Source organism: Lonchura striata, chromosome 8, assembly GCF_046129695.1.
Source record: "Lonchura striata isolate bLonStr1 chromosome 8, bLonStr1.mat, whole genome shotgun sequence".
Lineage (NCBI taxonomy): Eukaryota > Metazoa > Chordata > Aves > Passeriformes > Estrildidae > Lonchura > Lonchura striata.
Genome location: NC_134610.1, coordinates 25,836,205 through 25,964,564, shown reverse-complemented (window position 1 = coordinate 25,964,564; position 128,360 = coordinate 25,836,205). Strand labels below are relative to the sequence as shown.

Sequence of the window (128,360 nt, the reverse complement as noted above, 5' to 3'; positions counted from 1 at the left end):
CCCCGGCCGCGCGGCCCCGCGCACGCGCGCCGGGCCGGGCCGGGCCGGGCGGGCGGCGGCCGCTGTCCGATGTGCTGCCCGCGGGACCCGCCCCGCCCGCCGCGGCGCCGCCCGCGGGGCACCGAGAGCGCGGCGCCGCCTGCCGGCGGGGTGAGCGCCGCCAGCTGCGCCCAGCGCTGCTCCGGGCCGGCGTCCCGCGGCCGAACGGACTGAGGCGGCCGCTGGGAGCGGGCGCGGCACTGCCCGCGGCGTAGCGCCGCTCCCCTGACTTGGGCAAACAGCTGGGTTTAGGAACTGTTTGAAAGAACTTTCAGGCAGGGTGAAATTGCTCTGAAATCCATCAGCCCTGAGCAAAGTTCGGAAGTCCCCGGAGGCACTGAACAGCAGCAGGGGCAGCTTGTTCTCCTGAGCGCCGGGGCAGGCCGGTGTTGGTGCCCCGGGCAGCTCTGCGAGCTGAGCCATTCCAGAGCCGGCTGTCCCCAGTACTGCAGAGGGATGCACATGCAGCCCCTGCTCCGAGTGCTCTGCGGAGCTTCAGGCTTCCCCCGCTCCTCCCTCCCACCGCCTCCAGCTCACAGCTCTGTTCTTGCACCCCCCCGGCGCTCTCTTCAGTCCCTGGGCCCCGCTCATCCTCACTGACTGCAGCTAACCCCTGCAATGAAGGGGGTGGAGGGGAGAACCAAAGCTACCAAAAAAAGGTGCACCGATATTACAAAGGAAATGGATGTGTGCATAATAAACCAAGGGGAGGACTGCAGGGAGGTTGATGGTCGGATTCTGACCTGGTGTAAATCCACTCTGTGGTGCTGTGTTCAGCATTTCTGTGCAGTGAAGAGTATCTCTCATAGTCCCTGTCCAGCAAGCCTGGGGTGAACTACCAACATGAAGAATAGTTGCAGAGATAAAAATAGCTTCAAAGAGATATGAGAAGATGAATCTGCTGTTTTGTATTCATACTGTGACTTCAGGAGTCAGACAACCTGAGTTCAGAGACAAGTTTAGATATGGATTTCTTAGCAAACATTTTACCCAGCAGACTTCTAATACCCAAGAACAGATATCAGATATGCTTTATTTTGGTTATTTTGGTGCAAGTCTTGCTGCTGAGGAAATAAAGATGTTTCGGGTTTTTTTCCTTTTTTTTTTTTTTTTGTCTGGATATTGCATTTTATTTGTCAGTTTATGCCTTCTAAGCTGAGTCTGCATACCACAAGGATTTCCAGCAAGATATGTAGTGCTCTGTTTCACATAATTTTCTCTACATTCCAGCCTGACTTCATTATCATTGTTAATTTAGAAAGTATAAGCAGTTTTAGAGATCATTACCATGCAGGCTACTTTATAACAGTAGTATTATTAGTTTTTAAAACAAGTATATCTGAATTCTCATGCTAGTTAAATAGATGCTGCTTGTGGAAACTCAAAATCTAGGTGTGTAGCAGCAAACACTTTGGAAATACAGATCCATGGTATTGCCAGGGGTAAAAAAATATATATATATATGTGTATATATATATATATATATATATAAAATGTGCCTGAGGATTTCACTGTTGTCTAGGTCTAATAAGAAAGCTATATGAATCTCCTACATAAAATGATCTTCCTTAAATCTCACATTTCCAGGCATTTTACATGCAGCCTACCCAGCCCAGCTGCTCCTCATCATTAGTTATCACTAGAATATTTCAAACAACAGCAGCCCATGTTTCTCCCCATAAACATATAAACAGAACAAAGGATCAGTTATGTCAGTGCATTCAAATAAAAAATAAATACAATTTTTAAAAATATTTTTACTAGCAAAGAGAAAAAGAGTAGAATAACCATGCAAATAAAAAAAAATCCAGAAACTTTCACCACACACAAGAAAACAGTCTAACAACACTGAAAACACCTTCTCTCTGAAACTGTTAGGTAGGTCCTGAATTTGCTGGCCAGATTTTGAGGGTAGAAAATTATTTCTATTTTATTATGTTTTTGTACAAAAGTGGTCTAGGGCAAATATTTTCTGAAGTTCTTTTAACTCATGTAAAAGCCTCCAGCAGAAATAATCACCTGAAGAACCATCTAAAACATGCATGCTTACTCTCCAGAGCCCCGATGGACATCTAATTCAGGCTGTGCCTCATAAACTTGCTTGAAATCTTCAGATGGTCATATGCAGTTCACAGAGCATAATCAGCTCAAGATGAAGTGTCCTACTACAAATGACAGCTGCTTTTTGTTTGTTTTTTTTTTTTTTTTTAACTTGCTTTCAACTTTGAAAGACACTATTAAATAATCCCAGATATATTGCACTGCAGATGTCTGAAAACAAAATACCAGAAGCATAAATTATTGTAGTATCTGTAGCCACTGGAAAAAATTGAAACATCTAAGAAGCACATAGAAAACAGTTGACAGCTGTTGTTTCAAGACTGGCTGGGAAGCAAATGTGTACCATGCAAGGTATACACCTATATATATATACAGGTATATTCCATCAGGGTGTTAAATAGACTTTACATCACAGCTTCCCGTGATTGCCCAGAGCTCTCCAATTCCTTCCTCCTTTTCCAGGGTGGGGGGCAGTGAGCACATGGGATGAAATTTTGTAGTGTCGCAATTCAAATAAAAAAGGCTTCAGATGCAAAACTGCTGATTATAATCTTGGCTGTCCATGTTGATACTCAGGTGGACCGTGTTGGTCCTGACTCTGTTAACACAGCCATAAAGAAAACATACTTCCAACACAATCAAATGCATTTTCTGATGTCACCTGAAAGAAGCCACCATATCACTTGTCCTGGGAAAATCTCTATGTAAAATGTGGGTTTAAATAACTTGTTCCTTACAAAGCATAAATAATATTGATCTTTCTGAGTGAGCACAATAAGACAGTATCTTACTAGAAAATAAAGATAATTTCTAGATTTCAATAGTAGTTGATACAGTAAGAAAGATAAGAAACAATAGTTTATTATCTAATATTTATTCCAAGAATCCAAGTAACAAGTCCTGTAACAAATCAGCAAGTGGGATATTCCTGGATATTCCCCACAGAGAAAAACTGGTTTTAATTTTAACAGAAAGAAGAATATTTCTGTTGCAGATGGAATATGAGACAAGTTCAGGAGATGAAAACATGAGTGACTGATTTATCAAAAAGTCTTTGCAAGGATGCCATAAGAACAAATCAAATTTACAACAGTGATGATCATTACAGAGGAGTAAAGCACTAGCATGGTCTGTGACTTCAGCAATAACAGGTGATTCCAGCTGGGCAGGTCCAGACTGACCCTGGCCAATGAAAGGTATAAATGCCATGGAGTGCAGCAGCACAAGCAGCTATTTCTGAACTCTGCCCCCAGAGAAGGGCAGTAGTCAAGTCTGATTTTGATTTACATTCTCACATTACTGCAGCACTAGCAGGCTCAGCGAGTGTCCTGCTGTGCTCTGTGCTGTACACACAGGACAAAATGACACACCCTTGTTAAGAGAAATTTCCTTTTTGTTTGCAATAGCAAATAGCCCAGCCAATGCTGTAAATAACAGAAGAAATCTAACAGCTCTAGGAGGGTTACCCAACATGCTGTAATTACACAGGGGACTTTGAACAATAGATCCTCATTAGCTGGCAGGTAAGTAATGCACACAACCTGTAATCTTCCTGCAAAAGAGGGTGGTAGCCATTCTCTATTTCTCAACAGGGGGTTAACAGTGAAGACAAAGCTGTACTGAAACTTCATGCCACCCGTATTTCCTTACTTTGTATCATATGCAGTGTAAGCATGGATAATTTATACTGAGAAGAAACCTGGTAATTGCAATGAACAATGCATTGCATTAGCTTAACTGGTTTTAGTCATTCGTATTTGAATACTCACCAATTTTCCATGTTCAGCTATTCCTGAAGAGCTGAGCTCTTTCACTCAGTAAGTAGAGTAAAAGAGAATATTGCAGTTAGAATTTTTTGTAATTATATGACCATCTCTTACTACGCATCCCACCACCTAACAATGCAGCAGTAACACAGCATTCAGTCAGAAAAATTGGTACTTTTCATTTATTCTGTTTATTTTAGGTTCTTTAAATATTTTTCAGTAACTGAGGGCACAGGGAAGCATTATGTGATACAGTAATGTGAGAAACATATAAGATAGATTCAGGAAACAGAGCATTTACTCTAAATTGTTCAGAAGCAGACATCACTTTCCAAACCATAGATCTAACAGAAATGGGTTTCCATTACCCTTCACTTTTCCATCTTTCTTTCCACCTCATACACTTTAGAGGAAGAGCTTTCTCCTGCTACTTCATGATTCAACAGAGCCCTGTCTATGTACAGTGGTGGAACCATGTACAATATTGGGCACAACACTATTTTAAACACAGTAATACTATAGAATAAAATACAATAAAACCCATAACTTTTCCCTCAGAACCGTCACTCATTTATTGAGATCTCTGTGCACATCTTCATTAATAACTCCACTCACAAGTGGTACTGCACAAATGAACTCTTTAGTGAGTACTCTATGTTCCAGCACTCCAGGGTAAAATATACACAGTAATTAGGATATACTTGACAGCCCTCTCCCCTTAACACTCTGAAATGTTAATGTTAAGGTCAAGTGAAGAAAGTAAAACCATAAAAGAATATATCTTGCCACTGTGCAGTAGGGCAGGAGAGGGAACACAGCAGTGCTGCTAATAGAAAATGGGCCAGAGGGTTTAGTAATTGCAGTTCAAATTGCATCCAGGTGAAACTTGAAATCAATCCTTTAATTCTGGATGCAGGAAAAATTATTTTGAATAAATGTGCCAGACTAATTTCAGAATTAATTCACTGTGTCCTCCTGTGTAATTAACTAAGCCTTCATAGCCAAAGAATTTTACAAGCTGTTTAGTAGGATTCCTCAGCAGTATTTAAGCAATTGCACATAAGATATTGTACACAAGACACCGCAGTGAGAGTTTATGCCATCAATGGAAATATTCTTATACCAAAAGCTCCAATTATTCACCATATTGTCCAAATTATTAATGAGAGAGACAGCAGCAGCAGCAGAAACATGCTGGCCAATGAGACTACCTAGAACACATTTGTCAACTGTTCTGATACAGATATACTTAGCAAGCAAAACATATGCCACCAGCAGGGAAAAAAAAGTCTGCTCTTCTAATAGGCAAGCACTTCTAACTCTGGCTGTGACAGCAGCCTGCTCCTTGCTAGCTTGTTTCACTCTTGTGAGGTAAAATGTAAAAATAGTGTGAAGAAAGTAAGATGGTGTGGTAGAGGAAATATTACTTAGATATGTACTTTGATTTATATATCCTTAAAAAAAAAAAAAAAACCACCAAAAATACATGGAGTCTACATCCCAAGCACTTGCCACAGCTGATCAAACATTTCCAAGTGGTAGGTTCTAAAAAAGCTAGATTGCAGCTATTCCAGTGCAGCTCTGGAAAGGGGAGAGATGATGTCATCACTCATTCCCTGACACACTTGCACAGGGAAGAAGGGGACTGCAAGGGATTTCTGAAATCATCAAGTGCAGCCCCCAGCTATTCCATTGCACAGTTCATTCCATACATTGCCTTCAAGAGTAACTGGGGAGTTTGTCCTTCTACTACTGCTGGAAGACTGTTCCAGAAGCTCATGGTTAGAAACACTAACAAAATCCTCTTCCTTCACAGACTAAATTCATTCATGCCCAACAGAAACCCATTTTTTCTTGTGCCCCCCTTTTGTTCTTGAGACAACAGTAGCACTAATAGCTCATTCCCTCTACTGGCAGAAAGAACCAGGCTCTCAGTGCTTACAGCATGTAAGCCCAAGTGATAGGTGAAAATTTCATGAGACTGTAGTCGAAAATATCTTTTAGCACAGAGAGACCCCAAAGAGTAAAGGCTGCATTAGCCTAAGAAGCAGAAGGAATATGGCCAAGCCCGTACAACACATGCTTGAGCTGTTAAACCTCACTAGGAAAAAGAATTTACTATCTATAGCTGCTACTGCTTGGAAGATGGTTCACTGGGTGTGGACACACAGAATTTAAAGGTGTTACAGCTGCTTTTCTAATGCTCACCTCAAAATAGAAATATTCTTCCTTCAATAATTGGCAGGTGCTGAGGTACTGCTCAGGTACACAGTCATGCATTCAAGAGAGACACCTGTGCTGCTGCTGCTGCTGTCATCACTGCTGTCATACTGTGCTGTAAAGAGTAGGTTAAAATGCTGAGAAGTGGCGATGTTCATCACATGAGGAAAATCTTGATGTTTCCAAAAAATGCAGCTCTGCGAAACAGGCAGAAAAAGCCCCGGAAACTGTTATATGCAATTAGGCATCCTGACTTTTCTTCACAGACAAATTTGGACCAGTTTCCCTGCTCTTTCCCTAATTAGGCATAGGGATGAATCAGACACGAAACATGCTACCCTAAAAGATTCCTATGTGATGCTGTATCTAGGCTTTGGCACTGATTCCCCTAAAGAGCCTAAAACATTTAACCATCATTTCTCTGGAGAGATGGTCTGAATTTTTAAGAAAAATCAGTACAAAATATTATGAAATAGTCACACTTTAAGCCTTAGGGTATCCCCAACACAAATGTGTTACTAAAATATATTTGTTATCCCAAAAATAACTTGCAATATTGGACATAGATCACAGATTGGTGTGTTATGATCCCCACACCAAAGATCTTCTAAGCTAGATATCTTATAATTTTTAAATACAACCAAAGAGAGCCCTCTTTCAGCTTCTCCCTTCCAGTCACTCTATCTATGGATTCCCAAATCTTAGAGATTAGTCAGAGATTTGGTCATTCTAATGATCCATCTCTCAAAGAGAAAGCATCAACATAGTTGTTTTGTAACATTGCATTGAAATTATGCACAGATCCCAGTGAATGTTTTGCATAATTTCTGCTATTAATTTCCTGCTTCCTAAGGAAGCGCGAGTAAATTTTCAATCTCTCAAAAAACAGAAAGGATCACAACCTAATAATATTTTACTACTTTACCAGACTCGAGCTGCTGGTGCCATAATGTAGCAGATAATTGAGGGGCTTATTTCTTCTGCTTTGTCATCTCTGTACAAATCCAGATAAGATCCAAAAAGTCTTTCCCTGAGGAGTATGCACCCCTCAGGCTTCCTGTTAATTTTCCGGACAAAAATCTCAGCCACAAATCTTTAGAGCACAAAACCCTTGAAGTCCTCACAACTATGAAAGAGGGTACTCCTCTTTCACACCCACAGGAGCCACATACAGCCCTCCCATGTGGATTGTCATGTCAAGAACCCACACCTGGGGGATGTGAAATTATGTCCTTTACCCCGCTGCTTTCATTTTTCCTTTCACCCACATGAACTCACACTTAGTCACCCTTCAAAGATCTTATTATTTCTCTATAAGCATATGTTCCCCATGGTTTTCTGGAATTGCTTATTCCACTAGTTAACCACAAGTTTAAACACACATTATTATTTGTTGTTACTATGGAAATGTAGCATGTTTTTTAAGATATCCTTGGAAATTAAAGCAGCACTATTTTATCCTGCATGGAGTATCTTAGTAGCATACATGACTGAAAAAGAGCTACTTTTCCTATACCCCCCACCCACTACCAAGAACAGGTTTATTATTCAAAACCTATAACTCAAAACCAACTGTTTCTATTATTACTTATAAAACTGTTTCTTATGAAGAATGAATTAATTTGCTTTTCTCTCTTAAATTCCATCCATACCTTATGACTAAGAAATGCTCCAACATCAACCACCTTTCAGTTTCTCATCTCTTCATCCCATTTTATACATGTGGACACCAGAAGCCCCACAATAAAGAATGTTGCTTCTTTTCTCAAGGTTGTTGCTTTGCGAAACCAAAGGCTTCAAAGTACAATGATGCCAGAAGAATTTCTTGGTGCATATGAGCACCAGGGGCATGGCACAGCTGTCTGTGCACTCAGGTGCCAGCTACTGCTCGAAGACAGGCATCACCAAAAGTGATCCATACCCATAATTCAGGTTTATCTGCAGCATCACAGTTAAAGAATTTCACAAAAATATTAAGAAAACCATAAGAATGCATTAATTTGCAACAGAAAATGTTTGCTTACTGCAAGCAACCCCAGAAAATTAGTTGTTCCTACTTGTAGCTGAAAAGGACCAGTGTGCTGATAATAAAAGCATTGCAAGCATCTAAACAAGAACTATTTTTTTTTTAAATCCCACTGCTGACAAAATTAGATTTCAGACCAAATAGTATTCCCATATCAAATGCATAGACAAAACTTGGAACATAGGGTTGCAAAATAAGGTATTTACTCAGAGACACTTGAATTATCCTTAATTTTTATTACAGTTCTCATGTGCTGATACTGCATGTGGAGCTTGGATTGCAAAAGAATTTCTTAAATAAATAAACTAATATGCTTCAGCTGGCAGAGCTTGGTGGATTGGAGCATTAAACAGCAGGGAAACATGCCCAAAGGTACAAAGCAGAATAACTACACAGTCTAAAGGACAGTCTGACCTCTGCCGGCCAAAGGCATTTCAAGGCCCTTCTCACTGGACAGTGTTTTCCTGCCTATTTCTGCATTTTTCTAAAACATTTTAGCTCTATCCCAAAATTTATGGTGCTCTCCAATACAGTAGCATAATCCATGAAACCTCCATTTACCAAAGAGCACAAAATACCTCTTTTTGCTCCTTCTGCTTACGGATAAATTGACTTTTCTTGTAGAAAAGAAAACTGCTTTGAAACAGCCTTTACCATCCATTGACTCAGGCTCTGTTTAAGCAATACAACAGTATATCACAACATTATACCACCTACAAACTCCAAGAGGGAAATAACAGTAGATGAATGGAGCATCACTGTAATAAAATAAAACAATTCCTAGATCAAAACAAATGTGATCAGAATGAAAATATTTCTTTTGTCTTATTTTGCTAAGTAACAATCACAAGAAACCCATGCAATTCTGGTTCTGCTTAAACAAGTCTGGCCTCTCAATAGTTCAATTCAAAATATCAGCCTGTTTTGTGCTAGCTAAAGAATGCCCTTGTTTTCTTGAACCTAATTGTTTTAAACCTGACTTTACCAATCTACACTGCAGCCCAGCACCCAGACCAGTGTAAAAGAGCACAGGTTACCTCCTAGAAGTACTACACCTGAAACCTCCCTCTCTCTGGTTTTCAAGTGAATTTAGTTATTTCTATTTTGAGAACAGTCCTTACAGATATGGGCATATGGTAACAGCCCTCAGTCTGGGTTTAGATAAGATACAAATAGTCTTCCAGTAACATTTAAATGCAGGTTTCTGGAACCCTTTTTGGTCACAGACAAATGTGTTAAGGCAACCAGTAGCAGAGCCAAAACTAGAATCTGTTCTGGAAGCACTAATGTGCTTATCCAGTCAGGGTAGAAAATGTTATTTGGCTGATATGAGCTGTCATGCAGCTGAACTGAGAGCTCAAATTTAAAATATTCATAATCATAATCCTAGCAATCTTATCATTCCCTCCCTTCTCCAAGAGAGCAATGAAGAGCCTTACATTTCCAGAGGTAACTGTTTAACAGAGGGAACATCTTTTGTTGCCAAGCCTGAGTCATCCCTACAGACTCATTTCTCGAAGAAGCGTGCACATAGAACTGACAGCTGATCACAAGCCATCTCCCAACTTCCATAAAATCTTATCATGTTTTAAAGCAACCTAGTAAAATTAAGTCACAGTAACCTTTTCTTTATAGTGGCAAACATTAATAAAACTCTCTGTTACTGTGGTTATGAAGAGGAAAGACTTTTTTATTCATAAAACTAGGTCACTGAGGAAATAATGTGCTCACATAGCAGGGGTGTGCAGATAGCATATTTGCCAGCTTGTTACCACAGCTTGCACTGCCCCATTTGCCTCTCAGCTGCTCCCAGTGCAGGTCTGGCACTGAACCTTGCAGGGCTCCCAGCAGCAGTGACACAGGCCAGGAGCAATGACCCCGAGCCCAAGAGCTAACCCAGGCATTGCTGCGAGCAGAAATGAGGTCTTGAGGGGCAAGTGAAAACAGTCAGCACAGAAGCTTTAGCAGCAGGTATGTTAGAGTATTAAGATGGTAAATAGCAGGTGGTAACAATTTCAACTTCTAAAAGACAGAGATATTAGATAAATAATAATCTTCTTTTGGGGTTTCTTTTGGCTGATGCCACCATACCAGCCAGACCATACTGACATGGGTCAGTATTGCCCATGTAAACTGTGAGCAGGGTGATTCTCCCAGCTGGCCTATTGTCACAGAGGAGCTCCAGATGCTGGGATGACAAGTACCATCAACCTTTGGGGACAGGCTTGAGCAGGGGGGGGCTTTTTTGATGAGAATCAGTTTAGCAGAGTAAGTTCCTGGGTAAAAGACTCTGGGGATGCACAGGGAAAAGCTAAACACCACACCCAAGACCTGCAATGGTTCGGGTCCGAAGGAAATGCAAAAAGACAAAGGAGGCCCTTGGGTGATTGGTTCCCTCCACCAGCCCTGAGGGCTCCCCACCACACACTCACAGGTAGGTACATGGGTCAGGCACTCAGCTCCTTCTCTGGCCCACGGCCATCTTCAGGCTCTTCTCTGGAGGAAATCTCACCACCAGTGAAGATGTCACTCAGCACCTCTCTGAATTTCCCTGCTCCTGGCCAGATCAGGCAGGAGCAGCCCCACAGCAGAATCGCTGTTGCAGCCAGGTCATCTTTCATACTCACTGCCATGCTGAGTGCTAGGGCAGGAGCAGATAAGGGCTCAGTAGAAGCAGGAATTGGGCAAGGACAGCCAGGTCTCAGCAGGTGCTAGGGGAAGTGCTGTCTCCTTTAGTCTTTCTCATCACTTGGCTTCCTGTCATGTTGCTGCTGGAAATGAGGCAGCTGCAAACAAGGACCTTGGATCAGCACTAGGGGTGCCTTCCCTATTTGTACAGCTCTAGAAGGACCTGAGCTCTCTGAGTTACTTTCATGGTGGAATGTCTCAGGTTTCATTGAGTGATTTTCTCATGTCAGGCAAGCAGTTTTTTCTGACCTCTTTCTGGCTCCTTTGCTGCAATGCTTCACTGTCAATTCAATGAAACTGCAAATAATGAGACAAGAAGTACCAAACACTCATCTGGTAACCCTCCTACCACATCTTTCACAGGTCTCAGATGGCTATGTCAGGAGAAGACAGAGATAACCTTTGGTGCCTCTCCTGAAAACTGATTCTGTTTTGATAAAAGCAGTTGTAATCTCTTTCCATTTATCCTGCCAAGCCCAAGCTCCACCCAGCATGAATTCTCGGTATGATCAGCATTAGGCTGCCAGCAAGGCCCGTTTATTTTCCAGCTGACATTTTGAGATAGTAGAGATTTCTTAGTTTTTTTCCATTTAAAAAAAATTTTCACAGTAAAGATGTCCTCAAGGAATTTACATGGAGCTCTTTCCATTACATTCTCCAGTAGATATTCCAGCCCCAATAGGAAAGGCAGCTGAATATCTAGAAGGCTCTTTGCTCAAGGCACATAGTAATTAGCATTCCTTGTGCCAGGAGGGAGAGGATTAGACTCTCCCCAGCCATCTGCCAAATATGCCTTGCCAATGTCAGAAGAGCATTTTGCTATATAAACAGTACAAAGCATATATCCATATACAAATTTGAAATTTAGTAATTTTCTATGGAAAATATAATCTGTTTTTGCACAGGGAAAAGAGGAAAAGTGGAAATACAACACAGCATAATGAGACACTGAAAGTGATGCTATTGAATCTTAAATTTTAATTTTGGGCACACTGACACTAGTTAAAAATGGCCATGTAATGCAGGTTCTCAGAGATTTTACAAACCACCTTCATAACATCCATACTTTTTCAGCATACTTTCATAATTAACTTGCTGAATAGGAAAATTGGAACAGGCATGTGAAATGTAAAACAGGGTCTTCTAAATTTATTTGGAAAAAGTAATGTGGTAGGGCCTTGGAGGAAGAGACACCCACCTTCTCTCAACTCTAAATTGTTACACCGTCCTTCACCAAAATATTTTCAGTTACAACAGACAAGTTGCACTCTGCAGAAAGGTAATTCCATTTTTGGTGGATTTTGATATATTTTTGCATTATGTTTCATTACAGTTTGGAGCAAAACAGACGTGTTTTGTTTTCAGTTGCCTACTAAAGAGGATGGAGCTACATCTCTGGAAGAGACTATGTCCTTCCTCTCCAGAAGCTGAGCTGCTCAGGATCTGTCAGACATCGTTACTGAGACTTCCTCATGCCTGACCACAGTCCATTAGCCCAGGATTTGGAATTTATGGATAACAGGTACATTGGTATCCTCCAGGTAAATCATGGAGAACCTAGGAGTAAGGACTTTCAAATATTTAGCTAACAGTAATCCACTTAGCTATGCCCCTACAGCTGGACTTCTCTCCTGTCAGGCCTTCAAGAAAAACAAGATGCTTCTCTCCCTGCAGCCCCTATTTCAAGGGATAGAAAAAGCAGAAGAGAAAGAAGATTAAATACAGCCTTCTGCCAATCCGTGTCTTGTGTCAGGACAGAAAATACTTATCAATAAATTAAGATTTAAATACCAGTTTCCCCCTTACTTCAATATTCACAGCCTACCAGCTGTATCCTAAAGTATAATAAAAACGTATCAAGAGGTGCTAAACAGCCTCAATATCCACTGGTTTCAGAAGCAGTATATCAAATACACTGCAAACACCAAACCTGGATGGAGTTCTATACCTAAAAAGAATGTTTTCTATCTCTAATTTTTGTAATTCCTTTAAAATCTGTACAACAGCTCTGTTAGGCTTCATGAGCCTTGTCACAAGTACAAGCCTTCACATTGGCACATTTTAAAAATAACCAGTGAGTAAGACCTGCTCTCATTTCTATAAAAACTCCTCTACCAATGATATAAACTGGTTAATAATTTAACAAAGTAATCCAAGTGTTCTAAAAGTGGCACGGAGTTGCTTATATTTAAAAGAAAATGCTTAGTTATAGGAGATTAATCTGTGAGAGAAGTCTATTATTTAATGCAGAAAACCCTCCCAGAACCATTTGCATAGACACCTAACATCACCTACCCATATGGGTAACTACAGTCTACTGGCTCCTCATGCTGTCCTACTCTGACATTCAGAGAATGGCTCTGCACAGAAAGAGGCTGGCTGCTTACAGACTGAAATATTATCCACAGGCCTTAGTGCAGTTCAGCCTGTGTAATCCAGATCTAAATCCCACAGCTTTACCCAGGCCCCTACAAAGTAGCAAGAAAAGCTGAGTTCTTCCAATACCGATATATTGATCTACAAATCAGAAAGAATCAGAGAGTTTGTGTTTCTTTTGTGGATTTGGGAAGGTTGTTTAACCCCACATGATCAAGGATCTCGTTTATGTTGAATGTCATTTTTAATTATATTAATTTCAGGTTACCTAGGGCCTGATCCTCATAAAAATTAAGCAAATACTCACATCCAGATCATTACAAACTTCTAGCATTAATCAGCATGCATTTTGTTTTGAAACTGAAGGAGAGTTTAAAGCTAATGAGCATGTTTAAAATGTTTCTCTCAAGCATTTTGACTTACATCATTTTTTCTAGACTTTAAAACAAGGATAATACCAGTTTCTTAGTAAGAAATACTTTCAAGATAAACAACAAATTGGAAATTATAGAAAATGGAAAATATAAATAATTTTATTAGTGTCTCCGCACAGTCTTCATGATTCATCTTATAAGTAAAGTATAAAAATACTTTTAAATTATTTTTTTGACTGATATCTATATTCCAAAATTTTATAATTTTATAACTGGGCTTTTTGTTTTGGCTTTTTCAATATATTATTTTTTCTTTTTCTGACAGGTTCAAATTTTATAGCCAAATCCATATATATGGAATACTGAGCTTCTGGATAGCTGGAAGTGAAGCCGGAAAGAAAATTACAGTTCCAAGGCATTTTCTAATTTGGTTTATAAATAGATGGCTTTGACATGCCACTCACAAAAACTACGCTATAGTTAGCTTGCCTGGAGCAGCTGCACAGCTGGGAGGAGAACATAGGCTGGCAGCCCGGCTGTGCAGTCGCCTGTGTTGTGATACATACTGTCAAAGCACCAGTTAAGAACACAGGAAGAATTAGCATTTTGGCTTGAGGCAGAGAGATAGGAAGTGGTCTTTGATTCTACACCATCCAACATGTAAGCCACTGAAGAGAGGCAAGCCAAATAGAGTCTTAATTGGAAGCAGCAGGTAAGAAACTGTAACACAACTCAACTTCTTGGGCTAGGCAGGTGAAATTACAGTGAAATTACTGTGTGCTATAATTGTAAAGCTTTTCTTCTACTGATAATTATGTATCAAAATAATTCATATATTTAAGTAACTTGAACAAATATTCTTGGAGTAGGAATAGTGGACTGGATACCTCAGGGAATGGCACATCCTGCTTGGGACCCGACCCAGGCTCCTGGCTGGCACTGAAGATCCTGAATATTCTGCTATACCTGCAGTGCTCTGGCTCTGAATCAGCACAAAATGTTACAGATTTCAGATACAGCTCAGAAGTAGGTCCCCTTGAACTGACAGAAGCTTGCTGAACACAGAAGTTAGCTCTTAGATGATCTGGGCTGTCACTTACTTGATTAAAGTCCTATTGCCCTCCCTCAACTGGAACACATACAGCAACATGAAAGTTTCTTTCGTATTTATTAAATTCACACATTCAAACTGCAAAATTAAGATCCACATCCAAACTTTCCAAAATATCAGTTACTTCAAAATAATTTGTTTCAAATCTATCCTTCAGTTAGATTCTTCCTAACTGACAAATAAGTCCAGTAGATGCACAAATACGAATGGCTAAAACCTTGACATCACATAGTGAATGCCATTGTAAAGGCCTTTCATATTATATGTAACAATTTTTTTAAATCAAGAAGAGTGTTTCCAGCTTCTCTGTGCTTCTTCTAACATCAATTTTCAGTGTTGTAGATGTGTATTTTGCAATTGCAAAATAAATTCTATGTGTCTTAAGTGACATAATACCAAGGGGCTGAAAAAGAGCAAGTATCCTCCTATGGGCTTCCTACAAAAATGATATCTGGAGATGAGATGCTCTGTAACCTTTGCTTACATCAAGTTCATTAAGTTTAAAGATTTACTTTAAATAAAAATAAAAACTACCACAACCTTTCCTCAACCAAGTAGCCACGCTTAACACCAAATACCTTCATAATTCATCATTTAGAAAGAAAATTTTTCTTCCTTGAAAGTACAAAGCAGAGACTGTGATAGAAATGGTAGACCTCTTCACTTTAAGTGTTAAAAACATGAAAATGAAAGTTAAAATCCAGTCAACTTGTGCTTGAATTTTACTACTCAGTCCTTTCAAATCCACTTGCAGGCTAAGAATTTTGACTGTCAAAGCATTGCTAAAAGCACAAAGTAGCTCTTTAAAACAGTGATGAAGAAAGAGAAAAGAGAAAAAGAACTCAAACCCACCAGAACTTAAGTAATTTGCATAAAGTTTCAGACTCATGCTTTCCCCACCTCTTCAGATGTAATTAAAGAATTTCCTAAGTTTCACACAAACTGATGATGGGGAGTTCAAATTTACAAGTCACTTTTGGACAAATGTTAATTATTTCCTCCTAAAAACTTAAGAGAAATAAATATTTTAACAAAGAAAAGATACAGCACTCTCATTCTAAGACAGAGTAAGAGAAAGAACTCAGACTGATGACAGAGACATACAACAGTACTCAAATAAAAAGAAAATTAAAACAAAATGCCCTCTTAAAGAGAAATCTAGGCATAAAAGGAGAGAAGAGACAAACATTGCAAGCTCTCACACTGGGAATGTTTGCCACATCATCTCTCTGCTGACACAAATTTATCAAGGTTTTGTTCACAGCAAATTTAGGAAAGTGCAGTGCCAAAATGTGCTAATCTAATGTTACTATTCTAGCTGTTCTACAAGATTTTAAATCTACATACCTATATTTTTACAGAGTTGAACATCCCTTATCCTTAATAAAGAGATAAAGTGACAAAGTGACAAAAACCTGGGTCTGCACTAGCCTGTTTTGGAGATGTCAATGGCAGCACAAGTCAGCAAAAGAGGGCTCTTTTAACTCCTGCTTCTCCAGCCCTCCTCATTAAAAGCTATTTAATCATCAGCAGTGGGAAACCAAACAGAAGCTCTTTATGAACACAGGCAAGAAAGTCCATGAAAAAAGAAAGAAGCAAAACAAACAATAAGAAACTTATAGTGTAAAAAAGCTGCAACAAAATAAACCACAAGTTACCCTGAATGCCATGTTTGTAAAATATTTATGAAACCAAATTAATAATAAGCCAGTTAGAGCAAAATCTTGGACTCAAGTGTAAACCAATACAGAAGTCTCAATCAAGAGCAAATTGAGCTAAAAGCAAAGAGGAAAAAAAAGGCATTGAGAGAGCACACATAAGAAGTGTAGAGACTTGTAACAAAATTATAATTGTAGCACCTAAGCATGAAGCTTTAGATTTTCAGTCAGCAAATCAAATACTTCAAATATTCAAGAGAATAAAGGAAAAATCTAGTGGGTAAAAAGAAAAAAAACCAAAAATGCAAACACCCCAACACCTGTAGGATAAAAAGAAGTATCAAGCCTTAGAAAGTTGGCTTACAGGACTCAATTTGCCACAAAAGCTAGGTAAACCCAGGAAAACCAAACCTCACATAGGTCCTTACTGGCACCATCACCTTTATGAGCTGGGCTCCTCACTTGAATAAAATCTCCCCTGGAACAGCTGGGCAAAGGTGTCAGTGCCAGCTGTTCCCCACAGCCCCTGTGGACAATGCCAGCATCCCAAGGGACACTCAGCACGAGCAGTGGTCCAGCTGCCACCCAGGGAACAAACATGAAGAGCTTGGGGAAAAGGACAAAATGTAGTGAGCACAAACTGAAACACATCTGTTTAAATACAGATAAAAACCCTTTTAACTATGAGGGTGTGGGTGGCCAGGTGCTGGAACTGGTTGCCCAGAAAGGCTGTGGAATGTCTGTGCTTGGAGATGCTCAGCATCCGTGGGATGTGGCTGGCCCTGAGCAGCCTGCTCCAGCTGAGCCTGCTGTGAGCAGGGGATTGGAGCAGATGGTCACCAGAGGTGCCTGCCAACCTCAGCCCTTCCTGGGCTTCTGTGAGCTTAGGGGAGATGGTGGGAACACAAGGCTTGCCAAAATGTAAGTCAGAATTTTGCTGTTTCCTCACACATGCACTAGAATTTGAGTCTCTTGCAGGAAAAACTGGTTGAAAATAGTTTCAAATAATTTTTTCCTGGGAATTAAAAATGGTTGTTTGAATTAAAAATGGTTGTTTTCCAACATACTGTAGAAATCAATGAAATTAAGGAAAAGAAGGGAGCTGACCCACTGGCTGCATAGGGAGCTCGAGAAGGATGGGGTGGGCAATAAAACAAAATTAAAGGATGAGGGCCAGACAGAGATCCTGGCTCCCCTTTACAGCTTCCATGAAAAGGCAGAGGTAATTATTGAAGGCATATGCAATAACTATATTAATTACAAAAAACCATCTTCGTGATACAGCCGAATGACACTCATCACACCCTACTCTGAGAAAATAAAGATGGAGAACTCTGCATTGCAGATGAATTCTTATTTTAAAATGGTGGAGTGTGAGGGAGGAAAACCAGAAATTTGCTAAGCACATAAAATGTTAATAGTCTCTGTATAATTGGAAATAAAAATACATAAAATACTGTTTTGTTAGTGCTCTCCTTTGAGCTCTAAAAATAAAAAATATTGTGCGCATCAATGACAAATACACATTTATATTCACAAAAATATAAATGTATCCATGAATTTTTTAAAAATAATTTTAACACTAATGTCTAAAATAAGAATAACACAGAAGAAAATTCTTGATAATATTAAACACTTAAGAGTTCTTTACATCCACAGAAAGTGCTGTGTGAACAGTAACTAATTGTGGTAGGTAAAAATATGCTGACTTTGACTCCATTATTACCCTGACTCCAGATTCAATCAGAACTAGAGTGTGTTGGCAATCACTCAGGAAACAACAATTTGCTAGAACAGATCGAAAAATTAAAGCACTAGACACATTTAGAAATCTATAAAATAACTGTCACCAAAAAGTCAGTATGTTTATTTTTAATTATATGCAGATTGCAACTAATGCTAATAAAATGGAAAGTCTTTTTATCACCATTTGGGCAATTGATTTATTACTCATCATTAGACCTGAATTTTAACAAAGCTCCTTTTGGCATCTGCTGGTAGCCATGTGCTGCCTTACAATTTTTCTCTTTAGCTTTCAAAAGCATGTACGTGTACAATCTTTGTTACAAACATTCCTCCCCTCTTACCAGTGGCCAAAAGTACGAAACAAGCAGCAGTAAAGAGAAGTATTATCCATGTATTAAGCAAATAAATACCAAAAGAGTGATATATTCTGAGCTGCACCACTATAGAAGTAGACAGATTCTGACAACTGTTTGCCAAAATTCAGATAAAATAAACATTATAAAACCAAATCAAACCAAACCCCCCAGAGCTGAATATTCATTGATCTGGTTCCAATCTAAAATACATATTTAAGTCTTATAAATCACTTCCACCTCCCTCATCTTATAATTTCAGTGTAATGAAAAGCAAGACATACACATGCCTTGCATCCACAGCTTCAGCTTCTCTGTTCATTCTTACTGTACAATCTCCAGGCCAGCACAGTATTTAAGCTCTCTGCACAAGCTAGCAAGGGTGTATTTTGATTCCTCAACTTTTTTGTACAATATTAATCATAACTCAGTAAGCTATAACCAAAATTTTCAGATGCACCAGTGCCAACATTAATGCATTAATAATTATGATACAGCAAATACGAGAAGCTGACTTTAAAACATTAAAGTACAATTATATTTGAGGATGTGTGATACTGAAAAACCTGTTTATGAATCCCATTATTTGGGAAAAGCTGTTCTTCAGTATTTCTTAAGGTAGAACACTGACAAAAAAGAACTTAAGTTTAGAAATGCTGAAACTGTTAAATAACAAACTGCAATAATAATGTGTTCGTACATTTCATGAAAAATGCTTCTGCACTCCAAGAAAATAATTATGACTTCCAGAACCATCAAAACACAATAATTATAATACTAATGACTCCAGTGAATCCCAAGCCAACTAAAACTATGCTATTAATTCCATCATAACTCTCAAACACACCAATTTGGACTGGATCTCCCTTATACATTCTAAAGTATATAAGCATATTGTTAATTGCTTATATTTCCCATGAAAGAGCAATCACCTGACTTAAACTTTGGTTATAGGATCATATTTGCAACTCCATGTTTAGATGGTTGAACAATTATTTCTTTAGTTAATCACTATTTGATAGCACAGTATTAACTTTATTCAGCCAACAACATAATACATGGATATTTTCAAGTATGTACTGAAAACTGCAAAGTGTGTCCTGAAATTTTATGACTTACTAAAGCCTCAGGAAACCTCATGCCTCTGCTTCTCTGCCACTTACTGATCTGACACGTCTGTGTGTGTTGCTCCTGTAAAAAAATCACACTGGTTTAAACAGGCACTGCTACAAACAGCAAATGACTACCAAGTTCATAGAACAAGGTATTATACTGTTCAAAGCATTCCAGTAATCTGTTTACCATACTCTTAAAAGTACTGTTACACACAGTTTTGAAGAGAGTTATGCCTGCATTAATTTGGTCTATGTTACAGATGCCAAACTATTTTGCATAAAGTAGAAAGCTGCTTAAGACTATAATACTTCCAGCCCCTGCCCTCATATAGTAAGTGCACATTTCTCAAAAAACCTTTCCTGAGTAAGCACTGCAGGTGTCTGGCTTACTATGTGGTTGGGGCTTCTTGGTTTTTTGCTGCCAAAATGAAGTTAAGACATTTTAAATGTATCTATCATCTTTTCAATGCCATCCTAAGGGTGTCATTGCTTCAGCTGGCACAGAATAGGATGAATCTTGGCTTCACTGAGGCAAGATATCACACCACTCTGAACAGTTGTTTAAATTATGACTGTCTGCCTTCATAGTAGTAGCTTATTCCATAGCATGCTGTTGTGTTCTTTCCAAAACAAATTATAGCAAATAGCTTCAAGGTAAATTCCACTTCAAGAATAAAGAAACACCAAAAGCACATATTCAGTCTTTATTTTATTAAAACAAGACTTGTTCTGCTGAAGAAATGAATGAATTTATAACTGCAAAACAAACAAGGAACAAAACCTTTCCTTCTGGACATGCTCAGAACTATGCTATTACAAATTTTTCTGAAAAATATTATCAAGAATTCTTTAATTCAGCAGGTAAAACATAAAAGGCAAAAATTCAGTGATTTTAGTTATATTAGTGAAAGATACATTTTACTTTTTCTATCTGTCCCCAAAACACCAAAAGCTGAAAACCTCTTATTTCCAGAATGAGTTCAGATTACTTTGTTCTCAGGCAGAGTGACCCTAAGGAAAGAAGAAAGGAAGACCAGCAAAGGAATCAAAAATCATCATCCCACTCCTGTTTCACAGTGGGGTAAAGCAGACTCCTAAGCACAGGAGCACCTGTGCCAACCTGCCCTCTGCACTTCAGACTGGGACAACACTCTCTTCTGTCACCTATCACTGATTTACTTCCAAACAGAATACACTGCCCTGAAATTTAGCTCTCTACAAATAAAAGAAGAAATCCAAATACATAGACTGATAAAAACAATGGAACCAACAAATCTGAACTAAAATGAGCAGAAGATACAGAGAAAGAACATCCAGCAACAGCACTGGATGAGTCTGTAGTATTGCTGTATCCTTACAAAACCACATTGTGTCAAATGACCACAGACAGAAGAGACAGAGAAGCCGATAAAAAATTACAACATCAAGCAAAATTATTGCAAAATATATTATCAATAACAACAACATGAAAACCACAAAACAAATTCTCATTTGGGCACAAATTCAGCATGAAACTTAAACAGAATTTCAGATGAAGCCATAGGCTCATTATAACAGAAATACTTCATTTATCTGAGTCTCAGAGAGGGGTACTTTCATAACACAATTACCAGAACATTGGATACAAACCTGTCAGAGAGAACAAGGGAGCAAAAAGTCCTATCATAAAATTAACTGAAGAACTGCGAGATGCAAGCCTCAGCTAGTTTTGGGGGATTGCTACTTTATGTTTGGTTAGGACCTGGCACAATATGACAGGGTCACACTCATGGTTCACAATACTAATGAATAATAAAAATTTATCTGCTTAGAATAAGACTGTTTTGAAAGGCTGAATGAGTACTTTATGTACTTTATGTGGGGAGAGACTTTTTAAAAATTATGAAATGTATCACAAAAACTACATACCGACAAAACATCTCTGTCCACTACCATTAAAAGAACCCAGTCCCCGCCCCGCCCCCCCCCAAAAAAAAAAATAAAACCCACAAAAGGAAAAAAAGAAACACAAACACAGAAACAAGAAATATCACCCAAAACCAACAAACCCACCCACCAATTTCAGAGAAAAAATATTTCAGTTCTCACGTTTGCCATTGCTGTAGACTTCACAACCATGTTTTGAAGTATCAGCCATGCTGCTAATGACACAATGTTCCATTCCACAAGGATAGAAATTGTATTACTTGTCTAACAGGAAAGTGCTTACCTATTTCTCAAGACCTCAGAATTTTGTCCTTCTTGCATGTGATATTGAGTATTTTTGCAATATTTTGTTTTGCAAATACGTTCATAATTCCCTTTCCAAAGCAGTTTCTGCTTTTACTTCTCATATCACAGTCTTTCCTCTTTTTCCTAGTGGTCATTGAGCATGCACAGAAGAGGTTTCTGAATATTCAGAAGCGAGGCACAGATCAACATCCAAGCCCACAGTAAACCTTATTTTGACAATGTCAACCACATAAATGTTTCCAGACTTGTACCTCAAGTCTTATTCTTCTTATAAATTCTTACATACGTTTTTTTAATTTTTCTTTTTTTTAAGGAAAATATATAGCTACCTACACTTTTATGTAAATATAACATTTTTCTTCTAAAAATCCCACCCTGATAAGAGAGTCTATTACCAAAAACAAAAGACATTACAGTCTAAAAATATTAGTAATTTTATAGTCCTCAACATATCTTTATTACTCAAGATTTCAAGGGGAAGTTGTGCACTGGAATAAGACAAGTGTACAATGAATTAGTATGGAGAACAGTATTTTGACTCTAAACAAATACACACTAGTGTTCTTAAAGTACAATGTGCATTAAAACTTGTTCACACAAAAATAATTCATGCTCTTCACATGTAAAATACTGTGAAAAATAAGATGGAAGAAGTTAGATAGGAAAACATTCTTGTATCATAAAAATATGTTAGAATGGGACTTATCTATAGTTAAAGCTTTGCTTTAAACAAACTTTATTTAAAAATCTTCTTTTGCTTTATCTAAAAATTAGCCTTTCTATAAAAACCATTCCTTTAAAACTTTGCTTTAAAAACATCAGTTTTATATTAGACAAAATATTAAATTATACAGGCACAATTAGTTGAGGGCTATAAAAATTTATATTATAGCCCCTCATTTTCCAGTGACTTGCAGTACAGTCATAAGATTCTGTGTCTACTGACAACCATAGGAAAACTTATCCAAAGAAATCAACTTTTACATAAAAAATAAAATAAATTAAAACAAAACAAACAATAAATCTGTCAGACCATATCTGACTTGTAAAGGAACGTCCTTTCCAGCTGACACATGCACATCTTTTATTTATCTTGGGAAATACGCATATACATTAAAACCATCCTCAAAATATACTCTGAACATGTGGTTTATGATGACAGCTTTTATATTTCCTTCAGATACTGTATATTAAAATAAACCATTACCAAGCCACTTTTATCTCAGCCCAAATCTGTGACCCTTGACATTTCAGAAAGAAGTGAATGAAGAATCAAGAACAGCTTTGTTTTCTGAGGGGAAAATGCACAGATATGGTCAATGTTAGAGACAGCAGGGTCTGGTCTTTTCCATGTTTTTCTTGTGTTCTGAAAAATGTATTGTACCACTAGAGAATTTATGAAGACCTTCAAGGTAAAATAGATAATGTAATATATCAAACTGAAGATTTGAAAACCAAAGCCTGGATTATGATGATATTTAACTGTGTGCTTAATTTACTGTAAATGAACCATTAATCTTAGGTTTTAAAGCACAGAAACATCCATAAGACTGGTTTTATGTCTCCTAACCGCATCAAACAAACTGTCATCATCATAATTGTTAAAAAATGAAAGAAAACTGAGCTAAAATACCATGGGTTTGGGGTTTTTTTTGTCATAAAACCATAGCAGATGGAACATCAGTGGCCAAACTTGAATTTCTGTGGAATATAATTTTAATTCAACCAGGGTTTTAACCAAATATTTTAACTCTAATACATTTAGATGGATGCTGTGTTATGTTTATTTAAATATTCTACTGCAAATTTAGAAAGTTTGAACTCTAGTCCATAAAAATTTAACCAACACTACACCAAATAAAACCAGAAAAGCACAGAACCCCAAATTCAAGGCTGACATTCTAAAAAACTTACTGCTATTTGTTTGCATTATAACTTTTCCATCCCCCTCACTAAGGAATGTGAAATTCATATACAAATTTAATCAACAAGATATTAAAAACAAACAAAAAAGCCCCCAAACATAACCCTATATTTCTTTTAGAATTCAAGACTTCAATTCAGCTACCACCATTTGAACAGTCCCCTAAGGAGACATATTCTCTTACCAGCATGGTCCATTATTGCTTGATGAGAGCCCACAGTGACTTTCAGTCCAAAAAAAAAAAAAAAACAATTTTGGACATGGTTTCAGGAACAAAGAAGTCCATACAAAAATGGGTAAAAATATATTTCATTTCAGGAAAGCATTGAATTGATCTGAATTGTATCATACTGTATTAATTTTAATGCCATTCCACAGGCAAGTATATATTATGTGTTGAAGAAGGTGCACATATACACAAATACTAAATACATACACAGAATTCAGCCCTGATTGATGTATCTTCATTAAATTTCTAGCACAGCAACTAAGTAATCTTCTGCACTTTCGAATTACGTAAAAAAATTTAAATAGGCACAATTCATTAGCAGAGCTTCTAAATTACCTTATTATAGTGCACTGTTATGCACTGATAATACCATAATAACAATATGATACCATTCAAGGTCATTTTACTGATCTACAGGTGAAGACTAGTAAATATTATTATAAGTGCTTTTAAATCAAATCCACAACTTCTGCAGCTTTACACAGTAGAACAGTGCAATACATTGTGTCCCCATATTCCAGGAGCAAGAGCCGAGTTTATACTTGTATTTATTTCACATTAGACTGGCTTTGTGCTTTCTGGAGCTCTAGCACTTCAACTGCATTGTCTATGGCCTCCTTTTTTTCTCCTTCTTTCTTCCAGGTGCTGGCTATAAAAAACAGAAAAAAAAAGTTCTTTTGGTAGCTAGCTCTCACCTGGTAGAACAAGACAGTTTCGAAGTAATGGTACAACAGAAGTTCTCCTAGAGGGGCGGTTCACAGTGCCAGGATGACCCCGATCTCCACTTACTCCCCAGTTCCTGACTTTGGAGGAAGCTTGCTCTGGCTTCTTGGGAAAAGATTCTGATGTGACTTTCTGCCTTTTTTCAGGAATCCCTGTTACAACTGTTGAGTTCAGAAAGGCCCTTTTTGGTTTCCTCCTCACCTTTAATTTTTTAGCATCATGCTTTTCTTTCTTAGGGTGCTTTCCCACTGTAGTTTTCCTTGTCTGGCACCTATGGATGGAGAAAGCAGATTTCTGGGCACAAGGCTGAAGTTGTCTTCTCATCCCCTCTTTCTGCTGTTTTTTAGTTCTGGATGTTTGTTTGCCTGTGGTTACTCTGTTTCCTCTCCTTGCAAGAGTACATCTGACAGACTTAGATCCTGCAGTCTTTCTGGAAAAAACTGGTTCTTTGTTAGTGCCTTCTTTTCTTTTCCATATTGCTTTTGGAGTCTCCCTCTCTGACCACTCACTCCTGATGGAGGTCAGAGGAGTTTTGGTAATTCTATTAAATGGAATTAATCTATAATCTCCTTCTATCACAGAGTTCAAAGGTGAAATGATTAGGTGCTTAAAAGAGTTCTCAGATACAAGACAATCTGTTCTTTCTGTGGCAACAGATGGTCCATCTGCCTTTTGACTTGAGGCTGCATCATTCCCTTTATCTTGATCTGGCAGGAAAGATGCTGAAGAACTACAGAAGTCTGACCAATTGAGTGACTTTGATGGCATGCTTTCTCTCTGTGTATCAGCTAGTTTCTTCATGTTTGCATCAAAGCTGAGACTTCTGAAAAGCTGTCGAACATGAGAGGGCTTTTTGGCCTTTTCTCCAACTGTACTCTTTGGAGGTGTTTTCAGAATTCGATTTGTCAGTGGGTCATAATATTTGAGTGAACACTGTTTGTATTTATATCTTACAGAGTCCTTGCTATCTGTGGAGTTATGATTTTTCCTCATTTTGGGAATATCTGTAGGTTTACCTTTGCACTGTTTTACCTCTGGGCATGAGAGTACATACACCACTGTCTTGGGCTGTACAGGACTCATGATCTTGCTATAGGATTCTGGAAGTTTAAGAGCACATAGTCTGGTTTTCATGTTTGGAGTTTTTTCATTCTCTAGACACGCTATGCTTGCTTTCTGATCCGCTGGATCAGATTCCCTTCTAGACATTTTCCTTTTTGCTACAGGGTAGTTCAGCAGACTTGTTTGGGTACCATGGCTGACTTTAACCACCTGACACCTTGAAGCCAGGCGCCATGTCCTTTTCCTAGGCATTTTTACAATTTGTGGGTTGCATAGTGTATCTGAGGCTAAAGACGGGTTATCAAAATCAGAGCCACCACTTAAAGCATCATTAAATTCTGGCAATGCTTTAACTGGTGCACTTTCTGTTCTATTACCCTCATTAATATTGATCCTTTTTTCATCCTTCTGCTTTTTCTTCTTCATTCTCTTCCCTGTACAATTGGCTGAGGATTCGCTGTTAAAGTAGCAGCGAAAACGACCTTCCCTGAAATCACGCACAAGTTCTTCAATTTTTATATCATCTTCATACATTATTTGAGACCAAGTTTTTCCCACAAAAGAAGGAGGCACGTGAGGCAGGGCTGGAAGAACTGGTTCTTCGGTATGAACTATGACATCCTTTTTCACTGCTTCTGTTTTCTCTAATGACTCAGTTTTTAAAACAGAAGAGAGCTGTGTTCCATAGTCTTTATCTTGCAAACATACCTGGACCTCTTTCAGGAATTCTATATCTTTGATAGCTGCCTTAGGTAAATCTGTTCCCACCTGTATTGGTGCATCACAGTCAAAACTCATTTCAGAGCCCTCTAAACTAGTATGGTCCAGAAATGATGAAAAAGGTACACTGGGATTATTCTCTTCTTTGAAATAAATTTCTTCTGATGTAGTTTCATGGCAGTATTTTACAATTACGTCTTCAATAGTTTCATCCACTGAACTTTCATCACCTCTGTTTGTCTTTATGTTTTTGCATCTTGCTAGTTGTGGGGATGTCCCAAGATCAAGGGAGCTGCTGATACCCACAGTATCCCTGAGATGGAGATCAGACACCAAAGTTTCATCCTGAGTTCGTAAACTATCTCGCTTTGAGAGAGATTGACCTGAGGTAATAAAGGAAGAATTTTTGTGGCTGTGTGTAGGATTCTGATGAGAAACTGAAGGGCATTTTGGGTGAGCCAGTGCTGGAGCAGGATTCAAGCGTGTGTTCAATAACACATCCTTACTGCACACCTCCATTGCTCTTTCATCACATCCACTGCGCAGAAACAGATTTGATGCTGTCAAATCCCTAACATTTTTTCCTGTTTTAGGATTAACAGAGGAACTGTGGCTTGTAGGACTGAGAGAAAACTGCTGAGGTACAGGGCTCAAAGCTGTGGACTGACCTTCATAGTTACGATCTGCAATTCGAGCACGTTTCAGATTTACCCATTTCTTATCACTACAAATGCCAAAAGACTGCTGAGACATTCCTGGAACACGTTCCTGGCCTCTTTGAAGTTTTTGAAAACATGCTTGTGTGACAAAAGTTTTCTTTGTGCCCTCACGAGACAGGCATGGAACGGAAGAGCCTATTTCACAAGTGAACTCCTGGTCTTTGCCGGAAATCTCCTGTTTCTCAGTATTCCTCTTTTTCTGCATCTCTTCTGAGGACAGGCAAGAAATCCTAGGAGCCTCCAGAGTGACAGGGAATGGCATGTCATCATAGGTTGGTCTAAAGGGGAGGAGAGAAAAAAACAGCTTAGATAAATACTGTAAATATGCTTGAATTGTTCAAACAGCAGCGTGGGGTTTTTTTAAGAGTCATTACCTAGACTGCATCACTTCTAATGAATAAACTGAAATTACTATTTCTGATGCTCTATCTCAGAGATATTAAATTTTTTTTTAATTATGGAGGGGGAAATGCTCCACAAAGCTAAAAATAATAATTTGGGCATTAGTCTAGCACCCTCTTTATGCAATCATCAATTAAGAATGGCCAAACATAGATTACAATAATTTTATAAATACAGCACGTCAGAAAAAGTAAAGATCTTTCCTTTGTTTGAAGCGGTAAGCCTACAAAGAGGTCATTTCAATGGTCATACTATTATTACTGAAAATCAAGCTTTTGCAGAGAAATGGAACATAATAATAGGACACAGTATAAAACCATTGTTGAGTATAAATGCCCTTTTCCCTACAAAACATGGCTGCCTGATAGGAACTCTGCACACGTAACCAAGGAATTCCATGTTTACTGTTTCTCACACACATACCACAGCTTCTGACTCACTCCTGCAAGAAGCCAAGTTAGGATTGTTCAGCCTTGCTGTGACAACAGATTTTTATATATTCTGTAATTGGCAGTTCTGTCTTTAAGACTGCCTCAAACACAAGGGTTTGTGTCTTCCAGAATTAACACAGCTGACAGATATGGGCTATCTTTCCTATGCAACCCAGGAACCCACAAGGCTTCAATGTGTAGCAGCCAGGCAAATCCAATGGAAACAATTTTTAAAATATGTAAATATAACTGAAGAAGAGACTAATGTGTTTCACTCAAAAATTATAACCATCTTGTGAGACCCAAACAGATGCTTACTTTAATACATGGCAGACATCAACTAACAGAAGTATTGTGAACAATTTTATAGTACAGTAATTTCCTTGGTTATATAACTAAGACTACATACAACTAAGGGATATAGGACTGAGTGAGCAACAGAAATCTCATATAATGAAGCATTAAAAAAGAACTATTACTACATGAATGCAAAGTAACCAAATACATCAGATTATCAAACAATGCTTATCATCCGAAATGCTGCTTTGCCCTTGCATGAATTCTCAGTCACCTCTGAAATAGGACCTAAAGGGAATGCCAGATGCAACAGAAATAATCTTTTAACTACCTAACTTCAGAGTTCTTCCATCTTTGTGTGAAACATTTTTGCATCCTGGCAGGTGGATCTTGCTGAAAGACTGAATATAAAACTAAATAGATTTTCATATGGAGAAACTACAGCCAACTCCTAGGTCTCTACCTCAGTTAAGAGCCTACAAGCACTTCTCAAAAATTACTTTTAAGCAAATGTCCCTGTGGGAAAGAGAACAGAACAACAGTTTTATATAATTAGGAACCTTTGACAGTTTTGCTACAAATTACCCGCTTAAGTAGAATGAAGATTTACTTTATATGCTCAATACTATTTCCTTAGGTAAAAACTTACATACCAAGTGTTTGGAGGAAGGAATGATTTGGTGGTTTGTGGGTGTTTGGTTTTGTTTTGTTTTTTACTGGGGGAGAACAATATCCTTTGAAATTCAGTATAAGACAAAGCTCTGGTGAAATTTTCCTTTTTCCACATAACTACTAGGCATACTGGTTCTGTAAAACAAATCAAGTCTTACAAATATTTCCATAATCTTTTAAAATTACACATAAGGATCCCTTGTATGAATTCAGCTAAATAGCAAAACAGTTATTTAAAGAACTGTGTGAAACTGTACATAAATCCGAATGTTTTAACATGAGAAAGAAGAGAATAAAAATCTTACCTTGAGTGTCAGTTAAGACCATGACTTTCTTTTCAGAGCAGGACCACAGCATAAATCTATCAATGCTTTCTTTTCCATCTTTGCTTTTCTTCCTACAAACTCTGTCTAGATTTGGGAGTACTGTCTCCCGCTTCTTCCTCCAACTTAATCTAGATTTTGTATATTATTTTTCTCATTCTATTCCTTCTTCCAACAACTTAAAGGAACATGGATAGCATGGTCTTCCTTGTTAGTACGTGTAATTCACCAAAGCAACAACCCTTTATTAGTGACACGTCCAGAGAAGCCTGTCTTAAAGTGAATCCTATATTTTCTCCAGAGCAAAAAATGCTGAAGTGTTCTTGATAGTGCAATAAAATCTATTTATTTAAGATGGGACGACAATTTATTTACTTGTAGTGATGTGAACATCATGTCCTGGGCTAGTCTGGTATAGACATGCATATTAGCTACTTCTAGCACATCCCTGATAATGAGGGCCAATGAGTGCTTTCAGACAGAACACCCTTCTGCTTGTTTGTCAGACATGGAGTTGTATATTTAGAAACTATACTGGATTAAACTGGGATTTTTGTCTGCCTTTCAAAACATAACAAATAAGGTTTAATCTATTTTTCCCTTATCTACAGAGAAAAATGTAACACACTGATCCTCTTATCACTCTTGAAACACACACATGATAAAAAAAAGAACACTTTTCAAAATTTGAGCATTAATGAATTGGCCAATTAATGTAATTCAAATATTAATTGAACAGGTGACCTGCAAGGCTGATGAAAAAATAAGCATGTAAATACCTACCTGACATAATCAACAAACCAAAATTATGAACCCTTTCCAAACATACATAAAATATGCTGCTAAATATATATATGTAAGGCCCAGAATCATAATATTTAGAATAAAACATACAAAGCTCAAAATTTAAGAATTTGTAAAAGCATTTGAGATTATACAGTCTGCCATTTTAAGTGCAGACCTATATATTCCTTCTTTTTTCAGGTCTTCACATTTATATGCTATCAGTGGTGTTGTTTCAAATCCCTAAGTAGTGAAGTTGTCTTCATATAAACAGCAATTGTCTCCATTGAGCAAGTTTCACCTCAAATGAGCCAAATTTACTGCTCAGCAGTAGAACAAATACAGGAATTCATAACAATGCATACCACTAACACATATTAAAACAAGTAAGCTGTCTGTATTATACCTGCTGTCATGGTATCTGTGGGGATGATGCTGCAAAACATCCTGAAGGAAACGCTCCATCAAGCTACTGGTACCCGTACGATTCCTGCAGTATGTTGTAAAATGTCTGTGCTGGGAGCTGAAAATATGCTGGTGAAAGATGCAATAGATGATTAGTCTAATACTACTGCTAACACACAGGCCTATTCCTAAAAATTCCTTCTAGGTTAAACATTACTGCTATGAAAATATTTAAAGAAAAATTTTATTTTACTATTTTAAAATAATCTTGAGATTTTTAAGTATGTTTAGACAATCTCAAATAATACTAAAATGTATTGAAGTATCTTTCTGAGCTGGAATTTAAATTAGTGGTTAATTAAAATTTAAATTAGTGGTTAATCTCTTCTCTAACTAGCACAAATGCTCTCACCAATCTCAGATCTGCTCACAAGTTTCTTAACCACAACAAATACTATAAATGTATCTATAATTTACTTATAATATTCTTGAATTTCATATGAGCAAACATCCTATGAGTCACTCAAATTAACAAGAATTTTCTTAAGTGCAAAAGATTAAATAGGCTTCTACTTTCTCATTGAAAAAGTCTGTAAGACAAGAGACTGGCAAAATAACTGAAAATGGTTGATCAAATGTCTCCAGCCTTGATATCTAACATATTACTATAACCAATACTTTAAAATATATAGAGATCTCAAGATTAAAGACACAGAGAAAACCATAATGGGTGCAATGCAGAGCTGTGTGGCACTTCAGAAAAAGCAGACTGCAGCAGCTGTGCCACCCCATCAGCATCTTTTACAACAGGCAGCAAAATAAGCAAGGTATCTTCCCGAGGGCACATAGTGTGCAATTCACAAACCGCTTATCTTTCACTCAGTATTGGCTGTTTGGTGTAGAAACTCATATTTATAAATTGATAAATCCTTGCTATCTGCTGCCAGATTATGCAGAAGCTGTCTTACCTGTTCCAGATTACTGTAGTGTACATGGCAACAGTTGCAGTATCCTTGTCTGTTCTGCACAGTGGATACTCCAGGCTGAGGATGTTCTTGTCCTCTTCTGTGTAAACTGAAAGAAGCATGTAATATTGTCAAGACATGTTGGATTGTTTAATCCATGTCCTTAGGATGGAAATTCTAAATATCTATCTTACTACAGAGATGGGAAAAACTTCCAAGATAAATGTTTCTATTTTAGAATTGTAATGGTAAGTGAGACTATGTATTTTAAAGTATTCTGAAGCAAATTTCACTAAAGAACTTTCTCCTTAAACGCAAAATGAAGAATAACAGCTTGAAGGTACAGTTAGCTGAAATCTGATAATAACTGCCTCCAAAGAAAAAGGCAGAGTCATCTTTTCATTCTTCTGTTTGCTAGTATTTTGAAATAAAAGAAAAAAAGACCAAAAATCTTGACATCCACACAGTAGTTTGGGGTACTACAATGTCCCTTCCCCACAGTTTTTAACAGTACCTGGGTGTAAGATACAAAGTACTTCCAATCATACACTCAAATCCATTTTGTGTCACTGTCATCCATTACACAAGGTAACAGATAAGGCTGAAAAGCAGATTCTTCCCATTTTACTATGGTATGCAGTAAGCTGGATGCAACTTAGATCATCACCTAACTTACCTGCTACTGCTGTCCTGTCGTGGAGAACCCTCAACATCGTGTCTTTGGATTCCTACAGAAAAACAAAACCAACAACCAAGAAATAAACCAACCAAACACACATGTAGAAAACACAAAAACCAACAGAGTATCACGGAGATGGAGAGTTTTATATGCACTAGCTCCTTCTTTAGATCTCTACTTCTCTTGCATTTGTCAAATCTACTATTTTAAAGGAAGATAAAAGAATTAGTAAGTTCAAAACAGCATGAAGAGATTCTGTTGTCAGCAAAGGTCATCCAACAATTTCATAAAATAAGCTTTACTCTTTCATAGCTGAGGTGAGTTTTTCTACTGATTTGTCTGGGTTCAAGAGTAGGCAATCTACATTGGTACTGCAACATCCATAATTACTGAGATAAAATGTAAAGTGTCTCAGTTTTCAACAGGACAAGAAAATTACACCTACATGGAAACTTTGTGGATGATTCAGGAGTCACTCCTTCCATCTAAGTTCATCATGAAATTTAAGAAATCAAAGCATGCAATCGAACTACAAGATTAACTAATACTTGAATTGATAGTTATTACATTTTTAAATGTAACCTCAACAAAAACAATTTTGAACTTTTTCAACTTCTTACCTTGTGCTGAAGAAGCAGAAGCTTCATCAAGTCGTTTGATTCTCTCAAACATCTGTAGGTAAAAAAATTTTAAAGTCAGTCCATCATCATACTGTATCCTGAAGCTCCAAGCTACAAGCTCTTTAAAAGTCTGAACTGCTTCAGCTACAGACCAATACCTGATTTAAATGAAGCTGCATTCTAAAAAGAAACTTCTGCTTTAGTAGGTTACCCTAATATTACATTTAACAATACATTTTAGCTGTGATAGAAGGGGCTAACTTTTAACTAATTAATTAAATCAAATAATGAGCACAGCCCACCCTCTGTTAGGTTATTAAGCAATAACCTTGTCCAATTAATTAAATTACTTAATTTCTTAAGTTGCCTTAAAAATTAAGACAAGACATATATGTAAGAAAACACATTTGAGACCTATACCACACAAAGTAATTATCTAGGCTGGAAAAGCAATCCTTATTACGCAAAAGATCTGCAAATCAATTTTGACTCTCACAATTTTTAATAAAAACACGACTGCAGCAACAAGCAGTTTTGTGCTTTAGGGTGTCTGAACACAAAGGACTTCCAGGTGTCACACAGGCCTTTTATGCTATGGATTGTAAGCATTAAATCACCTTTTCAGTACCTACCTTAGAGTCACCAATCTTCCTCATCCACCAAAGCTGACTCCAGACTAGCAAGCAATAAATGTCAAACAGGAGGCCATTTGTAGTGCAGGACACTTCTCTCACCCCATCTGGCAACATGGAAGTTTAAGAGACTTTTAAAATAACATTAATAATGCATGTTTTCCATGCCCTAAGGCATGAAAATTTTTCTGTACCATTTTGCAGACAGTTAACAAATGGATAAAACTTTTTGAAGTCTGCAGCACATTTTTCTTAATATGGAAGTAATTTTGAGAGTCTTTCCTATATAAATGTTAACCATTCCTTTTGGAATGGGCTCTGTGTACTAAACATTGTTATCACTTCCCAGACTATGTACTGCTTATGATAAAATACCTGAGTTGTTATAGCAGTTATGGTCAGAAGGAATATATTAACGGTTCAACTTTAAACAGCCCCTCACCCCCAAAACAAAACAATCCACCAAAACACCAAATTCCTTCTACTTCCTATTGTGTTGGAATTTATGTAATAATATTAAAAAACAAAATAAACAAGAAATCCCAGCTTTTCCAATAAACCTTTTCTTCTTGCAGCTGAAAAAAGCTTTTTTGATAGATCAGCTGATCTCAGTTGTCCTGTTCTATTTCCTATACACTGCCAGGATCCAAAAGAAAGTGAAGGAAAAACACAGAAAACTACCCCTCATGAGCAACGTTTTATGTAAAATCACTTGTTCTACCTGCTTGAAGTTGATTTCCTGCTGTTTTAAGTCTTACATACAATCCTACGATAAAGCTAAAAGTGTGGCAAGAGTGTAGCAACCACAGAGGAGGCTACCCCATGGATGAGGCAGTCAGGCAGCTCCACAGCCAGAAGGGGACACCACAACCATTCATCCCCATCCACTGCCCCAAAAAGAGATTAAAGCACCTGGAACACCAACGTTTCATCTCGAAGATGCTAAGCAGTGTGTTGGAGGATGTAGGAAGAACTGTTGTCTTACAGGAAAACCTATTTTCTTTATATCAGTGTTTGGAAGAACCATAGCGTACTGGACAAAGAAATAAGTCTGAACTCAAACTATATACAGCTTGCTTAGCATCTGAAGTCAAGCTTAACCCACAAGCTAATAATATTAAGGAAATCTGCTACGTAACTGCCTTATTTATGTTGCCAAAATCTGGAGGGCCTGAGATCCTTGCTTTTTTAAAACAGGGACTACAGCTATAAATCAAAAAAGGATTTTTCATATATCCAAGGAAAGAATGCAAAATTCTGCCTTAGTTAAGATCTTGACAGTGGAAACTATCTTAAACTGTTGGATTAAGAATAAATAAATAATATCTATTCAAGATTAAGCTTAAATATTTTACAACTAAAAAATCCTTTCCATCGTAACAAATGTATAAACAACCAGTTACATACAGAAATTTTGATTTGTAAACTTCTAATCAAGCTATTTTAGCAGCTGTCTTTAAAACCAAAGCTTCATTTTGGCTTCATTGAGTTACACTGTGTACAGCATGTAGAGAACGAAAAACTTGAATCATATTTAGCAACACAACCAAAAGGTATGAAACGTATGTATTAAAAATTTTTTAAATAATTTTTAAAAATCAGTGGTGCATTCTGATAGTAACTGAGTGTCAAAGGCATCAGATAAACTCTTGTCACTCTTGCACCGCAGCAAGCAGAGCAGAAAGGGTGAAAAAGCAATAAAAACTGATCCTGGAAATACACCTCACAAGCACCGCTGTCACCCCTTCACCCGAGAGCGACTGTGCTGGGCAGGCAGGGGGAGACCAGGTACCTCCCCCAGGCTGCGGGACCTGCCGTCCCGCAGCACTGCCGCACCGGGGAGGCGGGCGGCAGCTCCCCTCAGCAGCGGCCGCTGCTCCGCGGGCTCGGCGCAAGCCGCGGGTCCCGTCCCGGCTGCACCGACCCCGCGGAGCCCGCCTCGTCCCGTCCCGTCCCCCGCCGGGCCGCGCCGCCCGGGGCGGAGCCGCAGGGCCGGCCGGCAGCCGAGGGACCGGGGCCGGCCGCGCCCGCGGAGCTCCGGCCGTGCCCGCGGAGCTCCGCCCGCCCCGCCGGGAGCCGGCGCCCGCCGCCGGGCGCTGAGGGGCCGCCGCGCGCTCGCCCGCCCGCTCCCCATTCCCAGCTGCCGGCTCACCTCCATCATTCCCCGTTCGCTCTTCAGTGCCGCCCGGGGGTCAAGGGACGCCATCCTCTGCTTCCTGCTCCGGGTCGGCGGGCCGCGCCCCGCGAAGGGAATGGCGGGAGCTGCGGTTCCCGGGCCGCTGCTCCCGGCGCGGCGCGGGCGCCTCCTGCCCGAGCGCCGCGGCCCGCCCGCCATGCGGGCCGGCTGTGGGGGGCTGGCGGCAAGGCTCGCACGGAGCCCCGCAGCCTCGCTTCCTGCAGCACAGCGCTGGAAACTGCTCCAGAGCACCTCGGGGTGGCGTCTTTTGTCAGCCCCGGCCGGTGGTATTGATTACGGAAAAGTTACCTCTTAGCTAAGTTTCATTTCAGCAGCTGTCATTTTCTCCTTCAAAGCACACTATTTCATGTACTTGAGAGCAGGCTAAAGCGTTACCTTATTTTATTTTGTTTTATTTTCGGCTATTAAAAGCTTGCTTTGCATGGTGTGCTTTGTTCAAGTAGGTTTTTATCAGAACGTTAAAGTCTGACTTGGTTATCAGAGTTAATGCTAGAGCTGCTTCGCTTATAAGTGGGCTTAAGAATGTGACCTTACCTTAGGTTCTTTTATTTTCATTTTTAGGGTTTTGAACGTTTATCTCATCTCCTTTGGGAAACCAGCCATTGCATATTTCTGTCATTATTGCTGAAGCAGCAGCATATTTAAGTAATCCAGGCAGTCGCAAAGTCAACACAACACCCTTATGTGTGAAGACAGGTGCAGGTACAGGCTCGGATTGTGCAGTGGAGGGAAAACGATCCTGAATGCACTGTAATAAGGAAAATTTAAAGGGGTTCCTATAAAACAACGCTGCTGTGTGGCTATGTGATTATGAAACCATGGCTTTGAAATGTCCACCCCCGCTGAGCAAGTAATTCAATACAAATTTCACATGACAGAAGAGTAGGAGAAGGCCCCTCTTTAGGAAGGCTGAATTTAGTTGCTGTTGTGTTCTTTTGATACATGCATGCCTGTGAATATATCTTTCTTACTGAAAAATAAATATTAATTACAAAACAAAAGTTGCCTGATTATAGTTTCTTGCCTAGTGTGATACACAACTTAGGAAAACTGGAACTTTCAGCTAAAAGCATTTGCATGTGTGGAAGGCTAAGGCACATGCCCAAATTATTGCACGTCAGCAGAGTTCATTGTTTAAACATGTGGCAAACACATACATAGACATGTTATCTTAGGCTAAAATAGTTTACATTTATGGTGGTTTATGGCAGGATTAGTGAGCTACTGTGGCTCTGCTAACTCCATACCTTACTGAAACAAAGGAAGCTTGGTTACATAGCTGAGGCACTGAAGTTTTTTTCCAGAATAGCTCATGTGAAGCAGAAACCCTTTTTAGCTGTGAGAAATCTATGCAGTCTGTCTTATAATGCCATACAACATGTCTTCAGAATATTCCTGAATATTTTTGCAAGATAGAATGCAACATTCTATGTCTTGGACTGTCACTCAAGGATAGCAGAATTTAGGCTTGTTTTGCCAAGTGTTTCTTAGCTTTCAACTCTTTCTGTATTTATGAGCTAGAGGTTGCACTTTGATTCATATTCAGGTAAGGCACTGAGATTACTTTCCTTCAGTCTCCTCTTCCCATAGGGAGCTACTCCTCACATATGTGCACGAACATTGAGTAGGGCTGACAAACTCTCCTTCCCCTTAAAAAGCTATACTTTCTCCTGATCTAAGCATCAGACATTTTTTCCTTGCTGGTATCTTTACTCATGTGTTCAGAATTTAAAAATTGCCCCATACCTTTTACTGCATCGCTTTCTACTTTTACTTTGATGTGTTGTAGTTTTCAATTCTGTTATCCAAATGTAACTCAAAGTTGTGTCTATAAAATCATTAAGACAAATTAACAAAGACAGACTTTTTCTTAAAGAGTGTCAAATAGCTTCCAACAGCTGGGTTCAGATTGGAAAATAGAGAATGTGATGAAAGAAAATCAAGCTTGGTAAAACTAGCTGGCAGGAAATTCTTGGCTAGGTTTTTCGTTTGTTGCATATGTACTTTATGCATTCTGATAAGGCTAATTTATCCTTAAATCATTGCTTTGGTAAAGTTCTCCAAAGGATCTGAGGTAAGTGTTGACTGACTGTTGAAGGTCTGGGGCTTGAGCCATGCAGAGGTCATTTTTGCCAAATGTTCCCAAAGATGGGTTGCTGGTTTTAGCCTGGATTATAATAAGGCAGTGTGACTACATTGTAGATTTTAGAGAACTTCACATTCTGAGTAACCTTGGGGAAGAATATCTTTCCAACTTTACAGATGAGTGGCTGTTCCATAGTGCCTGGCACTATATTAAAACCTTTAATTCCTAAGAAGTAATTGTAGTCTTTCTCTGAAAAATCTGATGTTGGCCACTGGCCAATATCAGGTATCAGACTTATGGAACAATTATCTGGTCCTCTATGGTATTCTAATTTCCCACTTTATTAATGAATTCTGTGATATTTAATAAGTCTTTCCAAACTAAAAAAAAAAAAAAAAAATCCTCATGAGTGCAAAAAGCAAGGAAAATCTCTTCATAAAACAGAGCTTCTTGTTTTCTTTGCTCTGTTTTACTCAAACATTTTGCTGGGGTTGACAGATTACTATTACACATTGTTTCTTCTCTATTATAAGTATTCTAATTTTTTAATGAAAAACATATATTTTTAAGAATAATGGTCTTTTATTTAATTTGATAGGGCACTGAAATTAAATTAAAACCAAGACCAAATTTTTCTCTTTTTTTGAAAGAGGCAGAATTATTATGGGCATTCTGCTTGCTTTCTCATTATCTAAAACTGAACTTTGCTTTTTGTTTTGTATTCAAATTTTTTTTTTAATTTTAGCATAAGTCCTTTACCTGAGCTAATAATAAAAACATCCTTAATATGCAGGATATTAGCTTAACCCCAAGAATTAAAAGATACTATAAAGGTTATTGTTTTTGCTTCTCATTTTCTTGCCGGAACAGCCTTCTTAAGATTTAAAGTTTAAAACTTAAATTTTCTTTTTAGTTGCTTAATTGTGTAATTGACTACATTGGAAGTTGTGTTATAATTGAAACATGATTGGGTAGTGACCAAGAAAAAAGTTTGAGATATCATTTAGAAGCTTTAAAAGGCAACTTTAAAAATAATTTTTTAAATGCTGGGCTGAATATTGTCTCCTAAAAATATTATTTTACTTTTTTAAAAGATTACTTGAAATACAAAACAGTTTGACTCTTTTTCCAGTATCTTATTAGAGGAAAATCCTCAGCTAGTCTATTTTTGTTGTTATTTGGAGGCCATGCTGCTGCTTTCACAGGCTTGCCTTGTCAGTTTGTGGGTTCTACACATTTTTTCCACTAAAATTGCTCTCTGTATTTTATTTCTGTGTACATGTACAGGATATAGAGATTTTTATTATAATAGTGCTGAGAAAAATTCTGGGATGCACTGATCCCATAGGGTTTTATTACTGCTGTTGCTGTTCATTTGCTGGCAGGTTGTCCTGAAGGAACAGCTGAGGAGACAACTCTGAAAGGATTGCTTTAAAGAGTATGGATACAAAATGTATCCAAATCCAGTGCTTTCAGAAATTTTCTGTATAGTGGGCTTCCAATAATCTTACATTAGATTTCAAATCCGTACCTTAGCTTTGCTGAAGTTGTTTTGAATCTTTCTATCAGCTTAAATTAACTTGTTTTTAGGGTGTTCTGTTCTAAAAGAAAATGCAAAAAAAAAAAAAAAAATCAGCAGTTGAGAAATTTGTATGCTAAAAAACATTCTCCTTTCAGAGAACATGTTTTAATCTTAAAATGCTGAATAGTTTACTGTTACAGTAATTTCTGTTTTCAGTTAATGGTCAGTTAACTTCTCCAAAATAACTCTGCCTGATTTTTTAGAGTAGTGACATAGAGGAAGGGTCTACGTCAGTAATTAGGCTTGGAGTCGTCTGTACATGCCTGCTCATGAATTGCAGGATATTCTTTGGCCTTCATGTTGTGCTTGGTGGTTTTTTTTATCACTTCAAAAACAACTGTTCCTTAGAATTTCTCTATTCTGTTTTTCTATTGTTTCATATTTACTTCCAAATATAACACCAATTTTTAAATTGTCTGATTGATAAAGTCAGATTGACCATTGAGAATTGCAAGATATTCAAGTGTTACTGTTGATTACCAAATTACTTGGACATGTATGATAATTTCTGACATGTATGTGCTGAAAGATACAAGGGAAAGTCATGAAATTACTCCATTTCCTCCATGCTCAAGGGGTCTCTGCATCCTGAGAGCCTTCAGTTATGAAGGCAACAGAAACACCAGAGGTTCTTGTGCTAACCACAGTCAGATAACATGATGGAAATACACTTTTACTCAGAACTGAATGAATCTTGTCTATATATCACAATATTTGCTTTAGCCTGCATTTAACCATCCGTTTTGTTAACAGATAAGGTAACAAATGAATGTAGCTTTTTTAATCAGATGCCAATGTCTCTTGAAATATTTTTAATAAGTATAGTAGATTACTAATACTCCCTTATAGCCTACCTCACATTTTGTCATAGTAGGAACTCAAGGCATTTTTGCGTAAGTAAATATTAATTCCCATTACCACAGCAGGCAATAATTTCTTTCTGATACAAAGAGATAATTTTCTCAAAGCTGCTTGGAAGTTTATTAATTCTGTTTATCAATGATTTTCAAGCTCCCAGAAATTTCAAACCAGCTTTTACCCCTTGTAATATTCTGAATTAAATATTTATATACATCCATTTTAATGGAACTTTACTGATTTTAAATAGATGCATATGAATTTAAGAGAATCCGGAATGTAAAATGCTTCCACAGCTTCCTTGTCTATAGTGCAATTTTTAGGAGTTGAGAAGTTCCAAATATATACTATTATGTTGAGTCACTGGATGTTCTGCAGTTTAAGGTGGGGTCAAAATGTATTCCCAAGGAAGTTAAGTAAGTGTTATTTTTCTCTGCTCTGGCTGCTCTAAATAATATAAAACATTTTTAATGTTCCCGCAATAAACCACATAGATATTCTCTTACATCTGAGAAAAAACAGACTCTGCTTTGCCATGGGAATAATTTTAAAAAAGCTTTCTTTATCCTATTCAGGAAGCAAGCAGAAAGTTAAACAAGAGAAATCCTGGAGTTAAACAAGAAAAATCCTGGGTTTTTTTCCCAAGGACAAGACTTAATTTTAGGCTAGAAATGCTGGTATGTAAAAACATCAGCCTTTGAAAAAAGTCTCTTTCTCTTATAGTTTGAAAACACAGATTTTCATAGGAAGATTTTAAAAGGGAGAAAAATAACTTAGACAAAAAACCTTTCATTTGATTTGTGTTTCTTCAGCATTTCACATACTATTACTTTTGATCAGAGTTTAGCCTCTTGCTTTTTCTGATCTGTGTTGTTAGATTGTCTGTGTTTCTAATACTGAAATAATTTGAGTTCAATTTCTGGATTGCACCCAAGTTACATATAATTAGGGTAATTTCTCTTTGCCTAGTCTTTCAACCTGAAATGGAGAAGTGATTGTTCCCTTCTCCACAAGCTTCCCTTCTCTTCTCTTAAAAGAAGGGAGCCTATTTGTCTTGAAAAGACAAGTAGCAACTTAAATATCCTTTACATAAAATGCTACATCCAATCTCATGGATTTAGCATTTTATGTAAAGGATATGGACTACCAATTAATGTAAATTCTATATTGAAGTTCATGCTAAGTTCTGAATTTGGGTCATATAGTCTTCAAAAATAGATTGCAAAGTAAGGAGGATTTAAAATTAACCTTTATGTGTCTTGATAGAGCTTAAGTATCAGAACTAGAATGGTCAAATAAATATTGGGGGATTTAGCTGTCTCTTTGCTTAGACTGATGTCGTATGCCTCATCCCCTGAGCCTACTGCTGACTTATTAGACATGGTGTTAATTTTGCTTTTATTGAAGACCAAGAAACAATGAAGGTTGACTTATACACTGAGCCCTTAACTAGCAAAGTGTTTTTAAGAGCATGTAATAATTTGTTTTGCCTCTATCACAAGTAGCAAGTTTATAGGGATTTATCAGCTCCCAACCCATTAGAGGCTAAGAACTGGGTAGGATTTAGCAGCAAAACTGTCATCAGAGAGGACAAATGCAGAGCAGTAGACAGAAACTCGTATTGGTTCTCCCCGTCTCACATTCATTTCTATGGATAAATAACTTAAGTCTTTGTGGAGTCAAGGTCATGTGTTCCACAAAACATGTTTGCATCAACTAAACAAAAATGTAGCTGACTATAAAAAGCAACTTTGATAATACAAATGAATATGTATTGAAACCACCAAACCAGGAGCTCTCACAACATCTATAGGTGATTGAGTTTGATTTAAATTTGATTTGCATCAGCTTTGCACTTGGTGGTCAGGAATCATTCCTCATTGCAAGGAACTACTGTCCAATTTAAAACCTTAAATGTTTATAATTCTTAAGGAATGTCAGTGGCTGATTGAGTATTGTAAAGAGTAACCAGCAGACTCTAAAATTCCACATGTGCACAGGTGTTTCTCTTTATTTAGATTTTGAGCGTCAATGGTGCAAAGCAACAACCTTGCTTGATCACATGTGAATCCTGAATAGGCACCCTGACTATTAGCATATATTCAGGGAACTGCCCAAATTTTTTATCAACACTCAGTTTTGCTCTGTGTCTTTTTCAGGGAAATTGAATTCCTTTTCAGTTTCCCCTCTTCATTTTGTTTGTGTCTAAGACCAGCTGTGTCTCAGTGATCACAGTAGCCAAGAGCAATAGTCTAGCTGTAGAATAGTGAGGGACAGGAACTGGTGATTGTTTCCTTCATGCAAATCTGCTTGCTTTATGCATTGTTATTCATCATAATAGTCTTCAGCAACTTGGCTGTGAATTGTTGATAGCTGACTGCAGAATGTGAAACAGAAGCAAGAGTTTTGCCCATTGTAACATCATAATGTAATCCTGTTTGAACTGTGGATTTGTGGATTTAATACAAAGACATATTATATAAAAGGGGGAAACTCAGTCATTGCACTTTAAATGGAAAATGAGATCTCTGTTTATTGTAAGCATAGGTGTAAGCAGTTATGCTGGGACTTGCATCCTGAGTAGGTGGAGCAACCTCAGTCCTGAAGAGGTGTGGTTAAAGTTCATCCCTGTGCTTTGGGTTTCTTTGAACCCAGACTGGCGAGGCTTTGGGCAGATTTTGAGACATCTGACTCAATCCAAGGTGCAGTAAATTCTGGCTTCACTCCTCAGACCTGTTTACAGAGGTTACTCTATAGTTCTAGGAAATTTATGTGAGGTGAGAAAGAGCAAGTTGGTTAATCCATACACCAGTACTGAAGATATGAAAATATTTTGTGAAATACGTAGTGAAACAACTAAAGTTTGCATAGCCTTATTTTTGTGTCTCTAATCTCTGTAATCACTCTGAAATAATTTTTCCAAACACTGGCATTCCTTTCCATGGGAGGAGACAGCGCTTTGGCTAAAATGGAAAAATACTGTTGTTGAGTTGGCTAGTTAGCTATTCAATTAATATAATCTTTAGCACTCAATGACATATATCAGAAGTTTGGTTGTCAAGGCACACTCTGAAAATTCCATGGATTTCAAGTGTTATCTAAGTGGCAAGTATTATGTCTTCTATTATTGTCACATGAATATAAAACTTGAATACCTGTGGTCTGAAAGTTATATAGAAAATAATTCCTACTTACTTGTGGAAAATGGGAAGAAATGCACATATAGAAGTAAAGTCTATGGAGGAAAAAGGGTATTTCTAATGGTATTTTTTTCCAGGTATCATATAAAAATACATTATATAATAACATATAATACATACATCACATAAATATATACTATAATAAATTATTCTATAATATTCATTATTTCATAGAATCAACACCCTGCTGACTGTGTTTGCAGGAGTTACATGAAGTGCTGCAGCTTGACCTGGTATGTACATGCATTCATATATAGATGTATAGCCAAGACACATATGCTTGTGTGTTTTGACGTGACTAAAGTAAAGAGGAAAGATTTTGCCTTCTGCAGAATTATTGAATTTCTTCAATGTGTTATACATGAAAATCTTTCAGATCGTTAATGTCAGCATAGAAAGAGGTGTGGACCTGCCTAAATGAGCCAAACCTTCCTTCATCGGGTGGTTTATTCAAATGTGTTGCTGGAAAATTTTGTCAGTGTTGCTGACTCTGGTATATAGTGGGTACTTAAGCCACAAGTAAACATTACATTATCCTTTACCTAAAGGATAGGCATGAATAGCCATTAGTTTCACAGGAAGGGAGGAAATTACCCTTTTCCTGATTGTCACGTAGTTAAACGTGGTCTTTCCAGAGTGGATTTTAGTCGAGGAAGTATTCAAACAGTGAGGACAAAGGAACAATGAAGAATTACTTTTCTAAAAAAAAAGACCTAACTGTAAACAGCAGTAAGTAGTCGCTTTCTTGTGTTGTTCAGCTTAAATTAACCCTGAGAAAAACTAAATATCTTTTGTTTGATCTAATTTGCAAATTCTTGGTTTGTACAGTTTAACTGAATTAAGGAACATTGATGGGATGTTGATTAGTGCTAAGATTATCAGCACATACTAATAGGCAGCTAGATAAGATCCGGTGGTCCCAGCAGTGGGTATAATTGTCAGAGCTATCAGTCAGTTGTTGGCAATCCATTTAAATTAAAAGTTACATTTTTTAAAAAATTGTTTTGTAATTTGTGCTTTACTGGTTACTACCTGTAAAGCATTTCTGGAAGTTTTTCCCCTGTATATTTTTTCCATACATCCTGTGTTTTTGTTTTGTTTTATAGAGTTAAAAAGCCCACAAAGAGCCAGAAGTGATTTTAAAATTAACTTGCTTTTCAATAGACCCAGTTTATTTGCTGCTGGACAACCCAATGTCTATTATCTGTATATAAATCCTCTACTTTGTTATTTTTCCATCAGGTATAAAGTAGTATTTCCCTGATTTTCAAGATCCAGGTGCACTGTATGCTGATGAATGCACGTCCCTTTTCAGAGCTCTCTGGCAAATTGGCTTTGATAACTTACCCAGTTGAAAAAGCACAAATAACACAGCAAAATACAAATATAACTTCCAAATAGAGAAAGAAGACAAGAAAGTAAACAAGGTATTTTTTTTTATTCACTAATTTTCTTTCCAGCTTATAACTTCCACAAAATTATCTGCAAAGATCACACTCAAATGATGTCAGTGGTTAATGGGTTGCAAAAAAGTGTATATTAAAAAGCCATTTAATTTGTGACTCACCATTCCAGTTTCACTGTGTCTGAGCATAGAAAGAACTAAAACAATGAAAGATTTCGTGCCTAAGCTTATATTCTTTAGGGGTTTAAGATTTCTACTGTGGATAATCAAAACTATATATTACTAAAATGCTGTAGTTTGATCTAAACAAAAAGCAAGCAGAATGAAGCCCTTGCTGATTGAATGCAATTTTGCTGGTAAAAATCTGTTTTCTTTTTTTTTTTCCTTTTCTCCCATATGTTACTATGCTGGCAATACTGTGCAAGTTGGGTAATTGCTTATCAATCAAAAGTCCTTTTCAATGGAAAATGAGAAAATGTAGGTAGGACAGAGAGGTAAAAAATTATTCTAAATGCAGAATCTGCTATTCTTGAAAAAAAAATCTGCTTTCCTATGAAATTAGGAATTCATTCATTCATTAATTCTAACTTCCTCTGCAAAGTGACTTTTGGGCCCTTAGCATTTGGTATTTCATATTTGGTTCAGTGGTAAGGAAGGGTGAGGAAAACTGCTCCATGGAGTTTAATCCTCCCTTGATTCTGAAGGATGGAAAAGCTGAGGTATCAGCACCAGTATATGTTACAATAGTCACAAACCTGTTTTTAATTTTGTTGAAGGGAACAATGCCTTAGGGACAATTTCTCACTACCCTGAACTGCAAGAATCTTTTGCACTCTCCAGAATGCTCTCTTCACCAGGAAGAGCATTTGGCAAATTGACTGTTTGATGGGGGTTTTGTCTTTTTTTGCTGACCATGTCTGGGGGTTATCTACCTCTTAATTTCCTCTTTTGTCTTGCTGAAATAATACTGAGCAAATCTTTGAATTAACTGCCTTACAATAATCAGATTTGGCAAAATATCTAGAGAGACACAGACTCATGTGCCAATACAGGCAAAAAAACCCTCAGCAGATCTGCTGTTAAACAGTGCCTGTATTTACCTATCCAAATATTTACAAAAGAAGATAATTACTGTGACAAGAGCTTTTATTAGTGAAGATTCACCAATCAGTTACCTAGAGAAAACAGGAAAACTTTAAAATACAAGAAATAAACAGGTGAGATGCTTTCCTCAGGCAACCCCTTCTGTTTGTCCCCATATATTCCTGGGAATCCTGCTCCCCTGTGCTTTCCTTATGATCCAGGGGCTCTGTGCATAATCCCCATTCTCCTTTCAGGAAATTAGAGGCTGTCCCACTCATGTACAATGTACATTTAAAACTTCATTATACATGTGTAACTTTCAGTGTTTAAAGTTATATTGGCAGAACAAGAAGAACTGTCATGGAGGAAAGACAAAGAAGACTAATTTTGCTAGAAGGATTTTTTGGTTCCTGTTAAGAGAATCTGTGGTCTATGAACATAAAGAGAGTTGCTTAAGCGCTGATAGCCTTCTTAACCAGATGCTGAAATCCCAGTTTAGCTGATCTCACTAAGCACTTCAGTCTTCTGAGGTTTTTGTTTTGTTTTGTTTGTTTGGTTGGTTTTGTTGGTTTTTTATTTTTTTTATGCTTTCTTGGTTTCTTGGAGGTTTTTCTTTCTATTTTTTTAATTTTTCACTGAAATCAGTGGATTTGCTATCTGGAAAATTTGACCTTGACTAGAGTCAATCGATGTTGAACATGTTACATGTTTTACATTAGTGACAGTGGAGTACGACTATTAAATTATTGTTTCCACTGGCAGGGTAGACTGGCAGAAGCTTAGCTGATTTTAAATGGTATTATTAGTGTGGTACCATCAGAGTCAGATAAGCTGTGGTAGGTAGATACTAGGGGAATAATATTTCCATTTTACTGACTGAGAAATTGAACGACGTGGAGTTCATGAGGCCCGGCCACAAAATCTCATCAGGCTCTTTAGAGAACTGGGAGTCAGGCCCAGTCACCTAAAATCCAGTTCAAATTCCTGGCTGGTGTTACACTCTGACAGAGTGTCACTAATTAGTGTTTTGAAGATCTTACTTCTCTCTTACACACAAAAGGAGATTAATCTACTAATCCTAAATACCAAATGAATGTATCACACTGTACAGTTACAAAATGATGCTTTCAGTGTGACTTTTTAAACATCTTTCAGCTCATTCAACATTATTTTCTATAAACCAGAATGCTTACAAAGAAGTACTGTTCAACCTCTTCTCTGCAGAACAAAAAGCAGCCCACAACTGTAAGGTCTCTTTCCATTCATCAGCCACCACATCTGTTGCTTGCTTGGACACTGACCAAAATGATTCATTCAAATGTCTAACATTTATTTTTGGTGAAATACTGGGATTATACAGCGTGGCAATATTTCAAAAATGGGTCTAGAAAACCAAGGGAAGCTGGAAACAACTTCCTCAGCTGAAAACAAACACGGCGTTATATCATTCTGCAGCTTTATTAGAAGGAAGGCAGTGGCCAAGTGAAGCAGCTGGAATCACACTGAAGTGACTCTGAACTCTGCAGATCATTTCATTCTTCCTTCTGCTGCAGAGCTCAGATCCCTGATTTACAGTGTCTTTTGTTTCAAAGAACTAAGTAAGGTAGGTCAAACTCTCTTATATTTAAGATCTTTCTCTCTCTTCCCCTCTAAATAGTGAGACTCTACAATTGCAACAGCACTTGCAGGCAGATGTTGTAAGGTGGTATAGCACATACTGGCTAAAAGAGCTTCTTGGAAGAAAGAATGTGATACTCATTTACTTCAAAGATTACTTTGAACCACCCTAGCATCAAGAAAAGGTATGAAAATGTGCATGAATTTTTAATTGTTTTAATAACTTTGAGAAGTTTTACCCTGTCAGCGAATGTAAGTGACCCTGACTTAAATCTCTCTCTCCCCTCTGTGTCCTCTAGTGTGTTGGATTTAATTTTTTTATTTGCTCAGGGATAGTGTGTCTTCTATAGCTATAGCAATTTCCTATATAATTAGTTAAAAATACATCAGTTCTGATCTGAACAGTTTCTAGAACAGAAACTGGAAATCATTTCAACTTGAATAGCAGATTAACAGAATACTTCTGAAGAATTGCAGTTTCTCAGAATTAAGTAAGGCTTCTGTGATCTCAGCTGGAAAGTGTGTGTGTTTTCCCTAACCATTGTGGAATAAGGTAGGATATGGATCTAGCTTTCAGTATTGGAAGTGACAATAAGATTTGAAGCCTTGTATGCTACCACACAATGAGACAGGAATAGGTTCCATCTGCTATTCACACTTAGTGATAACAGTGTCATTGTCACCTGTTGCCTTTCTAGATGTGATCTTGCAAGCCAAACAATATCCCAGACCTGTTTTTTGTGGACTTAGAAAACATGAATACATTGAACATTGTGAATTAAAACACATTTGATTTCTAGGTGAATAAAATCGTATCACTGAATTATATAAAATGCTTATTAAGTCATAGCTAAGGAGAAGAGAGGGACTAAGAGTATGTCAAGGTAAAGTAGATTGTTAGAGCAGATTTGTAGAAACTGATTTCAGGATTAATTTATGATAGGATAGCTTACTTTCACTATCATAATGTTATTGTTCTGCCTCAGAATTGGAAAATGCAAATATTTTGATAACCCAATATAAATTTGTTTGATGTCACTGCAACTCCTGGCCAAATTTAAAGCATTATCAGCAACTTATGCCAGGCAGACAGGATGGAGGTCCTATCAACTTTACTTCAATCCTAGGGATTTTTTATGTGCCATAAGTGAGTACACTTCTGTTCAATTGAGAATCTCTTTGATTGTGGCACAGTGCAAGTTATTTGACTCTGAAGGATGAATGTATGGTTTGGATTTTCTAATTGCCTTTGTGGAAAAGTCAGGGAAGCTCTGTCTAATGATTCCTAGGCAGGATCTGATTACAGATTTTTACTGCATGGGTGAGGGCAGAGGAAAAGTGTTGTACAAGACATAGAAATTGCATTATTTTGATCATTGTATGTTCTTTCTTTTCATTTTAAGACTTTCTTTTTCTGCTGACAACCAAATGAGCAACTTCCGAAATACCTTAATTTTTGTTTATTTCTGATAGATTGATTCAAGAGGAAAACTTATATCTGTTTCCAAATAAAGACAGTTGCCTTATAGAATTTTCTTCTCCTTGTGTTTTTCAACAGAGAGTTGAAGTTTTTGATCTGTTATTCAATATTAATTTTGCATTAATAATTCTGCTATTCCAAGCACTAAGCAGCAGCTAGGTTTCCAGGAGATTGTAATCTATTGAATGGTCTTATTATTTGCTTATTTATTTATTTAGTCTTATGGAATGTGCCAGCAGTTCAGCTGTCTCTCTTACTGTGGTGGCTGGTTGTCTGGCTAATTTGCACTCATTATTTCTGATAATGGTTTAATTTGTGTTCATTCAGTCTGAAGCTAGCAGTTTCACCACAGTGCTGGGCTCTGTTGTGGCTGGCTTTGCACAAGAGAGCTGACTGTGAGGAGCAGGTCCTTGTGGTCTCTTAGCAGAGGAAAGGGATTGCTATGACTGGGGTAGGCAGTGTCCCAGAGACATTGCTTCTAGAGGGGAGATGCCATTATGTGGAGATGAACTCTCACAATTGCTTTTACTTTTACAGTGTGCTTGGGGCTCCTGAGACAAAAAGAAAAAGTTATGTGTCCTCAAAGATAGCATACAGTATTTCCAGGGAGCTCAGCTACTTCTGTACTCTTTGTATCTTCAGTATGTTCCAGGGGCTGAGGGCCTTCAAGCAGGAGCAAAAATCCACATATTAGTCTATGGTTGCTTTCTGCTGGCTTGTTGCTCCTACTTCTCTTCCCCTACCCAGGCTTTCTTGTCCCTTTTTGATACTTCCTGAAGGATGTATTTCAAGAATCAAAAGTCACAAGGATGAAGAACTTTTCGCTCTATCCACTGAAGATATTTGCCTCTTTATTCATTTGGCAAGTAATTCTGCTCCTAACTGTTCCTTCAAATTTACTGTTTGGCTTTGGGCAAGATATACCTCTTCCTTTCCCTACTCTTGTATTTGTTTATTCTGTTTAATTATAAACAAAGCAGGAATTGTCTTTCATTATGGGATGTAGTGCCTAGATCCTGTGAGGCTTTGATCTCATGGACTAGGGCCTTTGGGTACTTTCCCAACATAAAATACTTGCTTCTTTTAGCAAGTATGAGCCTGGCACACAAGTTTTATTCCCTTCTGAGGTCTTCTAGAGGAGAGAGAGAAAGTGATGTGTAGTAATTCGTGTATAGTCAATGTATTGCCACTCTCTACACTCCCATCTCTTTTTTCTAGTGAAAGAAATTTCCTTTTAATGAGCTTCATCCCCATATCATTATAATGAGGTATTTTGGAGATGTTAAGAACCGTTGCCCATTTAAGAAGCCTGAATAATGTTGTACCATATCTGGCAGAGTCAAGTGAGAAGTGATTTGTAAGGGTAATATGGGAAGCCTGTAAAACCAGTATTTCCAAGCTCCTAATTTAACACCTTAATCACAGGTGCCATATATTCTTATCAGTGCTGGGGAGTGTTCCCAATACCGTGCTAGGCAAATAGATAAATATCCAGTCCTCCTGAAACTGTGTTTAACAACATAAATTTTTCAGTTTTGCAGGAATAAAGCCAGTACTTATTATAGACTTGATCTTATAGTAAAAAAAATAGTTGGCTTCGTATGAGTAGGAAAATTAGAATAACACTGATACAGGAGTAGACACCCTTAATCTACTGTACACAGTGATCCTAGTATATTAACTCTGAGGACATAATAAAGTATGTTATCCAAAACATTCCAGCTGATAAGATGTGTACTAGCAGTATTTTGGAATTGGATGTTCTGATACACCCATGCAAGGGTATGTGTCAAGAGTAATATAAGCATAGCAATATTATGTTTATGCTAGAATAAACTGATAAGTTATATAAATGAGGGGCAGAATAAACCTAGGAAAACAGAGATCAATTTAGAGGGCAGTACACAACCAAGCATACTGTAATAAGGGACTAGGAAACTAATCTGTGAAATTGGATAGGATATAATAAGGCATATTAGAGGAATGAGTTGTGGATCTCTGGGGTTATTTCTTAACTCTTCTTTTTAAAAGGACTGTAAATATAGCAGATTGTAACCTATTTTTTATCTGTTATTCAATATGATATTTGGTATCTTGCTGGAGAGAGTGTTACTTTGAATTTTTTCTGCACTGACATGTTGTTACCCTGCAATGCCTTTTGAATGGCTGTGTCTAACATATGTTTAATTGGTCTTAATTAGTCTGTGGAGTCAACTGCAGAAAAAAATCTCTGCATTTACTCTGCATCCTCTACTCTCACTTGACTATTTTTTGGTTGGAGGGAGTTGTGGTTAAAGCATGTGTTTTTTGAAACAGTACAACCATTTGAAAAACATGCTCAGAGCTGCATGATCATGTAATGATCTCATGAATGCTAGTCAAAATATTCTTTCATCACAAATACATAAAACAGTTGCAAAGTAAAAATTCCAAGTAATTTTTGCATGAAAATTTTAAAAAGCCATAATTAATTAGAAACGCAAGCATTCATTATCCCATCTGTCCAGTCACTGCAAAGCTGAAGCACTTAAATTTTTTTAATCTCTGTTGCTCTAGGTATGTAGTTATTATGGTGGCTTATAGCCAAAGAAAATCCTGCTGGCATTTGAGGAGGAATAGAAAACACGTGAAGCTTCCATGGAACAACACCTGATCAGTTGTTGCCTCCCAGCCAGCAGGATTCACGGTGTGCCTGCTGGGCTCTGCCGCCTGCGAGCTGTGCCTGGCAGCCTGGGGTGTGTCCTGGGACTGCTGAGACTCAGCAGTGGGGATGGCAAGCAAGGGGTGCAAATCCAGGCTGCCTTTCTGTGCAGGGAAAACACACCAGGAGCAGTAAGGGCTGCCCAGGTAAGTGCTGCCTTCCTCCACCACAATGAGCATGATGGCACAGAAGGGAGCCTCCCTTCAGGAAGGGAAAGGGCTCCCAGAGGTGAAGCTGTGGTTTCGTTACTTCACCATGAGAGAAGGGACAGTGCTAAGTTTGAGAAAGGAGGATAGGACTGTGGTTGAGCCACTAGGGACTCTTGATTTAGCACTTGGTTTGATCAGAGACTTCCTGTGGGTCATTGTCAGCATTCTACAGTAAACCAGACTGATGATACTCCTCACTTGAACCTCACTTCAATAAGGGTTATGAATACTGAAGCATTATGACTGGTTGTGTAAATACTTTGGCAGTGCTGACACATACAATACATCAGGCAATTTTTAAATCTCAAGTGTCACTGTTTAGTTAAATGTCTGTATTTTTTGGTAAGAATATTAGATTTTTTTTTTCTCTAAAAATGGTGCTACTTTTAAGTGTTTCACAGATATGACCAGTCATTTTCCTGACTGATGTACGAATTTTGTGGTTACATGATTTGCAGTGGCTACACCAACTCCTTACATTCCAAAGAAATATTAAAATCTATATTCTTACTTTTAGCTGTATTAACAGAAGGGAATAAGAACAGAAACAAGTGCTAACTATGGAGTTTTCAGGTGCTCTCCCCTTTGCCAGTGCATATCCTGGGGACATCTGGGTTTCTTTGTAATTTTTGGGAATGGAAGACTTGGTGCTTGGGATCAGCTTGAAAATAAATCAGTTTTGATGATATGCAGTTGCTGGTTGCAGACATTTATCAGGTCTCTGATTGAGAAAATGGTACACTGCTCAATTGCAGCCATTGTCTGGAAGATATTTTATATTCAGGCCAGAACTACTGTGATACTCTTCCTACTACAGCAGCCTTATTTAGATATAAAGTTGGATTTTCCATTTTTTGTTTAACATTTCTGTGTTGGCAAAACTGCTGGTCTGAAATTGTAGATTTACCAGTATTACCTGAGTCTGTGCTATATGAGTTTGTTAATCCTGTAGCACTCATTTTGTGTGAAGTGTTTTCAAGCTATTATCTGGTCAAAGTACTTCAATACCACAGATGAGGTGGTGTGTTATGACTAACAGGGTCATGCTTGGCCTTGCTTGAAGAAAGTTAGTTTTGGCCTAAGTTCTAGGACATGTCTAGTAAGTACATTGCAAATACATTTCTAACACTGCATTGCTGAGAGACATAATGGTGAATGATTGTTATTTGCATTCCTTTCTAATCTGCTAGAACAAAGACATCTACATTGTGGTTCAAAAACATTTCCAGTCACATATCACATCTGTTGTGACCTGTTTGTAGTTATTGAATTCAGGATGACATATGAAGTAATTAGGTTACCATATATCTAACCACTGTTAAAAGGATAGTCAAAAGACAATTGTTGGTGTATGTGTGTGTGAAAGAGAAAACAGACACAAGCCTTGGTTCTGCTTTTGTGTATACCATCTTAAAATGCTCCTTACCTAGTAGCTTTGCCTGCAGGGCCAACTTTAGGCTGAATCTGTAGCATAGCTATGATTTATTTTTGTAGTATGAGTGTATCAGGCACCTGCTGCTATAGGAATATTTCTGCATAAGGGCAAGTGCTTGTCCTGGCTTTGTCCTTTTGAGGGAGAAATGTCTATGACAGTCTGTAAATCCACCAGTATTCCTTGTATTCTGTTGTACAAACTTTGTGGTTCTGTGATTTGCAGTGGCTACAGCAACTCCTTACATTCCAAAGAAATATTAAAAACTATGTTCTTACTTTTTCTTTTCAATTTCTTTTCAAATATGTCCTATGTCTTTGTAAATTGCTTGCCAGAAATACATCTGTACCTTTAATGAATTTGCTCAGCCTTCTGAGTTTTGTGCTTTTCAGATAAACTACCAGGTGTATTTCATGTTTATGTTTTTGAAGACTGATAAATTAAAAATTTGTCACCTCAAAAGTTCCAAGAAAAAATTATGAGGGTTTTCAACTGAATTCAATACCTGGATAAACTTGCTGCCACAATATGACAAGCAGGCTCTAAGTGACCTTTTGTAAAACTAGTTGTTTTCCAGCTTTTGACTCTTGCAAATGACAGAAGTTGAAGTGGTGCAATCAAATAAGCTTTCCTTTAGCCACTGATAATACACATGGAATGTGATGTGCTCACAGTTGTTCAAAAAGACATTGATAGGAGGGTTTGTGTAATATCTTCCCTCTATGAACTTCAACTGTTGAGACAGCCAACCCTCCAAACCATAATTTTCCTAGTAAGTCAGGACCCATTACTGTGACCTCTGAAACCAATTTAGCTGGCCAAAGGCTCTAACACTGTTTGTCACACTGAAAAAATAGATCTGGGGACTACCACTAAAATATTTGTGTTAACTTTTAACTAACATAGACAATGAATAAATTCTTCCCTTTGACCTTTCTGTAAAATTCAAAAGTAATGAGGCCCAAATGTGAGAGAGAGGTTGTGTAGGCTGAGCCCCAATTTGTGGTCAAGACTGCCAGTGTAATTCAGTTAGGTCCTAACTTATGTGGTGCCCAGGGAACTTTGAACCCCCAAGAGGACTTTACTTCAAGTGAAGTGGATGAAAATTGCAACTTTTTTGTTTATTTTCTTCTATTTTAGACTGAAAGCCCAATGTAATTTAATTCCAAAGCCGTTGCACTGACCTCAGGGCTGAGGTGTGGAGAGGTCAAACGACTTTCCCTGGCCAAACAGGACGCATGTGGCATAGCCATGAATAGGTTCCAAAGTGCTGTCCCATGTCAGAACTCTAAGGCCATTCTTAGTATGACAAGAGCTGTTCTATTTTAGGCAGATCCTATCATTTGTCCAAGTTGTGATTATGGCTTAGCTGTAATAGTGGCAGAGGACACGAACTCTAGGTACTTTTAGTAGAAGGCTGTGAATATGTCAACTGAGATCCAAGTCTGTAATTCCCTGCTGAAGTACAGAGAAAGACTGTTCATGCAACACGTGGTGAACTCTTCCCAGCAGTTCTGTGGCTTTGTATTTTAGAAATATTTCCTGATTGTCTGTATTTCTTGGTAATTCTGCTTTCTGTCCCAAGATCCGAAAGTGCCGAGAGCCATCCTGTTATATTCCTATAACGTCATTTAGAAATTAGCTCTGTTTTACAGAAAAGGACAGGAAATGAAACCTCCTGGTCAACTATTTTCATAATTAAGCAACTGAATCAAGGAGGCTCAGTTTTCAGAGCTGCTTGTAGTTCAGCAAACAGGAATGGACTCGTCAAACAACTGCTGAGCATACACTTTACACAGGGTGTTTACTATTTAAAATAAAAATTTAAAAAAAAGGACAGGATGAAATCTAAACTTGGTTATATTAATCCATATGCAACAGAACGCTGTTCTGTAACCTGTGGCTGCTCCCAAGGCTTATTGGCAGGCCTCTAACCACACTTTCCTGTTTATTGAAAAATGTTTTCCATGCACTGGTTCCCCAGACCGGCAGACACTGAGCCAGTGAACTGCACAAACCTCCCTTACCCTTTCTACCAGTTGCCTTAAAGCCAAGCAGAAACTGCTCTCTGAAAGTATTGTTTTCTCTACTGAGCCTCAGTATGCAAACACATTCATGAGAATTTTTCCAGCTTGGAAAGCAAGCCATTTGTCAAAGATCATACAGGAAATTAGTGACAGAATAAAGAATACAATTAGATTTCTTCACAAGACCTAGACTTGAAATGCAAGACAGTTTTGACTTTGGAAATTTATTAATTTAAGAGTCATGTATTAAGAGATAATGTGTTTCAGGACCACCGAAAAACATCCCAGCTGAATTATGGCTAATGAAAAAAATCTGTGTCCTCATTGATGTAATCCAGTATAACTCCACTGACAATCACCTACTGCTTATCTTTTTCAGGACAGGGCTTAACACCATGAGTCCTGCTCTAGAAGTGCTTCATATATGTCAATGTCAGAAGTAAAAGTTTCTGGGCTTTGCAAATGTAATTGGCAGTCCTTGCTGAGCCTAGCCATAGAGTCTAATTTCAGCATCTGTGCACTGGGAGCAGTGGTAAACAGTGTTCCTTCTGCTTTTTTACTCCCACTGCTATAGAGGACAACCTGCATTGAAGACTAGAGTTAGAGAGGAAGAAAAATATAAGCCTGGAAAAATAATTGCATTCTAAAGGTGTGCTCTTTCACTGGAGTTTTAAATTACAGGAGGCTTGGGAAATATTTGGCATTTATTTGGATATGTGTTTTTTTTTCTGTGATACATAATCTTTAAAATGCTAAATATAAAATTAACGTTGGGCAGTAGGCAAATGTTTATCATTGTCATTATAGTTGGAATTTTTTTTGTTTAGTTGCATAAATTTGATTTGAAGATACAGTTTTTTGTATAGGCAAACCCACTTAAAAATCCAGTTGTTAACCTGACTGTCCTCTGAAACTGTCCAAATATAATATTCCAGATGTTAATGGTACTGCTCCATGTTTATACTCTTCTCTCAGCAGCTGTTAAGCTGTTTGAAAAAATTACTCAGATGGGTGGTGGTGGTATTTAATGCAGAATCCACCCCCAAGGGGCATGTAATTACATAAATGCAGCCCAATAAGTATCATTTATCAGGACAGCAAACCAAATAACATTCTTTCAGCCTGATGTAAATCACAAATGCTATCACAGCCTCTTGACAGAACAGGCTGTGCTGACTTTTACTACATATTTTTTTAATCAAGAGATATAAAATTACACAACCTTTTTTTCCCTTCCCTGTCTATCCATCTACAAATGAGAAGTCTAATCCTGCTAATGCGTGTGCACATGCGTAGCTTTGCTGATGTGAGTAATCCTTTCAAACTGGGTGAACTACTTTTTGGAGGAAAGGTAAATACAGGAATATGAGTTTGCAATGTGGTTGTGCAAGCAGCATGCTCTGGAGACCCCTCTCCTTCTGTCCTTAGCATGCTGTAATTAATGGCATTACAGGAATGCAGGACTGAGTTCCAAAAGTGTGGGCTGAATTTTGGTTTAGGAATGGAGACAGCGTTCAGAAATGTAGTGGTAAGATAAATGATAGTGCAGCTAGTAGACTGCTCTCAGGCACAGGTCTTCAGTGCAGCTGAGTCCAGCCAAAGTGTTCACCTTCAAATGATGACAGAGTTTCGCAGAATAATTGTTTTGATCATTGCAGAGACTTTTGTCTGACTGCGGCCACCTGTGATGTGCTGCAGCTTTGTCTATACTGCAAACTAAACACTGAAATAATACTGTGAAATAATTTCAGACTGCTTCTCTTTCTGTTGTTCAAACTCTATTTCCTGTCTGTTTTCCCATTAATTTCTTTTTTTCCTCTCAGTTTTGGTTTATATTCCACTTTCCCCTCCCCCTCACCTTTTCTCCCACCCACAGAAAGAATTTCCATGTGAAAAAATCATGTTGTACTTGCAAGTTCCAGAAGCTTTTGCAAGAGAAGAAAACTGATAAAATTCTGTCTTAAAAAAAAAGAACGACACACAAATATTTTAATTTATAGATTTTATTATGTGCTTCTTGTTTATTGGAAGCTTTACTTTCTTTCATCTATGACCTGTTTCTCAGCTCTCTAGTAGAAGAACACCACAGTGTGTATTATCCCTGGAATATGTTCTATATTTCCTTCTCTACATTCTTGCTGTATTAAGGAAGTCCAAGATGTTAAATGGGCCTGAAAAACATCTTTCTTGATACGAAGACGTGCATGAAAGAGATTAATAAACCCATGAACTTTTAGTTGCTGGAGAAATCACTGTCTGTCATTTTGTTAACTATAATTTGAGGCATCGTGGTGGATGAAATTTTATAAAAGATGTCTTCCTGGCATTTTAAGTGATTTTTTTTTTCCTACATAGATGTTTAATGCTCCTCTGATTTTAGACAGATATAATCCATAAAATTTGCTTCACATAGGAACAGAGCAGCAAAGTATGAAATCTGACCAGAAAATATTAGCACAGTCATACTTGAATAAAACTTTGCATCTGGTCTCCTAGAAATTTATCGGTGATACTGTGCTCAGTGATGTCTGTTAAGAAATTAACGTAAAGAAAAACAGTTATTGAAGATTTCAAGTTCTGTTTTGATTTGAACATTTCTTGAAATGCCTGTGACCAAATTTCTTCAGGAGTTTTGACAGATAAAAGGTGATAGATTTGCCAAACTAAGGCAATGTTTTTGGTTTATGATCAAAAACTTGAAAGATTGCAGTTTACTATTTACAGTGCATTAAAACATTTCTCCTTTGACAATTTAATTTCTTTTCTTCCCCAGGAAGCCACTCTGCAAGATGACATATGAAGATTATGAGAGCTACTCTTATTTCTACAATGCATCTGAGGAAGATGAGTCACCCCAGTCCTCCCTCAGCATTGCCCATATTATTTCCCTTTTCTTTTACAGTGTGGCATTTCTGCTGGGAGTGCCAGGTAATGCCATTGTCATCTGGTTTATGGGCTTTAAGTGGGATAAATCTGTTTCCACACTCTGGTTCCTGAATCTGGCCATTGCAGATTTCATTTTTGTTCTCTTCCTGCCCCTCTATATTACATATGTGGCAATGGGTTTCCACTGGCCTTTTGGGAAGTGGCTCTGCAAAATGAACTCATTCATTGCACTACTTAATATGTTTGCTAGTGTTTTCTTCCTGACATTCATCAGCCTTGACCGCTACATCCGCCTTGTCCACCCAGTCTTTTCCTACAAATACAGGACTGTAAAGAACATCCTCCTTCTGAGTGGGGTCATTTGGATGTCAGCTGCAATTATTGGTGGCCCTGCCTTATACTTTAGAGACACAGCTACAGGCCTCAACAATGTCACCGTTTGCTTCAACAACTTCCATGTACACGACAGAGAACTTATTTTGCTGACACATCACATTCTCATTTGGGTGAGGCTTGCATTTGGTTACCTCTTTCCTTTAGTGACCATGGTTATTTGCTACTCACTGCTGATTGTCAAAGTGAAGAGGAGAACTGTATTGACTTCTAGCAGGCTTTTCTGGACCATTACTGCTGTAGTTGTAGCTTTTTTCATCTGCTGGACACCATATCATATATTCAGCATTGTGGAGCTGAATGCTCACCATGATGAAAATTTGCACGACTTACTACAGGATGGCATTCCCCTCTCCACTGGCCTTGGCTTCATCAACAGTTGCCTCAACCCAATCCTCTACGTTCTGATTAGCAAAAAGTTCCAAGCCCAGGTGAAGAGCACGGTGTCTGAGGTGCTGAAGCTGGCGCTGTGGGAGGTGAGCCGCTCGGGGACGGTCAGCGAGCAGCTGTGGAGCTCGGACAGCGCTCCTGCGCACTACTCTGAAACCGCCCAGTGACTCTCGCGGCACCTGCTCTCCCCAAAGGAGCTGACAGGAGATTTGCAGGTCTTCTTGACTTCACATCTGCCAGTCAGATGTGCATGTTTGCATATACAGTTTTCTGTAAACAGCTGGCTTAATTGTGCTTGCTGCTTTAATTTTGAAAGGTTTTTAAGGGACACGTGATTTGGATGTGTGCCCTTGCAATGCACATACAGCCTGAACTGAAAGTTATCAGCATAGGTGGAATGACTCTAACTGGGCTTTTGATAAGGAATGTTGTTGTCATCCTGTTGATTTGCTGTGGTTCCATACCTCATTGATATCAAAAGGACACATAATAAAAATATTCCTCCTTGCCATTGCTGATACCACTCTTAATTGAGGCATTCTCATTCAAGAGGCTGTGGCCATACATCACTGCGTCATGAGTCTCCTGATTGCCTACTACTGCCCCAAGGAGGAACACCCTGGCTACATCCCACCTAAATGAAACTATTAGTGCCACCATTCTGCAGTTGGAGAAGAATCTCAAGATGGAGAACACTCAATTGCTGCCTTCTATTGTCAAAAAAGAAAAATATGGAAATATAACCTGTCTTCTCTGCCTGCTCTTTATCTTACACTCAAAACTAAGACAGGAGACCTTGTGTTTTGGGGTCACTTACTGTATTTTTAGCACCAGCTGGGTGCAAAATTCTGAGCAGATGTTTCATATAAGTATTATGCTCATTCAAAATGTGCAAAGAATTAGTGAAAATATTTCTTACAACTTCTGTGTCACACTTCTTTTTCTGTTTAAAATGTTAGTCCTACAGAGATTTACAACTAATGATTGCTCTTTATTACTCTTTCAAGCAAAGATAAAGAAATAATATAGCATTTTGTTTGCCTTAATGTCAAGCTTAAAAAAATGGGTGGAGTGAATTCATCAGTATTCTGTTACAAGTCTGTAGCCAAATTTGGATTTCTTTTCTAAGTAAGAGGCAAGACAGTTCATCCAGGAAATGGAGTCCACTCCCATAAGAAAGATGAAGTAGTCCTAATTATGCTGTATGCTGTTCCAACTTGTTGCTTCTGCAGAATCACACATACATCAATGCAAATATATATATGCTATGTGGAGTGAACCAATTTCTGATGCAGTACTACTTAATTAAAAAGTTGAATGTGGGACAAAACTCTACTGAAAGTAAAAGTATGGAGCCTTGGGAAAATTTGAACTGTTATTTCCTAGTTATTGGCCTAGTTATTGTCTTTCAGATAATTTACCTAGTTAGTATGGCCTGCCAAAACATTAGTAGCATTAATGCTATAATTAAGTCCTTATGTGTAAATAGATTTGCTTTCCTATAAAATATGTATGAGCACATTGGTAGCTGCACAAATAGAAACAGCCTGACTGTGGTCTGTAACTATTTCTTTGGGCTCTGATTTCAGAGTCTAAGAGTCAGGCAGGATCAGTGGAATTTTGGAGTATTTCCCTTTGGGTTGAAAAGCTGGTAAGCAGCACTCTTCCTTTGAGTCATTTGCTGCCTGGTACATAGTTGCTCATCGTAATGTTTTGGCACCATGCTGCTGTATGTGCCTAAATCAAACATTTTGCAGTTTTTCTTCACATGTTCCCTGACATCTTTCTAAGAATGATGTACTCTCTTGGCTGTAGCCCAAGTGAAGTAATAAAATATTCTTGTTTCCAAAAAGCATGTTCATTTGCTTTTCTTAGCAGCAATGCGTGGTGACTGGATTTTCTTGTAACAGCTCCTTCCCAAAGATTTTGGAAGGTGAAGTCAAGCCCTGGCCTTTCTACCATGGGATTTAAGGTTTATGTCAGCTTTCTTCAGCTGTGTGCACGCACATGTTCCTACATACAGCACAGAGACTGATTTTCAAATGGGGGAGCATATATGTCCCATCTTGGATAAAGGATCAGAAAGTGAAGCAGACAGGAGGAAGACAGGATAGAACTGAATAAGGCCAAAATCAGCCTTGATCTATGGCATTAAGTGGATTTACAATTGTGCAATGTAACAGCTACCATTCACACCAAGATCAGTTACAGAATTATCTAAATCATGTCTTCAAGAGTAAAGCAAGATAGCTAAACAAAACAGATAATGCTCTAAGTTTCTGTTTCCAAAGAGTCTCCAAAACAATACCAACAATTCTATGCTGCTTGGATGAGGAACACTCATTCGACTCACCACCATGGAAAAAAAAGGGCCAGAAAAAGGAAAGGAATCTGTGTCATCATACAAAGAGATACTATAAGAAATAGCTATTCACACATTTCATAGTGGACAGGATCTAGTTACTTTTATCTTCTTCCAGGACAGTTTGTGTTTCTGAAGGGTTTTATGTAGATTAGTTTTTGTTAAAACTGTTTTCCTAGCATTCCTGTATAGAGCTTACTGAAGTTATGGAATTTTCTACTGATCCCTCTGTTACGGGGGGCATATGGGGCACTTGCCCCTTTTATTCCAGGGTGCTGATTTTTCACAGGCACAATTTCACAGTAATATACCAGCGCATACCCAACACCACCTAAAACCACCTAACACAAATATATGTGGATTGAGCAGAATACTCTTGCCCACATACCCTATTTTTTCACTGGGAACACTGTGATCTCTAGGATTTTTTTTGTTTCTTTTGTTTCTGTGCAACTTTCTTTTTAATATCAGGGTAAAAAAAAAAGCCCTGCCAAAACCCAACAAGACATGACGCACAAGAAAGCTCAAGAACCAAAGAGTTTGTGTGTGCATGCTTAGTATAAATGTAACACACACAAATCCAGTCTGGCAGGTCACATGGATGACTCAGTGCTGCATTTTAACAAAGTTACCATCTATAAATCAATCCATTTTATCCACTTAGGGCTTTAATTTGAAGCCAAGAAAAGAGTATCAAGGTAAGCAGCACGTTGAATGGGAGGTCAGAGAAAGTGATGGTCAAGAAAACTAAATCTGTATTTTTAAGGCAGAATTTTTAATAATTTGTTTGTCTGATACGGTGCTTGCCAATTTCTTACTTTTAACAGTACCATGACAGAATTGGTAAAACTAAGCTACATTATTTAGCAGCAGCAACAGCTAGGGAATTGCCACAGAAAGGGTATTGTTTAGGAATTAGGTTTATGGAAGGTGGCAAGTGAGCCTGTAACAATACTCACTTTCAGATCTTTAACCATGCTTTAAGCCTCTAGCAGGCAGATTTTTTTTCTGAGACAAATTATAAACAAAGCTCTTACATAATCTGAAGTTGGCAGACATTTAAACAAGGAGAAAGAGGACCTGCTGTGCCAGATAAGCACACAGATGCTCTATGAAAAAAACAACAAAAAGAGTTACTTAAGATGCAGCTGTCAGACTCTGACACTGGGCATCTTCATCTCAGAGTGACCGACGTGGCACATAAAAGGATTCCATTTCATGGTCACAATAAATCCTGTCAGCCCAATGCAAGGCATAGAATTATGAATTTGTTTAGAAGATTCACAACTTGGACAGCTTCTACATTTGTATCAACCTATAGACAGTTTTTGGGACTTATTCCTGCTGGTTCTTCAATCACTAAAAGAAATGTCAAAATCAATCTAGAAACGTCAAAATCAATCTAGAAACCAATCTGGAGCTGAGTAAACAGCTCAAACTGCTGTTACTTTCACTACTTGTATATCCTGTATTGTGTTTGCATTTTCCTGTGGGTCAGACAGAGCCCGCGGCTCCGGCCGTGCTCCCGGGGCAGGCGCCGCCCGCGGCACCGCTGGGCTCGCAGCGCCCCGCGCCGGCAGCGCCGCCGCAGCAACATTATTACCTGCTTAATTAAAACACAAAACTCGGCGTAATTTCATTGCAAATGTTTCCAAGCCTCAAGAGAAAAAAAATGTTCCAAGTCATAGAACAGGTGAGACAGTATCAGGGTAGTCTCAGGCCTTATCTCTACAGCACTGGAAGTCACTTTGAATTTAAGTTTCGTCTCCATCAACGAAGGCCATGCTGTATTTGGTTAGTCACCATCCTTACTAAACAAAAGGAATTCATACTGTTTACCCACTAAAACATGCACTCTGACTGAGCCCTGCTCCCTTCCCTTAGAACCATGCCTCCCTCAAGAGGAATCCCAGACATTTCCAAAGAAGCAATTTCCTCCACAGATGGAGGAAAGTATTTCAATATTTTAAAGCCACGGTAATGTTAACTCTGAAGTGATGCTCTGCTCATACTCCTGGGTACTAAATTCAGTTTCAGCTTCTGCTTTACCCATGAAGAAAACCTTACATTTGTGAGCTAAGATTCTGAAACAAGCACAGACACTGCACATTTTTTGCAACAACATTTATTCTAGGTATATCAAGACTTAAATTTTATTGAAAGCAGCTACATCCATTGATTGTACATAGTCTTCAAAAGCTGTTATTCTCTCTTCCAGCATATCTGTTCCAACTTTATCATCTTCAACAACACACTGGATCTGAAGCTTTTTGATACCATAGCCAACAGGTACTAGCTTGGCTGCAAAAAAAAAAAGCATTTAGTACTCCTTTTTTGATGGAATCCCTTAAAAAAACAGACCTAAAAGTGAGCTGACCAAAGCAATTTTCAGGATATATAAAACAGCCTTTGGTCCACATTACAGACCATCTAATTAAGAACCCAGCATTCATGAAAACTCATTGAAAAAGTTTCCTTCTGTGGACCTCCACCCCTTCCCCAAACCAGTGATGTGGGTGCATAAAGGTGTTTGCTGCATCAGGAATTGTACAGGGAGATGCAGGAGAGCAGAGCTTAAGTCCTGTAGCTTTTAAAACCTGTATTTGAATCTTAACTAGGCCACTGAACCAATACACCTTTTCAGACCATGCAAAGACACTGAAATACTGCAGTATTGCAGTTCCCCTGTTACAGCTACCTACATTTCATACATCAGCAGTGACCACAAGTCCCACTACTCAGTACTAGCCCACAAACCTGCACTCTCCCCCACACCCTGCTCTGAAATTTCCCCATACTTACAAGATCCCCAGACCAAGCCATCTGCTTGAATGCTTCGAACACACTCCTCTAGTTTGGCCATGTCTGTCTCATCATCCCAAGGTTTCACATCAAGCAAGATTGATGACTTTGCAACAACAGCTGGTTCTAGGGGAAGAAAATCACCATGAAAAGATAGGTATCTTCCAAAAACTCATGAATACACTTGCAAAATGGTTTTACAAGAGCAACTTATCCCATTTCACGAGCAAGAACCTGATGACATTGCTGTGACAGGCCTCTGGTACCAAGGCACATTTCTGAAGTACTGCAGCTGTGTACATCCCAACTTTCAATATGCAGATACATTATGTATACACAGATTTGAGCAGATGACAGTGTTTGTTACATAGGAAGTCCTTCTCAGAACATCTGAGAAGGAGCCTAATGCTGTGTAACAGTTTATTTTCCACAGATGGAATACTGCAACTGCTACAGTTCTGAACAGTTCCAGACCAGTAGCTGTGGAATAACTTGTGTACTGCAGCACTTTCACTAAAATTTTGAAGAAAATCCTTGTAGAAAGCCCAGTCTCTGGAAAGAACAAGCAGGAGTGTATGAACCAGAACAAAAAGCATGTTAACATTCCTATTTGCATTGGGAAGGCTGAGCTCACTGGCAATTCAAGTGAAGCTAATCACTCCTGTCTCATTCCAGTCAAGCTGATCTATTATTACAGTTAATTAGTCTTTCTAGCCATCCTGTTCAAATGCATAAAAATTAACTCCAGTGTAGAAGATTGGAAAGTTCTCGGCACACATACTTTTGGACTTCTTAGATTCATACTGGGCCAGACGCTCTTCCCTCAGTTTCTTTGCTTCTTCACTTTCCTGAAAGACAAATTTGCAGTTACAGAAAAAAGCACCAAACCTCCACATCTCCAAAGCACTACACCAAACTGACTGGCATTTACTCAGATAAAAACAAATCATCACACTTGTCAGCCGAAAGATGGTGATTTTTTGTTTTACTCATCATGTAACCAGCCAAAATTAGACAGCTCATCCCATTCCAGCACCTTATTTTCTAACTTTTGAGTTTTTACCTTCCAAGCTTCCCTATTCTGCAAAGATAGCTACACTTGGGTATTGCAAGTAGGATTATCAAGGTTGGAAACATAAGTAACTCCAACTAGGTCAAGGTGAAAAAATCTGCACACCTTATTTAATTTCTAAAGCGTAACAGGAATAATACAAAAAGGTCACAAGTACCTCCTCATCATCAGATCCAAAAAGGTCAATGTCATCATCATCTTTGCTATCTGTGGCCGCACCTGTTGTATCCTCAACATCAGCAGGACCATATTTTCCCAAAGCCTTCTTTACTCCTGGCAAGCTGAAAGAAAAATGCAGGTATCAGGAACCTCCTCAAACATCAATACAATCACTGCCAGCTTATCAATGCCCGTACAAAGCTATTTATAATGAAAAACTTGTGCTAAAAAGAGTAAAAATCCAGCTTTGCTACTTGAAATCAGAACCTCGTGAAAGCCAGCCCCAACACTCCTGACATGCCAGCTGAGTAATCTGTGAATATGGGATTTGCTGTAGCTCAGAGCTGGTATGATCCTGCCCAACTAAGTACATGGATAAGAAAAGCTTTCTTATTGGAATCCTCTATCTGCACTACATTCTGTCTAGGAGGAATTACCAACTTCATGTACGTGCTTCCCTGGAACTACTTTCACTTGTTTAAAACCTAGTAAGTCACTGAAAACACATTACTGCATGGTAACTGCTATTTTCCCATTTCAGTGCCCTAAACCCTTCCTCTCAACAGGACAAAAAAGTCTAACTTCCTGAATTTACCTTCACTTGCTGCTCATATGGTCCTGTCATCTTAGAATAAGGTCACAGTTGTATTGCTCATGTGAACAGCTGTTACTGAAGCCATAAAATTCGCTTTTGATTTCAGGAACCCTAAGCAGTTTCCAGATACTTTGTGAAACCACTTCAGAATTTCAGTCCCTCTTAGCATTACCAAAGCTTCAGAAACTGATTAGAGACTGAGCTACCCATTTTTGGTAGTTTCCTCCGAAGAGGACTGAGGCTCAGAAGCAGCGTTGCAATACTGACCCTACCTATGCTGTACCTTTTCAGAGGCCTGCAGTCTCCACGGATCTCAATACAGCACCTTTCATGAACACATAAAACCACTAAAGAGAGAAAAGATATACTATTTCCTTTCATATCTACTTTTCTTTCCATGTCCTTCGGTACTGCAATCATTAATTTTGTCCTCCGTACTGACAGAAGATGTCTGCCCTGTTTCTGACACAAAATGCCATGCGGTGCCACTGGAAACCAGTTTTGCTCAAACTGGAAGAAACAAACGCAACAATTTGTAGGCGAGTTCGGGGAGGTATTACAGCTTCGAAGTTTTACTATACCTTGCCTTTTGCTTTTCATACGACTTAATATGATTGTACCACCGGAGAGCATGGCACAGGTCTGCAGGCGGCGGGGCGGCGATCGCTTCGAAGACTGCTATGTCAGCCTGCGAAGGGACGTACCTGCGGAGAGCAAACCGAGTTATCTGCCTTGCTCGAGACTCGCAGGAACACGCGGAGCAGCGGCGGCCGCCGGGCTGACTCAGGGCCCTTGTCCCGCTTGTCTCCGCCAGGCCCGACTCACGCTCTCCGCGCCCAGCACCCTCCCCCGCCGCCTCTCACCCCTCGATGTAGCTCTTGTCGGCCAGGAAGTCATTGAGGACGCGGAGGCCCGCGGCGGACTTCAGGTCGCCGAAGCCCATGGCGGCGGCGCGCGGCCCACACGCTGCGCTGCCCCGACCGCCACTGCCGCGGGAAAGGGCCCGGCCGCGCCTGCGCCGGCCTTATATAGCGCCGGATCCCTCCGCGCACTGCACGCGTGTATCCCTCCGCGAGAGCGAGCCGCGAGGTAGCGCCTCAGGGGTTGACTGCTGCAGCGCAGGGCGGGCAGCGGGCGGGACAGCGGAGGTGCGGGAAAGCGTCGAAGTAATAGAAGTGAGGCTGACTATAAGCGCTAGGAAGGTTTGCGGCATTACACGGCTTTGTAGCACTGTACTGTCGCCACACCCCGCCCTGCTGGCAGAGCGGAAGTTGCCGGAGTTGAGCGAAGAAAGAGGCGGAAAGGGACGGAAACTGCCGAGGGAAGGGCGGCGCGCGTGACGGCGGCCGAAGAGGCTGTGGGCTGGCGGCGGAACTTACGCATGTCATCGTGCCCCTAGCGCTTGCCGGAAACACCCGAAGTGGTTCGCTCCGGAGGTTGCCGAGCGCGGACTGCCCCGTACGGAGATTGCCGAAGGAGGCTCCGGAGGCAGCCGAGGCAGGCGGAGGTCGCGGCGGAAAGGCCCGAGGCCGCCGCCGCGGAGGCCGAGGCGGAGCGCAGCCGTGCCGCGGCGCCGCCGCCGTCCCGCGCCAGGTAACGGCGCTGCCGCCGCTCCGGGCGCCGCCGCTCCCGCTGTCCTTGGCGGGCCGGGGGCTGCCCGGCGGCGGCGCCGCCTCCAAGGTGACCCCCGCCGGGTAGCGCTGCCGCCCGCCGTGCCCTCGGCCCGGGGACGGCGGCACCGGGCCCGCCGCAGCCGAACCGCGCTGCCAGCGGGGCAGCGGCGCCGGGGCTCCGCTGCGGGCGGAGGGGCCGCTCAGAGACGTTCCTGTGTGTGATGTATAGATTGGTAGGATCGTATGTTGCGTTTGAGGGAGGTAACTCGGTGCCCCATAACTGTGCATATAGGTCCGTGCTCTTCTGCGGCTGGTGTAGTTCTTACGCTACCTGTTTTAAACTTGCCAGCAAACATTCGAACTGGTAACAACAGTGCTCTTTTCTCTCGTTCCAAAGCACCATGCTTCGACTGCTTGCTGTCTCCAGGACCTTAGCTGGGGTCACCCAGTCCTCCAGAGTATGTGGTAAGTGTCTGTGGTTTATATCTGGGTCTCTGGAGATAAATGTATGTGCAGTTCATTTACCGGAGGGCACATATGCATACTCGCTTTGCAGGCTAAGGGATACTGTGTTGTGCTCTTGGTAGAATTGGGATTCCGTCAGCCCTCTATAAGGAAAATCAGGAGTAAGGAGTTTTTGTTTTCTTTTTCCATGTCCTTCAGGGCGTACAACTGCAACAGCAGCCAGCAACCAAATAGAGGTGTTTGTGGATGGCCATCCTGTATTGGTGAACCCTGGAACCACAGTCCTGCAGGTGTGGGAAATGACATTCTCAATTTTCTGGGACTTCCCATCTCACTTCTTGGCAGCATGTTCTGTTCCATTCAGCAAAAAGCCACCTGCCTTTACATCTTGCAGTTCTTTAGGGGTGTTTTAACTGACTGTGATGCAATTTCATGTGACAGAAATCCCTGGGGGAATCCAGTGTTTGAAAGAGAAAAATATGCCATGGTTGCTTAAAAGAAGATGCATGCAGCATCAATCCCAGCTGCAAAACTTTATTCAATGCAGTAACAGACTTCAATAAATTCTCATTGAACTTGACCTTGTAGTCTTTCAGAATCTGTACATTTTGTATCTTATTACAGTGTATCTTGGGTAAATGACAGATTGTCTCCTTTCAGTTATTGGTTGTTAGGATTCAGAGTGCTCATGCTTAGCTGCTTTTATTATTCTTGGTGTGGAAAGAAAGGGAACCTGGATCTCCCAACCTGTACAGAGCATTGTTACTTTTCAGGATTAAGTTTCAAGTAAAGATTTTTTTTAAGAAGTCATTAAATGAAGATGTGATATAATGAGTTAGAACATTAAAATATGCAATTTTTTTCTAGATATAGCCCTTGTTCTTTGGATACAAGTTACTAATTTATTTAGGCATTAGAATGTCCCCAGCAGGAACCTAGTGCAAATTTTTCTTAAATGTTGTTTTTTTAAATTAGCTTTTCAGTTTAGATAACATGGTTCTTTTTGGTAGAAAATGTCAGACAAACTAGACCTTGTTAAAGTTTTTTTATTAAATTTGGTGGTATTTCTTCTGGCAGGCATAGCTATAATGCTGTAGCATAGATCCCATTAGTTGTGGGGGGTTTATGCAGGAAAGGCTGTCTTCAGCTGGTCTCTGGAAATCTGTTGGCTCTGTCCTCCTGTCTCTATTTCTGTCGTGTTGTCTTTGAGTTTGGGCTCTGCTGAAGTTTAAGATTGACTCTGCTGGAGTACCTTCATACAGAGGATCTGTGTTGTTGGATTATCAAAAATCATTCTGCTCATGGTGCTCTTTTTAAGTTTTTCAGTTTTTATTGTGATGCACTTTTCTGTAAAGAGTCTGTTTTTTAAAAAGTTATTTGTATTATTAGTGCCCTGTTGCAGAGAATTCTCTGTATTATTGGAGGAAAGAATGAAAGACAGGTCAGTTTTCATTTCCTCAATCACTTATAAAGGTTAGAAAAACTATATTTGTAATTGATATCCTGACTTTTTTTTTTGCTTTGTCACAATTTTTTATTTATGGTCACTTCTTAAGATGAAAGGTCAAGTGCCTTCTATTCTTGAGCATTGACAGTGTTACTCTTTGAAAAGCTGCATGGTGTTTTCTGAGGTGGAACTGAAAAATCTAATTAAGATTTAATTTTCCTCTATTTCTTATTTTTTGATAGGCTTGTGAAAAGGCTGGAGTTCAGATACCTCGTTTTTGTTACCATGATCGTCTCTCTATTGCTGGAAACTGTAGGATGTGTCTTGTGGAAATAGAGAAAGCTCCAAAGGTATTGTTTGTGTTTCACAGGAATTGCAATATGGAATATGCAATATGGAATTCAGTAGGAGTTTTTTGCTGTGCTTGGGCCTAGTTTAAATCTTTTAAGTAATTGTTGGCATTCTCTTGGACATGAGCATTTGATAGCTGTGTGTTTGCTGTTAGATGCATTTTATGCTTTGTAGTTCAAGCTTCAGCCACACATGTTCAGCTGATACTACATAGATAATACACTTCAGATACTGTATGAATTTAACTGTACGATTAGTAACTGCAGGTTCATTGTAAGTAAAGATTGCAGTTAGTTAGTAGTTTATATGTTAATGCATTGATATCTGTTGTGAAATAGTTGATTTCAGGAGCGAACACTGTCTTCAGCAGTACTAAGAAATCTGTGCACATTCTTTTAGGGTTCAGTCTTGGATTACACATTTATACTCACACATAAAATTTTTTAGCTCAACCCAACTTCTATTCCATACTTTGAGCTTTGTATCTCTGGATATGTTGGGTTATCACTAAAGGTGGAAATCATGATGCGATTGAAAAGTAAAAGGGATTTATTTACAGAGCAGGAGTTTTTGTTACTCTTGCAGTAATCTTGAGAAGAATTTTATTCCAAGACTTTATACAGGCTTTGTGCAAATAAGTGTCTTGTAAACGATTCATACTCTGAATTTCAGTTCTAGAGGTTTTCTAGATGTCTGCTGAAACTGTTTGATTTGCCTTGTCTCTATTACAACTGAGATTCTTAATGCTGTAGCTACTCAAATTGAGACTGGAAATTGTAGAATTTTAAAATGTTAATAATTGTAAAATTATTCATAAATAAAGAATTATGAATAAGTCATAACTATTTTAACCTTTTTATATAGCAGATTATTAATGAATATGGCTTCTAGTGATGTTATCAGTTAGACTCTTTTTGTTTTCTTTGCAGACCTCTTTATTTCTATTTATTTATTACAGATACATATGTTAGAATTGGGGGGGAGGAGATGTGGGTTTGTGCCCATCTGAGAAGAAAAATATTTGTTTCATGCTTCCTTTTTATTGTGATTGCAGCCAGTTGCTGCTTGTGCCATGCCAGTTATGAAGGGCTGGAATATACTGACAAACTCTGAGAAGTCCAGGAAAGCAAGGTACCTTTCTTTAGCCTCCTTTGGCTGATTAGGTGTACTGTCTGCTAAGTGATGTTAAGTTGACATTAATTTAATTCTCTGAACCTAACAGAGAGGGTGTAATGGAGTTTCTGCTGGCAAATCACCCATTGGACTGTCCTATCTGTGATCAGGGTGGAGAATGTGATCTACAGGTACAAGATCCAATTAAATTATGTAGACTTATGTATAATGCTGTTGTCTTAGGTGAAATTGTGCTTTCCAGCAGCCTGTGTTCTATTGTCTGTTGTAGGACCAGTCAATGATGTTTGGCAGTGATAGGAGCAGATTTAGAGAGAGCAAACGTGCTGTGGAGGACAAGAACATTGGCCCCTTAGTCAAAACCATCATGACTCGGTGTATACAGTGCACTCGATGCATCAGGTAAAGCTCTTTACTTTCACTGAGCAGAGTACTAAGCAGGCATATTTGTGTCAATTCGTTATTAGTGAAAGAAACCCCACGAGGGGTAGTCAGTTTTTTGAAAATTTATTTTCTGATTGTACTTAAAAATTTTATTTCTGTTAGTGACTGATAGCTGGTTTCCTGGAGCTACCAGACAGGAAATAGAGAAAGATGGCCAATGCATGAAAGTGAAATCAGAGTTCTGCAGGGCAGAACTGGTCCCATGGTGTTGGTGCCAGAATGGATATGTGACTTCCTCAGCCACAGTTGTAAGATTTATTTATTTTTGATAGCCTCTGGTAGCTATATTTCTCTGTTCTGTAGCCTTGGATGCTGTACTGGCCAACTTGAGCCAGATGGAAAAGAATACAATGTACCCAACTAGTTCTAGAAAGAACTTGTTACTCCAGACTGATCTTAGACTCAGTTAGTGTAATACAGTGAGGATTGAACTGCTGTGTTTTTTGATATACCTCCCCCTAGTTTTTGTAGCCCTTTCTGAATGAAATTTTGCAGATGGTCTGTAGGTGGTGGTGCTGACTAATGCACCTAAACAATTGGTTTTTTCTTTCAGGTGTATGAAATAATGTTTTATCTTAAGAAAATGAGATGAGGGCTGAAAAACGTTCTGTGTTGCAGTTGTGCATGCCAGATGTGTTTCTCCTTTGTGTACCTACCAGGTTTGCTAGTGAGGTTGCAGGGGTAGATGACTTGGGAACAACCGGAAGAGGAAATGATATGCAAGTTGGTACTTACGTTGAGAAAATGTTTATGTCTGAGTTATCAGGAAATATTATTGACATCTGCCCCGTTGGTGCTCTTACCTCCAAGCCATATGCCTTTACTGCACGCCCATGGGAGACAAGGTAAGTGTCTTAACTCCTACTGAAGACACAGCTTTCTGTTTGTTGTACACTTTATCTTATAATATGTCCATCTGTGATATCAAGGGTTTTCTCTGGTTTTCATTTTCTGCGTTTTTGTTGTAGACTTTTCTATAGACTGAAACTAACACGAATTTTGTTACTTACAGCTTATTTAAGAAAAGGAAGAATGTTAGTTTGTAGGCTGTTCTTCCCTTACTATTACCCTAAAATGCTTTGGACTTGTATGTTGTGCTGATTGCTTAGTACAAGATGTGTATAAAGGAAAATACAAATTCATTAACTCACTAATTGTTGAGGATATTATTTAAAATACCTTGTGAAACTAAGCCATTCAGCGTCAGAGCAGATCTCTGTGTGATTTTTTTTAAGTAGTTGTTTAACCCTAAACAAGCCCTGAAAAGCATTCAGGAGACAGAATCACAGAACGTTAAGGATTGGAGTGGACCTTGAAGATCATCTAGTCACAACCACCCTGCCATGGGCAGGGACGCCTCTCACTAGATCAGGTTGCTCAAGACTTTATCCAGCCAGGCCTCGAACATGATAGTTTGGCCATCCCAGCGATACTGGAAATGCCCAGGAGCTGGTGTAAGTAGCCTGGAGGAGCAGGGGAAGGCGGAGGAAAGTCTCGGAGCGGCTCTCCGGGCGCTGGAGGGTGTGATTGCCAGGCGTGTCCGCGGGAAGGCGCCCGAGGCGCGGAGCCGGCAGCGGTGCTGAGCGCGAGCCGCGCATCAGTCGCCGGCAGCAACCTCGTCCTGTCACAAGCCAGTGGCACACTGACTGAACCGCATCTTAGCCCGCCTTCAAGAGATGATAAACAGCAAACAAGGAACGCATCCAGACAGCAAGGTGTTACACAACACTGCTCTGAGAACGTGTGCAGCAACTCCGAGACCAGCACCTGTTAAACTAGTACAATGCGAGCTTACAGTGGATTTGTTTTCACACGCTCTGGTCAGATCTGTTGTTACCTCAACTCCTTGTGTCCCACACTGGATGCTTTAAATGACTGTTGTGATTTAACTCAGCAAGCAGCTAAGTACCACATAGCCAGTTGCTCATTTCAGGGCCCCATGTGGCATAGGAGAGAAAATTGGGGGAGGCAAAATGTAAAATTTGTGGGCTGAAATAAAGACAGTTTAATAGGATAGAAGAAGAAAATTACAATAATGTTAAAAGAATTTGAATGTACAAAGCAAGTGATGCAGACTGCAATTGCCCAGCCAGTCCCTGAGCAGCAGCCCCCAGCCAGCGTTCCCCTCATTCACATGCTGGGCTTGCTGCTGTGTGGTGCAGAACATCCCTTTGGCCTGTTGGGGTCAGCTGTCCTGCCTCTGTCCCCCCAGCTTCTTGTGCCCCCCAGCCTCCTTGCTGGTGGGACTGGGTGAGAAACTGAAAAGTCCTTGGTGTGGTGTAAGTGTTGCTTAGCAGCATCTAGAATATCCCTGTGTTATCACACTATTCTCACCCTAAATCCAAAATACATCTCTATACCAGTTACTAGGAAGAAAATTGTCTCTATTCAGGCTAAGACTAAGACACTAGCTGCCTATTTGAAAGACTGCAAGTGGTTTATTTGTTCTTCAAAACAGGAAGGTAGAGTCGATTGATGTTCTTGATGCAGTTGGAAGCAACATTGTAGTGAGCACGAGAACTGGAGAGGTGATGAGAATTTTGCCAAGACTGCATGAAGATATCAATGAGGAATGGATATCTGACAAAACCAGGTGTGTGGATGTGCTTGTACCCACATGTGTTTATGCATGCATTAAAGGCACAGTTTGGAGAACCAGAAATGTGCACACTAGCATTGACTTCAGTATTCAGCTGTTAGTATTGTGAGGCTACAGTGAAGAAGAATAATTGTAAAATAGGTTTTGTAATTCTATAATTGAAATTGCTGAGTTTTCTAATATTTTGATTCTTGTAACATTTTTTCATGGTAACTTTTGTTTCTATTACTGATCATTTTCTGAGTTTTTCAGAAGGAAAAGTTAAACTTTCAGGGGAAATACTTCTTGGTTTTATCTTTTCTAAAAGCCTACAATTAGAAAACTCACAGAATTATTCACAATTATCTTTGTCTTTGCTCTTTAATGGTATTTTTGGTGTTCACTTAGGTTTGCTTATGATGGTCTGAAGCGTCAGAGACTTACTCAGCCAATGATCAAAAATGAGAAAGGAGTATTTGTTTATGCCTCATGGGAGGATGTATTACCTCGTGTTGCTGGTGTGGTAAGAACAATTTTCAATATAAGTAGTCTAAAATTAATTTCTAAAACTGGATGTATTACAAATATCAATATAAAATTACTTATATTAAAAAGGATTTTTTCTTTAGGTTTAGAGGGGAATATTTGACTTCTAATCCATTGTGTTTCCACTTAAATTTCTTATTTTGACTAATATTTCCTGTTTCATGGATTGGACTTTTTAAAGAATTTTTTCTTATCATGAATTCATTTGGAGCATTGGGAGAGAAATTACTTTTATTTAAATAGGAAAGTAAACTGTTTCTTCAGAAATTTAGGAGGAAGCAATTTTCCCAAATACTCTGACCTATCTGGAGACATCTTTAAATTTATTTAAACTGTGCTATCACCACTTTTGCCATCAAAGACATTAAGTCTGTATTAGTTATATCTGAATTGTGCTTTCCTCAGTGCTTTCTCTGTGTGGTGATTGATTCTGCAGCTCAAATGAAGTGCTGCATGACTGCTCTGGGTTTTGATTAAAAATTTTATGTGGGTGAAGTAAAATTGAATAACTGTAATTGAACTTTCCTCAAGGATGTTTTTGCCCATGGTACAGTAGCAGGGTTTGTTACAAAAGCTATTTCTTCTCAGATAATACCTTTAAGTTTACCAGAGCTTGTGTTACGGAAGTTTGCATTCTGTCTACGCTGTGGCTTCATTAAAATAAAAGCATTCACCAACCTCCCTCACCACACCAAATGAAAATTAGCTATATCTGAGTGATAACTCAAATGGGAGGGACCTGCCTAGAATACAGAGAGCTTTTCTGTGCTTATCATGAGTTCTGAAGGAGTTTGAGCTGCTGCCTGGCAGGAATCAGACATCACTGATTGGTTTGTGCTACTCCAGGCCAGCGGTAGCACTGCTGGCTTTGGCACACCCTAATATAACAAATATTTACATGGGCTAAATGAGGATTTATTTCAGTGGTTTCTTTTGTTTATGCCTCCTTTCTCTCCAGCTCCAGTCAGTGGAAGGTAAGGACATAGCAGCAGTTGTAGGAGGGCTGGTGGATGCAGAAGCACTAATAGCTCTGAAAGACCTACTGAATAGAATGAATTGTGATACACTCTGCACTGAAGAGATCTTTCCTACTGCTGGAGCTGGGTAAGAGGATAGGCAATGTCTGTCTATAATTAGTATGTTAATAAACTTTCCAGTCTGCAGATCATCTCGTGACAATATTCTAAAATTAGCAGGAATAACAATTGCTGATGCATTATCAGGATTTATTTAAATTTACAGTCCTCGCATATATAGAGGGTATTTATGGATTGTGAGTTGATTTGTAGCCTCTACTCCAGCAAGGGTTGTACACTTACCCCATGTTGTACTGAGTGTACAGCTGCTGCAGTTTAACAGTCAGTCACTGAAAGACAATTATACTCTGTTGTGAGCTGGATAAGTTAGTTTATTTGTGGTGTGAAAACTTTAGTACAGTTATAATTAGTAATTTGGATTGAGAAATCTCTTCTTTGTCTTTCTTTTCCCGAGATGAAAAAGTATTTTGAGCATTTATAATCTTTACCATAGCTTAATTCCTTCCCTCAACTGAATTCTTATCCTCTTTCTTCCATCTTTTTGTTATAGCACAGATTTACGCTCTAACTACCTGCTGAATACCAAGATTGCTGGGGTGGAGGAGGCAGATGTCCTCCTTCTGGTTGGCACCAATCCACGCTTTGAGGCGCCACTTTTTAATGCTAGAATTCGAAAGAGGTTCGTATTCCCTGGTGGTGAGTAAGCACGTGAGTCCATCTGGATTTGATACAGTGCTCGGTTGGAGCCGCAGGCAGTAACTTGAGAACAGTCATTCAGATGGGATCACTGGATTTAGTTCACCTTTTAGTAAAGGGAATGGTGATTTATGTGGGGAAAAAGGGTAGTACCCTGTAGTGTAGAGCTAGTTCATTCTCACTTTGACATTTTACGTTAAGTTCACCAGTCAGACATTTATTCCTTTGTCACATTACACAGACACCTCAGATTTTCTGTTTTATAGAAGTCTGTTAAAGCATATTCCTTAAAGATTTATTTTCAGCATCAGTTTATTGCTTTTTGTACTGTAACAAATCAGATGTGCTGAGTTTAGAAGCTGTCATTCCAGTTTAACATTTTCTTTGCCAAGTAGCGTGGCTTTCCCGAACCTTTGAACATAGCCAATTCAATTTTAATAAGATATGTCAGTAGAAGGTAAATGAGGTCTATAAAAGCCCTGTCCTTCTTAATGCTGGGATCTTTGAAAATACATGATTTTAAACAGAAATGGCGTTGAAATTTTGAAAGGAGAAAATGCAGTGAGACTTTTGAATGTGCATTTTCATACATTTTTATGTCTGTGCCATGAGAAGCTGCAAAAAAGAAAAATTTCTAACCAGCTAATTTTTTCTGTGTTTATCTAAGAAATAAGTGGATTTCTAAAACTGAATTGGCAGAAGCGTGGGGGGAGGAGGGAATTGAGTTATGAACTTGTCACATAAGGTGTGTTGCTGTACTGTTTCTGGAATATATGTAGAGAAATAATCCTTCTAAAAAAGCTAGAGGTTTGTTTAACAGCCAGAATAAGGCTAAACTGCATCTTACCAAAACAGTGAATGCCATTTAAATTCCTTTGCAATGCTATTTTAAGTTAATGCTGAAGTTATAATGAGTGGCTTTGGTTGGGTAAAACTCTATATTTCTTTAATTTTTTAAATATGTTTGTTGTATTTTCAGCTGGCTTCATAATGACTTGCAAGTGGCCCTTGTTGGCTCTCCTGTGAATTTGACCTACAGATATGAACATCTGGGAGAGTCCCCACAGATACTTCAGGACATTGCTTCTGGCAAACATGCCTTCTCCAAGGTACACAGAACTTAAGAGTGTGACTGTTAAATTCCACAGGTATTGAGTAATAATCTGAATTCCCCAGAGACAGATTTGAAGAAAAGTACCATCTTGTAGCTTGGGGTTGCTTTTAATCAAATGCGGATATGAAGTAATGATTAGTGTGCACCAAGTATGTATAAACTGTGTAATATATTCAGGTGTGTAAAACTTTGCAGTGCAGGAAACTCCTGGGATATATCTTGGCTGTTCCAGGTGCTGCTGTTTCCACTTAAATGTGTGGTTATTGAGCATACAGTTGTGTACTGACAAGTTAGTTTCCTGCTTACAGCAGGTTTTCTTGGCTTTATCTCTAAATGAAACAATTACTATTTTGAAACCGTAGGTTTACATGGAAGACTTATGGAGAAATTTGGTGATTTATTACATTATCTGTCCCAAGAATTGTCTTTGTAGCTGTGGAATGAATTTCTGATTGTTGTCTTGCACAGGTCCTTGACAATGCCAAAAAGCCAATGGTGGTGGTGGGCAGTGCAGCCCTGCAGCGCGGTGACGGAGCTGCCATCCATGCTGCTGTTTCTACCATTGCACAGAATGCCAGGGCCAGGAGCGGTGCTGGGGCTGACTGGAAAGTCATGAACATCCTACACAGGTTTGCTTAAAACTTTTTTGGGAGCAGCTTGCTTGCACATTGGGCTGCACAGGTTATCACAATGTATGTGTATAGATTGCTTCGTGTACACATAAGCAGCTTATTGCGTTAAAACCCGTAGGGAATATAAAAACCAGAAATACAAGCTAGCAAAAACTTCTTTATAAAAATGGGTTCCTTGATCTGGCTCTCCATGAGTTTTTATTAATTTATGATATTCAAATGTAGAATTTAAGGTTTTGATTTAGACATAGAATGTAAGAGGGCTTAATAACATCTACCATAGTAGGATGCACAGCAGACCAGTGTCACTTGCTAAATGAGTGGATTTTATCTAGAAGAAGAAAAACAAATTACAATAGTATTTAAATAATATGGTTTATTTGTTTGGGTTTTTTTTAATATTCCTTTTACTGTGCAGCTTTTCAACTGAGTAGTTAATAGAAATGCTTCAAAGATTTCCATTTGAGAGCTTTTAATCTTAGCTATTCAGTTTGTCAGGATACTACTCCTTTTACAGACAAGCTTCTTTCTGAACAGTCCTTCATCACTCCCTTTCTAAAATTCTGACTGTTAAGTTGACCATCTCTTTAAAGGAAAAATTATTTCACCAAATGTAATGGCTCTCATTTCTGGAGACTCAAGAAATTTCTTCTGCCAAAAGCAGCCTCACTGATGTAAAAATAGTATAGTTAGAGCAGGGCTTGGGCCTTTGAAGGAAACTCAAATATAACATTCTGCTGCTGAAACTGAAATATTTAGTACCAAAATAATGATGAGTTAAAGAATACTCATGATACAAGTGTGGTTTGGCAGTCTTTCATATTGACTTCCACACTTCTGGTGCACCATCCGTTCAACTTTAAGTGTAAAAAGCAATCTAACTTATTGAAACCTCCATGTCTGACTGTGTCAGACAAAATGAGTTATATTGGAAGATCTGTACTCTAGAGAAAATCTTTTTTCTTTTAAATAAGACTGGTACCTGATTATGCAAAACTGTTGCTTTGGAAAGGGAAGACTGCCGGAAAATGGAATTATTATTTCATTCTTTTAAAAGTATTTTTATGTGTGAATAAATGAATAGAGATGAAATAGTGGCCTTAATGCTTTGATGATTTTGAGTAGCTGATGGCCCCAGTCTTTCATCTTCCACATGAGTGCCCTAAATTAAAGGCCTGATGAGTTCCATTCATAGCTAAAATGTCATCTGGAGCATCAAGCTTCACCAGTGAGCTGCCTGCCACTAGGTCCCGACTTTCAATATCTGCCTTTATCTTTGCTATCCCATCTTAAATTGGTGAGATTCTCTGTGGAAACTTTAAATTATATCAGGTTGTCAAAATGCAAAACTAAGTTGATACTCTGTCAAAAATTTCAGCTGCCTTTGAGCTTCATGTTTGTCTTGTTACTATTAGGAACCTCTTACATCCCTTCAAAACATGTAGTCAGAAAAAGAACTTAGGTCTGTTCTGATGGGAGAGAGAGAATTATGAAATTACTTAAAGTCATGATGTATTTGTTCCTATAGGGTTGCAAGCCAAGTCGCTGCTTTGGACCTGGGTTTCAAACCAGGAGTGGAGGCAATTAGGAAAAGTGCTCCCAAAGTGTTGTATCTCTTGGGAGCAGATTCTGGTTGTATAACACGTCAAGACTTGCCAGAGTACTGTTTTATCATCTATCAAGGTAATTAGTAGATGTAAATTAAGAAATGTTGTAAGTTAATAGTTTGAGAAAAAGCATAAACAGTGGCATAAAACCCTTTGAGGAATTTTAGCCTTTGTTTTCTAACAGGAAAGGGAACTTCTAACACATAACTGAGATACTGGTTACCTATTTCTTAGGTAAAGATGGGAAACTGTTGATGAGTAATAAGGGAATATAAACCACTATAGGGCTTCTGAAACATAGCTTCAAACCTGGCAGACAGAACGGTATTAGTTTCCAGCTGTTCTATCATACCAAAACATGATCTTATGTTAATCTAAGAATCCTTGTTCCAAGAACCTCCCAAATCTGAGTGACTATAAAGACTAAAGTACCATTTACTCCTTCTTGTAGTCCATTCATTCTCCTTAGAGTATTAGCCAAATAAGACCTCAAAGCAGCCAGCCTCATGGGCTTCAGATTACTGGCTAAGCAAAACTTAGAAAATCCATTTTTTCTGGAAACACAGAAATTCTGTCTTAGTAAAGCATTTCTATTTATTTTGACTTACTTCTGTCTCATGGTTGTGCACTGTTTCCTCTTTCCATGTATTCAGGGCATCATGGGGATGTGGGAGCTCCCATGGCTGATATTATTCTCCCAGGAGCAGCATATACAGAGAAAGCAGCCACGTATGTGAATACTGAAGGTCGGGCCCAGCAGACAAGAGTAGCAGTAACACCTCCTGGGATGGCAAGGGAAGACTGGAAAATTATTAGAGCTGTCTCTGAGGTACTGTTGCTGTTATAAGTTGCTTCTAATAAAAGTATGCTGAGAGATAATGTTCCTTTTTGTAAACATTTTCCAATGCAAAAAAAAAGGTAGATTTTTCAGGAACATACACAGTTTTAAGAAGTAAGGTTTTGTTTTGAATCCTGGGTTAATTCTGTGAGTTAAATCACATTGTTTCCCTTTTGAAGATAGTTCTAATGTTGCAGTTGCTGTATGCTGCTGGAATGCATAATGGATGAAGCTTTGCAAATTTTGCAGGTCTTTGTGAAATGCTTTAGGGGAAGCTGGTGGGGGCATGCAGTTTATTCCTTTTAGAAAGAAAACAGCATAGACTCTGAGACCAGGATCTGATATCATTAGATGAGGTCAAAGATGCGCTCACTACGCAGAGGGAACAAGATGCATTGATAATTGCATCAACTTTTATCTCATTTAGTGGTAAGGAAAATGCAGGTATGGAAGGAGACAAGTACTTCCTTTTGTTTTTATCCTTTGTATAGCAAACAGGACAGCCTGGTTTTTAACATGGGGAAGTGTTGGCTATCAGAGGTCCAACTGATCAGAACACTGACTTCGCTTCAGTTTGTGCATTCTAACTGCCTGTGTTTTCAGGAGTGTAGACTTTTCCTCATTTTACTTTAGAGGTGTTAATGGATTGGTAATCTAAACCACTCTGAGTTAAATCCCTAGACTTAATGGCATTTCTTTCTGTGAATCTGTCAGTTGGCTGGTTTGACCTTGCCTTACGAGAACCTCGATCAAATACGGAAGCGTTTAGAAGAAGTATCACCCAATCTGGTTCGATATGATGATGTGGAAGAAGCGAACTACTTCATCCAGGCAAATGAATTGGCAAAGGTAAGCAGAACTGAAGCATCTTGGCATGATTTAGTGCTGTTATATAGCATAATGCCTTTTTGAAAAATCTTCATAGGTAATACCAGAAGCATTTTTTGGCCTACGCTGAATGCACTGAATGCAGAATTTACTGAACAAATGCTTTGGTAATAAGCTCCTATCATACAAGTGACTCTTTTCCTTTCTTACCACAGTTAGCAAAGCAACAGCTTCTTGCTGATCCTCTTGTTCCACCTCAGCTCACAATAAAAGACTTCTATATGACAGGTATGTATAGTGTGGTCTTTCCATTCTGAAATCAGAACATTTTACTTAGCTTTACAGTCAGGTTCTTAACGATTCATTTAAAGCTTTCCACTAAGATACATAGGATTTGAGTATTTTGAAGAAACAAAAATTTTCAGTAAAATTATTTGGAATTTATATAAAGCACAGACTGTTATTTTCAACTAAGTCATTTTATTTATCCTCTTTGTATTTAGTCTTGTACTAAATTTATTTTGTATTGTGTCTGTGCACTGACATGTTTGGATTTTCTTTGTTTTACAGATTCCATCAGTAGAGCATCCCAGACAATGGCTAAGTGTGTGAAAGCTGTTGTTGAAGGTGCCCATGCTGTAGAAGAGCCATCCATCTGCTAGAGACTAATCAGACTTCCACCACCTTCTTCTAGGTTTTTGTTGCAGTTAACTGCTGTGACTGATGCATTTTTTTCAAAATCTATTTGACAGGCTGTTGTATTTTTTTTTCTTCCTTCATTCACATTTTCATCGCTTCAAATAGCCCCATCATACTGTAGGACTGTTGTTGTGTCTGAGGGAACATGCAGCACTCAACTTACTGTATCCCGAGGCAGGGTACATGATGATTGTATACAAATAAATTATAAATACCAAGCCACCCCATTACCTGTGTAATTCATGTAGCTCTTGCTTCTTCCATGAAAAGAATTCAGTAAGCAACTCAGACTCAGTAAATCTGGATTTTCTAGGAAGAGGTTTACATGGCAAAAATACTAGATTGTCACTTCCTTCCAGAGTATCCAGGTATGTTAATATTAAACCCTGGTCAGAATGTGACTGCTGTTTTTGTAATGTACTTTTAAAGCAAGTTGTCCCTCATACCTAGGTTAGATCAATGTTCAGACCTACTCTATTCTGGATACTTGTATGTTTCTTCATTTTGTTTTAGTTGAGACTACTCTTGGAGGAAATACAAATCATTTTGATGTTGTAGAAAAAAAAAAAAAAGCAGCCTTCACACAGCTTCCTCATACTGAAGTGCTTTAAAAATTAGCAGAAAGACTAAAGGCCTTTATACCAGTTCAAATACAGAAAAAAAAATCTCAGAATAGTTTCTCTGTGCATTGATCTTTATATAGCAAAGTGGGGGGAAGGGGTTGTGTGTGGTATTTTTTAGTTGGGTGGTTGGGGTTTTTTTATGCTTTAGAATAACTTCAGAACAGTGACTGTCTCCTCTGTGTTATGATGGTTAATGTAAATTTGGAAGAAGGATAACTTCCTTTTCAACTGGCTACAAAAGTTCAGTGTAATTTTTCCAGGAACTGTGAATATGGGAACAGTATCATAAAGCCATCATTTCCAACTGTATTATTTAAAAAAAAAAAGTTAATTTTGCATGAGGAAAAGCTACCCTTTTCAGTGTAGAATAATACTAAGTGCATGGGGGTGCTGCTGTAGAAGCCTTAGTTTTACAAAATTCCTTTTTTCTTCTTCCATGCTTAAAATTTTTCAGTAACAAACACATAACTTTTTAAAACATTGTTTTCCTTTTGCCCAGGAAGAAGACTCTTCTGGTTATGCTGGTGTATCACAGTGTCCTCACACGAGTTAAGTGTTCAATGTTGGACATGGTTTTATTCAGCCTGCCATCTCCAGTTACCAACAGGGACAGGGTCAGTTCTCATGGTGGTACAGAAAAGGGTAACTGTGCATTTAATTGAGATCCTGCTATGCATGTTAGCGAGGCAGAGAGGGAGACTGCAGTCTGGTTTTAATATGGCAGTTCACAGGACCAAGTACAGCATGAAACCTTCCTCCTGTCCTTGTGGAATGTTACTTCTTAAGCAGGAGCAGGGGTTTATTGGCACATAGCAAAAGAAAAATGTGTGTGACATATGCCAAAAATAGGAAGAAAGGGTGTAGCTGAATCCTGTATTCAGAAAAACATTTGGTTCTCAGGCTCCTAAGATGAAAACCTTTTCTTCCCTCCCCACTCCTATGTTGTACAAACACAGAGGATTAACTTCAGCTGTGCAACGAGACAGTTATCACTTCAGAATTTAAAGCTTTAGATTTTTTTTTCCCTTAAATGTTGTAGCATTACCCTGGGAGCTCTGGCATGCTTTTTGGTTTTTTGACAGCACTATGTCCTTCAGTTAGATGTACAATAAATTCTGGTTTCTGTTCAAAAACTGTCTAGCCTTTATCAAGAAAGGCAAGAAGGGGAAGAAGTACATGTGGTGCTCTCTGTCCAGTTTCTACTCTCTTTCCCACCTAACTAGTCAAGTACAGAATTTTTCAGCCAAACTTAGTAATAGCAACAAGGCTCTTCATAAATGTAACTGTTGAAAACTAGATAAGAAAGAGAAATCTAAGTTAGCATTCCTAGCCACTGAGTTTAGATTGTAGCCTACCCCTTATCTCTTCTCTTTGCTCTGGTGGCTGGACAGTTGGTGCATATGAGGACTTTCACCCAGCTAGTGACAAAAGCATAATAGAGGTCTGCAAAGGCAGGGAAGTGACATAGGCTGGGCAAAATATTTGAACAAAAATTACAGAAACAGGGCTACTTACACAACTTACCTCTGTTTATTTAAGATAAAAAGTTTACAATCAGTGCTACTACTTGTTGGTCCTGAAGCTGCAACCTCAGGTTAGAGAATTATGAAAAAGTGGCATTGAAGAACTGGGATGGTGGGAGATAAACACGCTCTGAGTATTGTTCCTGTGGTTACAGTACCAGGAACAGCCAGGTGATAACTGATGCAGCTCACTGCATGCAAGGCTGGTGAGTGCCTTTATCCCGACTCTGCTGGGGTGGGCAGGGGTTTGTTACCCTTTGTTCTGGAGCTGAGCGCAGCCCCAGAGGAGCTGCAATTCCTGCAATTCCCCGAGTGCAGCCCTGGTTCCACCTGGTGGCCAACTGGCAGAACTTGTCAGCGGCTGCATCGCCAGTTACCTTCAGGTGCAGTAACCTTCATCTCATCTCACCTGCTCCTGTGCACCCTGCCTGTACAGCCTGCCAAGGAACAGGAATGTGTCTGGCAGGGATGGATGGGGTTGGGCATTAAGTATCCTCCTCTCTGAGCACAGCCCGGTGTAAACAAGGCTCTTGCGTGCAAACTATTAACCCCAAACATGACTTAGATTAAACCTTGCCTTTTTGTAGTCTTGTCTTCAGCAGGTGGATGTGGGGAGTAGAGAAGGCAAAGGGTGTGTTAATTCAAAGTAAGACCATACTATGCAGTTACACTTTCAAGCAAGTTTAGGCAAGGTGCATTCAGATTAAAGAGAAACTATAACTGCAGACAGATTTAAGCTCTAAGTCTAAAGCTGTGACTTTTTATAAATGTATTTTGAAGCATAGCTCAAGGCAGAAAAGAAGGTGTCTAGCATTTCCTCAATACAAGGTTTTGGATCAGTGCATCTTCTGAGGCTGATAAGATTCTTGTAAGACAGTCTTGTACATGCTTGATTGGGGGATGTGCTGTATTTTAATGTTGAAACCAACAGAAAAATAAAGCTGAGTGTCATAGCTCTAAAGGAAAAGCAGTGTGGCAAACTGACATCAGCCTTAATCCAAAGGGGAAAGGTAATATAACTTCATCTCTGTCCCCACAACCCTGCTCCTCATAAAATACTCCAAACAATGGCTAAGCCAAAACATCCTCTCCCAAAACAAGACAATATCCTAATAATTTGTTGTGTTGTCCTTCAAATATGCAGTAAGATGAAATCACCTTTAGTGCTGAAGGGTTGGAAGATGACTCTCTGAAGGCACTGACAGGACAAACAAAGAAAGCAAGAGAAAGAAATAGGACTTCATGGTGACTACCAAAATGGAAAAAAAAGTAATGAGTAAATGGGGAATTCTGGAGAGTGGCTAAAAGCTAAGGACTTTCCTGACAACCACAATAAGCTCTTTATAAGGAGTACAAGAATGCCACAAAACATCAAAGTACGTAAGTTCTCTCAGAATTACTTGAGAAGTTTTAAAATTCCTATTTAAAAACAACAAAAAACCCCAAAGTCAAACACAACACAGTTTTCAATTTATTAACGGATGTTAACAGATTATTATTATTTTTCATAAAATGCCAAATGGGCACAAGTACCTTTGAGAACAAAACACTGATGTTTACAGATAATCACAAGGAAAACTTAGTTCAGAAACGAACACCAAATCCTTCACTATGTGTGTGGGCTTACCTAAGTCATGGTCCTTTCTGTTGTGTAAGGTTTATTCAAAAGACCTTTACAGTAACACGTATTAGTTGATGGAATGATGGCACAGAGAGACATAAATAACATATATAAAGCCTTGTAATTCAAATACAATTAATGATTCCATAATCAGCAAAGCCTGCTATGCTAAACACTATTAATAATTATATTTTCCTTCAGCTTAATGTACACATCTATTCACAGTGCCTAACACTGAGAAGCCTACTGAGATTCAAAGACATAAGAGGTAGTAGAGACATCTCCTCATTCAGCCAGTGCTCAATTTTGAATATAATTAACCAATATTTCAAAGAAATCATTTTATTTCTTCTTGTCATCATCTGGACAGATGTTGATGTTTGAAATGGATCAGAGATGAGAACCATGTATCAAAAAGAGACCTACTAAGAACAAAAAACTTCATGTGTAACAAAAAGAAACTTTCAAAATCCACTGGAATCCCATCACCCTAGACACGAATTAAGCCATATGCTTTGATGTTAGCTCAGCTCCAACTACTTTAGAAAAATCCTGTCCTGCATGCCCTTTATTTCTCAATTATCAATCACAGGATATTCCACACCTTTGTTGGAAGGCTTAAGAGACCACTGATTTGGTCCAGAGTGGGAATTCTCATATTTCCATCCTGCAGTAGTCACCAAGACCCTCTGCAACCTGAATGTAAATGAATAACTGGACTAATAGCAGAGAGGACTGGTGATAAAGTATGGAGCTTCTTAATCACTACAATTACAGTTAATGAAATATCAATAGACAGAAGCAGATAGTAAAAATACAATAGTATACTTTGAATTAACAGAGGGCTTCCCAGTAAAATGGGATGGTATTAGAGCATTCTGCTGGGACAGCTTATTCCATTAATTTGTCCTTATTTAAAAGTCTCCACAGATGCCCAACATACTCTGGACAACCTTCCCACAATTAACAGTCTTACTGGTTTTTCTTTGCTGAGCTTAAGGAAGACAATACCATTTATTTAATGCAGATTAAAATACACATTGATAATGAAGAACAGATTAGTGAAGTCTTAGTTAATTACTATTTTCAGTACAGTTCACTATCAATTAATTATATTATCACGTAATAGCTAGCATACATCTGTTCCCAATTGGTTAAATACTTCTACAGCTATACTCCTACTGAAACCAACAGCAAAATTCCCATTGCTGAAAAAAGCTTTAATGAAGCCCCTAACACTCAGGAAAACAAGGCTAGTCATGTATACATCACGTTGCTTTGCTAGCATTTGGGGCTTTAAACAAAGTAAAGCAAAGTTGCTCTGTTGTATATAGCACAGCTGAAGCTATAGGACAAGCCCTATCTGCCACACAGGAGTGCACTAAAGCACAGGTTCAAAGGAGTTTATCAGTGGAATTAAGAAGCTAAATTTATGCCATAACTTGGGTTATGGCATATATAAAAATCCTCAGATCATGGACAGTGTTTTTAACATAAGGACTCTGTGTTTGGAAAAGTGGCAAAAAGCATGCTAGTTATCAAATACATACAACTGCAGCAGAGTAACTGAACCCCAGATACGGAAGAGACAATCATTGTTATGAATTTTCATGTTAAAGAATCGTTGAAAAATAAGAATAAGCATTTTTCAAAAATATTAATATGCTGGGATTTAATGGTTAGCTCTACCCCAGATATTGTCATTATTACACAAACTAATACCACATCACAGCTGCTCAAGACATTGCTCAGAAGAACGTATCGTAACTTTGGGTTTTATTTAATTTTTCACCCTTTTCAGTCTTTAAATGCCTAAAGACAAGATCTTCTATGGCTCTTCAGATAAGAAAATCTTGAATTAACAGCTATACACTTGAAGTTGTTCTTCCCCTTAACAACATTCACTGGCATTTTAAATAAATTGCTAATCCCTTTAGCAAGCAATTGAAGACACTGGAATTGTTTCCTCAGTATGCGTCTTTCAAGAAATAATACCAAGATGCCGACCTTGTAACACTATTTGTGGACAACCTGAGAGTATTCATCACATGCACAGAGTCTAAGTCATGCTCCAGGAATTCTTGAAGTCTGCACTCGGGGTGCGCACGACCTTGGGAGAGAGTCAAGGTTCATTTCTTGCTGCAGCCTCCTCCAGTAGCTGGTGTACAACCTAAAGCACCTATTTCATTGCTTTATTAGACTCAAAGCTTATTCACTGCATCGCTGCCCTCTGCCTCACTGCTAACACAAGTGAGACACATCAGCACAGAACGCCTCATTAGCCAAAACCTGTGATTTACAGAACATTAATGTCCTCTGACCACTCTGTGCTCAAGTGTACAATAAGTTTACTGGATGGAGCAGTTGGTCCAGGCCGATTTAAATCAAGGCAGACAGACCCGTTCCAAAGAAATTGAAGTTGCAGAATACAATTCTGAATGTTGTACAGGGGACCTTTTGTGCTTTGGGTTTACACATTGTACAGAAATTTCAGAGTCCAATTTGTTCTCCAGTGTAATTTCAGAGCACTGCTCTACCCATCAAAATAATGTATGTCGCAACCTAAGAGACTTGTCCATAAAGATAAGCAACTTTTTTAAAAAAATAATTTCATTCTACATTACTAAAGCTAGCAGACTGCTCCTTTAGGTTGTTAACATGTAACATTTTATTTTCAGCAAAACAAAATAATCTTTCCATCTCTTAGTAAGTTAGCAAAAACCAAATTACTCTCAGGTAAATAAAGTTCTGTTAAATTTATCTATCCATGAAGTACTAAATTTTAGTTTCTCTGCTGAATGATTACACCATTGTCCACATAACAATTGGCAATTTTTTCCTCTTTACTTTCTCCTCCTTAAAAAGATTGAATTTTTTTTTTTTTTGTAAGATACTAGAAATATCCCATTTCAAGTTTTCCTATTCCAAACTTCGAGATTCAAAATGTTTCTCATTTTGCTTGCATTAAGCTTCTAGTTTCACAATTAAAACACATAAAATAGATCTCAGGATGTCACCAAAATGTGTAATGCTACCATGATGCATGTTTAAATTTAGGCAGGCAAGTAATTAATACTGATTAAAGTCAGTATCTGCAAAGTCAAACACATAAGCCAAACGAAAGGTTTAATATTGTTTCTGTGCTCAGCTTCTCAAGTGCATTCGTAGCCATTTATCAAAAATGTTAAATCACCTGCATCCCATTTAAAAAAATACAGTTCCAAGATACTAAGTGTGCTGTACAGATATTCTTGGGAGTACCACAGAGAGATATACCACAGATTAGTTGTTCAGGGTGTGCCTCTCTTCCTAAAACACAAAAAACATCTTAATAGCCCAATGAAGAGAACCTGAACTGTAGTTGAATTATATTGAACTACTGAATTAAGCTAAAAGTAGCCATTCTCTTGTTTAACACCATGGTTGAATACAAGAAATCACTTTGTACAGAAACTTGAATTTGGTACTCAAGCAAAATCCTACCGACTTGGTAAGAGTTTTATGCAAGGAACTATAGTGATCCTTCAAGCACTTCAGAATTAGTAAGTGTTAGTAAGGCCTGCAAGCATTTGCAAAACTGGAGTCTGAAAATTTGGCCCTTTATCTATCTATTTAGAATAAAAGAAAAGGAAATACTAGTTTATGCTGCATTTGTTGAATTCCTAGATTAATTAAGATAATTTATTTACAATATTTCAAAGGGTTTGCAGTTTTTCAATCATCCTATATCTGACCTACATTTGTAATCTCTCCTGTAATGAATTTTAGGTATAGGATATAAAAGTAATTTTTGCTGAAACAGCTTTACAAAGACAATAATCATACTTCATGCTCCAAAGCATACAATAATGACTAGTAAAATTATGAAGGACCCTAATTATTGCATTACTTCTATACAAAATACAAACTCCTTTGAAATATAGGAGCAACATATTTGGGCTTTTTTTGTTGTTTTCTAACATCAGCAGAACTATGCATTTAATAGATTAAAAACTGAAAAACAGAAAAAAAAAATCAAATAACAGCAAAACACCTCCCATGCAATAATTCCATTGAACGCAACACTCTGGATTATTAAAAATGATCTAGGTAGACTAAGCATAATCTAAAAAAACTCTGCTAAACAAAAAGTTTGACAGAAAGGCCAGCTGACTTTTAATTATACTTTAATTGAAACATATTTATCTAAATGAAAAACCCACTATGAACACACAAACTACACTCACCATGCAGGCTGGGCAAACTCAAAAGTATGTTTTGAAACGCGGATGTACCTAAAATATGGGATTTTTTTTTTTTTTTTTTTTTAAGATTACAAGAACTGAACTAAACCAGTATATTTCAGATTTGGCAGGGGAGATGAAGAGGTTGATAATATACTAAGTAATCCAGTACTTCATCCATATGAACTTAGTCTGACTGCAGTTCAATTAGTCTATACCACCTGAATAATTTTTACAATGGAAAAAACATAATGTATAGCTCATTAGTTTCCTAATCATTTCCTCTTCCTTTGGGACAAATAAAAATGCATCTTTGCAGTTCAACTCTGAATAGGGCTGTGCATAATACTACTTCAAGAAACATTATCACAGATCTGCTGAATACAGTGATCAGTGTCTTCACCTATAGATACACCACAGCATCTGACACTGTTTTGACAGCATCTAATATATATTTTACAATCTAATAAAAGAATCTGCAACAGAGAAAAGTACTATTAATTTATATTACAAGACACTGTAGTATACATTTATAGCATTTCTCGACTATAAGTTAGGAATAATATTCATAAATATCAATAACAAAGCCCCTAAATCAAAACAGTAACTTAAAAAGAACCGAAACAGATTTTTAGAAGACTGCAAAGTGCTTTGAAACATTACGAACAAAACTCAACTGTTGCCCCCAAATTTCTTGCTATGAGTCCTGTTTATTCACATCTCATCCTTGAAGGGCAGATAATGCTAAATTTATGACAGCACAATGTCTCAGATATTTATCAAAGGTTCCTCTCACTCGCATTAAATCCCCCATTGTTTCTCTACATAGCCAACACTAGAAATAAATAAAAAAGTAAAAATTAAATATGTTTTTTTCTCTGCCTGTATATTCAATTTTATTTACAATGCCTTGAGAGATAGAAAGACGTCATGGTACAGTTACACCAAACTACCGACAATAATCTCACTTGTTTACTAAGACTACGAATACAAAAAAAAGTTATACAAACTTTAATAATTACACACTAATTTAGAACCATCACAAAATGACAAAAGAGTTATCAACTTTAAAATATAGGAAAAAAATACATATCTTAAAGAACAACGAAGTTACTAAAAATATATATTTTTACTGTACCTCCTTTAATTTTTTTTCCAGAGAGTTGATCTTTACAGATTATTAAAAAAAAAAAATCTTCAGCCACGAGCCATTGTATTTTATTTTTATTTAAAAAAAAAGTAAAAAAAAATTATAAAATATTTTGTTTTGGCCATTTGTCTCCCTTCTCCAAATTGACACTTTATAAAAACCTTCTGTACTTTTTTCCCCCTCCCTCTCTCCCTCGCTACTACCTCCAAGATGGTAGGAAAGTTGTTGTTTTGGAGGGCAGAGGAGCCGCTCTCTGATGTTATGTCCTCTCAGTGCCTGTAGTGGTGCTATAGGAGGCTGCTGGCTCTCTTCTTGAGCAGCCCCAGCAGCCCTGCCTTCTTTGCTGGAGAATATATTCAGGGATTCCCCTTAATAATCACCTACCCTCTGAGCACTTTGTAGTTTTAAAATAATAAAAGAGCCCCCAAAGCTTCCTCCCCACAAAAAGCTGGATCTTCTCAGAGACAGGGGGGCAGCAGCTCCTCAGCACAGAGCCCGAGCACATTCCCAGTCCCTCTGCTGGGGAGGAAACTCTGATCTGTCAGCCCAACAGAGGGAAAGGGGGGAGAGGAGAGAGAGGAGGGAAAAAAAAGCAGCTGGAAAGGTAAGCCAGGCCCGGCCTGCATCCCCGGGCTCGCGTAGCGCGGCAGGCGGTGCGGAGGGTGCAGGGCGGGCGGGGAGGCGGGCTACGCGAGGCCGGGGATCGGTCGGAGCGGCGTAGGCCGCAGTAGGGGGTGCGGGGAACCAAGGGGGTTTTTGAAGCTTTCGGGCGCCGGGAGGAGCGCCGGAGGGGGGTGAGACGGCCGCCGGGCACGGCGGGAGGGTCGGGGCGCGGCGCCTTTGCCCGGGAGGTGAAGGGCGGCGAGCGAGAACGAGGGCGGGGGGGCGCTAGGCCTCGGCGCGGCGCGGCCCGGCCGCTCCGTTCCCCGCCCCGCCGGGCCCCCCGCGCCGGGCCCCGGGCCCAGAGCGGGCCGAGCCCCGCTGCCGCCGGGGCCGGGCGGCCGGGGGGAAGCGGCGGGGGCGCCGCGGCTGGGGCCGCTCTTCCCCCCCCAACCCCCCCGCGCCCCGCGCGGGGCGAGGGGGCCGCGGGACGGGGGGCCGGGGGCCGCATTAATTTGCCGAAATGACTTTTAACGAGCGGTGGCGGGGTTGGGGGGCACCCCCTCCCCCAGCCCGGTGCGGAGCCGCCGCGGCGGAGGCGGTGCCGGTCCCGCGGGGCTGCGCCGGCCGCGGCCTGGAAAGTTTCGCAGCGTTTTTGGGGTGCGTTCCCCCCCGCCGCCGCCGCCGCCCACCCCCCGCCCGCGGCCGTGGGGACGGTGCCGGCGGGGCGGGGGCGCCCCGGAATGCGGCCGCAGGTTCCCTCTCGCCCGTCCCGTACCCCCTTTTCCCCCCGTCGGTGACCCCCTTCGGCCGGGCCGGCGGCGGGTGGATTCGCCGCACAACTTTTTGGGAGGTAGCGGGGGGTGGTTTTGGGGGTGCGGGGAAGCCCTCGGAGGGTCCCCCCCGCCCCCGAAGCTGCCAGCACGTGGGGCGCCGGGCTGGCCCCCGGAGCGGGGAACGAGGGGCAGGGGCCGAGGGGCTGCCCTGGCTGCACCTTCCGTGCCGGGCACATGCCGGGGCCGGCGGCTGCCTGAGCCCCGCCGGGGCCGGGCTGGGGTCCCTCGGCCATCCCGCTGTGCCAGGACCCGCTAGCGGGACAGGAGCCGCAGCCCACTGGCACCTCAGCCAGGGGAGGGATCGCCTCGGGAGCCCCTACACCGCAAGGGCTGTGTCGGGCCCCCTGTCGTGTCCCTGTCGGCTCCCAAACTGTCCCTGTGGGCTGGGGTCCCGCTGGGCTGCGCGTCTGTGCGAGGTGCTGCTGCCCCCCAGATCTGAAAATGAAGGGATCCTTTTTTTCAGGGAAAAGAACGTCTGGTAGTTGTGAAGTGAGTGCACTGGAAGACCCACCATCGCACTTCACCCCGCACAGGTGAAATAGCTCCGGTTTCTAATGCGGGAAGTGGCACGTTTCAGTCAAATGTTCCTTAATATGTCTTTTATGGCTTTGTACAAGTAACCTCAAATGAATTTTGGTAGTGACAATGACACTCACCTTAAAGCCTTATATTATACCATCTGATTAAAATACATAGAGTTAGCTCTAACTTTGTTACTCAACAATGTGCAATGTAGGTTTATTTTATGGCCTTTCAGTTTTTGAGGGTTGGGGGACTTAAAAATAAAATTGACAAAATGAGGGCAATGCACTGTTCCCCTGTAGACAGGTGCCCTCCCCTGGGGGCTCACCTGTAGTGGCAGTGTTTGTGCTCAGGCCACACCCCCAGGTACCACTGCTGATGGCCCAACTAGACTGCTCGTGTTTTGTATGAAGCTGTCTCTTACAAACTGGTGACATTCAGCCTTTCACATGAGCTGTTTGTAATATATTCAAAGATCACACAAGTTATATTAATTGTAAAGCTAAATTGTTTACAGAAAGCAATGCAAAATTTATGTACTGGAGGTTATTTTAATGTTCAGTATTTTTGTGATGAGTGATTGAATTTGTGTGTAGGACCTGGTCCTACAGAACTGTGTGTACCATGTTCTCATGGTATGGTAAATCATCGGGAGGTACAAATTTATTTTAAGACCACACTGAAACTCCAATAGCTTATACCTGCTGAAAGGCTCCTCTGTGAGGAGCTCTGTTGGTTTTTATTGAGTATTCCTACTGAAGCAAGAATTATACTGTATTATGAGAAAATAAGTTTATTTGTCTTTGTAGTATTGGGACTAAAAATAAGACAAAGGTATTTTGTTTAACCTCATCTGGAAAGGCGGGCTGTGTGTTATTTAAATAAATAAAATACTTTGACTTACTTTTTTTTCCCCAAGTCCAGATGCAAGGTGTGATGTGGTATGTTTAATTTCTACTTTATCTCAGGATATTGCTTTTGGTATTTTGAGATAATGTTTTTAAAGTACATTTCTGCCATGTTGCAATGCCATAAAGGGTCCATTTGTTTCTGTATCTGAAAGCCACCTCTTTGCAGCCCTGCTCATCCTGGCAAAACCCAGGCCTGTTTATAATTACATTGAAATAACTGTGCGTGACAACCTCCCTCTGAAGATGTGATAGCAGGAGTGGGGCCTGGAGACCTTCTGCTCAGATAGAGAAATCCTTGTTCAAAAGACTTTCGAGATACACTGCCCATCTTGAACTTTAGGTCAGGAATAGCCATGTTTAGGAAATGACTTTTTTGAAATCTCTAAGAATGTACTCTTGGCAGTAGTTACAAATTTTCCTATGTAAGTTCTTTTTTCTTTAGAAATCATCCAAAGTTTCTAAAATTTGTAGTCTTAAATGCTTGTTGTTTTTAGGGTTTGGGCTTTGTCAGGTTTTTTCTAAGATACTATGAGGTACAGATGAGTGAATCAGCTGAAATTGAAATTCCTGCTTAAGTTCATTTTGTATAGGAAAACAAAAAGAACCTGTTCAGTTTGTGAGCAAAAACTTCTTTTTTTCCTCCTCATAGTTACGTTTTCTGCTCTTGATTGTAACCAGTTACAAGTCTGTAAATTTTCTAGCTGTTCCTATTATTAGGAATAATGCTTAAGTTTAATTCTGTATTTATTTTATTATATTCTAAAGCATAATCTGTTTTACCAGTGTTGCCTAAAACATTCTTCTGCTTTTCTGTTAGTATATTGGATATCCTTATGCAATGTAAACTGCCTTTTGCCAGAACTGAAGTAATAAGCTTTTTGGAAAGGCAGAATGAGGACAATATTGCTTCTTTCTTCCTAGTTAGATCTTAACATATGAAAAAAAGTAGTCCAAAATGTGATTCCAGGTGGTAACTAAAAATATCTTGCAAGGTCTTAATATGTTGAATGCCTTGATCTGTCAGGGTACTTGCATGTGTGTTGCAGTACCTGCACTTCAGAGGCCTTCCTGAGAAAGGACTGTAGTTAATAAAAGTGTTCTGTACAGGAACTCTTGTAGCTGACTTTGGTGGCATCCCAGTGTCCTCTGTCTCACTTTGAATGCTTTTACTGACAAAAAGACTCTTGTTTCCACAATTACAGCATTCATGATTTGGTGGCTGAGTGTAGTAGAGAATTGAGCTGTTAAAAGACTAGAACTAAGCCAAACCTACGGATAGATCACAGCATAGGGACAGAAGTTACAACTTTGTGATGTTGATGTTGATCACAATTAGATGTGGTGCAGCTTCTCTTGATGGAACAAACATTTCAAAGAGAGGTATTAGTTGGTACAAGATAGAGAAAATGAGTATTTGACATTCATACTTAGAAGTATACTTTTTACTAACATTGATTGAAAAGTTTTGCTATAAAATAGCTTTAATGCATTTGTTTTTGCAATTAAAGCTATTTTGTAGCATGCACTTGTCATGAACTTTATGGCTCCTGTTCATCTTGGAGTGGATGAAATTCTATGTTTCCAAACGTCTTGCACTCTGTGTGCTCAATTTCAGGAAATGGATCTGACAGTGACAGGTACTTGTTCTTTCTTGGTCAAGAGGAAATGACAAAACTACTATTTATGTTATTCTTGCTTGTGGAGAGGCTGAGATTCTTGTAGATCCGTGTTGTATTTCTGGCCCCAAGCTGATGGTTTTGGGAACCTACGGAGATGATTGTACCTTGTCTGTGAGATGTCATGAACACACCAAGTAATTTAACATGAAATTTAGGCTAGCATTAGCAAATGCAAACAACACAGTAAAAGACTTCTGTAGTTGTTGTGGATTTTGTTTGGATGCAGTGTGCGAAGCTCTGAGCTCAGTCCTCTTAATTATACATCTTTTAACCACCAGCATATAATTGCCTTGCAATTTACAATCCATTTGGGGATTCCATTGCCTAAAAGGGTCTTACGTACATTGAATGTCAAGTTCTGAGCATATGTTTAAGAATGTATCAACCCACATGATTTAAAATACTCTAATATTTTCAGCACAGCATTTGCGCAAAATTACCAATCTGGGTTTTGAGGCTCTAGTGCTTTGGGCTTTCTATTGGTGAGGAAGCCATTACCTTCCCTGTAGACTACTCACAGTGTCGGGTACCAGATTTTTGTATGGCATAATGCTGCTCCTTGGGTATGGTTATAATGAAGATCGTCCCCCAAAGTTTGCTGCTGCACTGTTTTCCAGCCTCTCTGAAGGACTGTTTAATTCTTTTGGAAGAGCGGTGTGGAGCGCAGAGCTACAACTGTGTTGTCTTTGGAGCTGATGTGCACTGCAAGGGAGCTGGTTATGCCTTTACTGAAAAGCCAGTACTAAAAGCAAGTTGAAAGCTGGCTTCTTCCAGAGGGTGATAGGTATTGGCAGTTGGACAGGTGTGCTCCTGTGTGTATTGAAATCTTTCATTTCTCTTTTTGCAGTCACTGTGCAAACCACCTTCACTTGTCTTATGGACTACCAGTGGCTACACTCAGCAGGACAAGTAGCTCTGCTCTTAAGTGCTGATGTCTTAGAGTGTGACTTTGCTCTGTCCTTGCTATAAAGCCCTGATGGAGTGCTAAGTTTGTTACTCTTCTTCACATGTCTAGATAGGACTTTAGCCAGAGGGAGGAGATTTTCTTCCAGTCAGCTGCTCAGGAATAAAAAATGCGACAAGGGGAGAAGTGAATGTGTTATGAAGTTACAAATATTAGTGATAACCTCGTAAGAATGTGAAAATACCCTGCTGGGTCAGATTAGCTTGGATCCAACCTAATGTTCTGTCTCAGGCAGTAGGAATAAGTGATGCTACTTGGTGTTTTAAAAGCCCAGACACTTTTTTTGTGCTTTCTTCTCTTACTCCTCCACCACCTATATTTGTTAAATTGGTCATGCTAGCGAGTGCATCACTTATGTCCCCATTGTCCCCTACTTCTTTGATATGTTTTGAGTCAATCTCTTGCTAACTTCATCGGGTACCCCTAGCTGCAATATTTTGTGATCTAGTATGGCTGGTCTATATTTACCTTATTCCTTTACCATGATTTTTTACACCTCAGTCATGTATTACATCATTTGGCAAGGTCACGCATTTTTAGATTCCCTTCTGTTCTTTGCCCTGTTGTTTCTTGCTAGCTCAAAATCTTTTATTTAGAATCAGTTGTTTAAGGAAATCTAGGTTCCTCAAGAAGCAGCTTCGGGTTTCTCATTCATAGGTTGTGGCTAAAGCTATTTTGAGCATATGCAGGCATAATTTTTTTTTCTGTTCAACCTTCCTACATCTTCAATGTAGAATATAAATGCAAAATAAAAACAGCTTCCAGAAAGTTTTGCATTCTGATATTTTTATAGTGAAGTACAGCTGCTTAAGCATTTGCTTTTTCCAGGGGAAGTCCATGTTTCCGTCATCTCTTACTGAATCCTGTGGGACAAAAATAATTTCTCCCCCACCCACTATTTAGCTAAGTGTAGTTTCAGTTCTCTTCAGTTAAGCGACATGTGCCTATTCTATGCTTTTGCTACTTTTTGCGTAGCAACAAAAAGTTCTGATAAGAACTCCTGTAAATTGTTAAAAATAAAACACTGTATCGGATGAAATCAGAATGAAGATATTTAAGTGTCTTTGTTATTTTGTTATATATATTTATACACACACACATTCTCTTATATGGTATGCCATGAAGTAAAAAAAAAAAAGCTCCTTTTAGATTAAGTCCAGCTTCAGTTTTTGATCCTGGCAATGTATCCACATGTGTTTTGGGGAGTTTGTTTAAGAATCTACCAATAAAGATATAATTTCAAGTTTGAGAAAATTACTGTGTTGTTTTTTTTTAATATAATGTTGGTTGGCTACCATCTTTATTTGCTTTCTTGTTCCTTGCACTGTAGTTGCAGTAATTGATTACTGTCAGGATTTTTAACATGGTTATATTTGCATGAGCTTCTCCTAGTGTATATATAGACCCAAGAACTCACGTTTATGCTCGTTGGTTTCCCTGAGGATTATTGTCAGTATTTTTGTGTGAATGTTTCATATGGCATTGTCCTTGTGCCCTGTATCTCTCAGACAAGTGAGAAGTGAAATACTAGGCCTGCCTTGACACAGTCAAGTTAAATGCAAAAATAAGACTTAATTATGAGTTAAATCCAAAAATAAGACTGTGGCCACAAGAATAAATCTAGGATTATAGTGGCTGGGAGCTGTGGAGCAGTTTCTTTACAAAAGCTTAACGGAGGCACACAAGGTATGCATTTCTCACTGTTTACTTTGGAACCATCCTAAGAAACTCTTTCTTTGGTCTGTTACTTGCTAACCTTCAGAAAAGAAATACAGCTGGGTTGTACAAAAGAGGAGAAAGTTAGTGATCCATCAGAAACTCTGCAAAGCTTGATAGTAGTAGTTTAAAAGACGGTGATAAATGTACCAAAAGAAAATAGAGCACAACTTGTGGGTCACCGCAGCTGGAAGATACACTTGGTCTTTCAAGTTTTATGTCCAGTCCAGTATGCCACCTAATCCAAGCTTTGATAAACTGAGAGAAGCAGACTCTCCAGCAAAAGGCTTTCTGTCAGCCTGTTGTGTGTGTGAGATGCAAGTAGTTAAGACTCATTTGATTACTTTTGCTGCCATAGTAATAGAGGAGTCCATCTCTCAAAATTATGGAATACAGACGCTGACAACAACTCGTGTATGGGTCGTGTTCCCATAGGATTTATGTTTTGCCTTCATGTTGTTGCTGAATAATACTGAAGGGTATGTCAGTATCTGCCTGAGCCAAGGTGACTGAAAAGAATATTTGGTCCCTAACATGCTAAAGAGATTGTTTCCTTTTCCCATTCTGTCTTTTTGAAGGGCACAGTCAACAGTGAACTTTCTTGTTCTTAAGACTGACGTGTTGTGGAAAGTCATACTCCAGTGATTAGTTGGTTTCAAGTATATGTATATACTTTCATTTATATATATTGAAACTGGACTAGGTGTCTGTACGTATGTTGTGGCTATCTGGTGTAAGCAAAGCGTGAGGGCACTGCCCCTGGGGGTGGCTGCTTCCCTGTGTGCACGAAAAGGGAAAATGTGTATCAAGAGGAAATACACAGTTACCTTATTGTCAAGTGATTGTTCAGGTCACTTGCAGTAACATTCTGTAGCACCTGTCTCCATGTGTTTGCTCTGTATGCTGTATGTGTGTATGTACCAAGCTATTCCAAGAATTTTAAGTGTGTTTTTAAATCTTTTAGTACTCTTCTGTCTTTCTGCATTTACAGCTAGATATATGCTAATGAAGGCCAGATTTGTGTTGTTTACTCTGTGGGATAGGGTGTTTTGTTTTGCGCTAGTGACTTTAGAATTGTTTTTCTAGATCCCCCAGTGCCATAGTGCTTTGTCATTTTCTCATGGTACTTTTTTACAGCAGAAAGTGGAGGAAAGTACATTACAGGAGGAAAGTACATTACAGGAGGAAAGTACATCCTTCCTGCAAAGTCTGTGCAGGTTTCCTTCTTGCAATTCTGCTCTTGCCTTTTTGGGCCTTGGGAACAAGTAATTTCATTGAGGTGGTAATCTGTACATTTGTCACATGCCTCTAATTTATTACATATTTCCTGAATATCACCTCTATTAATATTCCTTTCCTTGGTGTATAACACATATGAAACAGAACTGAGTGCTGAATGCTTACACAGTGTTCAAAAGAGTTCATTCCAGTGCTTCAGGAGGACCTTTCTGAATAAAAGCTACTTGTTGCATGTTAAGCTTAGTATATCATAGTAGCTGCAGAATGTATGTACTGTTACTTTTTTTGAAACTGCTTTGGGATGTTTGGGGGTTTTGTTTGTTTGTTTTTTTGAAAGATGATTGCCAAAGATCTCCATAATGTTGAGAACTGAAAAAGTACCTTATGGCTGCATGGATTTGCACTGTAGGAACCTGGTTTAGGAACTGTAGGAACCACTGTAGGAACCAAGACTCTTGCTGAATTGACGTTTCAGCCCTTCTGGCATTCTTGGGAGTACTGAATGGTATTAATGCCTGCATTTCCCTAAAATAAGTACAGTGAGGTAGGATAAACTCTGAAGAACTGTGGTGACCTCAGGAAGGACTGCATATGGATGCTTGCAGAAATTGTAAGCAGCTGCAAAATCTGAAAGACTGGTCATCAGATGTGGTAAAAAAGCTCTTCTTTAAAAAAAAGCTTTGTTGCACTGACTGGCAAAATAATTTTGCAGCACAAAGACAGTCTGGTGGCTTTGTAAACAAAGATACCTTGAAGTAAACCCTCTGAATCAAATGAGTTAATCATCTTTCAGCTTGATTTATGAAAGCAAATGATCTAATCTGACACTTAACCTTTTTCAACTTGTAGCTTCTAATCACTTTCTGGTAGATGAGTGATGTTCTGCTAAAGTGATGTAAGTGTGGTGGCAGTAGAATTTTCTTTCCCCCAGAAATTTCTTTAATGTTTTCCAAAGATCTGTGACTACTGATTGAAAACTATTGTCCTATTGTTTTATTGGATGCTAGCTGAACCACAGGCTTGGTGACTACGTGTGCCTGTTTACTTACTGTAGTAATATCTATTTTATTTTGACTGACAGTCACCCTTTTGATATTTTCCTTAGACAATCTGCTTCATCTTGGTTCATCATCATTCCAAGATAGTGGTGTCCTTGGGGCTCTCTCTTAACATTGACATGGTACAGAAGATTTAAAATCAGGTAGTGTTTTGGATCCTTCTTTCCAGCCAAAATGAAACACACAACCTGGAACTGAATGCAGTTTTTCTTCCCTTATGTGATTTGTCTCAATATTTTGGTTCTTTCAGCTGATGTTCACAAGGAATAGAGTCACGTGATGTATGAAGGCAAACACATACACTTCTCTGAGGTTGACAATAAGCCCTTGTGCTCATATAGCCCCAAACTGTGCAAGCAGAGGCGACTTAACGGCTACGCCTTCTGTATCAGACACGTTCTGGAGGACAAGACCGCCCCCTTCAAGCAATGTGAATATGTGGCCAAGTACAACAGCCAGCGCTGCACCAACCCCATCCCCAAGTCTGAGGACCGTAGGTGAGTTGTGGATTCCTCTCTGCAAAGTGGGAAGCGGCTGGGACGTTTTATTTAAGTTGCTGGTTTCAGGATGAGGGAGGAACTGGTCTGAGTGAATTGTATTCCAGGATGTTCCTTTGAGAATTTTGTTTTTAAGACCTGTAAACTTTTTTTTTTTTTCCTGTGGGAGTGAAGTACTTAGCGAGAGGGCAGTAACTTAATCCCAAGGGAGTTTGTGCGAGAGTTCACTCCTTTTCACAAATTTGCTGTAAACTGAGGATCAAACCTGCTACACAGTATCAGCTGTTCCAACTAATTTGCTTTGTCACTCACAGTACATGCTCTTAGAAAGGCCTGCTTGTTTAGCCAGCAGTGCCAAAAGCACACTTCCATCTGCTTTTTCAGGATAAATAGTTGAAAATACTTATATTATGGACACAGGGGGCAGTGACATGTAGGGACAAATCCAGAATTACAATTCAGTGTTGGTGTTTTGGTACTGATCTGTAGTGTTGTTTTACTGGAAAAAAATAAATATTACTTGATAAGAGATGAGCCAGCTGGGAAAGTGCCACATACTCCTTTTCTTCTTTGCTTCCCTTATTTCTCTCCTCCTCCCTGCCCAAATGAAGATGCCCAGAGTGCCCAGGTATTAAATTCCTTGCAAAATATAATCCTTGAACTTGTTGAGAACTGGGAATTAAAAGCAGATTTCCCAACTTGCAGCCCATACTGTAGCCACAAGGGCATTCTTCCTTGCTCTTTAAGACTTCCTGAACACCAGTCTCATTTGTGCTGCTCAGGCTGAAATAGCAGAATTTGTCTAATCTTGTCTGCCATCTATATACAACTTCATTTTTCAGAGCTGTCATTGCAGGTTTTGCCAGTAAGGCAGTGTTTAATTAATGTGTGTGTTAACTATCTGAGGCTTGTTCTCATAGAAATGCTTTTTTAAACCTAAAATGCAAATAAAATATGCCAAAAAAATCAAGCCACTATTCACTGACCTTTCACATTATTAGCTGCCATTCACTAACCTTTTGCATTATTAGTGGTGTTCCCACTGTGCCCTACATATAACTTCCTTCTCAGCCCACAGCTCCCTCTCTTGTCTGAAACAACACTTGGACTGTGCTCTAAATTAACTTGCACTTCACCTGCCATTTCAGTTGAGGAGACTGATGAAGTGAGAAAAAAACATGAATGTTTGTCAAAAGCTGTAGGGCAAATGCTCGAATGGCACAAGATGAATAACTTTAAGCTGTAATTTGACAGTCAGTGAGTGTTTCGTTGCTACTGTACAATTGAGGCTCTTTGGAAATAAGCTCACAGAAATGATGGTAGAAATAGTTAGCACAAATGGCATGCTGTAATTTCAGATGCAAGAGCTGACTGAGAGAGTTCCTGTTTACCAGGGGTCATACTGAAAAACAATGGAAGTAATAGTACTTAATGACACTTTTTTACATCTCATATGTTCCCATGGATTTGTGATTTTTCTTTACACCTTGAATTGAGTTCACACTTTGTTCTTTTTGATTTTTCTCAAGTTAAAGTGAAGTGTGGTCATGACATCTGGTGTATGTTATATTAGAATAATTCAGTTGCATGTCGAGTGTCATGTTACAGTATTTGGAGAGGACAGCAGGTGTCTGAAAGAGAAAATAAACTTTTAATTTCAAATGAGAGGATGTGATAGTTGAAAGAATATTTTAAAAGACTGTTTTTCAGGGCAGAGTTTAATTTTGACAATAACATGTAATGGATGCTAGTGATAAGACTGTGGCTGTTCTAAACTTTATTTTTTTGGCAGGCAAACCTGTATCTGTTTCTTAGAAGACTTTTTCGCACTCTGTTCAATATAAAGATGTTTGCAGTGTCTGAGTTCTTCACTCATAGCTTTTCATTTTCTGTGTACAGAATTACTGTCAGATGGTCATTTTGTCACAGTTTAGAGACAGAACTGTACAGGATCAGAAACAGTCTGTATGATGCTCTGACAGCTATCTTCTTTTATACTTTTAGAGATTGTTAAAAAAAAGTATTTCAAGAAGATGCATGCATTATATGCCAAAAGCTTCATAGTCTGTCCACAGATGATTAAGAAGAATTATCACTTGACCCCAGACAAATGAGATGCTACCAGCCACAAAGATGGTTAATATGATGCTATATTATTACATTTCTTATTAACCATTAAAATTCTACAAATTAAATCTATTAGTGTTAATTATTAATCTATTAAATCTAATAGTGCGTGGCTTCATTGCCTTATTTGAAGTCTGATTTTTCTATTTACTATTTTTTTTGTAAAGTATATATATATGTGGGATGATACACACATGGGTTTTATATCTCTGTTTTCTCTGAATACATCTACTTCTTCCTTAACCAGATATACACAAAGATAATGAAATGCAACTTGATTTCTAAATATAGGTTTACTACAATTTAGTTGAGTTAAACACTATTTTGTCTCTAATTCTCCTCACTTAAGAAAGTCTTTAAATTATTTGTTTATATACAAGCTTCCCAGTATGTTTGGGTCTTCTCTTAAGTAAATGATGGAAGTTGATACCAAACTGGGGTGTACTAAGAAGCAGAATGCATTTGTAGGTAGAAAACCTCACTATCTGAATCCTTGCCTTCCCAGTGGATTCAGGAAACCATCCAACTGCAGTCTTCAGAGCCCATCATATTTTGTGTGCTTCATGTTATGATAATTTTAATGGATATCAACCCACCATATTTTTGGATTTAATTTGACATTACCTGCACAGAAATGCCTTTGGTGCTGAGTGAGGAAAGGGAAAACACCTGTATTAGATACTTATTGTGATACTGTCAGCTGAGCATAACTCACAGACAGGTTCTAGAAGTGACAAACTGAGCCTCTAAGACAGGCTTGTCAGAACTGGCTTTTGTAGGGCCAGCTTGACCCTGATGGGTTTTGTGTTCAGAGCTGTGTGAAAAACACTGTGCTATTTGCAGGCTTGATTCCTGTGTTCCCAGTAATCTGTCTTCCATGGAGCTTGAACTACTAATGCAGACTCTTCAGACACATGAAGTCAGAGCCACTTTAGGCCAGGGCCAACTAAAAAGCCATCCTGGAATGTGCAGGATGGGGAAATGTGGGTGCAAACCCCCCTGGCTGTGTGCAGGGCTAGCAAGTCAAGGCTGAAGTGGTGTGAATGAGAACTATGCCTAGACAAAACTGCTTGTGTGCCAACTTCTTTACCCAGAGAGGACTGAACTGCCCTTCCTGGTTTCTTCTTGCTCCTGTTAGTCCAAGGTGTAGCAGCCTTGGTTATTCTGGAAGACAGGGAGTTGACAGAGCCTAATGCACAGAGCCAAGTTAGTGTGTACTGGAATCTGGATGTTGTAGCCTGGCATCCGTGGGTTTGTGTCCAGTGGAGCCAGCTGGCTCTCAGTGATGCAGTAATGTCAACTGTAAGAGCCAAAGCTTTATTCTCTGCCATATAAAAATGATTCTGTTAGACTTAAAGGAGCAAGATAAACCCTTAATAGCCTGAAACTCAGATAATTTTAGCAAGCTTATTACCTTTCCACAGACTTATTCACCTTTTCTGTTTCTTTTCTTACTGTTTTTGCAATGAAAACAGACTATGCAGTTCTACCTCCTCACATCAGCACAAGCAAAGGATGACAATAATTTAAGTTCTGAACAATATAAGGGAAACATTTGTGTTGAGCAGAACACTCTTTTTATTGGCATAAGAGGGAAAAAAATTCTCATGTGTTTGTTTAGTCTGTTTATTGGTGTTTTTCTTCTGTAATACTAAAAATGCTGTGGTAGCTGTTCAAACAACATATTTAAAAAGGACTTAATTTTAAATATGGAAACAATGCTTGTTGACTTTAAGGGAAGCTTTATTGAGCCCTCATTATATAATTTTATTTTTAGAAGTGCATCTCTCAGTATGAATTTACAGTATTCCAGTGTGTTCTAATAAGGGCTGCACAAGTTGTTGGCTTTTAGCCTGCCTCATTTAGGTTTATTTACTGCTCACAACATAATGTAATGAAGAAATTATTTGGGCAATAATAAGTAGCAGTGCTTTTCAGCCTTTTCTGATTTGTGAAACCTTAGGAGTGTGGGTCTTGTAAGAAGCTACATATATGGAAACCATTAAAGAACATATATGAATTTGCTTTCTCTTTTTTCCCTTTTAAGAACCCTTTAGAGCTGTTCAGGCATTGTTTCTTTAGAAATGGGTCAACAAGTTCAAAGTGACTAAACTGAAGTGCTAAACCTTCTTGGGGGGTTGTTTTGGGCTTTTCTGCCATTTTTTTTGCTCCATGAAGACCAGAAGTAATATCATTTTAACCTATTTTTTCAACAAAACTTACTGTTCTCAGATTCATACTGATCCAATTTTAAAGAATATCTTCATGATATTCTATTCATTATCTTGTCCATAACTACCTTGATGCAGACATCACTTTTTCTTGTATCTTTGGTCATTTATAAGATGTAACTTTTAGATGGGATTCTGCAAAAACAAATTTTGATTGTTGGTGGTTCTACAGAGGAAGCAGTGCTGGCCTGTGGCATACAGGAAAAGGAGCACATCATGATTCCTAAATTTCTGTCACATATTGATTCCAATCAAAAGTTAATTGCTTACTTTTTAGTATGTCATCTATGCCATAAATTATAATTATTTTTATTTTCATGACAGAGTATCAAAGACCTTTTTGCTTTCTTTTTTTTAATAGCATGACTTTGAAAGTTTTTCATATTAGAAGAACTTAAAATCTGTGCTTTTGGATTGTATATATACCTATTTCTGGCATTATGTAAATGCTTTCTAGCAGCAGAGAGTTTGTTTTAAGACAGATTTTTATTGAAAAATATTCAGCTAATCTTCCGGCTTTAAAATTCATCATGTTAAACTACTAAAACAGAATTTAAGTATTTATGCTACTTGTTCAATAAGTGGAAATAGTGATCTTTCATAGCAGATAGATATGTACTGAGATAGTCCTTATAGGAAACTGTTCCCTACTACAGTGGAATTAATAATAATAATAACAACAATAATAATAATAATAATAATAATAATAATAATAATAATAATAATAATTATTATTATTATTATTATTATTATTATTATTATTATTATTATTATTATTTATGCATTTATGAAAATATTAATTACTTCCACTGCAAGAATTGGCAAATGAAAGGAAGTACTCTTCAATGTACTTAGGAGCTTTTGAACTGATCAGTTAATGGCTTGTGTTCTTGTTGCTTTATGTATCACTGTCCATTTGTTTTGTTCACTTTGGATTTTGACTGCTTACCCTATTAGAGAATTAAGATTTTGAATGACTGTATGTGATTTTCGTATGAATAATGAATGAAGACTCTTGTATCTTAAGATTAGAAATAGTCGCTTGTGTAAGTTTTTTTCCTGCTGGTTTGGGAGCACCACAGTTATGTTTTGTATTAGAAGCAGTTGTGTAAAATTCTTATAAAACCTCTTCTGCTTCATTTTATATTTGCTTGAAATGCGTCTGTGAGTTTCTCCTAAGTGATGTCGTGGCTTCAGATTTTACTTATGGAAGTTTAGTTAATAACTGACTGCTCTTACTTTTCAAAGGTACTGCAACAGCCACCTGCAGGTACTTGGCTTTATACCGAAAAAGGAGAGGAAGAAAAAGAATGATCCCATAGAGGAGGTAAAGGTCAGGCATCAGATGGATGCTATGGCCTTCGGTCTGACAGTGCCCACCCTGGCCTTGAAGATGCCAAATGGACTGGATGGGATGTCCCTCTCCCCTCCAGGGGCAAGGCTTCCTCTCCACTACCTGGAGGCAGAATTAGAAGACCCCTTTGCTTTCAATGAGGAGGATGATGACCTAAAGAAAGGGGCAGCGGTGAAGAAAAAGTTGCAGAGCAAGTTGGCTCACAACCGGCAGCGCCAGAGAGAGACAGAGATTTTAAAAGTTCGCCAAGAGCACTTTAGCCCCATTCCTGCACCTTTGCAGCAGCAGCCTCTGCAGCAGCAGCAGCACTCCCATCTGCCACCTTCATCAGCTTCGTTAAAGCCGACAGGGCTACCGCAGGGCATAGTCTGCAAGTCACCTCAACCTCTGAACACCAGCCTACCAATGCAGGGAGTGGCACCCACCACACACACTATAGCACAAGCGCGGCAGTTGTCTAACAAGAGACCTCTGCCTCTCCTGCCACCCGCCAGGGCTCCTGTCACGGACCCGCCAAGGACTGACCGGGTCCTCATGAAAGCCACAGCCTTCTCTCCGCACTCGTCCTGCATGAGCCGGCTCCAGAGACTGGTGAAACTGTGCACTCGAAAACAGCAGCTGGACACTGACCTGTTTCCTCACTTAGGTGAGTAGCTAATAGATGCACTGCAGCTGTATTTTTTAACCTGAAACCAAAAGACTGAAGGGGAATGTCTTCCTAGCCCTGTCCTGAATTCCTGTGCGGTCCTTACAAAGTAACCCTTGGCATTTTCTTTAGCCCTTTTGTCTATGAAGGCCATGCCTGTCTCCATCACAAATGGTTTATGGAATTGGTTGTTTATTCTTCTTAATGTTCTGTTAACCATTTGAGAAATCATACTGAGGTATTGAAAATACTGTTTGGATTATAGAGAGCTCAGGTAGAAGGTTTTCAACTTGAGTAGTAAATGTGACACTAGCGGTACCTACGTGAGTGAACAAAGTTAGGTTGAAACATTAGGTGTGTGATAAGTGCATGTGCCATAATGAATATAAGTAAAAATTTGGCAGTTTGGCCCATCAATTTCTGCATATTCAAAATTCCAGTTGACTTAATTGGAACACATGCGAATTTTTCTTGACTGGGCCCTATTTATGTATAGAATATGGAAGAATAGAAGGAAAAGACCACTTCAGGAGAGCAGCATTGTTACAGAAGATAGTTGGAAGGGTGAAGTCTTGTCTGCATACCATGCAGAGACAATCTTCCCCTTACATAAAATGATCAATAGCTGCTTGTGAAATATAAGCAAATATAACCAAATTGGTGCTATGATAGTAGTGCTCTGTAAGCTTTGAAAAGGCAACTGGCCTTATGGCTTATTTGTCTGTTTGTGAATATAGACCTAAGCACACCTATCTGTCCTTTTTATTTTCCTCATCCTCCCAAATTACTTTTCTGTTTAGTTTTAGATTGTACATTTCTAACAAGTAAAATACCAGCAGGGAAAAGGAAATGTGAATTTATGTGATATAAGTAGAAACACCATTTATTATGTTTAAAACAAAGACTTCAGATAAACCCGGACATTCCCTATATAATATCTTACTTAATTGCAAACATCTGTAATTTTTGCTATTTCAATTAACTTTTTCTTAATTTGCTGTTAAGATCTGCCCTTTGGCACTCATGGGATAGTTTGACTATTTGTTCAGGAGATAATTAGCATCCCATAGCATGTCTCCAAAGGAAATTGTTCTTCAGGAAACAGCTTTGATGATCCTGTATATAGTGCAGGTCTTTAGAGGAATGGCAACTCTAGAGGCATTTCTGAGTGTCACAGACCTCAGTAGTTTAGAAAGTGACCTGTGTTTTGAAAGACTGTAGAAAGATCCCTTTCTGTGCTTAATGTTCTACATTCTCAACTGGTGAAGAGAATACGTGCTCCTTAAAAAGAGGCATAGTAAAATTAAAAAAGTTAGACCTATACATGTACAGTTAGGCAGGTGCCTAACTATGTGGATGCATTTAGAACAGTTTATATTTGGCAAAGTAAAGGAATTTACATATTAATTATGTGAGAGTGGAAAATTTATTTGTTATTTATTCATTATAAACCTTAATATTAAAGACTAGGTATGCCAGATCAGAGAATTTCAGGATTTCTTGTATATATTTGAGCAGCACTAGAGATGACTGCACAAAATCTTTCAAAAGATTAAGCCAGTTTTATGTGTGCCAACATCAGAGCCATGTATTGGATATTAATATACCTGAAGTCTTCAGTGTCAATACAACTGTTTCTGGACTAGATTTTATTCCTTCCTTTCTGCAGTGCCTGGGAGAAGCAAAACAACTCAATTTCTGATTTTGTTTTTAAACTTTGGTTTTAAACAATTTGTTATGTGGCTGTCAATTATGGGCATCTTTATGGAATGATTAAGTTATTTTTTTCATTCCTTTATGGAAGAGATAACAAGAAAAAGAAACATTTAACATTTAAGTTAAACATTAACATTAAACATTTAACATTCAACATTTAAGTTGAAAGTATAATTCTGACATTGTATCAAATGTCTTAAGGTATCTGAATTTAGTTCAAATATATATTTAAAAAATATTTTTTTTAGGATGCTGAAGTTCCTGAAAGTTTGAGTTTCTGATATCTGTGGTTCATGTTAAAGTGCTGTTTCTGTATGATGAAGGTTACCTGATTATTGTATCCCAAGCTAATGTGTGTGTGTCTCTAACTCTGAAAGTGCTTGATCAAGCACTGGTGCTTTTCCCAGCTCCAAGGCATCTGACTTCAGAATCATCTCAGATATAGTTGTTTAATTTAGTTTTAGCAAAAATGAAATGCTCCTTAACTCTATCAATTTTCAAGGAGCGCACAAGAGAATGAAAAAGCAAAGAATGCTAGCTTGTAAATGCAGCAATGGGATTTTATCCCACCTGCTGCAAGAATGTGGCAAGAATTTCACTGGATGTGAGAGTGAAAGTAGGAAAACCAGCAAAAGATGAAGTTCCAGATAAAATATTCCACCTGAAAACTTACTGGCTGCTTCCTGGTCAAATAGCTGTTTGTAGGTTGACTAACTGAGGCTGCTGGAGCACATTGTAAGTTGATCATACTGCATCATCATTAAGTGAAAACATGCTGCTTGGGGGAAGTGCTGGAGTGTTTGTATCTCTCCCTTTAGCTCTTTCTTCACGCTAATATGTGCATTTGGCAGGCAATTACAGAGACTGAGCAGAGGAACATCCTGGGTAGCTGTGTATCTATCTCTGTCCCTGCTGCTGTGTCTTACAGTTTTCATGTTCTTCTATGTTTTGGCACAGAGAAGGGGTCAGAATATAAACAGAAATGAAATTGGCCTATTTAGATCATATAGTCTTAAATATAAACAGAAATGAAATTTGCCTATTTAGATCATACAGTCTTAAATATAAACAGAAATTAAATTGGCCTATTTAGATCATATAGTCTTAAAATTTACCAAGTAGTCTGTTCTTCATAACACAGACTTCTCTTTTACCTTGTACTTGGTTATGAAAACTAGTATTTATCTGCAGGTAAGATAGTTGGTGATTTTTCTTGCACTGTTTATGGATAAAGAAGCCAATGAGGATTTTAAAAGGAAAATTTAGTTATGATAAAAATCAGTGCATGCTATTTGCACACTGTAATGGAGCTGTTACTGTAGCTTTTCCTGTATAATTGAGAATACTGCATAATTTAATCAAATGTAATTATGCTTGCAACTATACTATACATGCATCTTTTCTGCCAAAGGTTGCTCAAATGCTTAAATAAGGTGGATGCTCTTTTCATCCAGTTTCCATGTTTTCAATTCCCTTAGGGTTGGATTGGTCTGAAGACAGTGGAGAAGAGTTGGAGGATTCAGAGCAAACCTCCCCTTACCAGGTTGCATGGTCTATCCGAGAAAGCCTTGGCTATGAGAGACCTGAGTGAGTATAATTCTTTAGTATTCATGCTGGCCTTCATGGAATAAATCATGTAAATGTGAGCTTCACTTCAAGTGGAGTCAGTGGAACCTAAGCACTTGTTCAAGTGTTTTGCTGAAACAAAGGATTGTTTGAACTAATTTGTTTGTAAGAGCTATGGAACAGCTTGTTGCCTTCTGTCCCAGTTTCCAGCTAACTTAGAGACCTTTGTGCAGTCTGCTATCAGAAGGATGCATCAGGAAAGGATTTAAGCTTGTTTGCCTGAATTTAATTGAGTTTAGTAGGATTTATTAATGAACTTGTGTGCTTTGATGATTGGAGGTCCTGAATTAAAATCAAATCGGGTTGCTATTGGTTTCTTGTCTTTCCTACTGGTTGTTAATAACTTTGTCAGTAAACTTGCTACATTTTACTCATTAAGTCTTGTAATAATTATGCAAGCTATTGTTTTAATATGCTTTTTAAACGGCCATGGTATTTCTTTTCGTAATTAAGTGTTGAATAAACCTCTGTCAGTACTTGTGGTCATTGGAAGGAAGCACGGGACTTGTGAGCATGGGATCAGAAGGATAAGCAGAGCAGGAATTAGCTGCTTGTGCAGAAAGGCTTATGATGTTCTCTATATACTGCTGTCACAAATCTAAACTTACAGCAGGATATGATAATGTATGTCTACTAATGTAAATTTGAAGGTGCACGGTTAAAACAAAGCATCCCAGGTGTAGTATTATAACAATACTGTTGTATGTTATTAACAAAGAAATTGGGGTCTCACTAGAATTGATTATAGTTTCTGTAACACAACTCTCATTCCGTGTGCATCTGGACTTTTTGCTACTACAACTTTTCCCTATTGTTTTAGTTTTTAACTATCACACTTAGAATAATGGTGTTAATGAAACCTTGTTTTGTTGTTACATTCTGAAAATTCTGAACTTATTAGAATTTCCTGCCATCTCTGAAGATTGTCCTCAAGGTGAACCATGAAGGTGTATCTCTGTCATCAGGACACACACCAGGATGCTAAATATTAAGAGCCTTCAGTGAATCAAAGCTATTAAGCAGAGTGTAGACTTCACTTTTTTAAAATAAAGAGGGTTTTTCTTATTATGAATGACTGTAATTTTTTAGGGCATCAGCAGTTTTAGAGTGAGCTTTCACAAATGTTACTTCTATCTTGAAAAGCAACTTTCAAATAAAATGTTTTGGGAGATTGTGAACTTTCAGACTTTCAGACTTCTAAATCATACATAATTTTTCACAGGAGATATATCTATTAAATAGCTTGCCTTACACTCTTCTCTCTTTCGCATTTGATTTGATTCTTCCATAGATCCCTATTTTTTTGTCAACTTATAAAGGTCTTTCTGTGAGTTTTGTCTTCTATTTTTCTTAACTTCCTTTGGATTCTTCTTACTCTTTTCACATACTGAAAGAAAATAATACCTTGTCTTGACATTTTCTTTTCCATTCTAGCATTCTGTGCACCTCAGTTAAATGCTGTCTTAACTATCCATGATGGATAAATTTTTGAATGCAACTGGCTGCTTTTGTACTTCCATTAGTCTGGTCTTCAACAGCCTTACTAATTTGGTCCTAGATAAGCATTCACTTGATGTCAGCCTTCTAAAGCTTTAGTTCCTATTCTGCAAACTTCTGTAGTGCTTTTTATTACTTGAAATGTTTCACTTTGACACTTCTGCAGTGTGGTCTGCCTACTGCTGAAGATGAGTTAGTTTGGGCTGTTTCTGAGGAGATGTGATTTGTAAAAATGACTCTGTTTTGCTAATCTGGTGGTAGGGACTGGTGACTCCTAAAGTCAGCCAGTGACCTGTGGCTCTGAATTCTGGGGACTTAATTTACCAGAAAACCAATGGAGATTATTTTGCAAAACTTTTTGGTTTTGAAATCACATACCTAAACTTAGGGGATTTCCTTGCTGATTTTCATAGTAAAATTAAAGCTCTTTTATCTCTGTTTATTTATATCTGAGCTTGTGGTCCCCACCAGCTGACTGCATTCTGTCTTTTTCCTTTGGACAGTGCAGAATGTTTCTCAGAATAGACTATTGAAAGAAAGTAAACAGTTAATTTCTGCTTTACTGGACAGCTGGTTCTCAGCATTTCTGCTTTTGTGATTGTGGGGGAAACCTCTGTTGAATTTCTTGTGTGATACTCTAGCTACTCTTAAACTCCCAAAAATTCACCAGATTTGTTTAGAATTAGTCTTAACGGTGTCCTGATTTTGGCTGGGATAGTGCTCATTTTCTTCTCAGCAGCTGGCACAGTGCTGTGTTTTGGGTTTGGTAGGAGAACACCGTTGATAACGCTCTGATGGTTTGGCTGTTGCTAAGTAGTGCTAGCCCTGAGTCAAGGACACTGCAGTTCCCTCTGCTCTGCCAGAGAGGGGTGCACCAGAAGCCATGTGGGAGCACAGCTGGGACAGCTCACCCCAGCTGGCCAAGGGGCTACTCCACAGCCTAGAACATCGTGGCCAGGACATGGACTGGGGGCAGCTGATTGCTGCTTGAGGTAGGCTTGAATATCAGCCAGTGGGTGGTGAGCAACTGTATGGGGCATCGCTTGTTTTCCTTGGGGTTTATTTTTCTCTTTTATTTTTTTAATTACAATAAATAGTAGTAATATATTTTACTTTGTTTCCATTAGGTAGGCTATTCTTAGCTCAACCCACAAGGTGGTTTTTTTTCTGATTCCCCTCCCCATCCCACTGGTGGGAGCAGGGAGAGTGAGCAGGCAGGGAGAGGGAGCATGTAGCACTGTGGTACTTAGTTGTTGGATGAGGTTAAACTATGACAACAATAACACATTTTTGGTTCCCTTGCCCTCTGGCCCTTTAATCTGTAAAATTCATATTGTTGCAATCATCTGTGGAAACGCAGGCCAAATGTTTGCTTTTATTATTCTGTGCTTTAATTTTGAAAAATTGTGTTCCTATGGTCCCAGGAGTTCAGGACACAGTGCTTCGAGGCAGGCACAAATGTTTGAGTTCCAATAGTAGGAGTTGGCAGTGGGCACAGTGCAGGCTGGGTGCTGGCAGAGAAGGTTCCTGGGGTGGGAGCAATCCCATGTGGGAGCAGCAATTTGGAGAGAAAGCAGGGGCTGTTCCCTGCTGCAAATTACTGAAGCTTCCCCTTAGATTGTTTGATTACTGAGTCTGGTATCTTAGAAAGGGCTGGAAAACATACAACTTTGTAACAAAGTATTTTTTTACTTCCTACTGTGAAATATAGATAAAGCAAACATTTCAAGTAGCAAGTTTGAAAAAGGAGTGCGAGTCCTTCCTCATACCAACTCCCTCAAAAGATTAATTATCAACACTGTGTTGTCAAAAGTTGGATTTAATAACTCCCAATAAGTAGAATAACTAAAAGAAAGAAGGGAAGATTCTTCAAAACGCTCTGTAAGGAGGGATTTGAAGTACAGTTGCTGGGTTGTCTCGGAATAGAGAGCATGTTCTCATTCCCTGGTGGTGCCTGGCTGCTCATCCTTTTGCTCTTCCTTTCTGCTGCTTTGTGCTGTCTTTGCTTTCTTCAGGAGCACTCAGCAATAATCCCCCTGATGTTTCCACATCAGTCTGAAAGGGAAGGGTTGGGAGTAGGCATTTTGGATTATCAAATGGCTTGTGTGCATTTTCAGAAATCTTTGTGAAAATGAAATGCCACATGTTAAGTTGAACTTCAGAAGTTCTATATGCAGCTTAGGAGAATAAACTAAATAGAATTTGGCCAACTTGTTTATGAAAGAACAACAATAAAAGTATATTTCATTTTCATGCCTACCAAAGAAAAAAAGTTTTATTTTGATATTTTTAGATTTCTTTGAACATATAAATGTTTTGGCTAATCTTATTGACCTGGGAACAAAGTTCTGAACAGGCTTTTAGAAACTGGCTTTTAGAAATTTTAGCTCAAAATAAGCTCTTGCCCACTGCAGGCATGGTTTCTTTCTATACCTTTGATATATGTCTTCATCTATTTTTAAAAAAGATCTCATAAACTGAAGATCAAAAATATTTTAGCATAAAATGTCATTTTTTCTGTCTCTTTCAATGTGAGAGAAGTAAAAAGTCTCAAATATAAGGAAATGTACATTAAAAAACACTCTTTCCACACAAAAGAAATTTCTTTCCCCTAAGGACTACTCCTGCTATTCTTAAATTAATTTTTAACCATATTTAAAATTAAATCTGTAACTTTGTTTAAAAGTCTTGCCCCAGAGCAGTAATGAAATATCTAAGATATTAAACCTACCAATAAATATATATGCTATCCATGTTTTCCTCTTTTATTAATATATTGGAAAAGGAAAATCTATGTTAAATAGCCCACAGTAATTTTTTTCTAAAATTTTCACAGGTAGTTTTCCCCAGTAAGCATTGTTTCCTAAGAGACCTTAAAAGTGTATTTTCATTTAATTTTCAATGTAAAAATATTCTAAACATTGCATATGTTAAATATTTTTAATAATGTTGTATTTGCTGCTAAGCATGTAATTGCAGAGGTTAATTACTTGTAATTTATGTTCTAGAAAATAAGCTGTAATCTGTTTTAACAGACAAAATACACAGTATGGTTGACTTTACGTGAAACTTCACAAAAACATGCGTTTGTGTCAAAGGCAGTGTTTGCTGCTGCAGAGTTTTCATGGAAAGCCTTAATGGAGATGGATGGCTGTAGTCTCTTCCACTTGGCCTGTGTGTAAATAGAGTCAGAGTTTCCAGAAAAGAAAGTAGGTCTTCACCGTACTGCCTCTCAGGGGCAGATCTGCTGTCTGCATTTCTGGATCTTACTTTATTTAGTAAATACCATGGCTGGTATTTCACATCTTGCATCTCAGTGGTGGCCTCCTTTGCTGTGCACAGGTTTGGGTGTCAGCTCATTCAGTTCCACGGGCTCTGAACATTGCCAGCTTTTGATTTGCTTCATTTGTTTGGATTTCTCTTCTCTCCCCTGCCCTTTATTTTTTGTGTTACAGATAGGAAAGTTGGCAAAAAGTTTCTCTGTTTTATAGGAAAAAAAAAATAGAGGGAAGACTCAACAGAGTCTGCTTAGATTCAGCACATGTATTTTGTTGCTCCATGAACAAAGATCTCATTCTGCAAACTAGTGCTTGTTGTGGAGACCTTCTAGGTGGCTTCATGGAGCTTGTTTTAACAAGTTCCAGTGATGATTTTCTGTTTCATGACTTTTACTTCATTTAACTGAATGTGTTGACATGGTTTGATGGTCTTGTTGATATTTGCCTGGACATTGAGAGAGCCAAGATAAATGGAGAAGGGCTTTCTTAAGCCAGCAAAGAGTTGGATTAGTCCTTCATCCGGTCATTGCTTAGCCCTAGTCTCATCTTTCCCTCAGTATCTTTGAGATAAAGCTGAGTTTCTTCTCTACTATTGTACTGTAACTCAACTGCAACTCTGCAGCAAGGGGAAATCAGTATCAGCTGTTAGCTGTGTTAGTGTGTATTTTGGTTTAAAAAGGAATATACTGCCTGGCAAAATAAAAGGAATTGGAACAAGTCAGCAGTTTAGGTACTTGTTAGAATTTGACCATCTTCTCCAGCATGATCATTCCTCAATAAATTTCCGCTACACAATTCCCCACCCTTGTCTTCTCCATTAATTGCACTTTGATTTAAACATTGGTCTCATTTGCTGAGACATTTACAGTAAATAAAGGTTAACAGTATAGATTTCTTTTTGAACAGCAGGCTCTAGACATTTAAATGTGTCAAACTTGATGATAAATTGATGTAATCTCTAATAATGACATACTAAGAAGGGCAAATACCTTTAGAATTCAAAAGGATCCTACTCTTGCTATTTCTCAAGTAACACTGCCTGATTTCAGCATTTGGATGTTTGTTTGGCTAGAAGATGGATGCCAACTTAATAATTCTATTAGAATGACAAATTAGCTTGTGGGGAAAAAAAAAAAAAGTATCTTAAAGCGTATTTGTTTCTATTTTCCCTTCTTCAGGTCCGATGATGACAATGCAGATGACAGGAGTTCCAGGGTGACCAGACTTTGCACTTACTTTCAGCAGAAATACAAGCACCTCTGCCGCCTGGAGCGGGCAGAGTCCCGCCAGAAGAAGTGCCGGCACACGCTGCGGAAAGCCCTGCTGCAGGCGGCCAGCAGAGAGCCCGAGCGCGCGGGGCAGCTCCTGCAGGAACTCCGGAGAGCTGCGTGTGCTTGTACCAGGTTAGACCTGCCCTGTCGCTGCAGGAGCCTGGGCTGGGCCAGGGTGGGCATGGGCTGAGCATCCAGCAGCTGAAATGATGAGCTCTGAAATCGCTAGTCACGCACAAGGCAGAAAAAACATGACGCATAAATGCCTGTCAGTGGAGTAAAATAAACGTGGCATGCAGAGTTTTCCATGAAGACAGGCCTTCTTCAGGTTTATGTTGTAAAATGTGGATGGTTTGTTCAGCAGTTTCTGGACCCAAATATCTGGTCCTTTACTGTGCCAGTAGAAGGTGTGCAGTCTGGTCTGTAGTTCACTGCTTCGAATTCAGATTTTGCTTTCAGACTGCTTTTTTTGAAAAGTCTGTACCTCCTCTTAATTATCTTCCCAGCAAACCAAATTTAAGCTCATGCTTTTTGTTAGATTTAACTCAATCTAACATTAAATAAAACCTGGCAACAAAATACATTAATTCTAACAACTTTGAAGGTTATCTTCTGTGGGAATCCTTTCTACATAATGCCAACATCCCTCCAGCTCTCAGCATATGGAGAGTTGGTTGATTCATATTTGTGCAGGAACAGTCTAAGTCTGAACCCTGGTGTTACGTTTGGGGTATCAGAAGCATCCTTTTGCTGTTGGGGTTTTGCTTTACAGGATGTGTGACTGTGGGGTGTAGTGGATAATATGAAATCCAGATTTTAGCTAGGTACGGAGAGTGTATTGTGTTTAATAGGATGCTTGTGTTCCTGGAGAGTGGGATGTGATTCATATTGAAGGGTTCATTGCTGGGGAGGTGGACTGATTCTGAAGAACTGCTCTAGAGGTGTAATGTAGAAGTCCGTTACTGGTTTACAAAGTTGTGTATAAATTTCTCCAAACTTAAACACTACAGCAAAAGTTCACTTGAACGGACAAGCTCTTGCTGGGGTTTTTTTTCCCCTCTTATTTTTCCCTTTTATTAAGCAAAAAAAGTTTACATTGTTTTGGGTAGACCAGCAAAGCCAGTATGCCTGTCATCACTGCTCTGGTCAATTTAAGTAACCATAGAGTCTTTTCAGATACAAAATTTTTCACAGGAGTAATACTACTAACTAAAACTTTGCTCAGTCAAAGTGCAGTTGACAGAAATGGCTGAAGGAAAACAGTCAGGCTACAGGCAGCTTTTTGTCAACCTAGAAAACAACGTGTACAGAGGTGCAAGTCAGCCCTGGAATCGCCAGCTTTATCTCCATGAAGGTGACACATGCCTGGAGAGCAGGCTAACCCCAAGCGAGCTGTGTAACGCTTCAGTGCTCGTCCACACTGCTGTCTGGTCGCCTGCTTGCAGCTCAGGCTCAGAGCACAGGGGCTGTGCTGGGGAAGTGCCCAGCTCCGGGCACCTGCTGGTGGATTGGGCTGTAGCACGTTGGTGAAGGAGAGCTTTTATCCATGTTGAGCACGCTCAGGCTCTGCCACTCCAGAGCTCAGTCTAAGTTTGTCTGAGCACATGCTTGCATGTAAGCTCTGGGGATGCTCGGCATGTTTTGATTTATAAACAGGCTTGGAAGTGCACTTGACTCCCATCGAGGCATACCCAGTACATTGAATCCTAAAGACTGACCTCATTTTGAGGGTCACCTGTGTTGACACGCACCTACTGCTGCCCTTTCTGTTGCAAGGTGTTGTAATATTTACATGGTAGTAGCACATAGCACCTCTCATTACAATTAAGGCCCTTTGAATTAAGAAATAATCCTGTTACTACAGTCACACCTTCACCTGTCATTGACATCTATTCTGTGTCCCTGTGTAGAGCTTGGTAATAGTGTGCACCCATCTGGATCATGACACACACACACGTGTGTTACAATTTTTCATCCTACTGTGCTACATTCAATATAATAATTGTGTTAAGTAACCACAAGACTGGGGGTTTGTCTGTAAACTCTTTTATGCTTTCTTTTCAGCACAAGCCAAGCAAGGCAGAGGGATGCAGAACCAACAACCTGCAGTGGGACTTCGAAGGGAGAGCAGTGCACTAACAAGGCCCTTCCATTCACCAGGCACTGTTTTCAGCGTATCCTCTTAACTCTGTTTGGGAGTTGCATTCAGGCATAGGAGCTGTTCTGTTTTGGGAGTTTTTTTGTTTGTTTGTTCAATTTTTGCATGATAACTAAGTTTTCACAAAGAAATACCTATTTGTGAGTATGTCATCAACTCCTTTGCCTTTAATTTGGCTGTGTGATTTAGACACCGAGAATAAGTATTCTGCTACTGGTATCTGTAATAGGAGCATCATTTTACTTTGTGAGCTGTATTTAGTATGTGCAGGAAGCATTTACAAAATTAGTCCAGATTAGGAAGGTTTCCCTGTACTTGGAATTTCAAATAAAGCCTGGAAAGAATGTTGTAAGTCAATGGCTGAAGATCTCAGAAAGAAGAGAGCACAATAGATGTGAGTTTTGGTTCTGAAGACTATAAAAAGGCGGACTTATGACCTATAATACCTAAAAATTCTGCAGACTTTGTTTATTTTGTTTTAGCTGAAGAATTGTTGGTGCTTCTGTTGGGGTGATTCCTTTTGTTGAAACTTTTGGTTTTGGTATTAAAAGTAACTAGTGCTGATGTACTCAGCTACTGTCAGACTGCAGCACCTTTCCAATCTTTTTGTTTTGCTGATGCCTTGTTTTTATTGTTTGATTTTTTGCAGGCTGCTTAAAAGCAGTCTGCAGAGCAGCTGAAAACCTCTATGAGAGAGCACCATGGCATACAGCTGTATTTGGGATTTGCCTCATGGTTCTGATGGTATTTTTTTGTTTGGGAGTTTTTTCATTTTAAATGGTCTCTCTTGTGTGTAGAGCAGGGTAATCAGGACTAGTGATTTTGCATGTATGTCCATTTTTTCTCTCTACACTTTCTTCTGTAAAATGAACAGGTTCTTCATTCTGACCCATCCATCCAAGTCTGCTATCTGGATTGTTCTGCGTGTTTTTCATTTCTTTGTCCATTGGTGTTTTTTTGGTTTTTTTTACATTTTATAAACATACATAGTGATGTTGAGGTCTGAGAACTGTTCAAGATGGAAGGAGTGCTTCTAATGTTGTTTGAAAAAGACACAATGGAATATCTGTTTGATTTGCTGTAAGTCTGGAAACATTTTTACTTCTGCTAAGGATTTTTCTGAAGGAAATCTCAGCAAGCTTACGTTTGGATTTACTTGACCTTTCTGTCTGCTTGCACATCTTTTTTTTCAGAGGAGCAGGAAGGATCTTGAAACTTCTTTGTCTGTGCTCTAAAGATAAATGCCAAGAATGTACCTTAAAAGATTGAATTAAGAAATACTCTTTCTTTAATGTTTTGGTATGGATTGTCATTAGTCTGTAAGGAAATAGTCCTGTTGACTACGCTGTTCCAACTCCTACTATTGATCTATTGATTAAGGGTCCAGGAAAAGGCTTCTTTTTGCTAAGAACTCATTAGTGAAATGGCTGCTTTTATAAAACTATCTCAGTATATAATAAAATCATTAGAAATTCTGCATGAATGCAGTTTTTTCACTTTAAGAGTTGGTTTGAGCCTTACCTAGCTTTGAACTTGAATAGCAAATTTAAGGCACTCATTAAAAATAGTATCTATGGATAGATAGAGTTGAAGGCTCTGATCTTTATCAGATTGATAAATCAAAGGGCGTTCCTCCACCCCTGTCTTGTGTTATTCCTGATGCAGAAATGCACAGATATCTTATTGAACCGTTCTCAGCAGCTCTTCTCGAGTTGCACAGCCAAGTTTGCAGATGGTCAGCAGTGCTCTGTGCCAGTTTTTGACATTACACATCAGACACCTCTGTGTGAAGAACATGCCAAAAAAATGGTAAGTACAAAGCCATTACTGTATTTATTTGTGTATTGGGATGATCAGGAGTTTTAACTCCAGTCTTCCTATGAAGTCTTCCTTGACAACTAGCAAGTTTATGAACTTAAGAGTTTGTTTATTATTATTTTTCTTAAAAGGGTAAAACTTGACAAACATTCCCAGTTAGTATAAAGTATGGCATGAAAATCTTCTATGTAGTTGTGAGGATATAATGAAGTATACATGGGAATATTCTTCACTGGAGGAAATTTGATTGCTGTCTTGAACTGAGAAATAGAAGATCATTGTGAGAGGTCCTGTGGTCATTTTATTTGGGGTCACTCCTGGTCCTTGGATCTGAGTGTAATATGAGTATGGTGTTAAGAACATTGCCTCTTAAACAGTCTCAGTACACAGGGCCCAAAGTACTTTGTAAAGGTAATGTAGACAGCAACTACAAGGATGCAAATAATGGGTTTGCTACTTTATTTATCTTCTAATAAGTATTAGAATTTATCTTTAACCTCCTTCAGGGATCCATGGATCCCAGAGAAAGAGCAGTGGCCTAACTCAAGCTGAGAGAATGGAGAAATGAAGTTGGTGTCCTTTGCTCTCCTTTTCATGACACCAAACTTCCAGAACAAAACCTTTAGGATAATTCATAAACCTACTTCATTCCTGCCCCTCCTTCAAGGCTTCTTGTCTTCTAATTGTCTTACCTTCAATTAGGTGTAAAACTGCCATTTTTTTTGCTTTGTTGGGTTATTAGAAGTTTTTTGTTACTGTTTTTATCCAGCCTCTCCAATAATTGTGCATTATAGAGTTTTTTGGTTTAAAATGTGAGGGTTTGTACTACACAGATCTGTATGGGGTTCCTTCCTCTTCTAGGCAATCTTCAGTATGTCCCTCCAAGTTTACCTCTATAACAAATATAATCCTATATCAAATATAATGATGGCAACTGAAGACTGATGATAGTTTGATTTATTTCTTAATGTGTCAGTGGTTGCTGTTCAGAAGCATTGAGGCCATAATTGTTTACCCACATCCTTATTCTAGTCCAGCAGTGTTAATTTTGTTTCCTCAGTGCTGTCCTTCTGTTATGTCAGCAGGCACTTTAGGATTGTGCTTCAGCTTCTGCACATTATCCACATTAACACCACCTCACAACAGCGTCTTGTCTTTAATACTTACAGGAGTGCTGCTAAAGGTTATGGTTTTGCACTATTTAGTCAGAGTTTGCTATGATAATTTTTAAAGTGACACTGCACAATCTCCTGTTTACAATATCTTATAATTTGGTCTATGTTGTTTTTACCATTGAGGTCAATGAAGAAGGAAACAGTTCAATTTTTGAAATTTTGTCTGGGTATAAGCTAACAGTCCCTCTTACATTACATTCCACATGTCTGTGGAATGACCAGGGTGAAAAAAGCCGAGAAAGTAATACTTGTTCTTAATATGCTGCCATTGGTATTGCTTTGCTCCCAAAGGATAATTTCTTGAGAGGGGACAGCTCCCGTAAAGTTCAGCACCAGCAGCAGAGGAAACCCAGGAAAAAAACGAAGCCACCTGCACTTACCAAAAAACACAAGAAGAAGAGAAGGCGAGGCCCACGCCGGCCCCAGAAACCCATTCCTCCTGCAGTGCCCCAAGGGAACCTCACCATGCCTGCCAGTGTTTCACTGCCAGTAGAGATACCCCACATACGGTCAGTGCTGTTCCTGCCCACTTTCCCACTGCTGGCCTGAGCATTGCCAGTGAGCTCTGTACAAAGCTGCCAAGCAGCATCTGGAGCATGGCTAAAAATTGCATCTCTATGAGACTGTTGAAAAATACCTTTAGAGTGGGTCATTTTGGATTTGAGCAATGATTGGGTTTGGTGGGTAAAATATCTTGCTCCTGATATTGCCTCTTACATAGTTAATGAGTAGCTTAAGTGTAAGCTTCCTAAAGAAACTACCTAAAAGCATTTTTTTCCTAGATAATGGGGGGAAATGTGTGTGGGGAAGCATCCTTTGTAGATGGATATGCGCTGATAGTTGTCCTTTGGAGCAAGCAGAGTTGAACACCAGGGACTAATGTTCCTTTCTGTTCAGGAGCCCCTCCACACCAGAGCTCAGTGCCGATGAGCTGCCTGATGATATCGCCAATGAAATCACAGACATTCCACATGACTTGGAATTGAATCAGGAGGACTTCTCTGATGTCCTGCCGCGGCTGCCCGATGACTTGCAAGATTTTGATTTCTTTGAAGGTACCATTTTATTTTATGCTAGCATGAACACAGTCAGTGAACTGAAGAAGTGAGTGTTTCTAAACTGCATTTTGAGGAGTTGCTTGCTTTCCTACAGAGGTAATAAATTCTAGAGAAGGAAGTGTGCATTCGCTGTATTGTTTGTGAGCTCTGAAGTAAAGCAGACTTTAAGAAATCTGTATGCATAGTTCTCTGCTTGCTCATATAATTACTTCTCTGAAAATCATAATTGGTTTAGTATTTTAATAATTCATTTTACATTTTTACTGCCGTCAGTGTTACAGTTTAATCAAGAGTGTTCTCAGTAATGGCATCTTTCTGCCATCGAGTGGGGCTGGAATCACAGTCAATGTTGGCCTTTGATAAAAAGAGAATAGAGTGAGAATAAAATCTCTAAATATATTTTTAAACCTAACTTTTGATCAGAAATGTGCTTTAATTTCTGCATTCCAAAGCTCAGTGCCTATAACATATAACAAAGAAATTAGAACAGCCTGGAGTTGGGTACGTGATTTCTTTGATCATTTTCTGATACAACATGACATCAGACTGTGTTTGAATTGAAATTAACCTGAATTATACTGTCTGTGTAAATTTTAGGTCCAAGCTGTAATGTGGTAAGTAGAAAGAGGGATTGTAGACCATGTGTTATTGCAGCATTGAAGAAGATCTTACTTAAGCATTTTTACTTTTAAATCTAGGAAGTTTAAGAGGCATCTCCTATTTTAGTATGTGGAAGAGAAGGGGGAGAGAGGGATTTCCATTGAACAGGGAGATGTAATTTTATGGTTTTCTTAGCTTGCTTGGCTAGTGAACACTGATGAATGATACTTTCTGTGTGCTGCAAGCCATGCTGGAAAGTTATCATACAATGCAACTCTGTACAGAACTGTCTGTATGTCTTCATCCTGAGCTTAGGGCCAGGATCCCCTGAGAGCAATGCACTTACTGGTGGTGTTCCTGTTTCTGCAGGTAAAAATGGAGATCTTCTTCCAACCACAGAAGAGGCTGAAGAACTGGAACGGGCCCTACAGGCTGTAACTTCTCTTGAGTGCCTGAGTACCATTGGAGTACTTACACAGACAGATGGTGTGCCAGTTCAGGAGCTGTCAGATAGAGCGATAGGGGTGTTCTCTACAGGTGCTGGAGCTCCAGGAATGCAGTCCTTGAGTCGAGAGGTTAACACGGATCTGGGGGAGCTGTTGAATGGGCGTATAGTACATGATAATTTCTCCGGTCTGGAGCTGGATGAGAACTTGCTCCGTTCTGCTACCTTGTCCAACCCACCTACGCCCCTGGCAGGGCAGATCCAGGGGCAGTTCTCAGCCCCAGCCAACGTTGGCCTTACTTCTGCCACTCTGATGAGCCAGAGTGGCCTTGGGGAGAGAGCCTTCCCGGGACAGTTTCATGGACTTCATGATGGCAGCCATGCCTCCCAGAGGCCCCACCCTGCCCAGCTGCTGAGCAAGGCAGATGACCTGATCACCTCACGACAGCAATACAGCAGTGACCATTCACACTCCTCACCCCATGGAAGCCATTATGATAGCGAGCATGTGCCGTCTCCCTACAGTGACCATATCACATCCCCTCACACCACATCCTTTTCTGGTGATAACTTGGCAGCTACCTTCTCAGCAGAGATGCCCATGATGGCACAGCACTTGCTCCCAACGCAGCTGGATGTGCCACTTAGCGGGGTGGTCAACCCCAGAACTCACTGGGGAAATCTTCCTGTCAATCTTGGGGACCCCTCTCCGTTTAGCAACCTTCTTGGTGCAGATGGACACCTCCTGTCCACCTCCCTGTCCACACCACCTACCACCTCGCACTCAGAGACCACACAGCCTGCCTTCGCCACTGTGACCCCCAACAGCTCCAGCGTGCTTCCGGGGTTACCGCAGACCAGTTTCAGTGGCATGGGTCCTGCCTCCGCTGAACTCATGGGCTCCACCTCCCCTAAACAACAGCTCCCTCAGTTCAGCGCAGCATTTGGGCACCAGCTGAGCTCCCACAGTGGCATTCCCAAGGACCTGCAGCCCAGCCACAGCTCCATAGCTCCTCCCACGGGCTTCGCAGTGACCGGTGCCACTGCTACCAGTACCAATAACGCATCTGCGCCCTTCACCACCTCCAGCTGAGCTTGTCTGCCTGGCTCCCTGCAGGTAGATGGGGGACCTGTGTTTTCTATCTTTCCTTTTTTCCTTTCTCTTTATTTTGTCTGTCTTCTCTTCCCTTTTTTTTAAGAGGGGGTTGAGAAGAAAACCCCTGCTTCAGTACTGACCAGGGTTAGCCCTCTGTGAACCTTGCTGTAGCATTCACATGTGCTTGTTAGGCACCGGTGCTCATTTATTGCAGGCAGGTTCACTGTTCCCCAAGAATTCCTTAAGGTTACAGCACAGTTACTGGATGTAAATGATCTTAGCAGTAAGACCTAGAAATGGGAAGATACCTCAGATCAGTGATGCATGTTACTGTTCCCTAGGGTTCGGATCAGTGCTTGCCATCCCATTAGCATCTGGTAGAAGGTTTTTCAGTGGGCAGAAGTCTCTTGATTTTTTTTTTTTAATTTACTATTTTTCCAAAGGTAGCATTTGGCACGGAAAACTTGGCTGCACACATTGATTTGAGAGTGGTGCACTGAAGTCCTAAATCGAGATCACGATTCAAGGATGAGTTTGACAGTTTCTTGAAACAATCTCTTGACCTCCTCTGTGTGTGTGTGTTTGGGGTGCAGGGAGCAGCGATTCCTTTTCTTCTTTTGGTGAAGAAGTAGTTGTCCCCTTCCGGAACTGGTCACTGTTCTTACTGCATGCTGATTTTTGGGGTTTTATTATTACCACGATTTGTAATTCATTGAGTAGCAAAGAGATCAGTTGACTGGTTGCCCATAAATTTGAAGGCTGTTATTAAGTTAGTCCAGGAAAACAAACAAAACAGAAGGATTGAAATATAGATCATGGATTAGAGAAGATTCCTGTGAGAAATTTCCTTCCTTGCTGAATTACTGTGGCCTTGTAGCACTGATGATTTGCCTTTTCAAATGTGTCTTTGTCCAGAACTCTTTGCCTGACAGCCTGACAGGAATTTCCCAACTGAAACAGGAGGAATTAGGTTGGTTTTCTGCCCATCCACACAAGTCTAGGTCAGGCCCATTTTAAGTTTCAAATGGATTCATTTCTCACAATACATCTAACTAGTGAGACTTTCTTGGACAGTTTTTAATCCCCTAAGAGCCATATGGTTTTTCCAACACTTGTAGGGTTTGATGCTCTGTTTGGGAAGCTGAATTTATGTAAGGAGCTAGCAGGTACCTATCAGCAGTCATGGCTCACCAAAAGAGAAATCACTAATGCAAAATAGGTAACAGTTCCTTCTGTCTGCAGGATGGTTTTGTTTGTGCTGATCACCTGCTAATGACAGTATTCACTCTTTGGTAGTAATTGCAATTCCTAAAGAAAGGAGTCAGATAGGTTTTAGATTTCTTAAAATTATTATTTTTTAAATTTTGTTCTTTAAACCAAGAGGTAATAGCAGCAGAAATTCTGAGGTGTTTACTTGCATCTCCTTATCAAGAAGGAATTTGCTTATGACTCTCTAGGGCTCAAACTTACTACTGTACTCTGACTTTAACTGTAAAAGTAGCTCCTGTTTAATACAAGTCTCTACTCTTCTTGGTTTTTTTCAGAGATGCAGATGACTGAAAGTAGAAAATTCTACATTTCAGTCTTGTACTGTAGATGATGGATTTTATTCTACCTGTGTGAATTCTAGTCTATTTCAGGAAATTAAGAGAACCAAGCACATGTAATAGGAAGGCCTAATAAACTTTCTGAGCAAAGGATCACAAAGTGAAGTTTAGTTGCTATAGAAATTCATTTTGTTAGCAGTCAGGCACACACCAAAATATCTGACCCAAACCTCTCCTTCCATCTTCCTAAGGAAGAGAGTTTAAATGGGATAGATCTTGTGTCTTCTTACTATTGTAGCAGTCATATTTATCCCTCTTTTCTTGAATGATCTGTCCTTTAAATATAAAAGAGTATGGATGATGCATATGTCTTTTTCTGAAATTGCAGGTGTATGTGGGTGGAAGAAACAAAAATTATTTTCATGTTTCTGTTGCTATGAAGTCATTATTTCATACTTGGTAAAATAGATCTTAATAATATAAGCTTAATATTTTAACGGGTGATTTAAATATGTTTGTAACACTTAAATGTTTTTAAATCACATAAAAAGTTTAATTGAAGCCTATGAAATCCTGCTTGTGGTTGTCCTGCTGATTGAGGAATGCCCAGTGATATTGTGAATTAGGCAAATCTGACAAGGCTTTTATTTATTTTTATATTGTGTTACCCATACTTTGTTGAGGAGACAAGTGTTTGATTTGCAGATGATTTTTGTTGTGTTCGTATACCTTCTTCAATGTGCTGGGATGTCTGACTGAAAAAAAGTGGAGAACTGGTATACCAAATGGTTAATTCCTTAATCTGCTTGTGTATTCATGTAATTTTAGAGGCTGTTAATTTCTATGTATTGGTTTCAGGACTTTGGTCTTGAAATGGTTCTTGTGCCCGTCAAACTTCTAATGAAGCTGCAGCTAGTGCAGAGTATAATTACCCCACATCTTATTTCCTCTTTCTTGGCAAATGTTGGGGGGAAGAGAGGATAGGAACTGAGAGCCAAGTTCTGCTTGGTTGTGTTGGTATAAATTACAGAGGAGCTTTCCAGTCTAAGGTCACAGTGAGTTTGTACTGGTTTAACTCAGAACAGAACCCAGCTCCTAATCTGTGCATTGATTTAGACAGGGAATTTCAAAAGCTGTCACAGCTATGCAGGTCCATGATTACCATTTGAAATCAATGGCCTTTATGTACCTGCATTTCTTTAAAGTAGTTTGGGACTCAAGTCTCTTCCCCCGCTTAGATTTCAATTTTTGTATATCGCTTGACGACTCTTCCCTGAAAACTGACTGCGTTACATTTTTCCATGAGCAAACTAAGTTTGCAATAAAGCTGCACTTTCAAAAATAAACTTCAGTTTGTATACAATTGAAATAGGAATCTCCCTGTCCTGTCTGCCACAGAGTTCTGAAACAGGCCACCACTCCTGCCTTTTCCTGGTTCACTTCTCATTTTTTCACTACCACCAATTTCATGGTTACATGGCTGCCAAGCAGTTACGGGTCTTGATCTTATAGCTTTACAAGGTGGATCATTCCAGGTGGGCTTCTACACCCACTCAATCTGCTGACTTCAGTGCATCAGTGTCTTACTGTTGGATGCAGGAGATCTAATCGAGAGGTATGTGTAGTCAGAGATACTTCACAC

The 128,360-nt window shown here is 39.0% G+C and overlaps 5 protein-coding genes and 2 non-coding genes across 14 annotated transcripts; 3 read left to right on the top strand and 4 right to left on the bottom strand.

The window, feature by feature from the left end:
• Positions 1-24,418: 24,418 nt before the first annotated feature.
• ZDBF2 (zinc finger DBF-type containing 2) lies at positions 24,419-35,614 on the bottom strand. Of its 2 annotated transcripts, XM_021538868.2 has the most exons (8): positions 35,504-35,614; positions 33,352-33,458; positions 32,720-32,771; positions 32,097-32,148; positions 31,424-31,529; positions 30,457-30,584; positions 24,843-27,420; positions 24,419-24,567 (listed from the first exon to the last, which is right to left on the bottom strand). In XM_021538868.2, the coding sequence occupies exons 2-8, from the start codon at positions 33,373-33,375 to the stop codon at positions 24,526-24,528; spliced, it is 2,982 nt and encodes a 993-aa protein (XP_021394543.2). In that variant the 5' UTR covers positions 33,376-33,458; positions 35,504-35,614; the 3' UTR covers positions 24,419-24,525. The 2 variants fall into 2 exon arrangements, with proteins under 2 accessions (XP_021394543.2, XP_021394542.2); XM_021538867.2 differs by having other exon boundaries at positions 24,485-27,420.
• An 11,701-nt stretch (positions 35,615-47,315) lies between these two features.
• Positions 47,316-60,749, top strand: CMKLR2 (chemerin chemokine-like receptor 2). Its single transcript, XM_021538869.2, has 2 exons — positions 47,316-47,365; positions 58,002-60,749. The coding sequence occupies exon 2, from the start codon at positions 58,018-58,020 to the stop codon at positions 59,062-59,064; it is 1,047 nt and encodes a 348-aa protein (XP_021394544.2). The 5' UTR covers positions 47,316-47,365; positions 58,002-58,017; the 3' UTR covers positions 59,065-60,749.
• Positions 60,750-63,345: 2,596 nt separating this feature from the next.
• On the bottom strand, positions 63,346-66,845 carry EEF1B2 (eukaryotic translation elongation factor 1 beta 2). The gene is made up of 6 exons (XM_021538872.3): positions 66,751-66,845; positions 66,469-66,591; positions 65,291-65,414; positions 64,843-64,909; positions 64,062-64,187; positions 63,346-63,560 (listed from the first exon to the last, which is right to left on the bottom strand). The coding sequence occupies exons 1-6, from the start codon at positions 66,828-66,830 to the stop codon at positions 63,406-63,408; spliced, it is 675 nt and encodes a 224-aa protein (XP_021394547.1). The 5' UTR covers positions 66,831-66,845; the 3' UTR covers positions 63,346-63,405.
• Positions 64,416-64,549, bottom strand: LOC116183875 (small nucleolar RNA SNORA41). The gene has a single exon (XR_004148573.1). It is a non-coding gene; the product is annotated as a small nucleolar RNA SNORA41 (small nucleolar RNA).
• On the bottom strand, positions 64,986-65,065 carry LOC116183874 (small nucleolar RNA SNORD51). The gene has a single exon (XR_004148572.1). It is a non-coding gene; the product is annotated as a small nucleolar RNA SNORD51 (small nucleolar RNA).
• Positions 66,846-67,355: 510 nt separating the features above from the next.
• Positions 67,356-82,140, top strand: NDUFS1 (NADH:ubiquinone oxidoreductase core subunit S1). 2 transcript variants are annotated; one of them, XM_021538871.3, is made up of 19 exons: positions 67,356-67,480; positions 67,898-67,965; positions 68,164-68,255; positions 69,655-69,762; positions 70,818-70,894; positions 70,986-71,067; positions 71,166-71,296; positions 71,998-72,183; positions 73,797-73,931; positions 74,325-74,439; positions 75,421-75,566; positions 76,050-76,178; positions 77,175-77,304; positions 77,778-77,938; positions 79,470-79,624; positions 80,202-80,377; positions 81,101-81,235; positions 81,430-81,502; positions 81,785-82,140. In XM_021538871.3, exons 2-19 carry the CDS (start codon positions 67,902-67,904, stop codon positions 81,874-81,876), a joined length of 2,187 nt encoding a protein of 728 aa, XP_021394546.2. In that variant the 5' UTR covers positions 67,356-67,480; positions 67,898-67,901; the 3' UTR covers positions 81,877-82,140. The 2 variants fall into 2 exon arrangements, with proteins under 2 accessions (XP_021394546.2, XP_021394545.2); XM_021538870.2 differs by lacking the exon at positions 67,356-67,480 and adding an exon at positions 67,774-67,792.
• A 9,117-nt stretch (positions 82,141-91,257) lies between these two features.
• INO80D (INO80 complex subunit D) lies at positions 91,258-128,064 on the top strand. Of its 6 annotated transcripts, none has more exons than XM_021538874.3 (12): positions 91,258-91,657; positions 92,953-93,022; positions 100,626-100,721; positions 100,829-101,075; positions 106,682-107,433; positions 110,628-110,736; positions 116,729-116,953; positions 118,886-118,995; positions 120,655-120,788; positions 122,264-122,481; positions 122,870-123,027; positions 124,000-128,064. In XM_021538874.3, exons 4-12 carry the CDS (start codon positions 100,858-100,860, stop codon positions 125,166-125,168), a joined length of 3,093 nt encoding a protein of 1,030 aa, XP_021394549.1. In that variant the 5' UTR covers positions 91,258-91,657; positions 92,953-93,022; positions 100,626-100,721; positions 100,829-100,857; the 3' UTR covers positions 125,169-128,064. The 6 variants fall into 6 exon arrangements, with proteins under 6 accessions (XP_021394549.1, XP_077641240.1, XP_021394553.1 ...); XM_021538875.2 differs by lacking the exon at positions 91,258-91,657 and adding an exon at positions 91,676-91,706; XM_021538876.3 differs by lacking the exon at positions 91,258-91,657 and adding an exon at positions 91,803-91,847.
• The last annotated feature ends 296 nt before the right edge of the window (positions 128,065-128,360 follow it).

What these genes read in the sequence shown, in the direction of transcription:
- CMKLR2 (XM_021538869.2), top strand. Translation starts at nt 58,018, where the DNA reads ATGACATATGAAGATTATGAGAGCTACTCTTATTTCTACAATGCATCT.
- INO80D (XM_077785114.1), top strand. Translation starts at nt 100,858, where the DNA reads ATGTATGAAGGCAAACACATACACTTCTCTGAGGTTGACAATAAGCCC. An exon ending in CTTGGCTATGAGAGACCTGA is followed by an intron (nt 110,737 to 116,728) that starts GTGAGTATAATT and finishes TCCCTTCTTCAG; the next exon opens with GTCCGATGATGACAATGCAG. An exon ending in GTAGAGATACCCCACATACG is followed by an intron (nt 122,482 to 122,869) that starts GTCAGTGCTGTT and finishes CTTTCTGTTCAG; the next exon opens with GAGCCCCTCCACACCAGAGC.
- EEF1B2 (XM_021538872.3), bottom strand. Translation starts at nt 66,830, where the DNA reads ATGGGCTTCGGCGACCTGAAGTCCGCCGCGGGCCTCCGCGTCCTCAAT. An exon ending in GACAAGAGCTACATCGAGGG is followed by an intron (nt 66,592 to 66,750) that starts GTGAGAGGCGGC and finishes TGCTCTCCGCAG; the next exon opens with GTACGTCCCTTCGCAGGCTG. An exon ending in TGAATCTAAGAAGTCCAAAA is followed by an intron (nt 64,188 to 64,842) that starts GTATGTGTGCCG and finishes TTCTTCCCCTAG; the next exon opens with AACCAGCTGTTGTTGCAAAG.
- ZDBF2 (XM_021538867.2), bottom strand. Translation starts at nt 33,375, where the DNA reads ATGAGGAAGATTGGTGACTCTAAG. An exon ending in CGACAGGACAGCAGTAGCAG is followed by an intron (nt 31,530 to 32,096) that starts GTAAGTTAGGTG and finishes TGCTTCTTTCAG; the next exon opens with TTTACACAGAAGAGGACAAG. An exon ending in ACTACAGTAATCTGGAACAG is followed by an intron (nt 30,585 to 31,423) that starts GTAAGACAGCTT and finishes ATCTTTCACCAG; the next exon opens with CATATTTTCAGCTCCCAGCA.
- NDUFS1 (XM_021538871.3), top strand. Translation starts at nt 67,902, where the DNA reads ATGCTTCGACTGCTTGCTGTCTCCAGGACCTTAGCTGGGGTCACCCAG. An exon ending in CCAGTCCTCCAGAGTATGTG is followed by an intron (nt 67,966 to 68,163) that starts GTAAGTGTCTGT and finishes CATGTCCTTCAG; the next exon opens with GGCGTACAACTGCAACAGCA. An exon ending in GCACGCCCATGGGAGACAAG is followed by an intron (nt 72,184 to 73,796) that starts GTAAGTGTCTTA and finishes TCTTCAAAACAG; the next exon opens with GAAGGTAGAGTCGATTGATG.